At 33.3% G+C, this 117550-nt stretch overlaps 11 protein-coding genes, 1 long non-coding RNA gene and 1 pseudogene across 17 annotated transcripts; 5 read left to right on the top strand and 8 right to left on the bottom strand.

Moving 5' to 3' along the window:
* Positions 1-9200: 9200 nt before the first annotated feature.
* On the top strand, positions 9201-11242 carry LOC107633760 (uncharacterized). The gene is made up of 7 exons (XM_088507572.1): positions 9201-9435; positions 9560-9655; positions 9769-9918; positions 10053-10074; positions 10165-10263; positions 10799-10928; positions 11048-11242. Exons 1-7 carry the CDS (start codon positions 9201-9203, stop codon positions 11240-11242), a joined length of 927 nt encoding a protein of 308 aa, XP_088363698.1.
* A 93-nt stretch (positions 11243-11335) lies between these two features.
* LOC148572529 (uncharacterized) lies at positions 11336-12011 on the top strand. Its single transcript, XM_088508371.1, has 3 exons — positions 11336-11527; positions 11629-11730; positions 11856-12011. The coding sequence occupies exons 1-3, from the start codon at positions 11336-11338 to the stop codon at positions 12009-12011; spliced, it is 450 nt and encodes a 149-aa protein (XP_088364497.1).
* Positions 12012-19132: 7121 nt separating this feature from the next.
* LOC107631273 (uncharacterized protein At1g66480-like) lies at positions 19133-22724 on the top strand. 2 transcript variants are annotated; one of them, XR_015907568.1, is made up of 3 exons: positions 19233-19909; positions 19987-20076; positions 21373-21645. XR_015907568.1 is itself a non-coding variant. In XM_016334668.3 (2 exons), the coding sequence occupies exons 1-2, from the start codon at positions 19283-19285 to the stop codon at positions 21442-21444; spliced, it is 699 nt and encodes a 232-aa protein (XP_016190154.1). In that variant the 5' UTR covers positions 19133-19282; the 3' UTR covers positions 21445-22724. The 2 variants fall into 2 exon arrangements, 1 of the variants encoding a protein (XP_016190154.1); XM_016334668.3 differs by lacking the exon at positions 19987-20076 and having other exon boundaries at positions 19133-19909; positions 21373-22724.
* LOC107631271 (inositol 1,3,4-trisphosphate 5/6-kinase 4 pseudogene) lies at positions 21722-24189 on the bottom strand (annotated as a pseudogene). 2 transcript variants are annotated; one of them, XR_015907566.1, is made up of 2 exons: positions 23925-24189; positions 21722-23374 (listed from the first exon to the last, which is right to left on the bottom strand). The product of XR_015907566.1 is annotated as an inositol 1,3,4-trisphosphate 5/6-kinase 4 pseudogene, transcript variant X1 (transcript). The 2 variants fall into 2 exon arrangements; XR_015907567.1 differs by having other exon boundaries at positions 21811-23374; positions 23932-24189.
* A 1623-nt stretch (positions 24190-25812) lies between these two features.
* Positions 25813-27828, bottom strand: LOC107631270 (UDP-glucosyl transferase 73CC6). Its single transcript, XM_021119544.2, has one exon. The coding sequence runs from the start codon at positions 27620-27622 to the stop codon at positions 26102-26104; it is 1521 nt and encodes a 506-aa protein (XP_020975203.1). The 5' UTR covers positions 27623-27828; the 3' UTR covers positions 25813-26101.
* Positions 27829-33709: 5881 nt separating this feature from the next.
* Positions 33710-35501, top strand: LOC107631269 (UDP-glucosyl transferase 73CC6). Its single transcript, XM_016334663.3, has one exon. The coding sequence runs from the start codon at positions 33876-33878 to the stop codon at positions 35283-35285; it is 1410 nt and encodes a 469-aa protein (XP_016190149.1). The 5' UTR covers positions 33710-33875; the 3' UTR covers positions 35286-35501.
* A 9523-nt stretch (positions 35502-45024) lies between these two features.
* On the bottom strand, positions 45025-45918 carry LOC107633756 (uncharacterized). The gene has a single exon (XM_016337358.2). It carries the CDS (start codon positions 45916-45918, stop codon positions 45025-45027), a length of 894 nt encoding a protein of 297 aa, XP_016192844.2.
* Positions 45919-46986, bottom strand: LOC107633755 (uncharacterized). The gene is made up of 3 exons (XM_016337357.1): positions 46898-46986; positions 46316-46733; positions 45919-46251 (listed from the first exon to the last, which is right to left on the bottom strand). The coding sequence occupies exons 1-3, from the start codon at positions 46984-46986 to the stop codon at positions 45919-45921; spliced, it is 840 nt and encodes a 279-aa protein (XP_016192843.1).
* Positions 46987-50191: 3205 nt separating this feature from the next.
* On the top strand, positions 50192-52531 carry LOC148572530 (uncharacterized). The gene is made up of 2 exons (XR_015907561.1): positions 50192-50951; positions 52157-52531. It is a non-coding gene; the product is annotated as an uncharacterized LOC148572530 (long non-coding RNA).
* A 1788-nt stretch (positions 52532-54319) lies between these two features.
* On the bottom strand, positions 54320-68503 carry DEG7 (DegP protease 7). 2 transcript variants are annotated; one of them, XM_088508857.1, is made up of 25 exons: positions 67701-68394; positions 67528-67598; positions 66643-66777; positions 66016-66074; positions 65894-65930; positions 65287-65412; positions 65075-65164; positions 64468-64533; positions 64322-64378; positions 64170-64235; positions 63683-63790; positions 63036-63116; positions 62483-62532; positions 62191-62356; positions 60890-61384; positions 60029-60211; positions 59829-59934; positions 59132-59302; positions 58948-59027; positions 58145-58228; positions 56987-57214; positions 56539-56754; positions 56242-56399; positions 55495-55606; positions 54320-54973 (listed from the first exon to the last, which is right to left on the bottom strand). In XM_088508857.1, the coding sequence occupies exons 1-25, from the start codon at positions 68002-68004 to the stop codon at positions 54797-54799; spliced, it is 3426 nt and encodes a 1141-aa protein (XP_088364983.1). In that variant the 5' UTR covers positions 68005-68394; the 3' UTR covers positions 54320-54796. The 2 variants fall into 2 exon arrangements, with proteins under 2 accessions (XP_088364983.1, XP_088364984.1); XM_088508858.1 differs by lacking the exon at positions 58145-58228 and having other exon boundaries at positions 67701-68503.
* Positions 68504-69547: 1044 nt separating this feature from the next.
* On the bottom strand, positions 69548-73351 carry LOC107633753 (ARM repeat superfamily protein). The gene is made up of 2 exons (XM_088509828.1): positions 72734-73351; positions 69548-70687 (listed from the first exon to the last, which is right to left on the bottom strand). The coding sequence occupies exons 1-2, from the start codon at positions 73063-73065 to the stop codon at positions 69838-69840; spliced, it is 1182 nt and encodes a 393-aa protein (XP_088365954.1). The 5' UTR covers positions 73066-73351; the 3' UTR covers positions 69548-69837.
* Positions 73352-90259: 16908 nt separating this feature from the next.
* Positions 90260-91762, bottom strand: LOC107606765 (uncharacterized). The gene is made up of 3 exons (XM_088507991.1): positions 91576-91762; positions 90711-90986; positions 90260-90597 (listed from the first exon to the last, which is right to left on the bottom strand). Exons 1-3 carry the CDS (start codon positions 91760-91762, stop codon positions 90260-90262), a joined length of 801 nt encoding a protein of 266 aa, XP_088364117.1.
* A 22591-nt stretch (positions 91763-114353) lies between these two features.
* On the bottom strand, positions 114354-116199 carry LOC107634693 (putative transcription factor bHLH086). Of its 2 annotated transcripts, none has more exons than XM_016338120.3 (5): positions 115536-116199; positions 115303-115410; positions 115121-115186; positions 114968-115033; positions 114354-114871 (listed from the first exon to the last, which is right to left on the bottom strand). In XM_016338120.3, the coding sequence occupies exons 1-5, from the start codon at positions 116145-116147 to the stop codon at positions 114737-114739; spliced, it is 987 nt and encodes a 328-aa protein (XP_016193606.1). In that variant the 5' UTR covers positions 116148-116199; the 3' UTR covers positions 114354-114736. The 2 variants fall into 2 exon arrangements, with proteins under 2 accessions (XP_016193606.1, XP_088365715.1); XM_088509589.1 differs by having other exon boundaries at positions 114393-114871; positions 115303-115407; positions 115536-116187.
* Between the last annotated feature and the right edge of the window lie 1351 nt (positions 116200-117550).

Raw genomic sequence — 117550 nt, forward strand, 5'->3', positions numbered from 1 at the left:
CATTCTGGTCGGTGGAGATGTTGATTGGAGATTTGCAGTGAGAGAAATTGGCTTCGCAAGAGAGAAATTAGGTTTCCCGTTTTTACACAGAGCAGCAATTTTGGAACGGCAGTTTCTCATTCTTTCACCGTTGGATCGACGTGAAATTTGAACTGTAGATTCTTCACATCTTGTTCTTCATTCTGGACGGTGGAGATTTTAATTGGAGGTCTACAGAGGGAGAAATTGGCTTCGACAGCAGCTCTGTTTTTTGGGTATATTTCATCTTCTTGCTTTTCATTTGTGAGCTTTGGTGCTTTGATGTTTTGGCTGGTTATATGCACATTTTTGTGCTTTGTTTGAGACTCTCTTGTACCTCATTTGATTATAGTGGAGCTATTTCATTGGTCTGGACGACTCGTGGTTTTTACCTCTTACCTTGAGGGGGTTTTCCACGTTAAAATCTCGGTGTGTTCTTATTATTGCTTTACTTGCTATATTTGCTTGTTATAGTTGCTGCCATATTGTGTTGTGAGTGCTTCCATATTGTTTTTGTGTTGGACATTTGTGTCGTTTCCGCTGCTAGGCTCTTTCATACTGGTATCAGAGCTTGTTGGTATTTTTCTGGGCTTGTGAGTTTGTGAACAATGGAAGCTAATACTAATACTAGTAGGATGATCACTCTTAATGGTCCTAATTATGATTTGTGGAAGTCAAAAATGGAAGATTTGCTTTATGTCAAGAATTTTTATCAACCAGTTTTTGGTACAGAGAAGCCTAATGATAAATCTGATGATGATTGGACTTTGTTGCATAGACAAGTCTGTGGATATATTAGGCAGTGGGTTGACGATAATGTGTTGAACCATATTATTGGAGAGACACATGCTCGGACTCTTTGGATTAAGCTTGAACAGTTGTATGCTCGAAAAACTGGGAATAACAAGATGTTTTTGATTAAGCAGTTGTTGGCTTTGAAGTATACAGATGGGACATCAATGACAGATCACTTGAATAATTTCCAAGGAATTATGAATCAGTTATCTTCCATGGGTATCAAGTTTGATGAAGAGGTTCAAGGATTGTTACTTCTTGGCTCCTTACCAGACTCGTGGGAAATTCTCAGAATGTCATTGTCCAATTCTGCTCCTGATGGTGTAATCTCTATGGATCTTGCCAAGAGCAGTGTTTTGAATGAAGAGATGAGAAGAAAGTCACAAGGTACATCGACTACACATTCAGATGTTCTTGTTTCTGAGTCTAGGGGGAGAAGCAAAAGTCGAGGTCCTAAAGGTAGAGATCAAAGTAGAAGCAAGTCTCGAGGAAAGTATAAGAATATTGAGTGTCATCATTGTGGTCAAAAGGGACATGTGAAGAAATTTTGTTGGCAGCTAAAGAAGGAGAAAGCCAAGGCAAGTAAAGATAAGAGCACAAATAAAGATGATGGTAGCAAGGAAGACAAGGTTAATGTAACTCATGATGATTTTCTTGTTGTTGAAGAGTTTGAATCTGTTAACCTTGTTGATAATAGCACTAGTTGGGTGATTGATAGCGGTGCTTCTATTCATGTTACATCTAGGAGGGATTTGTTTACGTCCTATACTCCTGGTGATTTTGGTGATGTAAAAATGGCTCATCAAGGTGTTGCAAAATGTGTCGGTGTTGGACAGGTTTGCTTGGAAACCTCCAACGGTACCAAGTTGACTTTGAAGCGTGTGAAGCATGTTCCAGATATTCGGTTGAACTTACTTTCTGTTGGTAAGTTGTGTGATGAAGACTTGGATAGCTCATTCTCTCGTGATAGTTGGAAGCTCACCAAGGGTTCCATGGTTGTTGCTAGAGGTACTCGACACTCTACTCTTTATTTAACTCAAGCAAAGATTGTGAAAGATGTTGTTAATGCTGCTGAGTTTGTTGATGAAACTGATTTATGGCATAAGAGATTATGTCATATGAGTGAGAAGGGCATGAATATGTTATCCAAGAGGAATCTTTTATCTGGTTGTAAGGTTGCTTTGCAAAAGTGCAACCATTGCTTTGCTGGGAAACAGAACAGGGTTTCTTTCAAGAGCCACCCACCTTCAAGGAAGTCAGAGATACTTGACTTGGTGCATTCTGATGTATGTGGGCCGATGAAGACAAGAACACTTGGAGGGTCTATCTATTTTGTAACCTTTATTGATGATCATTCTAGGAAATTATGGGTTTACACTTTGAAGACCAAAGATCAAGTTTTGAATGTGTTCAAGCAATTTCAAGCTTCTGTTGAAAGAGAAACTGGGAAGAAGTTGAAATGCATTCGTACTGACAATGGTGGTGAGTACTCAGGTCCATTTGATGCTTATTGTAAAGAGCATGGTATAAGACATCAGAAGACTCCTCCGAAGACTCCTCAGTTGAATGGCTTGGCTGAAAGGATGAACAGAACATTGGTTGAAAGAGTTAGGTGCTTATTGTCACAGTCTGGATTGGCAAAATCCTTTTGGGGTGAAGCTTTGAGCACTGTTGTTCATGTCTTGAACCGAACACCATGTGTTCCCTTGCAATTTGAAGTGCCAGAGAAGGTATGGTCAGGTAAAGATGTTTTTTATGATCATTTAAGAGTCTTTGGATGTAAAGCTTTTGTTCATATTCCTAAAGATGAGAGATCTAAGCTTGATGTAAAGACTAGGCAATGTATTTTTATTGGCTATGGCATGGATGAGTTTGGTTACAGGTTTTATGATCCTGTTAACAAGAAGGTGATTCGGAGTAGAGATGTTGTCTTTGTTGAAGACCAAACATTGAAGGATGTTGATAATGCGGAAAAGCCAATGGTTCAGCCTAGTGATGATTTTTCTGACTTGGATATTACTCCCTCTATGCCTATGGTAGAAGATGGTAGAGTTGAAGCTCAAAATAATGAGCATGATACAAGTGCAGGTGAAGATGGAACAGTTGATCCAATACTTGATGAAGTTGGTGATGATGATCAAGATGAAGAACCAGCTTTAGAAATTCCTGCAAATGCACTTAGAAGGTCTACAAGAGAGAGAAAGCCTTCGTCAAGGTATTCTCCACATGAGTTTGTTTTGTTGACTGATGGGGGAGAACCTGAATGCTTTGGAGAGGCTGTTGAAGATGAAAGCAAAGCTCAATGGCTTGAAGCTATGCAAGAAGAAATGAAGTCCTTGCTTGAGAATGATACCTATGAGTTGGTGAAGCTATCGAAGGGTATGCGAGTTTTGAAGAACAAATGGGTATTCAGAATCAAGAATGAAGAACACAATTCTAAGCCTCGGTATAAGGCTAGATTGGTTGTTAGAGGCTTTAGCCAGAGAAAAGGTGTTGATTATGAGGAGATCTTTTCTCCTGTTGTGAGGATGTCATCCATTCGTGCTGTGCTTGGATTAGCAGCGTCTCTTGATTTGGAGATTGAGCAAATGGATGTGAAGACAGCTTTTCTTCATGGTGATTTAGACAAGGAGATCTACATGGAGCAACCGGAGGGCTTTGTTGTTAAAGGAAAGGAAGATTTTGTGTGCAAGCTTAAGAAGAGTCTTTATGGGTTGAAGCAAGCTCCAAGACAGTGGTACAAGAAGTTTGAATCTGTTATGGGGAAGCATGGTTACCGTAAGACAACTTCAGATCATTGTGTATTTGTGCAAAAATTTTCTGATGATGATTTTATCATTCTTTTGCTTTATGTGGATGATATTTTGATTGTGGGCAAGAATGCTTTGAGGATTAATGAGTTGAAGAAACAGTTGAGTAAGTTCTTTGCTATGAAGGACTTGGGTCCTGCCAAACAAATTTTGGGCATGACTATTACTCGTTATAGAGATTCCAAGAAGCTTTATTTGTCACAGGAGAAGTACATAAAGAAGGTGCTTCAAAGGTTTGGCATGAATGATGCCAAATGTGTTGCTAGTTCTTTTGCTCCTCATTTTAAGTTAAGTACCAAGCAGTGTCCAACCACTGATGAGGAGAAACAAGCAATGGATGAAATTCCTTATGCCTCAGCTGTTGGAAGCTTGATGTATGCTATGGTGTGTACTAGACCAGACATTGCTCATGCAGTTGGTACTGTGAGTCGTTTTCTCTCTAATCCAGGTAAAGAACATTGGAATGCTGTTAAATGGATTATGAGATATCTCAAAGGTACAACTAACTTGAGTTTGAGTTTTGGTGGTGAGAAACCTTTGCTAGTTGGCTTTACTGATGCAGACATGGCAGGAGATATTGATTCTCGAAAGTCTACTTCAGGTTATTTGGTCAAGTTTGCAGGGGGAGCTATTTCATGGCAGTCAAGGCTACAAAAGTGTGTTGCACTTTCTACCACAGAGGCAGAGTTTATTGCAGCAACTGAAGCATGTAAAGAGTTGTTGTGGATGAAGAAGTTTCTTGCAGCACTTGGTTTCAAGCAAGACCGTTATGTGTTGTTGTGTGATAGCCAAAGTGCTATTCATCTTGCCAAGAATTCTACTTTTCATCCAAGATCTAAACACATTGATGTTAGGTATCACTGGATACGGGATGTGTTAGATTCAAAGTTGTTGGAACTTGAGAAAGTTCACACTGATGACAATGGTGCTGATATGATGACAAAAGCATTGTCAAGAGAAAAGTTTGAAACATGTTGTTTGATCGCCGGAATGGCGAGAGCCTCCACCTAGTCGAGAAGGGGGAGATTTGTTGGGTTTTTCTCTCCTTTGTGAGGCCCAAGCCCAACATTTTGAGGGTGTCTCTTGCACCCATTGTGCCACAACCCTAGTTCAGATTTTTGGGGTCATTGAGAGTGAGTGAGAGTAGCCACCAAGTGAGAGAGAAGGGGAAAAACAAAATTCCCGTTTTTGCCCAAAGCAGTAAATTTCAAATATCAGTTTCTCAGTTGTTCACCGTTGGATCGGCTTGAAATTTAAACTGCATGTTCTTATCATCTTGTTCTTCATTCTGGTCGGTGGAGATGTTGATTGGAGATTTGCAGTGAGAGAAATTGGCTTCGCAAGAGAGAAATTAGGTTTCCCGTTTTTACACAGAGCAGCAATTTTGGAACGGCAGTTTCTCATTCTTTCACCGTTGGATCGACGTGAAATTTGAACTGTAGATTCTTCACATCTTGTTCTTCATTCTGGACGGTGGAGATTTTAATTGGAGGTCTACAGAGGGAGAAATTGGCTTCGACAGCAGCTCTGTTTTTTGGGTATATTTCATCTTCTTGCTTTTCATTTGTGAGCTTTGGTGCTTTGATGTTTTGGCTGGTTATATGCACATTTTTGTGCTTTGTTTGAGACTCTCTTGTACCTCATTTGATTATAGTGGAGCTATTTCATTGGTCTGGACGACTCGTGGTTTTTACCTCTTACCTTGAGGGGGTTTTCCACGTTAAAATCTCGGTGTGTTCTTATTATTGCTTTACTTGCTATATTTGCTTGTTATAGTTGCTGCCATATTGTGTTGTGAGTGCTTCCATATTGTTTTTGTGTTGGACATTTGTGTCGTTTCCGCTGCTAGGCTCTTTCAATCTGTTGGTATATAAAGGTGTTTAAAAGATCAATTGAGGATCCTTGCTGCATTATGATATGAGATTGCAGCACAGTTCTTCTAGACAAGGAAATGGGCTCAGAAAGTTTGCAACTTAAGTTAAATAATTTCTCTTTCTGTTTTTTTTTTTTTTTATAGAAATTATGTTTAATTTGTTCCTTTTGAGGTTTTAATTTGTTATTTGAGATAATGCATATTTTAATATACATATTTATTATTTCTAAAATGTAATTAGTCTGAGCAAAACATGAACCCAACTTACTTAATTAAGAGGCCTACTTAAAGTAAAAATATAATATGGGAGCTCACAAACTAGATACCTCATGTATCCATCCGAGGAACCATTTTTGGCAAACTAGACCCTTTTAAGTGTGGTTCAACTCTTTCGTACCTCTTTTTTTATTTTCCAATCATATCTTTTGAAGTCATTTTAATCATAGATAAAGCTGGTATGGAATTTTGCATCATATTTGCCCTTTTATATTTGAAATTGATTAGGTCAAGAATCTAATTTCCTTTAACTTATGCTAATCATATCCTAAGAAAAATATGACAACACAGTTAAAGAATGCACAAAAGCATTATATCTGAATCCAGTGTACATTAAAGCTTTAGTAAGAAGAGGAGAAGCTCATGAAAAGCTTGAACATTTTGAAGAAACCATTGCTGGTAAGTTCAGATCTTATATTAGGGGTTATTTTACTTTAAGCAGGACTTGAACTTTATTCTCTTTTGCACAGTAAGGGAGTAAGTGTAGTTCTCAAACTGGAAAGGTGCCACTGTTATGTGGTATTTGCCAACCTAAGAAAAGTCAGTATGAGTATCATTATGCATTCCTTATTTTTTGGATCTTAATGAAGAAGTACATGTTCTGCATACTGGTGCCATTCAGGTTTTTTTTTTTTCCTTTTCGCATCATTGAGTTCATTCATACCATAATTTTTTTACTACACTAATTTTAGTTATTTTTTCAAATATCAATTGACAGATATGAAAAAGATCTTAGAAATTGATCCTTCAAATGATCAATCTAGGAAAGCAATCAAACGAGTTGAGCCGCTTGCTGCAGAAAAGCGGGAAATGATGAAGAGATGATTATCAAGTTTCTGTTATAATCTTTATCTTGGATTTCAATTATAGTTGCTATTGTATTATGTACTTTGTGTAGAATAGTGCATGGGCATTATTTCCTTACATGACCTTGATCCTTCATGCATACATTTATAATTTGTCACCCAAATATGATGCTCTTTTCTTTATTTCTTCTTGCTGCTGCAAAATTACCATGAATGACGAAAAAACATCCTGTCTTGATTTCTGTATATTTATTGGCACATTTATCTAGCTTTTTCGTCCATCCGTAAGATTTATTTGCAATCTTGTGGTTGAAATTGGCTAAGTCTATATGTTTGTTTAGTCAGATGAAACCCTTTTTGAAATAAATTATTTTATCAAAGGAATTTATGGATACCTTATTGTGATATTTCTAAGCATGGGTTACCTAGGTGATAGAAAGATATACTATTATTTTATCAAAGGAATTTATTTGCAATTTCTTCCTTCATTCTTTCGAAATCACCAATTCCTTGGGATGGATGCTGTTGGTGTAAATTCTTCTTTTGTATGCCTTCTGAAACTCCTTCATTTCTTATCTTTGGTTTGCCTTAGTCACTAAACAAAAAGATGAAGAATATTTTGGAATTCAAAACTTAGTCCATGAAATTTCACTAAACAGTGAATTTCAATTTTGAATTAACAAAGGCTATAAGTTTACTTTAGTTGTTTCAATCTGAAATTTCTGGTATTATACTATCGGATAAATATTGAATTATTGAATGTTGTTTTGTTGTCGTTATTTTCCTAATAGTTTTTCATCTATTTACAATTCAATAATTGAAAATGCTATGTAAATTGAGCCGGTTCACATTATCTCCTTAAGTTTCTCTCATTTATGTGAGAAATATTTTATCCCACTTTATAGAGACGAATCTCAGGTTCTAGATTTGTTGAGTTGTATTTTGAAAAGTTGTTTAGAAGTTTTGTTACTATTCTTTGTTTTGTTCTCTGTCTTTTTTTCTATTTTTTATGTTTTTATTTGCTTTATTTTTTATTTTGGAGATACTCATCAAATTTTATTTTAGTTTCATTTGTGATATTAAATCACTTCTGGTATGTATTTTAGTTTCACTTTAATAAAAGACCAGAAATTTATTTTAGTTTCACAACCAAATTGAGTGTCAAATTCACATTTGTGCCTTTTTTTTTCTCGGTTGAAAGTCAAAATTACCTGGGCATTATTTATGTACAAGTGTACACCAATTGATTTTTATTGGTAAGCTATTTAAAATAATTTTTTTATTTTGTATCCCTTCATCTTGAATTATCAAGGATCTGTTTGCTAGGGAAAACGAGCTGCTTGATGAAGTTAATAGATATTTCTCTTTGCGTATGTTTACTTAAAATAGGTTTTTATTTTCTGTTTAGCTATCGAGCTTATGTTGATATTTTTTCTGAGAAGTTTGAGTCTTTGATTCTATTCTCTTATTTTTTTAAAAATAAAATTAGTAAAAAATATATTCTTATTTGTTACTCTCTTTTGTTTATACGTTCATTCATTGATTGTATATCTTTTTTTTCTTTTGAGAACAATTTTTGAACTTTATTGATGGCCACTTTATTTTTTGGTATTTCATTACATAGATAATTATCTTGTGTGTATCTTCATTAGGAATATGATATATTTTCCATTGAAAATATAATTATATAGGAAGCCTAATCAAATAATGATGTCTATATTAAAAGGTGTCCTCCTCTAAGTCTACCACTCCTAAATCTATGCATATATAGGTTTTCTTTTTATTTGTAGTTCTCGCTTTTCTGTAGGTGTTACCTCATGTTGTCTTTGTTATCTCTCTCTTCTCTCTCATCCTCTTCTCATCCCATCCTCTCTTCTCCTATTAACTTACAATTTATATAGAAGATAACTTAGGGTTAATATAACTTACCATTTATACACCTTATTTGTGTATCAATTGTTGTTAGCTTAGGTCCTATATATAGGATTATTTAGTGGGGCCCGCAAATATCTTTTGATTGATATCTAAGATCAATCAACATCAATATCTTTCAAATGTCTATTTTGCTTCTTTTTTTTCCTCCCAAAATAAGGGTTCTATGGATTTCAAAATTCAAATTACTCAATTGATTTGTGTTTATAAATAAAGGCAGAACCCATTGATCATGGCAGATTTTTCTCACATTCATATTGTTGTTGTATGTGTTTCTTAGTTGCTGTTTGATTGACTGAAATCTGTTTTCTCTTTCATCCCTTTAATTGCATTTCAATATGACAAATGTCATGGATATGGTTAATAAGATTAATCTTGAGAAGGAAGCATGGAACCTCAAAGTTAGGGTGATTAGGCTTTGGACTGTTCCTACTTTCACTGGTCAGCTTCTCCCAAATTCCATGGAGATGATTTTGGTTGATGAATCTGTGAGTTATAGTGGTCTAAATCTATTAAAATTTTATGGCTGTTTGTTTTTTGTATTTAGATGTGTTTCTCCTTGCCTTTTTTATATTGAGGTCTGAAATTTTGTTTCATTTAAATTTGTTTTTCTCTGTATTCGACTTATCATTTATCATAATTTATGTTGATTGGTAGGGGTGCAAGATACAAGCTACTGTTCAGAAGACTATGATTTACAGGTTCAAACAACTTCTCTCTGAGGGTCGAGTATATGTAATGAAGCTCTTCTCTGTTGTGCCAAACCAAGGATCTTATAGGGCCACTAGGCATCAGTTTAAGTTGATTTTCAAATTCAAGACCACTGTCAGGGATGCTATCTGCGATTTTATTCCAAAATCTGCTCTTACAATCTCTCCATTCACTGAACTTTTGGAAACCAAAGAGGATTCTGATTTCTTAGTTGGTATGTTGTGCTATTTGCTCGTACTTTTTTTGTCTGGAATGATTGCAGTCTTGTTTCTTTGTGATTTGTAGAATGTTGTTTTGTTGTCATTATTTTCTAATAGTTTTTTTAATATTTATTTCAGATGTTGTGGGTCTGTTGGTCTCTGTGTTGGAAGAGAAAGAATATGATAAAGATGGAAAGAAGATGAAGATGGCTGTGATGAAACTTGCTGAAAATGAGTTAGCGTTCTTTAATTTCTACCTCTTCCTCTTATTGGAATTCTTTTTTATTTTCGGTGTGTTTGTATAGTCAAATTTCTAATAGTGTAGGTAATTTTGTTGGTTGTTTTCAATCACAGGATTCGGTGTGTCTTATTTGGTGAATATGTTGATGAACTTAATCGATTTCTGTTTTCTAGGTATGCTGAACAGCCAGTTGTGGTTTTACAATTTGCCAAAGTTAAGGTTTTTAGAGGTTTGTATCATGTAAATTTCATTTCAGGTGTGTCAGTTATCCAAGTTCACTTGGTTTTACCACTATATTCCTGTAACCAATGTATCTATTTTTTTCAGGTAGAGTTGGACTTTAGAATGTTATGTTTACATCAAAACTTGGATTTAATCTTGACATCCCAGAGGTGGAAGCTTTTCGGAAAAGGTATATTTGTACATGTAGTTTCTGTTGTATTTTTTGTTGTTGTTGCTGTCATTGTTTACTTATTTAAGTTGGTGCTGTATTTGTTAACAGTTCTATTCCACATGGAGTTAGTGCATCCCAACCCATTGGCATTGTTGGATCTGGAAAAAATATTGGAATAGAAGAAGACTTTATGAAGCTCACACCTAGGTATACTGTGAAGTCGCTTGATGATAACAACCGGGTTGGAACCACTTTAATTTTTTTTATCATCTTTACTCTTGATAATTTGTGTTAAATTTTCTTTTTCTATTCGTTAGTAAATACTGCTTTGTTTTGGAACGATATTAATCCTTTTGTCCTCCTTTGTACTTGAAAATACTATGCTGTTAGTATTTATTTTAGTTTTTCAGTTTTAGTTTGTATTACAACTATCTTTGGTTATAATGTCTTAATATTTATAGACCTAGTCTTATATTTTTAGGCTGGAACTTTTGTTGTACTAACGAAGATAGCTGAAATAGTCGAGGATGGTCCTTGATGGTACTCTGCTTGTGTATGTGGCAGAAGTGTTCAAGCAGAATTTGGGATTTATTTTTGTCAATTTTGCAACATCCATGTTACAAATGTGACTCCTAGGTATAAATATTTTACAATGCTTCCTTTGTGCTTTGTTAAATAGTGAATTATTTCTACGTAGTTGTTAACTTTAGGCCAGTATTTATGTGCATCTTAAAAAATTCAGGTTTAGAGTGAATGTGTTGGTTGAGGATTCCAGTGGTGTTTCTATTTTTGTCCTCTTTGATCGCGAGACAGGTTACCTACTGAATAAGACTTGTGCCCAACTGTTTGAACAATATCTTAAGGATGTTGATGTAAGTCAATTGAATGCTATATTCTTTTTATGTGCTGAGTTTATTGTTAAAGAGTTTTCTTATCCTTCGGTTTCTACCGATTCATTTTTTCTGTTGTATCTGTTTTATATTGTTCGTAGGTTGTGTTTGGCACACAGTCTCCTCCTATATTCCAAGAAATTGTTGGAAAAACTATGCTGTTCAAGGTTCTTAGTAGGCCTATTGGGATGGAGAAATTCAAAGGGACCTATCCAGTGAAGCGTGTTTGTGATTATGCTGCAATAGTTGGAATGTTTGAGCTCTCTGGTTCAGATTTGAGTCTTGAAAAGGTATAAAACGAAATTCGCACCTATTGTTTCATTTTAATAAATTCTTTCTTAAATTTTTTATTTTTTGGTTGTTCCACCTTTATTCATGTCTTATATTAGATGTGCTATGTATTATCCAAGGTTGGGTTTGTACCAAAAGGAGATGGATCATTTAGGAAACCCTCTAAGGTTACCAAATCACCAAATTTGAGATTGACTCCTTCCAGCTGCTCTGAACTCTTTGCTGGTTCGCCTCAATGTACCCAACAGGAATCAAGTGTTGTTGACTTGGGAGCTGATGAAGATGCTAAGGTTCCATCCTTGTAGTTTCTTCTATTATTTTTTCTGTATTACTTTTCACCCTTTTTTGAGTTGTGTTTAAATTGAACCTAATATGTTGTGTCATTTAATAGTATCCTCTCCTCAAGAGAAAGTCTGCTGATGCTGTGGTGGATAAGTTAAATGAAGTGGATAGTTCTGAAAATTCATGTGATGAAGTTGATGAAAGTGAAGAAGTGAGTAGTGTTGCCAATTTTTTTTTTGACAAGGCGCTTAATTTTATGATCAAGTTCCTTTGACTGGAACTTATTATATCCCTCTAATTAGGTTTATATTTTCATGCAACTGTTTACACTAGGAGTATGTGGTTGGCCTTAATCGAGGCTCTCTTGATGTTGAGAAAGATGTGAAGCCTTCGTTGAAGAGGTTGAGAAGATCCTTGAGGCTACAATTTGATGAAGCTAATGAATCTCGTGGCTCGGGGAATAATGGCTACTCTGGACATGGGGTTAATTGAGGTGGCTACCCATAGCAGTTAACTAGAGCTACTGATTAGGACTAATCTAGGGCATTAGGTATTTTAGTTGTGTCCATGTAATAGCATTTGATGCATTGGATTGTAGTGGATGAGAATATGTGTATGTTTTCATGTTTTATATAAGTTGTTTGGATTGTTTTTTGGGCATCTTTCTTATGTAATAGATTAAGTGCTAGGATGTGGACACAGTATCTTTAGCCACTAGGCAAATTAGCTATTTAGTCCTTTATGTTTGTACTTATTTTTTTGAAATTCAATAAAATGCAGTAGCTCTTTAATGATGGAGTACACTGATTTCAAAGTGCTGTTTGTGGTGGTTACTGAAATTGATGAAGTTGGTTGTATTAGGAGAATTACTTGCATTTGAGATCTTAGGTCAATAAATTAGCGACTTGCGTATGTGTATGAAATTTTTTTTAAACTTGATATTATTTGTTTATCTTATAACTAATAACTAATATGAATTTTTTGTGTTATTATTATGTCTTACTGATAACATTTTTTATTTATTAGGAAACCAGATATTTCTTTTAGGTTCAAGTATGAAATTAAAGCAATTTTTACTCTTTCGATTACTGATGATTTTTTTCAATTTGGACTCTTATTTATTTCAATGTTAGAAGATTTAATTTTATGCATTTGAATAATAATATACTTTTGTTGTAATACGTGGAAAAACCTATAAAATCCTATACGGTTCAATTTTTTCCCTTCCTTAAATTTTAATGCGATGAAAGAATTTTTTTTATATACATAAATTATATCGGTTTTGGTTCTTATTTATGTTTATCTTCTTAATTGTATTGTTTATATTTTTAAGATGTATTTGTTGTTGCATAATTTATGAAGTTGAACAAGATACAATATTTTATGAGACAAGATTTCTATAGCCAATTCTAAGATGTGTTCATCAAAATTAATGTTTTAAAAAGTAACGATACTTATACAAATAATGAAGAGTTAAAAAAAAATATTTATGTATTGAATGATGATAGAATAAATAAATCTGTTACATTTAGTTAAGAATTGAATAAAAAAATACTTTTTATTAACATAAAAAGTGACAATCTAAAAACACTGAAAAAACAAATCCAAAAAAAAAATAGAAATTTTTAACCGTGCGTTACACAGATCTTCTGCTAGTATGACCAGCAAAGATGTGGGGGTGAGAAGAATTTAGTTACTTGTGGATAAGAAAGAAACGTTCTTCTAACCATTACTAGAAGTTGGATTTGGACAGCATTATTAAAGGAAGATCGTGTTGGAAGATATGTTACATAAATTGAATCTTATCGATGATCATATATTCATTGTTATTTCAATCCACCGAAAAAGTAATAGTGGCGGTCTCACTAATCTGAAGAAAAAATCAGCTCAATTACTCGCCAAGCTTATTCAAAGTACAAAACCAATTGCACCATCATTTTGAGATTTGACACCCATTTTTAATTGATAAAATTTGAAGAATTTTTTATAAGAGATTAAGAAGAGAAAGCATTACAAAAAAATTTAATTATCTTTTTTTAACATAAAAAAATATAAGTTAATAATAACAATGTTATTAATATTTACATCACTCATTTTATTAATTATTTTATAACATTAAATTCATTTAAATTTTTTAAAAATAAAAATAAAATATTTAAAATGTTACAAATTAATTTAAATATTAAAAATTAAAATAATATTTTTAGGTTGATATATAATAATAAAAATAAAAGTATATATATTAAGAGTAATGTTATATGTATATTAAAATTAGTTATTAAAGTCAGTTATCAGTATAAAATACATGTTGAAATATAAATACATATTAAAAATAAATTAAATTACACATATATTAATACACAAATATATTAATAACTAATTTTAGTGACTGATTTTGGTGTACCAATAACATTTTTGATATATTAATAATGCGGTCACTCGTGTTTGCTTTGTCACTAATATTGCTATGAATAGGTCAGAATCCACATTTGATGAATTTGTCATTCACTAATACACGTCGTTCTTGCTGATAGGTTGTGAAACTCTCCGGCAATATAACTTCAAAAATACTTTTATGGTTTCAATGAATTAGAACTGAAAGAGCAATAGGACTTGAAGTATGATCAGTTGTTTTAATTGGAAGTAAATTCATAAAGGTAAAATTTACTCAATTCTTTCTGAAATAAAAGATGAGTTATCTTTTATAATATATTTAATGATTACTGAATAAAATTGGTTAATTTATTATAATTAATTTTAATTTTTAATTTAATCTAAATTTGGATTACCTAATTAATTGATTATAATATAATTTTTTTGTAAATTTTAAAAATTATTAAACATCAAAATTTTCTAAAACTCTCTTTTAATAAATTAGAGAGAGAAGAGATTACATGTACATATATAATACCAGTAACGGATTCAAAAAATTTTAATAGTGGGGGCAAAATATATATAATGTGATAATTTTTATAATAAAAATATTATCTTTATATAAAAAATTAGCTATCAAATTATCTACTATAAATTTGTGTATAAATATATATATTATTTAACTTATTTTCAATGTATATTTTGTATTTCAAAATTTATTTTATACAAATAATTATTTTTTATGTATACGTAACATAATTGTTAGTATAATTATATTTTGTTATTATAAAATATGATTAGTCTTCAGAATATCTAATTACAAATTAAAAAACTAAAATAGTAATTTAAATAATAACATATAATTTAGAATTTTATTTTTTTATATTTCATATTTTAAAAAAATTGAATAATTTTTCATTGACATATATATATATATATATATATATATATATATATATATATTGTTAGACAATTATTTAAAAATATTTAAAACCCACATTTCATATAATTAGCTCTGATCTTAATGATATTCACAGTTGAAAAAGCTCATTCAATTAGTATAATCATTATGGAAAAAATTAAAACTAATTTCAAAAGAAAAAAATATTAATGGATAGATAATATTCTTTTAAGTCGATTTTTAAGAAAGAACACTAATCTCATTTAAATTTGATAATTTATCATTATAATGCACATCTAATATAAAATTTTTAAATTAACTATCAAATGTCAAAAATTGAATAAAAAAATATTATGAATCAAATTTAATAATTTAATGAGAGCAAAAAAATATTATTATTATGCCCTATTCAAAAATTTTTAAATTGTAGTGGGGTGTTTGGCCCACTACAATATAAGTAGATCTGTCCCTGTATAATACTATAGAAGAATAATCAAAGAAGTTAAAAAAAAAATGAAAAAGAGACTATGGTGATCAACTTTTTCTTTGTATATATGGTAGGTATTTGGTGAAGAAGTAAATCTCAGGAGTGATCGATAAATATAAACATATAAAATAGATAGTTAATAATATTCAACGATAAATTATATAGTACAAAGAGTGTAGTAATACTTTTTCTTGATCTTAAGATAGAATGATATAAACAGAATTTTTACGGACTTTCAACTTTAAAGAGGCACCAAAAATTTTATTTATTTATTTTATTTTTAAAATTTTTTTTATTGTGTAGTTAAAATTACAAAATATAATTTTTCTAATAATTTTTTATAAATTCCAAAATAAGTTATATCTTGGTTAATTAGCTAGTTAGATTATCATAATTTAAATTAAATTAAGAGTTAATATTAACTGTCAATCTACCATAAATCAAATCATTTTATTCAACAATTATTAGACATGTCATAAAGGGATAATTTATCCTTTATTTTACAGAAAATTGAATAAAATTTACCATAAATAAAATATGTATGTTTTGGTAGTGTGAAAATTCACTCCATTGAATTAAATGAAATTAGAATAGTTTGATCATTTAAAAAAATGTCTAGCAGGATCTTTGTACTTGCATGATAATCTTCACTTGGTAAGCATGAAGCAGAACAAGAAGAGATTGAAGACACATACCACATTCATCGCTAAATAAAGAGGTGAACGTTAAAGGAGTCTGAAATGTTAGGTTGAGGTTTGGTCCAGGCTATAAGACTCTATGCCACCCAAGTTTGATTATGGTGCATGTTTATGGTTGGTAATTTTAGTTGATTTGTTGAATTATGCCATCTTGTCAATGTCTCTCCTACTTTACATATATGATAATAAATTCACATGGAGACACACATTTAACACAACATTTTAATATTTTTCCTGGAGTTCATGCTTAATAAATGATTTTCAATAAAATTAGTGATACCCACTAATTTTACTTTTAAGTATATGTGTTTTTACCTTCAGCTTTCATACATTTTATTCTTCCCAGATCAGATTATTAACTAAACTTAGTAAAAGAATTTATCTAATATGTTATATGTATTCTAAAAGTATATGATAAGTTAATTATTAGTAAAAATTTTAAATATTTTTATTTAATAAATATAAAATAAATATATTGAAAACTTATATTTTTATATTTTTAATTAAAATTTTTTTAGTTTATAAACTTAACATGTGTCCAGATAGAACACATGTAGCACACATATTAGATAAATCCCTAAAAGGTAATCTTAATTATTGAAGTCATCCATCCAATATAATTATTTACTCCATCCGATAAATATATATATTTATGATAATATTAGAAAGACAAAAAGAAAATCTAAATTTTTATTATTTAATATTTATTAATTTTAGTAATAATCAATGAATATTAAATAAGACAAATTTTAAGTCACCAAAAAAAATAAGACAAATTTTAACTAATTTTTTTTAACTAGACATTTTCGATTATTTAAAACATGTTAGCCATTTTCTTTTTTGTTTCATATGGCTTATTCATTTGACGTAGTAACGATTAGTAGAAGACTAGATGTAACTACAGACATTTAAGTTGGTTTGGTGAGATTACCTCAGATACGTCCCTAGACTTTGAGGCCTTGATGAGAGGAATTCGTTATCAATGCAACTTTTTACTAATTATTAAGGTTCAAATAAAAGATCAAACTGCATTTTTTTTTGGTTTCCCACGGTATCCCCAACTTGACAGGACAAGGACTAATCCGTCACGGTACTGAGCTCCATTTAAGGGTTGGCCGCTGGCCAATGAGTTGCTGCATGCACAAGTATAAATTGCACTTTAATTTTGTCTAATTACACTACGGTTATTTCATCATACGTTCGTTGTTGAATTAGTTAGTTTATATGAATAGTTAATATGGTTAAAATTCATCTTTCCGAAACTTTATATATATATAATTTATTTCCGGTACGAAGTATAAATTGCACTAAGAGTGATAAAGGTTGCTTTTTAATTTTTTGGTCAACATATTCTCACAACCAACTGACCTAAGTACAAGTTGCTTGGCTTTTAATTAATGTGTACCGACAAAAATGATGAACTCCAAGCGAACAGAGAAAGAAATTTTTAGAAAATTGAATGCACAATAGAGAAACTCAGTTTGCAAAAGTCCATATTGGAGGATCCTCTATACCATTTAATGGTAAGCAACTCTCTCTGACAGTGACAATATTGTTGTTTATAAAGAATAAAGAAATGAAAAACTAAAAGAGAGTACAAAATGTTGTTAAGGCCCCTTCCATCCTAGCCCTGGCTGCTATCCATTTTAAGTGTTGCCTAACATGCATTATATGTAGTTTTTATACCTATAAAAAAACCTCTCTATATATTGCATAAATCAAAATTCAAACATTTAAACATACAATGCAAGATTTTTGGCTCTTTTGAAATAAAATATACTCTTTGGCTCATCATGTTCGGTTCAATTGTTGCATTATGGCTGGTATACAAAGCAAAAGGTTGAAAAGTTTTGGCTCTATTTTGACCCAAGTGTCTGTATTAGTTACATGTCTACAACACCAGAAAGTGGTTGGGACTGTAGATGAGTAGAAATAAGTTTTTGAGCGAAATTTCCATGCAATATGATAATCCAAATCCTGTGTTGCTTTAATAGTTATTCTAATTAGAAAAGTTATAATTCATGTATACTAATTTATCTAATACTAGACCAATTTAGTACTGTTATTTTATTATTGATTATTTAAACTAATCAATTTTGTTAACAAAATTTTAAGACTATTAATCTAAAATTTGTATAACAAATGCTTACCAACTAATCTTAAATACAATACCACAATCAAAATACCATGTGACAACTCTTACTAAATAGACAGGTAGAGTAGTAACAGAAATGGAATAGCAAAACATTTTAGCTAGTTATTTTTTGTAGAGATCTAGATAAACCAGATATGAAAAGAATACTATGGGAAGATTTTTTCTTTATTTCTCATTAGGAGGACAAGAGTTCAATTGAGTTTGGTATGGCTTGCCCCACAACCCATATTTAAACCTATTCAATTCTTGATCTTAACCCCACCAAACTTTGTCCCCATGTAAATCTTTTTGGTACCCTAAAATATATTGTCATCACATGATGATTGAGTGTGAGCTCATTTTTCATTATTTACAATTGTAATTAACATGCATTGCCTCAGGTCTTATATTATTTTATAATTATAGTTACAAATATAGAATATATATTTAAAAATAAATTAAATTATACATATATTTATATATAAATATAATATCTAATTTTAATTTGTAAATAATATTTTTAATTATTTTATTCTCTAATACATCAAATTTCTTTATTGCACCAGCGAGAGTAAGGTTCTAGAAAAGAATAAGAGATCGAGTACATATGTTACAATCCGAATTATTAACAAATAACTAAAATCACAAGTGCCTCTTGTGAAAATAATTAAATTAAAACACAATTTTTTCATAAATAAATTTAGTATTATAAATAAAAATACTAAAAAATTATAAGAATTTATTGATTTTAACTATAATTTTTAATTATGAATTAATTTTTTAATTTAGTAATTCGATAACGTATTTTAATTTATATTTAAAAATATTAATAATTAACTAATAACAAAAACGCAATAAATTTTAATGACCTGGTATTTCTCTACAGACAAAGTTAGTTCATTAATCATTATAGATAATTTTAGGTTAATAATTGCATTGAACGACGTAGCACCGAGTTTCATGAAAAATCCAAGGCTTCACACCACTATTTAATACTATACGTCTATGATGGGTACAATCATAATGAGCAAAATTCCACTAATTCACACCACATCTATAAATTGAAATCTGCTTTTTGTCAACCTCTTATTAATCCTATGTCCATGTTGGCAATATAAATACCCAGCACCACACTTTGTCTGTTAGAGAGAGAAAGAAAAAGAGGTAGCTATGGGAAACGCTATGGCGAGGAGTAAAAGAGCTAAGGTGATGAAGATAGACGGAGAGACCTTCAAGCTGAAGACACCGGCTGTAGCCAACGACGTCGTTAAGGACTATCCCGGTCACGTTCTACTTGATTCTGAGTCGGTGAAAAAGTTTGGGCTTCGGGCCAAGCCACTTGAGGCCCACTATGAGCTGAAGCCCAACAAAGTTTACTTCCTTGTTGAGTTACCCAAGCCTCAGCAACAAGCTGAGAAGAAGCCACCACTTCCTCGGAGGGCGCGATCCAGTGGCATCATACGTGGCATGAACGCTCAGGAGAGGCTCGATTTCTTGATGCTCTCTAAACGCTCCGTTTCGGACCTTGCACTCGTTAAGAATTCCCCTCCCGTTATTGGTGGGCCAGGCCCAAATAATGGTGGGCCCATGAGGGTCAAGATGAGGCTCCCTAGGGCCCAATTAGATATGTTGATGGAGGAGAGTGGCGACGGCGGCGAGGTGGCGGAGAAGATCATGAGCTTGTATATAGGGAACAATGCTGCTGCTGGCGGAGGAGGAGGAGAGGCGGCGGAGGCCGAGGGTGGGGTGGCTGGCGGCAATAGAGAGGTCAACTATCATCATCATAAGGCTCGAGGGGTATGTATTTCTTTAATTGTTACTAGCTATTTTGTTAATTATAATATTGTTGATTACTTTCTCGAATCTTTGAAAAGGTTGTTTGATTTTGGTGGACTTGGTGGGCTGTTATGCTTTTTAATAATGATTTTATTTACGCGATTGCTTGATACCGGGATGCAGCGTAGGTATGATCCTTTTCTTCATTTGGACTTTATAGTGTGTTTATACGTGTTATTCAAATGCTAAATTAATATAAATTCGTAACAACGTGGAATATGTCGGGTTGCAGATTAGTTATATTTGCGTTGCATGTGTATTATACTATTATTATACTTGTAGTCTGTAGACTTCCGTTGAGTTTGACCACCTAAAAATGGAAAAAAAAAAAAAAACATGTATAATAAAATAGTTAAGCCAACAATTTAATAATTGTTTTCATGTATCTCATTTAAGATTTGTATTTAATTCTCACATCTCGTCCAGCATCTCCTAAGAGTAATGCTTAACGTTCATACCATCACTATGTATCACGAACCATTTTAGATTTACTCATATAACGATAAAGATATGGGGTAGCAATCAGCCGTAGCTTGCTGATGTTAAGAATGTGGGAAAATTAATTATGTTCGTACTTCTTCACATGTTTGTTAAGTTTTGAAGGATTTATTCTGTCTTTACTTGTTTTGTCTTAAGCTAAAAGAGCAATACATGCATGATGTATCGCCGTTTTCTTAGGTCTGCTGATTCATTATTCATATATGGACCACAAAGGAAAATTAGAAGTGGAAGCCAAAAGTGAGAGCGTATGAAATTAACGTCGGTGCTTCTTTTTCACACTACTATGAGAAAAACATTTTTTTTTTGTCTGAATCGTCTATCAATTTTTTACAAATTGCAACTTGAGAATTTTATTTAATATTTTGAAACGGCTTCTTAAATTTCTTCGTTGCTAAAAATAAATTATTCAAAATATAATTTCGAAAAGGACATGTAACAATATATAAGCACTAAATTAAATATGATGCTTCAGTCGCATCTACTTTTCAATTGTATAAGCTTGAAAATTTTGTAGTCTTCACGTGAAGGTAAATAGTTCATGACAGTAACGTTTAGTAGTTTTATGAAGCATAGACTCTTCCTTTGACCTTTGAGCAAAGTTCCCTGCAAAGAAGGCATATAAACTATGATGGTTCCTCGATCGTTTACTATTTTGTGGTACTTATTCAAACGTAAAACCCGAGTTTACAAGTAAACAGAAGAGCAATCTACATTAACGTTAGTTTAGTTAGCCTAAGATATCATATCTATAGTTTCCTAGTGATTTGTTTCAAATTCCAAGTTAATTAGCTATTTTTTTTTTTAAAGAAAAGAGATCAACACAAAATGGTGGAGAATTAAAAAAAAGTTAATTAGCTAATATGAAAAATGAAATTTTCTTGGGATTATATTAATGTTCTTTATTGAATGGTATGAATTTTCAGAAACGAGTGAGTTTCAGACCAGTGGAACAAGGAGAAATTCGTGTGGAGGCAGCAGCCCCTCCTTCCTCATAGTCATTCATGTGGAAGCAATCCTAGCAAGATAGCCACAACCACAACCTTTTAACTCTCTTTTTGAAGCTAGTTAATTTTTGTAATATAATCTGTAGACTCTCGTAGTCTGGTATGTATATTGAAATAGACATAGACATGTCTATAAATTCATACATTTTTAGTGCTCAGATAAGATTAAGCAGATACAAATGTTATCTCAAATTATTTTTTCCCCCCTTAAGAAAATAGGTTCATATGTCACTGTGGACATAAAACTATAAAGATGAGACATTCAACAAGGAGCAATTGGTGTCTAGCATGACCACTCAAATCAATCAACTTTTGAAATGTGTAATAGCATCCATCACAATTCACAGACATGAAGTATTTCAAATGTCAAATGTGGAAGCCTGAGTATTCAACTTCAATTTTCTACTTGATATCAAGAGTTTGATAGGCACTGAATTCCTTGCCAAAGAATCACAAAATTGTAACATGGTTATTTAGACAACCTAAGGTCATACTTACCTCTAATGGATTCCCAGAAGGCAGGTATTGAGATTTCATCACCTACTTCCTTAAATGAAGGGAGATAATTAACATCCACAATTACATGATCTCGCGTACCTTCCTGAATTACAACATCAAAACCAAAGATGGTAAGCTGAAGCCTTCTTCTAAGCCAATTTGCAGCATCTGTAACCAGTTTAACATCGATAGACTCTCCGCTCGTTGCGCTGCAGTCACCACTGGCGGTGGGTAAAGATTTTAAGCTGTCAAACTCTAGAGGTTTGAGTTCATCGCCATTGGATGATTTCTTCAAAACATCAGCATTTGGTATAGAATTCTTGACAGCATGAAAAATTTTCTCACCCAAAACATAAAATTTATACAAAGTAGATGAATGATCCACATATTCCTGGATAACAGCTGGAAGAGGAACATCAACATTCTTAAAATCATCAACTCTGAAAACAATTGCCATCTTATGTGCATCACCAACACCACAAGCAATCTTAGGTTTCACTATACATGGAAGAGACAATCTAGCTTCAGTTAACCCAGTCTCAAAATTAAATTCTTCAAAATTATCTATCTTAAGAAAATGGCCCCCTCTAATCAAATGGCTTCCTTCCCTATTTAGTTCTTCTAAGCCAAGTAGAATTTGCTGTATTTCTAGTCTATCCAATAATGGATATATGTTCGTCAGTGGGTCAATCACACAAAGATCCTGATGAAGTTCCAAATATCTTTGCAGTTCTTGTATGTTTTCCGTGAAAGTAATTTTATTGTCTTCAACAGATAATATCTCATCTGTGGCTTTGTGGAGAACTATATCAATGTTCTTCAATTGAGTTGATAAAGGAAGCATGGGTGTGAGAGGCACAAACATCAACCCATTTTGAGTAGGACATAATGGAAATGCACCCCTGTTTGCAAAATCTACAACTCGAGAAGGCTTCATTATATACCCCACAGTTGCAGCATTAGTTCCAGTTGAACTTTTATTCAACTGGCACATAGTCAAGGGAAACTCTGCCAAATTTTGTATCCGAAGTGCATCTGTTGTGTAATACAAGCTTTCATCTCCATCGTTCAAAACAACAAGAAGCCATTTATAACTGCTTAATTTAGGTAAGACCTCCTTCTTGTTAGAAACTAGATAAACAATCCCGCCATCAGTATTAATGCTCCATGCAGGCATAATCTCATTCGTAGGATCATTTAAGATAAAACAATCAAAATTTTTCAAACTTGCATTACTTTGAAGAACACTCAGCTTGCCATCTGGAGAGTCCACGTCATACGAGATTCCTATATGAATTTTGGACCGGGAGAGTGTTTGGATTAGAGACTCGGCTCCCGGCCGTAGTATGAATCCATTTTTATCCTCACCACCTTCAGTTAAGAGTACCGATTCATCCAATATCACTCCTCTCACTACACCCATCTGATAGTGTGAGCAACAACACAAAAGAGATAAAATTATTACAAACTTTGCCAAGTAAAAAAATTAACAAGCATGACTTAGTAATGATCAAAATACACGTTATCAAAGTTTTTCCAATCAATCTATTATAAATTTTCAAAAAGAAAGAAATGAAAATGCACTAGATTTATCCGGCATATATTCTATATAGTACAAAAAAAAAAAATTCCCTGTTTACTATGACATGATTAATTGCATAGTCTCTTCCATTACCTATTTTATTTCATATATCATCAAGGTTGAGCAGATCTCTAGAGGGGAAAAAGGCATTTAATGAAATCGGTAGATTACAAGTTTAAAATTTTGGAAATAGACCTAAGTTGACATTGGGAATTTGTTTATTAATGAACATGGCACTGGGAGTGTGAATGCGAACCCAAGAAAAATAACCTCAAATAGAAACTTGTGGATGTAACATAGAATACAGAGAGAAATAGCAACGTGTAAAGTTAAAAAAACCAAACATGCATGCAAATTGGATGAAGAAATCATGGAAAGGGTGAAGAATTACCGAAGACCTGGTTCAGATTTGAATTTGTCTCTGCGATATGAGGGAGTTATGTGTCCTAATAGGTAGCTGGAATTGCGAGGGATGGGTTCTAACTTCTGAGTACGAAGCTGAAAATCACAATTTCAAAGCTTTACTAAGTAAGAGTTTGGAAGAAGAAGAAGAAGAAAAAGAAGGATCAAGTGCGGAAACGGCTGTTGATGCGACAGAACCGTTTTATTCGGATTGGATCGGGGTTGAACACCCCATGTAACTGCCTAATTGGTACGCAAAGCTTGCGGGCAGGGGATTATTTGATAGAGCTTGCGATTAGGGGATTCTTTTATCTTCTAGGGCCAAGGCCCACTAAGAAGGTCATTTAACAAAAAGAACAAAAAGATGTGTCTGGGCCTAGTCCCTGTACACTGTTTCTTACATCTCTTTTAGCTTCATATAAGAATATAAGATGTATCTGCTATGTTCCTGACCAAAAACAATAAAAAGATGTATCTGCTATGTTTAGTTACCATGATAGTAGATTAGGCGTAATTCAAGTGGTAAAACCATATGTTTTTTAATATATTCTACTCGGGTTCAAACTTTTGAATATCAATCTTTTAGTGTTATGTAGGTAAATATATAATGTGAGTGTGTTGTGGTGTTGTAATATCTAAAATTAGGGTTATCCAATCTGACAAAAAAATATCCATGACAAAATGAGTTCTAAATTTATGATCTTCCTCCATTGAGTTACATATATGAGTAAGTACATTCTTTGATGAAGCTGAGCTGAGTATATATTCCAATATTCCTTGTTCATGCAGTACATTTGTGTGCTCCTATAATAATGGTTTCGTTTTTCAGATCACAAACTCATCAACTGGAAGTGTGTGTTTAAACGAAGGTTTTTTAAATAAAAATAATTTTATAGAATTAATTTTGGGAAGAAATGAGTTTGTGTTAATATTTGTTGGTGACTTAAATAAGTTAAACAAAAAAAATAAGAAAAATAAAAAATGAGTTTGTGTTAATATCATTTATGTTTGGTAATTTTATACTAAAATTGATTTTAATAAAATAAATATTGTTTGAATAATATTAATTAAAATTACTCTTACATAAATAATTACTAAAAAAGACATAATATTAAATTATAATATTATTTTTAATTATATTTAATTTTTGAATTTTTTTAGTATATTTTTTTGAGAAAGTCTAGGGACCAGCACTTTTGTTAAAATTTGGCCAGCACTTAATCATCAAAGAAAAAATGATTAATCTTACACCATTAAATTTCATCTCACACCATTAAAAATATTGATAATGGCTAATTGATGGCTAAACATCACAAATTCTGCTGGCCCCTAGCACTCCTCTATTTTTTTAGTATATTTTTTATATAATATTTTTTTTTAATATTCTTTGTATTCTTTTTGAGTACGTTATAATTTTTTATTATTATTATTTATGATTTTTTTGTTTAATTTACTTTACTTAATAGAATTAATAAATTACATTATAAAAAGATAATAAATAAGAACCACAATTATAAAAATGTACCATGTGAAACCAAATAAAAATTAATAAAAAAGATAAAAAATAAATAATAAAAAAATCATATAAGGAGAAACAATAAAAATTTTATAAATAAAATAATGAAATATAAAAAAGATGGAATTGGTAGAAAAGAATTAAATATCAAAGTTAATAAGGCTGAGTAGTGAAAGCAAGACTAAAAAATTGTTTTTTGTAAGTAAGTTTAAGAACAAAATCTCATCTACTTTTAAAAAAAATATCCAAACAAAAAATTGAAACGTTCAAACATTTTGTACGTATTTTTCACCATTCAAACACCAAAAACAAATACTTAAACTTATACTAATTAACGAAAATTATTTTAGTTATTCTGAGATTGAAGAGTAAATACATGTTTTGCTGTGTTTTATTCACTGATTTTAAATAGTAATGGATCGGAATAAATAAATTAAAACAAAACCTAACATTTGTTCTTGGAGTAGACAAATTGACCCTCACGCAGAACAAAATTCTAAACATGCAAAACAGCTTCATAATTTATTAAGATTTTAGTACACATAGCATAATTAATGAAACTGCATGCATGGATAAAGCTGTGCTAGATGATCGATCATGCATGATCACAAACGGGGGCGCAAAATCATATAATCCGTAGCTTCATAAATCTAGGTGGCTGGACATGGCGGAGCAGCAAGCACCAGCTTCTGAAGCTGATCAATGAGCTCAGTCAAACTGTTGTAAGAGGACCCACCTTTCTCGACCGCATTCCAAGCCTTCTCCTTCATTTCTTTGGCCTTACTCTTTATCCTCTCCGCTTCATCTCCACCGTCCATCAACTTCTTCACCGCCTTTTCTATCCTCTCCGCACTCACCACCTTCGTCTTCGGCTCGAACGGCGACATGCTCCATTCCGCTGCACCAACCTCCACTCCAAAACCATGCACCTGAGTTATCAGCTTCTCGTTGTAGTATTGGTCTGCAAAAGCCGGCATCGTTATCATCGGAACCCCCGCACTGATAGCTTCCACCGTGGCGTTCCACCCACAGTGCGTCACAAACCCTCCAACAGCCGCATGATTCAAGATCAACGGCTGTGGTGCCCATCCTTTTAACAGCATCCCTCTATCCTCCTTCTTTATCCTCTCTTCAAAACCATGGGGCAACCACTTCTCATCACCTTCACCTTCATCATCATTGGTTTTCTTCCTATGCACCACCCACAGAAACTGGTGTCCAGAGCTCTCCAGACCCAAGGCTAATTCGTAAAGCTGCTGATCCGATAAAAGACACATACTCCCGAAGCAGATGTAAACGACAGAGCCGTTTTCCTTGGTAGAAAGCCACTTCAGGCACTCATGTTCTTCTTCACTAACGGAACTTGTATCCGTCTTTTGCACCATGAGAGAAGTAGGACCAATAGGCCATACTTTCCTTCCGGTGTGATTCTCGTAGTGCTCGGTGTACTCAGCATCGAGCTCTCTGAAGCTGTTGGCAATGACGCCGAGGCTGTCCTTCTCGGCCTCAACGAGTGGCTCCGTGACTCTAGCGAAGCCCGGCGATGGTTTTATCGGGATCGTTAGAGAGTGAGGTAACCCTGGGATTTCGTACGGACCTGAATTAGATTCGAATACTTCTGGGTGAGCCTTAATGGCTTCGATCATGCACACGTCGAAGATAGAGATAGGGTTAAAGACGACCCTCGGGAGGTTGAATTGTTTCGCGGAGGCTACACTCCAGGTGAACATGATGTCCGGGATGAACACATCCGGCGGGGATTCGGAGATGAAGGAGTCGACGGCAGGCTTGATGAGATGTGCCGCCATGTAGATCTTGCTGGCGGTGAGACTGTCTGAGACGGCGAAGAGATTCTCGATGCCAGCGGGGAGGCCGAGGCGATCTGACGGGAACTTGAAGATGTGGACGCGGATGTGGTGGCCGGCGGCGGTTTCTTCGTCGATGATCTTGTCCAAGAGTTGTGCGTTGGAAGGGGTAGTTAGGATGGTCACGTGCTGGCCACGTGATGCGACGAGGCGTGCAAGGTGCACGAGTGGGATAAGGTGTCCCTGCGCGAAGAAGGGCAGGAAGTAAATCTTCAGCGGCCTTGATGTTGGCATCCTTCGGTAAGCCTCGATCACAGGGTACACTTTAGCTTTGACACCTAAGTTATGTGTTGTGTTTCGTTCCATTTATAGTCATGTAGTTGACGAGATAGGATAATTAAATTTCCAACGAACGAAGCTTGCCCCGAGGCCACGAGGTGCTCGCATTTTATTTTTTTATATATTACTTTTAAAATATAACATAAGACATCATAGACTGCATGCATGGCTTCAATCCCTCGCATTTGGCGTGGCAGAGAATATTATATTCGAGATCCAATCATGGACTGACATAGCATGTTTTTCCGTCTTCAATTGAATTTTCTTTTATATATGTCTTCCTTTAACTTGCTTCAAATAATTGTACTTAGTGTTGTATTTCTTTTCTTTTAATTGTGGCTTTCTCCTATACTGCATGACTGCATCCATCAATGCATGATCTATATATTAGAAGTTTAGAACACTACATACACACACTAAGGACTATGCCTGGTGTGCAATTATATTATAAAAGTCCATCCAAATCACAATAGTTTTAACTATATTTAATTAAAAAAAAATTAATTGATATAATGTAAATAGTAATTATTTAACTAAAGTTGGATTAAAGTAAAAAGGGCTAAAAAATTTAGATATAAAAGTGAGATATGTGATATATCTTGATATTATAATTTTAGATATTTTTTAAAATTGTGGATGTATACAAATCGAATCCTCCAATTTGTGTTTAAAAAATTTTAAAAATTTGTTATTTTTAATTATTTTAAAAATTATCAATGTATAAGGTATAATAATGCATAAGATACAGAAGATAAAATTAATATTTAATTTATATATGTGTGTTTTATATATTATTATCAAATACATTATAAAATTCGTGTACCTTTATATTTATGTATCTTTGTGTATTTGTATATGTGTCTCAAGAATATTGACCAAACACCCGTATTGATCAGCTTCAGAAGCTGACGCTTTGAAGTGTTTTTTTGTCCACCCACTTCGGGAAGCCTACCACTTAGGTAGTGTTTGGTAGATAGATAGAGACGAAAAAATTGAGATTAAGAGACAGAAATTAAGAGATAGATATTGAAATAAATTTTAGTATTCTGTTTGGTGTAAAATAAGAGACAAAAATTGAAACAAGAATGAAATTCTAATTTAATTTGCACAAAAAACAAAATTGGAATTAATTAATTGAAATGAGGGTATTTTAGGTATAAAATGTTATTAAAGTTTCAGTATCCATCTCTAAAAATTTTAATCCCCTGTGTCTCTACTTTTTGGAGGTACTCAAATACTGAAATTTGAAATTTTAGAAATAGAGACAGAAATTTTAGTATCAGTCTCTCCGTCTCTGTCTTAGTACCTCAAAATAAACGCTACCTTATAGTACTAAAGTATTTGCAAGTGGGAGCCACATAGATAAAGACGTTTAAAACATTTTTTAAATATTTTTTAATAATTAAAATTTAACATATATAATCGATTAAACCGTATTATTTTTGTCAAAATTAGACCAGACAAATTAATTTGACCGCACAAATAGTGAATTAAATTTTGAACTTGTCTAAATTAATTATTATTTTTTATAGAAAATAACAACAATACTCATATTATAGAAAATGACTAAAATACTTCTATTTTATATATTAATTTTAAAAATTCTAATTAAATTGTAGTCTTTTTCTTCTCTGCTATCATAAGGTTAGGATTTCAAAATTAACACACACACATATATATATATTATGAGTATTTTAGTTATTTTTTATAATAGGAATATTATAGCTATTTTTTATATAAAAAAATATTAATTTAGACGGATTTAAAATTTAATTTATTGATTTTTCAGCAAAATTGATTTGTTCGGTCAAATTTGAATAAAAATAACACAATTTGATCGGTTATATGCGTTAAATTTTAATTATTAAAAAACGTATTTAAAAAAGTTGTTTTTGACATCTTTATTTGAATGACTCCTTTTGCAGGTACTACCTAACTTTAAATATTTTTTCTATCATAAAATATTAAAAAAATTAATTTTAAAAAATTATTTTTCAGAATTTATCTTTTTCTTTTTCTCATAAAGTTCGCTTAACAAATAGGCGAACTTTTGTAATGCATGCCAAGTGGGTAAGGATACTGCCGTGTATTCTGGTGGTCTAAAACAGAAGATACCCACCCACATAAATCTTTTTTCGAATATCTGAATTACAACGTGAATTTTTCTTTAAGGATTTGTGTTGAATTCTTTTATGTTAACTCGTATATTTGCTACATACATACTAGTAAAAAAAAATAGTGTAAATTTTTTTTCTGGGTTGAGAATGTAGAATAAGATGATAATGGAAGAGAAAATGCTGCATCAAATAACAATGAACAAGTAAGAGTCAATCTAGCTTTGAGAATTGATAAGTTGAGAGCTGAATTGTTGGTTTTTTCATGTTAGTTGTTATTTTAGTTGTGATGGTAAAAGTTTGACAATATTAAATGTAATTTGTTTATGGATGAATGAAAGTATTTGAGGATCATTTTCTGTTTTATTGATGTGTTCTGTATTGATAGATTATAAAACCTAAATACCAAACTGAATGAAAATCACAAATAAATTAACAATGGATTTGGATACTTTAAAGTTTGAATTTTACTTTAGAGAGTAAAGTGTGATCTTTTCTTCTTGAATAGTTTCTCTTTCATATTTATTATTGGTCCCACCTATGAAATCAATGGTGAGAGATCACACTTTACTCTCTAAAATGAAATTCAAACTTTAGAGGATCCAAATCCATTAACAATAACAGTTTCTAGTTTCTGATCATAATTATCAAAATGTCAATGCGACATATAAAAATAAACACCATAGAGAAGCTGCAAAAAAAAAATACAAAAAGATCTCAAAATTAAATTATCACTGTAAAGTATGGACTACCAAAAAAAAAAAACTATAAAGTTTGGTTGATGTGGTATTCATAATTCTAAATAAATAAAAAAAAGCCCCAATGCTCTAGCTAATTCCATATATGATCAAACATCATCAGCAAGTGCATCTAATATTAGGTGTTTTTTTTTTTTTTGGTGCTTTGAATCATAGAATTTGAACAAACTTCATAAAATTAGACAACTTAAAAACTATTATTGCACTTGCTCTTTATAGGAGATCAACATTGACGGACTCTGATAGAGGTAAGATCCTCTTTTTAGTTAGCAACTTTTGTGATATTATTATACTAGTAGTGCTGGTACCAATACGAAACTAGAGAACTTATTGTTAGTTTGGATTAGTATGACAAAGGAACTATGACAAAATAGTGGCAACAAATTAGATTTATTACTCGAACCTCATTTTGCGATCCACCACAGTTTGGTTAAGATAAGTTAATCCTTGCATCTTGGGGTACAACTATTGGTGTTGAAAAATTTTCTATGATAGTAACACCAACAAGAGAAAGATTTTGAATACCTGCAGCAGGAGGAGTCTAAACAACTTGTGGTGCATCAGTGGTAGTGTTGCCTTGTAGCACCTTTAGGTGCACTCCCACTAACAGTAGCAACTACATAAGCTCTCTTCTTTGGACTCCCTCTTAGTATGACCCTTATTCCATGTGAATGGTTTTAGGTGTCTCTTCAGACTAACACTTGAGTTAGCTTTTTTATTTCCAGCACTATCTTCATCAGAGCTATATCCAAGCTCCTCTCTAGAGTCAGTTACCGACACTCAACTACCTTGTCATACCTGAATTTTTTGTAATAATTTCTTGCGAAGAAAACATCATGTGTATATTCATCTAAATCTTCTAAGCAACTTCTATTATGAGGTGAATAAACTAATATTCTATTAGTATTCCTCTTAAATATTTCACCATGATAGAACATGATATCCATCAATTTTTTCATCAGAATGATAAACAAAAATAAACAATTTTAACTAATGAAGTTTCACACTATTAATAATAGAGTCAGCAGATCACAACACAACACAAATAAAAGTTGTTTGAAATAGCTATCATCATTGACATTGTCATTGAAGAAATACACTTCTCTCCTCTGTAAAAATAGAGCATACTAAAAATTCCCTATCCACACGAGACACAACAATCCTAGCTAATAATTTAGTTTAAAAAATGTTTCATCAACCTATACAAAATCCTAAAGTAACATTCATAATGACACATACCTTAACATGGTAAAAGATAGAAAAATATTAATTTTATCTACTGTACACCTGCCTCTATGTCAGGAGATTTTGCAAAGAAGCTTTGTTCTTTCTGTCAAGGATTTCGGTCGTTAATGATGAGTAGGATTCCAATAAACTCTAAATCGTTTCACCACAATAATCCTAACGAGCAATCGCGAACGGGATTTTGAGCACATAGTGTTTTACTTTTGAAAAAGATGAAGTGATTACTTTATTTTGGGGGTTTAACATTTTAACTCTCTTAAACTTAAAACAACGTCATTCTATTGAGAGTTTAGTACCAAAATCAACACGACAATATTTTATGTTATCCAACGTAGTAGTCATTTGCGAGGTTTACTATGTTACTGCCGGCAACAAGCAAATAGGCCGAAAATTAGACAAAAGACTAACTAAAGACATTTATTTTTTTTATTTTGGAGACATAAATAATATAATTAAAAAGTCAATGACAAAATTAGTAACATTTTGCAAATCTCAAATTATATTTTAGAGTTTAACTCCTTCAATATATTTAGATTCATAGTGATCTATTACAAACGGAATTAACTCTAATACTCATTCAAACTCTTCATGTTAATAATTTCAGAAGTCATCTTATTAAATGAAAAAATTTATAAAAGCTCTCAAGACCAAATAAATATTCTTGTTTTGTGTTATTTATTTTATGATTTTATATAATTGTTATTTTATTATTATTCTTCTCTTACCTTTCATATTAATGTGATAGACAATTAATAAATCAGAACAAATTAAAACCATACATTTGCTTTCTAGAATACTTAAGAATAACTCATCAAATAATCCATATTTTACCTTTATAATTTAGTTAAGATATGTTTTAAAAATACAATTACAATTATTAATTATTTTTTTATAAAAGATATGTAAAATTTAATTTTTAATATTTTTGTTATACATTTATATGTTAAAGTAAAAGATTTACAAAATTTTATTAATAATAATTCTAACATATATTTTAAGAGAGCACATAATAACTAAAGAGAAAGACTAGGGGACCAACACTTTTGTTGAAATTTGGCCAGCACTTAATCATCAAAAAAAAAATGATTAATCCTACACCATTAGATGTCATCTCACACCATTAAAAATATTGATGATGGCTAATTGATAGCTAAACATCACAAATTCTACTGCCCTAACACTCCTCATAACTAAATACTTGTTTTCTATTATTACTTCATTTTTTTTCCAAGAAAGTTTCTAAACGCTTTCGTTTTTCTTAGATTTGTTCTTTAATTCACGTGTTTAATGCAATATGCTACCTTATGTTTTAGCGACACATGCATTACTCCAATATTATTATTATTATGGGGAATGCTAGGGAGAGAATGACTTTATTGAACAACATGAACAACCACCAATAAAATAAAAACATACTACACCTCCAAATTAATCTTCTAAATTTTAATATTAAAATAACCATTCGTACACTAATAAAATAAACATCCGATATATTTATTATTTACATTATTTAATATTTTCATTATTTACCTATACTTTTCCATTTATTTAACTCCCTTGCGCAGTGAAGCCACTAATAATTAATAGTTTTACGTTGATTCCCAAATACCTAATCCCACTAATAATGATTAAAATATCAGTTTTTCTAAGAAATAATGACTTTTGTAAATAATATGAACAATAAATTTTATCATTAATTTAATAAAATAAAAAATACTATAATTTTAAATTATTTTTTAAATCTTAATATTAAGATAATTATTTGCACATTTAGTAAATTGAATATTCAATCATTATTAACTGTGCATGAATAAATTAAATCAAAAGAAATAATTATTCAATTAAAAATAATCAATATAATCATCGCAGATCTATTAAATTAAACATTTAATATATCTATTGTTCACATTATTTAATATTCTCATCATATACCTATACTTTTTCTTAAAATATAAATCGAGATCTTATCAGAGATTATTAAGACATTAATAGTTGTTGCATCGCAACAAAAATGGCAATGTGTATTGCAACATTAATTAATATTACACATGGTAGAATCACCTTATATTTGATCTTTTTATAAATGATGATAGTAGCAATTAGCAAAGCATCATATTACACAAACTTGAATTAGAGAAGAAAGCAAAGGGAAAAATCAATCCAATGAAGATATACATCCTTCCCTTTCTGGCACCAGGTCATCAAATCCCCATCGTTCACGTGGCACAACTCCTTGTCTCACGTGGCCATCACGTGACCATCCTCACCACCCCTTCCAACACCCACCTCTTGGCGGAGGCGGACAACGTCAACATCCACACCCTCCCCTTCCCATCCGACCAAGTAGGCCTCCCTGTCGGCGTCGAAAACATCTCAGCCGCCACCGATAGCACCACGGCCGGCAAGATCTACACGGCGGCGCACCTCATCGGGCCGCAAGTGGAGTCCTTCATGCAGCAATCGCCACCGGACGTATTCATCCCAGACACGACGTACACGTGGAGCAGAGCCGTGGCCAACCGCCTCGGTATCCCCAGGCTGATCTTCAGCCCTCACCTCATCTTCTTCGTTGCTATAATGGAAGCCATTAGATCGCACCCCGAAATCCTCGTTGATTCCGATGACACTGCTCCTTACACCATCCCTGGCCTCCCTCAACCCATCACCCTCTCCGTGAAGCCTTCACCAAGCCACCGCCAACTGATGGAGTCCATGGTTGACGCCGAAAGGGACAGCCTCGGAGTGATCGTGCTGAGCTTCAAGGAGCTCGACGGCGATTACGCCCAATACTACGAGAAAATCACTGGTGGGAAAGTGTGGCATCTTGGCCCCACTTTCCTCATGGTGCAGAAAACATTACCACTTCAGCAGCCAAGTAGCGACGCTGGTGAAGGTGAAAACGAGTGCTTGAGATGGCTTTCTTCCAAGAAGGAGGGTTCCGTGGTTTACGCTTGCTTTGGCAGCTTGATTCGTCTCGCGGACAAGCAGCTTTTCCAGATAGCGGCGGGCCTTGAGGCTTCGGGGCATCAGTTTGTTTGGGTGGTGCGTAGGAACAAGAGCAACAAAGACAAGTGGTTACCGGATGGGTTTGAAGAGAGGATGAAGAAGGAGGAGAGAGGATTGCTCATAACAGGGTGGGCGCCGCAGCCGTTGATCTTGAAGCATGCTGCTATCGGATGCTTTTTGACGCACAGCGGGTCCAGCTCTGTGATAGAAGCGGCGAGTGCGGGGGTGGTGACCGTAACGATGCCGGGATGTGGGGACCACTTCTTCAACGAGAAACTGATGACTGAGGTGCATGGGTTCGGGGTGGAGGTGGGTGGAGCTGAGTGGAGCTTATCGCCGTTCCATGAGAAGAAGAGAGTGGTGAGTGCAGAGATGATAGAGAAGGCGGTGAGGAAGGTGATGGACGGTGGAGAAGAGGCGGAGAGGATGAAGAAGAAGGCAAAGGAGATGCAAGAGAAGGCTTGCAGAGCGGTTGAAGAAGGTGGGTCCTCTCAGCAGAGTCTCTCGGAAATGATTCACCAACTCGAGCGGGTGGTGGTCTCCACTTCTGCTACAACCACCTTTTAGACTTCAATATTTCTTTTCCTTCTTTTTTAAGTTAGAAATAAAATTTAAATCTAAAAATTTTAAGTGAGGATGAAAAAAATTATGTTATTTAAATTATAATTTGTTGTTTTTGGTAGAATTTTTTTTTTCTGTCAATTGAATAAGTATTGAACTGAAGTATTGAACTGTGTTTGATTTTGTATTATTTTTAAATATTAATTAACTGTTTTACTAAAATTATTGCTTTCTAATATTTAAAAAAATAAATTTGTTTTTGGTTCTTATGGTTATATTCTCTTTTTAGACCCACCTTTAAACTTTTCAGATCAGCAATAAAGTAACTTTGGGCGGTGATATTTGAGTGAAATTCTCAAATCTGAGATATGTGATTGGTGTGTAATTTCACTAATTTGTGATTTCGGCGGAATTATATGTAATATCCAATTCGGTTATTGTTAATTCAAAAGTTAACATACTCCTTAAAAAAAATAAGACAGACCTTGTTATTTTGAATTAATGCAACTCTTTCGTTAAAAAATCTGAGTTAACAAATAAAAATTAATCAGCGGTTTTATTTGTAATATATAGAATTGATCAATTTATTTTTTTGAAAGAAAAAGTCTCGACATCAATATTTTTATTAAAATTTAACCAATATTCAATTAAAAATACATGAAGAATACATGAATTAATTAATTAATAACTATAAATTATAAAATTTATTAGTCCTAACACTTCACTGCTCTTTTCAAAAAGGGTCGCACTAGTGTACAGATCAAAATGCGTACAGATATACAGATTTTTGTCTTACATATTTCACGTATTGACACGTGTTGGTCCCACGCTGCAGTGTGCAATTGGCTCAGCGGAGGTCCCAGGAGCTCACGGGAGGTGCGAACGAGCCGGCTTGGTAGGGTCAAGTTGAACGGTGTTCTGAAGCCTACGCGTTCGGTTGGTTGGAGGCTGTTGTCATGGACCTTGTTTGGGCCGAAAAAAAATAAGGCCGGTCCCAATGAGTTGGTTCTTCATTTCGAAAGTGTGCTAACAGGGAAGGAAATCCCTAGGTTAAGTGCGGAGGATCGCCGTCGTTGGTGATGTTCCTGCTGCTGCTGGCGGTGGCGCTCGAGATAAGGCTGGGTTCGAAGTCGTAGGAGGCGGTGTAAGTGCTGGCCGAGTGCACCAAGCCCGAGTTTGGCGTTGGAGTTGTGTAGTTGGTGAGCACCGATTAATCAGCTGGTAAGTAAGGAGCATCATTGCCCCTTTCCTCATTCATCCTCCGAAGATGTCATTTGATAATGCGCACATGTGTAAGAATATGTGGAACATAAATGATGTATTGATCTTTGTTCTTTGGTTGCATATGTGTGAAAATATAGTGGATAAGATAAGTAATATGTTGATGCTGGGGTGATTGAATGTTGAATCCAATTGTAAGATTAAAAAAAAAAATGTTCGAGCAGGGAAAGAAATAAAGGAACAAGTACTGCAATTATGAGATAAACATGTATAGAGAGTTAAGTTTGGTTTTATGCCTGATGAATCTTGCTTATGAAATTGATTTTTTCTTATATATTATCATATATTTTTTTATGATTCGAGAGAGACAACAAAAATATTCATAAATTGAAACTGAAATTATCTATATATACAAATGTATATAGCAGAACTAATAATGAATATGAATCAGAATTTATTTAAAAATATAATGTTTTTAAGCTAATTTCAACCATCAGTACTCAATTTCTTTACAAATAACTTATTTTTATTAACTTAGAAACCGATAGCTGTACAAGAGTGGAAAATTTTTTAATTACAATATAATTAATGCTGCATAAGTTAGACGCAGATTTCTAACATTTTGCTATTCAAAATATAAATTAGATTTTCCACTCTCATAAGCTCTTACAAGAGAGACGAGTTCATGCTGGTTTTACGTTCTCCAAATTGTAAAGGGAATAAACAATAACATTATGGTAACAAAAAAAACCAAAAAAACATAGTTATAGACTTCTAGCAAATTACTCTTCAAAAATAAAGAAATTAAGAATATTCAACGTCTTTTTTAAATACTTATCGAAAATAATATCTTTGCAAAATAACCAGTAATCATAGAAAAGGAGATTTGGATCCTCTAAAGTTTGAATTTCACTTTAGAGAGTAAAGTGTGATCTTCTACTCTTGAATAGTTTCTCTTTCATATTTATTATTGATCCCACCTATGAAATCAATGGTGAGAGATCACACTTTACTCTCTAAAATGAAATTCAAACTTTAGAGGATCCAAATCCTAGAAAAGAGACTTTTGTCAGGATAGTAAAGAAAACAGTTCTAACTAATTATCTCTAAGACCATCTCCAGTGGTGAACACATCCCGATTCCTATTTATGGCCCACCTGTCATAAAAAGTAACTCCATATCACTTTTGCCTCATAATCAGTAAATAGGAATTTAAAGCATCTTTCTTTTCTCCAATAGGAAGAATTAACTTTAGTCCCTATTGTGGTCCCACTTAATTAATTAATTAAAAATTTTAAAATTAATATAATTATTTTTTAATAATATTATTTAAATTTATAAATTTAAAAATAATTCACTATTAAAAGATATTAATTATTAAAAAAATTCATATATAACAATAAATACACAATATATAATTCGGGATTAAACTAATTTGTAAAATTATTTAATAAAGAAATAAATAATTAATATAAATTATTAATTAAATAAAAATTTAATTATTTAATTTAATTAATTATTATAATTATTAATAAATTAATTATGATTTAATTATTTAAATTATTAATTAAATAAATATTTAATTATTTAATCTAATTAATTATTATAATTATTAATACATTAATTATTTATTTAATTATTATTTAATTTATTAATATAAATTATTAATTAAATAAAGATATAATTATTTAATATAATTATTTAATTAATTAAAATTTTATATAATTATTTATTTTTATAATAACTTGCCAAGTGGCAAGTTATTATTGGTGAAGATGAGTCCCTATTCAGAGGGACTCTTCCTTCTCAAAAGGTGTGCGGGAACTCATTCCTTCATCTCTCCAACGGTAAATTTTTGTGTTTGTCAGAAATAGGGTCTCAACTTGTTGCCCATTGGAGTTGCTCTAAAGATGAAAATAGTACTAAAGCAATAATTACATATAAATTACAAAGGTCAGTTTCGTGCTGTTTTCTGGTATTCATCTCAAAATTTTCTCAAAATAATTTTTTACGTTGTACATCCATAAACGTTTTCGTTAGAAAGTATAATGACCAGCGAATCATGTTGTCACGTGTCAACATTTTACTTCTGCGCCAAACACATGCCACCCATAGTCAGCGTAACTGATGTCACTTGAAAACTTTCCTGCTCCGCTATCCGTTTTCTTTGGTTCGTAGTCCATAACGCAGCAACCGAACCGATCGACATCCCTTCCTTTAACCTTACAGGCCGATCTAGCTGTCTTATGGTCCAACCCAAAAAAAAATGACCGGTTTACACCCCTATAGCTAACATCCTTCTTCTTCAGTGAGCAAACCTCAGATCCAGTTATAGTAAGCGATAAACCCCAAATTCATTAACCTTGAAGTTTTCTCCCAAACAGTTTGGTTGAACCGTTCTCTGCCAATTCTAGGAAGTTTTCGCATGCTTCGACCGAATTTGACCGGTTCTAACCGACTTTGACCGGAACCGTTCCTTTGGCTGTTCCAAGATTGCACCAGACCAGCTACAAATCCGGTCCACCAGTTATTTTGATCGAACAACCCGCTCCAGACCGATACTTACAACTATGCCGATTCATTTAACCTTTCTTCTCTTCCACCAAACACCACCTCATCTCTTTTCTCCCGGCACTCGTACTCTTTCGACACATCATCCAACAACGAAGACAGAAGGATCGAAGGTCAGAGCACATCAAAATCTATTTTTCCTCTTCTCTACTACACCGAGGATCGAAGAAGAAATCTACCAAGCCTCAGGCAGAAATCAAGCAATGAGGGAGAAATCGTAGTCAAATCCAGACAGTGGCAGACCCACGGGCCAAATCCAATCTTCCGGCCAAACCACGACTCTATGTGCTAGATTTCAACAAACATGAAAACAAAAAGGATGAGAACATATGCCTAACATGCATGCAATAGATTCGGATCTCTCACGCTCCTCACTGACGAAGCCGCTGCATCACTGGTGCAGGACAACAAGGCAGTATGGGCTTTGAACTAACTTTAACCTTGGAGGCTCCACTTTTTCATAATAACGGTGAACGGCCAACGGTTCAATGCAACAGAGTAACAACAGCACACAGGATTCACATCTCATCGCTGGCTCAGTTGTTCCAGTTCTCTTACTTGAAGGTTCTCATTTATTATTTCTTTTTCTCATTCTGCTCTGACTAACTCTCATCGAAATCGTTCGAAGGAGGTGACCTCACTCGGGAACTGCCAATGAAGGGGAAAGGACAGCGACTTACACTTGGAGAAAATGTTGTAAGATGTTGGTAATTTTCCTTATACATCTCTCTGTTTCGTTTCATCATCTTATGGAGATTCCCTTGCAAGTTTGGTTAGCACTTGCCTGATGAAAGCTACGATGAGTCCTGCTCAAACTCGAATTTGGTCAAAGTATGGATTAGTCCCAGATGTGATTCGGTAGATCCTATTCAAAACATTGGTGTATGTAACTCGGCGAAAAAGTTAGTCAAATTTGATCAGCATTGTGACAGAGACTAGATATACGTCACATTGCAATTAGACCCTAAACCAACATACATCTACGTGATACTTATACTGTTCTATTCCCTTTCTGTTTCTGTTGCTCAGAAGACAAAAATAAAGTCTCGCTAAACCCAACACGAGACAACATTAACAACAATCTCCTAACTTCCTTTGAATAGGGAACAAGTTGGATTAAGAAGAAAGGGATGCTACCTGCTTACATATAGCCGCCTCTTCTCTTAAGCATTGACAGCCATCAAAGTTTAATTTTAATACACTGATTCACTCAAACATTCTGTAGAGTAGTTAAATTGTATTCTTCCATTTACATGACTATTCATACTATTAACAGCAAATATAACTACGTCTTCTTACATGTCGTTACACACTTAAATGCACATGAAATACTACTACTCGTAGAATACTTTTATATTCTCCTAGGACTAAATAAAAGGTTATTTCACTATTGTTAATATTAAATTTGAATTCATAATTGCTGACAAAAACTTTAACCTTCAGTAATAATTTAGTATTCTTTATATTAATGCTAAACGGAATATGTTACTGCCTTAGGAATAAACTAAAACCCATATCAATTTTTAAAATTTCAATCTTCGAATATTGTTTTCTTATTTTGAAAAATAATTTACAACGTGTTGTCAAAATTTTAAAAGGTAAAATTTAATATTTTCATGGCCGACCCTTTTGAAATATGTTTCATGTGGGATTTTCATATTGCCTCTTTTCTGTATTCATTTTTTGACTAATCCTTTTTTAATTTTATTTAAATTTTATACAAGACAAAAAAAGATTTTTACAATCACAACTTCTACATGCTGGTTCATCTTTATTTTTTCCTACTTCACTACACTAGCTTTGCATGCATATCGTTTTTGGCAGCCTCAAATTTTCCTTGCAAGAGAACTTCTTTTCCCGGTTTGAGTAACCTTCCAACTATAAAACTCCCTAAACTCATTAAAGGCCCATTACCCACACACCCTGGTCCACACTCCTCTCTCCAAAACATATTTAGGCCCAACATCTTTAGTTGCCGTTACGGGGTCCACCTCCGAAGCACATTCGGGGCTTCGCTCACTCCGCCTGTCTGGTGCGGCTCCACACCATCCAGCCTCAACAAAGAGGCTGACACCAATGTCCAGCTGCTCCCCATCAAAGGTCATCATGCCACTTGTCAGCACAACCTACTCCAAAAGGGAATCTGTATGCACTAATATTTGTATGCTATAATTGCCCTTTCAAAAAATACATGAAGAATGCCTATTATTGAAAATGACGTCACAAAAAAGTACTGCACGAAGACATTTTTGCCTTTTTGGGACAGTGTACGAGAAGAAAATAGAATAAGATGGTGACGGTAATGAGATTTGGTAGTACAATGGAAGGGGAAGTATAGTTGGTAGGGGAAGAGGTGGGCTAGTTTAATGTGTTTGTTTTTCAATTTTTTTATTAAATAAAACAAAAATTTAAAATATAAAGAAATATGAGCTAATTTACTATTTATTTTTTTTGTATCTTTTTATTAAAAAAAAAAACAGATTATTTATTTTTTAACTTTTTATTCAAATAAAATACATATATATATCTTATTATAAAAAAAAAATAAAAAATATAACAACAAAAAATCCACAGTAACCGTCATTTTTGATGTGTTAAATAGACTGGCTTGTTATTATGCCACCCTTAACGATAATGGTAGTGATCTAATCCTTTTCGTATATAGTTATTCTATAAATTAGAAATAAAATTGCTAATAAATTGATTTTATTAGTATTGAAAATTTTTTTAAGGAAAGAGTCACTTTGTTTTAAAATAACAATGTTAAAATCTATGTTGTTTTTGCTTTAAGAAAATAAAATAAAGAGCCACTTGTATCTTTAGTGTAAACACAAAAACATTAGGGCAGATGACCTCAATAAACCCAATGAATTTTAATATGTCCTGAATGTCCTAAATTAAAAAATACAACGTTAAAATTCCAAACTATATTTCTATATAAATCGAATTGAGTAGTGAAATACTTAGTAAATCGAATCAAATTAATTCGAATTAATTGAAATAGGAAATTGAACAAAAATCAAAACTAGTTAATTCGAATTACGTGAATGATAAAGAAATGAATAAATCGAATTTCATGCCCAACGTAAATCGAAACCATTTAATTCGATTTGATGGTTTTGTAAATCAAATTTACTTGTTTCGATTTACATGCATTTGTCGTCAAATGTAATTCGAATATAATTGATTCGATTTCCTTGGATCTTTGCTATATAAACAAATCGAAATCAGTTGATTCGAACTAGAAATCTCATACCCCACCCCCAACTCCACCACCCAGATCCGAAATTCTCTGAAAGCAACCCGGGAACAACCGAATCTGCATGCTGGAGGACGATCCGAATCGTCTGTATCGACTAGATGGAGTCGCGTATATTGGTGGTGCCGTCCACCTTGAGGTTAGTGATTTTAAATATTTATTTTTTTTAAATAAATTAGTAGTTAGTTAGAACTGTTGGTGTGGAATTTTTAAAATAAATCCAAAAACAGATATTTGAATTTAGTTCATGTCAGACTTAGTGAGTCATTAGGAATAGAACAGGGTTAGCCGTAGAGTCATGAACAGGGTTAAGTACAGGTTTTTATGTGTGTTAATAAAAAGAACATGTTTTTATCTCATATTTTTTTGTTAAAACGAAGAATTGGATCGTGAGTAGTGTAGAGGTTAGCATTTTTATCTTTAAAAGATTGGTAGGGATTTAGTGTAAAAATGTTTGCAAAGTGATGGCATGCAATGTCTGTGGTAACTAGAAATTTTGATGCATTGAGCGGTTTTTTTGTGACGAATGTGATAAGTCATCTTGTATTCTTATGCAGTCCAATCGATGCATCAGCAGCATGACACAGCAGCACGGGATGATGTTGGATGATAGGATCATTCCTTACTTGCAGATAGCTGGTCTTTACCATCTTGCAAGATTGAACGAGAGCTGGTTTCAGTTGGACGAGCCATTGGTCAGCACCTTCGTAGAGCGATGGCGCCCCGAGACGCATACATTCCACATGTCATTTGGGGAGTGCACGATAACCCTACAGGATGTAGCGTACCACCTTGGTCTCCTGATCGACGGTCAGTATATTAGCGGATGCCTGATAGACTTTCCATGATATATCGAGGGTGGCTGACCACCATGGGTTTGGTTTGAGGAGTTTCTTGGGGTATTGCCTCCTGCAAACTGCATCGACAAGTTCATAGTGAAGTGCACATGGTTTGAGGAGACGTTTAGTGAGCTTCCACAAGGGGCAAATGAGGAGACGATTAGGAGGTATGCCCGTGCGTACATGATGATGCTTCTATCGACGCAGCTGTTTGGAAACAAGTCAGGTACCCACCTCCATATCCGATGGCTGCCGTACGTCGCCAAGTTGGAGGACATGGGTCAATATAGTTGGGGTTCTACTGCGTTGTCATGGCTATACAGGTGCATGTGCCGTGTGGCAAACAGAAATGTCGTCAAGTTGGCTGGTCCACTGCAGCTGCTCCAGTCATGGATCTTTTGAAGGTTCCCTGGATTCCAGCCGGACGGATTTGATGTATTTCATTGGCCGTTGGCGTCGAGGTAGTCTCCATTTACTTATGTGAAGTATTTTCCATTTTTAAGCATTTAAAATTATTGTTAAGTAAATGTTTTGGTTATCAGATGGGGAGGTTATCAGCCGAGCTTGAGTGACAAGGGGCCTCGTGTCGCGAATTGGAGATTGAGGATTGATTTGCTCCAGCCAGGGGATGTGAGTATTTCCATGTTCATGTTTCCTTTGCATCTTTATTAGTTTATGTTGACTAACAATATGAACTTCTATGCGCAGTTTCTGTGGATGCCGTATAGCTTGGCGGAGGTTGTGCAGGTGGTACACCCCGAGATATTGGTGCCACGCCATATGACTATGTGGAGGGCTGCGACAACATTGATCTATTTCGCTGTCATTGAGTGGTATCCGGTAGATCGAGTGCTTCCTCAGTTTGGTGGGGTTCAGGGTCGGCCACGTGCTGCCCTGAACATAGATTTTCTTATGTCAAAGGATAGGAGGGGCTGAGATCGTTGGTTTCTGTTGACACTACAGAGTTGGCACATTTATTGGGCCAACAGGGCGCAGCATGTGCTACAGTTTGACATCGTTCCTGATCCAAGACCTTCTCATGAGTACCTTGATTGGTGGTATCAGCACGGCAGGAGGTTTTTATCACCTGAGCTCATCCTAGGTGACCCTAGGGCAGCTGCGATATCAGCTTAGGCGATTGAGCGAGGCCCCGGACGAGTCCCGGACATGGACCAGCTGCCTGATGTTCCGGACAACCATAGGATTGTTAGGAGGCAGCGTATTGGGACATGATCTAGCCAGCATGAGTGGGTTTGACTGGAGGAGGCCATTGATGTGATGGAGGGGAGGGGACGTGGCAGGCGAGGTGGGAGGGGTCGTGGCTTGCGTGGAGTTAGAGGTCGTGGACGAGGCCGTGCCCGATGTGGCAGTGGAGGAGGGGATGATGATGGCGGTGGAGGGGACGAGTGTCTAGGGGGAGGTGGTGACGGGGATGACGGGGGACCCAATGATGGTCAGGGCTATGGAGGTGGGGTTGGGGGTGCAGGGGGCTCAGGTGGTCATAGAGGTGGAGGTGACGGTAGGACCATCATATGGCGGCCAGAATTCCTCCGGAATCGGAGGAATGAATCCCATCCGATAAACATCGTACACGGAGCTAAGACAATACACCTCGTGCACATAGGCGGACCACGTCAGGCGTGCATATGCACAGCATGCCAACGCATGCCGGCATGGATAATGAAGTGCTTGGAAATAGCCACAATCACATGTCTGGTCCGTGAGGGATACTCTGTATGAGCCAAGTGAAAAGCTTCCTGTCGGAGTGGTCTCAGCAACCGTAAACTCTGAGTTGTCCCTGTCGTACAAAGTCACGGTGAAGCACCTTAAGGCCTTCAGGTTGGCCTCGATCGCCTTAAGCAGATGCTGACTGAACTGCTGCCCAGTACCTAACTGTGCCTCGGCCTCTTTTCCCTTTCGAACGAACAACTCGGCCAACCTCCCATGTGGCTTTCACCAATGCACACATCGGAAGGTTCCTAACACCCTTTAGGATCGATTTCACACACTCAGATATATTTGTAGTCATGTGCCCAAATCTGCGGCCTTCATCCCAATGCTGAGTCCAATGTGCATACTCAATTCGATTAGCCCAGTCGCGCATCGCAGGATCAAACATTCGAAGGATGTCAAACCAGTATTGAAACTCGACCTCCTTCTTTGCATATGCAGCATTCACTAATAGCCTCCTTGCATCCTTCCCCTTGAAAGTCAGGGCAAAATTAGCCGCCACATGACGGATGCAGAACGCCCTATATGCAGTAGGCGGAAGCCATCCCCCATCAGGAGCCTCCAACACAGCCTTTATCCCGTTGTGCCTATCTGATATGACAAGTATCCCCGGTTGAGGCGTCACATGAGTCCGAAGGTGAGATAGAAAGAATGACCACGACTCTGTATTTTCACCTTCCACAAGTGCAAAAGCAATAGGGATGATGTTGGAGTTGCCATCTTCTGCAATCGCGATAAGCAGTGTACCATCGTATTTGCCGTACAGGTGGGTACCGTCCACATTGACCAACGGCTTGCAATGTTGAAATTCCTCAACACAGTGTGGGAATGTCCAAAATAAGCGATGGAAATAAGCTGTAGAGTCATCCAATTGCCTACCAACTAGAGCAGGACTCGTCTTTAACACAACTACACTACCTGGTATAATGATCTGCAAGCCTAAAGCCCATCGTGGAAACTCATTATACGAATCTTCCCAGTCTCCGTAAATTTGGGACACGACATTCTGTTTGGCCATTCAAATCCTCCTGTACGTCAGTCTGAATCCGAAGTGTGCTTCCATGGCATTCTGCAGTACCTTAATCGACGTGGCAGCATCAGCTCTGATCAGGGGCATAATGAAGGCCGATATGACATGATAATCAAGCTTTCCGTGGTCACTAGAGATCGATGTGGCTAGACAAGTATGAGGACCATTGTACCGTTTTACCTTCCAAATTCCTTTGCGCTGGCGGAGACTGGCCCGGATTAGCCATACGCACCCGTTCCCGAACTCCTTGCACTTGCCATAGTACTTGCGGTGATCCGACTCTAATGCCTTGTACTCAACCCCGCGGCGAATGCTATAGGTCTTCACGCTAGCACGACTTCCTCTTTATCCTGAAACTGCTGACCGACCTGAAATTCAGCTATACCTCCTGCATTTTGTGTGTCCCTTGCCCCAAAGCCAACAGGTACAGAGGGATCCTCCTGAGGAGCCATGGCATCCAAGTACAGAGCAGAGAAGTGGGGAGGGGGTACTGATTAGTACCGGAACTAGATGCTCTCCCACCCACAGGTAGAGTCGTCCGTGGTGTCTCCTCCTCGCTATCATCAGCAATCGTTGCGGGCTCCACATCATCATCATCATCATCATCCTGCAATGCATCCTCAACCCCATCGGGTGCTCCAACCACTCCGAATACCGGAACACACGGAGGAGAACTGGGAGCCGCGAAATCACCGTCTCCCAACGGTCCAGCCTCACCAACTAATGCATCACAACTGCGATTCAGATTGACGGCAAAGGATGGTGAAGCCACTAAATCTGGCTCGGTGCAATCACCGGCACTGCTGACGAGGATCCAACAGGCAATGCACTAGAGCTGGCTAGATGTCCTGTGGAGTGCAGATTCTTGTTCGAACCTCCAGAACTAGATGCCACATCCACAAGCTTCGCCAACAACTCCGGAGTCCTCACCTAAGGAAACTGACGGCGACAATGAAACAGCACCTACATATCTTCGTCATTGCTGATAACGAATGAATCATACTTTACATCATCGCGTAACACGGAAATCGGAATTTTATAGAACAACTTCTCCATCCGTTTCACGCCATGCATTCCTAGTCTCTAGAGTATAGTATTCTTAAACTCAGCGAAACTGGTCGAAAGTTTGAGAAAAACACTCAGCGGGTTATTGTCGGTGAACTTAATTCTTGATTGCGTTTTCTTCTTAATGGATCCTTTATAGTGCACAGGAGCTACAAAACTCTCATCACTAGTCATTGGGAATCTCACTCTTTTACAAAATTTCATGTACGAGTTCGTTTTTATACACCTCATTCCATTGTAAATCGAAGCATTTAACTTCGATTCACTCTAACGTTGGTGCATGTGTAGATTCGATTTAAGTTCATCTTTAAATTGATCCTACTTAATTCGATTTAGTAGGAGAACTTCAAATCGAATTGATTTGATTCGATTTTAGTTGAACTTCGTTTTTTACCTAATTCGAATCCATTAGATTCGATTTACCACTCGTTTCACTAAATCGAATTCAATCAATTCGATTTATATATAAATGTGGCTTAGGACTTTAACATTGCATTTTTTTAATTTGGTACATTCAGCACATATTAAAATCCATTGAATTTAATCAAGTCATTTGCCCAAAAAAATTAGGACCAAAGTTTGAGAAACGTAACCATTATACAAAACCGGATGTAGTGGGCATGGATTTTATTCGGCAAAGATTGCTACGAATACGAGAACTCATTCTTGAATAGAGAGGCAAGTGTTCGCGTTAGAATTATTTTGATAATTGTATTTTAAGCTTGAAGTTCTGTCTCTTCGGTATATAGAAGAATAATAGTCAATCGGTTCTTTGAAGTTTGAATTTGCTCAGAATAAATATATCTGGAGACTTTTTCACCATGGAGAGGTCAAACATATCAGTTGACAAGACTTGCACCATGATGAACAATAAAACGACATGGAGAAGTTTCGTTTGATTAAATTGAAATCACTGAGGCAGATGATAAAGATAGCATGTTATACGGACAGAATTAATCACAGGATTTTAATAAGAGTCTATTTACTTCTTGAATTAAGGTAGTAGAATTGGTATATGATAGAAATTACATGTCTATAATCATTAGTTTTTTATTTATTGCTTTAAATTTTGGCTTCCTGTAGCCGTTAATTTTCTCTCTCTTTTATTTCTCAATAATCATCCTTGCAATTTAGCATTTTTGCTGCAACACAGAATCAATATTTTTTAATCATTATAGTCTATAAAATTGTATATAGAAAAAGACTGAGATGGTAAGATAGAAATTAAACTAAGAAACAGAATTTGAATTAAAATCTATATTATATTTAGTGTAAAATATATTGAACTGGCCGATGAGTTATAATTTAAATGACATAGTTTTCCCGTACTTTTTTAAGAAGTCGCGGGTTCGAGTCTCACTATTTTTGATAAAAAAAATATATTAAATTGAATTATGTCTTAATATCATATTTAATTTAAAATAAATATAAAGATTGAAGGATAAATTTAAAATTTAAAATGTTAAATAAAAAATATTTATACAAAAATATTATAAAAATTTTAATTTTTATTTTTAAAAATTTCAACTTTTGTATATCTATTTTTAGAAATATTAAAAAAGCTAAAATTTTTGTATTTCTTTAACTAAAATTAAGGTTCAAACATCTAATTATCAAACACAATACTCAATCTTAGTCCCAAAAAACAAATGTTGCCCAAGTGAGAATGGACTCCACTTCCCAACTTTTTGTCCTCTTTTCTCAACCACAGTGTTCCATAATCACTCAGATACACTTATATTCACAAATAAACCAATTGAAGCCATTGCGTGCCAGCCAAACAACCAAATGTATGTGAGAGCAATAATAAATTCGTGCAACAAAAAGCATGGAGCATCTGGTACCTTCATATCTTTATTATCTATAAGAACAGAATAAGTTCTCCAAGTTCAAAAGTGTGTAGAAATCCAAACAAAAAATTTTAGGAAAAAAAAAGAGAATGGAAAGAGGAAAAGGAAGATTTATAACTAGAAATTAGTTACATATTTTGTTATATAAAATTATAACCTCTTAAGTCTTAACCATTATTGCACCCTTAATTTAATTGTTATATATAAGTAATTTATGATAAATCTCATCATGTAAATGAAAGTGTGTCTGGTTGACATGCAACTACAAGTAAAAAGTTGGCCAAGAATAATCAAGGGGTTAAAAAGGTATGGCTGATCGGTCCAGTTTAAAAAGATTGGAAGTGCACTTTTTATATCCTATTCCTGGTATTTGATTCCTTTCTTAATGTGTTATACCAAAACATGCAAACAGGTCAAAATATTTTTTGTTCAAAAAATTACAAGTCAAAATCGACATGTTTAGCTAATATAAAAAGGACGAAAATTTTATTTGTTGAAGATCAAAGAATTTTGCTAACTAATATTGTTGGAAAATAAGATTTTAAAATGATATTTTAACTACTTTATATAGATATAAATAAAATTTGTGCATAAACATCATACTCTTGATATATAAAATCTTATAGTTGCACCATTTCTTTCTATGAGTTAAGATTGAAACACAAACATAGAATATAAAAAGTCTATCTCAAGAAAAAGGTACCATAAGATACTTGTACCACAAGTGCAACCTATATTTTAAATAAATAAGAAAATATTCCAATAATTGGTCACTTATAAGGTTGAGGAGAAGAGAGGATTGGTGTAAGTTTGGCACTTTATGGAAAGTAAAGGAAGCAGTTCCTGATCTATTATCTATATATTGAGATATGAGAACTTAATTTCATATCTTGTGCTCTCTTTACAATGGAACTTAGAATAAAGTAACTAACAATTATATATATGATCTGGACATGCATGAAGTTTAGATTAAATTTGAAACTAACAAGTAAACTAAATTGGTAGCCTAAATAACATTATTTTGCTTTCCCAGCCACACCATAACCTAAATTTAGTTTTCTCTTTTCTTTTCAGGCCGGTTCAAAAATGATTAATTATGTATGTTTATTGACCATACAGGCATACACCTTATGCAACAGCAAAATAATGGATGCCTGAAAAGACAAATATTCTTATGCCCGATCAAAGTGTGTAGGGAATAAATAAAGGACCCAATATATTGCTATACTTTCTAGTCTAGTAATAATGGGAGCATAATTTATAACATGAAATTAACCAGAGAGAGATCATAAACACAAGGTCCCCTACATTACCACATTCATAACAAACACATGCAACTCACTATCAAACACAATAATAAGAATTGGACTAGGTAAACCGAGTTTCCCTTCTCTCTTACCATGCAAAAAAAACAAAAATAACCAAATTACGTAATAATGCTAGATGGATCATAATAATGTTTCATGACTATTAGAAGCACCTACATTCTTCTAAACATAAAACATTCATACTCATATTTTATACCTAACCTACCTTTGGGCTTTGGCTCAAAAGAAGCAAAACTTTCAGGTCCCTAAAACTCAGAGAATGGCTTCTTCTTCTTCAGCACATATCACAATAGTGCTTATTATCTTTCTTTTGTGCATTCCATCATTTTCGTTATCTCTTGTTCATGAAATCACTTATTCTAACAAGTTAGACCAACCAGCATCAATGGTTGCTCTGCCACCAGACACCGCTCAAATCAAGTGTGGATCATGTCCTTGTGGGGACACATGTGATCAGCAACTTTCTCCGCCGCCGCCGCCTCCTCCACTTCCACAACCTTGTCCTCCTCCGCCTTCACCGCCATCACCACCACCACCACCTCCTCCTAAGTCTCCATCCTGCCCACAAAACTGCAACCCTTCGTCACCGCCGCCGCCAAGGTTCATATATGTGCCTGTGCCAGGGCAGGTAAACCAGCCAAAACCAACAACATGGATATACTATTACTCTGGTACTGGGAACAGAGGAGTGGGGTGGTTGGTTTTGGTAGGTTTGGGAGCATTATCATTAACAACTGTGTTTGGTTGACATCATGATTCATGAAGCTATGCCTAAAATGTTAGATTCTCTTCCTTGTTCATGTTCAAATTCTTTTTTTGGTGGTTCTTTATTACTTCAATTGATATGTTGTATTTTGAATTATTCATGCAATTTGGGGTTTCTTGATATAAACTTAACAAGAGATCAGAATTTCCTGATGTAGAACAATTCAATTCTGACCGGGTTACTACTTTGCTTTAATATGTTCTTGTTGGGGTTTTATTTATTATTTTTAAGTAATCCTACGGAGTTTTTTTTTTTTGTCAATATTAATTAATTTTTTTTAAAATTATTTTTTTATCTTAAATTTTAGATTTTAAATTCTAAATTTTTAATTCTAAATTTTTAGAAAATAAAATTATCAACCATATATATCCTTTCTCATTATTTTTTCCCTTCCATTAGTAAAGTTGGTTTTTATTATGAAATTTTTTGTTTCAAACTTTTTCTGAAAAAGATATGCAGTAATTCTCAAATTTTAAGATATTTCGTTTTTCTTTGGAGAAAAGAGAATTGTAAAAATAATGCGAACTGTTGATAAAATAACATTTCTAGAACAAATATTTATACGCAAATAAAATTTACATATTTGATAATGGACATTCATGATAGTAGAACAAATCATGGCTTGTTTGGGAAAAAGTAAATAAATAAATAAATAAATAAAAGAAAGACATGCTTATCCAAAAAAGAATAAAATCCCATGATGAATTTTCATAAGAAATTAAAAAAACAAATAAGAAAAACCTAGCTTGAAATATCGAAGCCTTTCTATATAGCACACACTACTGTGTCAAATCTAGACATATATTAATTGATGAATATGAGAATTGTCGCAACTCACCATTTTTTATATTGATATTAGGTTTACAATGTTATTTTTTTTAGATTGTGAGTGGTCAGAAATTAGAATATTAATCTAAAATGTAGAACAGTTTAATTTAGAGTGTAGAAATCAGACTCTAAATCCAAAAATCAAACGTTGAATACAAAGATCAGATTTTTCAATTTCTAAAATCGTACCATTCAATTTCTGTTTTAAAAAAATTTTAAAAAAATTGAAGTATAAAAATCTGACCTCCAATTTTGATTTCTTTCACTTTTCTAAAAAACACCAAAAAATATAATATTAAAATATATTATTGGTCTCACTTCCATAAATAAAAAAAAAAAAAAAAATTAGCCGCAACTAACAAGCAATGCTGTTATCGCCATGTAAGCAGGGCACTGATGACACCAACACCTCTTTATGGTGTTGTGACTTGTGACTATCTTCATTATTCCACCACAGATTAACATTACCATGGCGCACCAACGCCAAGTGCGAAGAACTTTGCACCTCCACTAATCCTATTCTTCCATATCCTTTATGGTACTTCAGGTTCTCTTCTCTTTTTTCATTTTCTGCTGCTTCATCTTCTGCTGCTGCTCAAGGATCCATCATCATGTTGCCATGCATAACTTTTCCTTTCTTGTTTAATCTTTTGAAGGAAAAATTATACTCTCACGTTAATTGTCGGTGGTTCTTTAATTATTGAGAATCACGATGTTATATTTCGATTTTGCGACCATGTATTTAAGTCACTAAATTTCGTTCCTGGCCGTTTTTTACTTTTTTTTTTTCTTTTTTAACTAAATTTATGGAGTTAAACCCTACTTTTATCCTTGGCTAGTTACATTAATTTAGTCCATAACTTTTCAATTGCTACAATTTAATTTTTAGATTTAAAAAAGTATACCAATATAATCTTTAGTATATTTTCTGTCACCTGAGCTCAACGTGTTAGTGATAGTGATGCGCCTCAAGCTTTGTCACGCCAGATATATTAAAATGATGTCGTTTTGACACTAAATAATACATTAAATAATGTCGTTTGAAGGTTATGACAAAAAAACTTAGTTATTACAAGATTGTTTCAATCCTCAAATAATATCATTTAATGCCTTCTTTAGTACAATATCGTTTTAATATATCCAATGTAATAAGACTTAAGCCACATTACTAATGACGTTAAACTCAAAATACACAAAAAAAACTATATTAGTGTATTTTTTTAAATCTGAAAGACAATTATAACAATCACAAAATTAAAAATTAAATCAGTATAACTCACTAATATTAAGAATTAAAGTGAGACTTAACTCCGAATTTACGACTAAATTGAGCTGGACACATTAGTTGTGAAAGAGAATACATACAAATTGACAGGATTCATTCTCATTGGAAAAATATAAACTTACATAAATTAAAAAAAGAAAAAAAAAACTATTTTTGATACACATACATTGTCACTCGGATATTTTAGGCCGTTTAAAGAATCACTCCGATAATAGTTATACTTGTACATTAACTTTTGTTAGTATGATAATACGTGATTGGATTTATGTCCGTGAAATTTATAATTGAACTCATACTCTATCGGTGTAAGAGCATTAAATCAGGTGCTATCTGTCAATACACCACCAGATTATATGTTAGTCACGCATAAAAATAAATAAAAAATATTTTAAATTCTAAAAAGACATGATAAAAATGTTGGTTTTTCAAAACTCAAAAACTTGACAAAAAGAACTAAAAAAGGCTCTAAACGAAGTAGTCAGAGAAATCTAAGCATAAATAAATTTAATGTATGTATGACATATGTCGGACACAATAAGATCCTTTAATTTATGTAATTAATCCCACCTACAAGATAAAGGTTTTATTTAAATTTCTTTTCCTTTTTCAAAAGTTTTGGAGATTGTATCAACAATCAATTATTAGTCATTGCCCCCTAATCTTTTTCCTATTAATAAAAGGAGAGATTTTCTTTTCTTGTCCCATTCTACAACTAGATGCTTAGCGAAAACCAATATAATATATAACCATGTTAGGTGTATATTAAAATCAACTAACAAAATAAAATATACATTAGAATACAAAATACATATTAAAAATAAATTAAATTAAACATATATTTATACATAAATACATAATAACTAATTTTAGTATACAAATAACATTTTGTGTAATATAATGAGTTTATATGCTATATCTACTCAAAAGAAAAAAAGAAAAGAGGAGAGCGGAAAAATGCTATTTTGTGCCTAAAGAGTTTGCTCCACTTTGGATTCAAAGAAGTTTTTGTTCATCAATAACATTCATTCAGGTTGATTTTGGGTTTGGACGAGAACAGAAATACTTGGCATTCCCATTGTCTTATTTACTAATACAAGTCCCCAAACGTTGAATAAATGGCAAACTACAAGTAAAAGAGACGCTGCAAGGCTTGGTTGAGTGGCATATATTGCCTTGATTATAGAAACCATGTGGAGAAAAAGGGGTGTGTGTGTGTGTTAGGGTGTAACTTATTCCCCAAAAAAACCGTAAAGAAGGCCAAAAAGCGGGAAAAATGACAATCGTCTTCAAAAATTACATTACTACTACCGAATTTTTCCATCACATTTACATTGAAAGAGCAAGTGAGGATGCTAAAGGCATCATAGTTTGATAAGATATACAAAAGCCAAGGGAAACCACACAGAAGCTTTCTGGTTTCAATAACCTAAAAAAATGATAAGTATATATTTATTTTTAATTTACCTTTTATTACCCAACGTTTCCAGCATATATAGTATGATTAAGCGACGGGTTCAATGATGCAGTACATGATCCAAAAATAACATTGCCAGCATGGATTGAATACTATATAACTCACCAATCAAGGCGATGCAGTAGACATCTCCAGGCAGAGCATCAAATCTGCAACACCACAACAATGTTGAGTCGCATGTCTGAAAACCTCACAGATGCCTTCCACAAGATTTCAGGTGCTCTCAGCTGCTGGTTCTATAGGGTTTTGTTTGCCAATAATATACTCTGCTTATACAGTACTGCATTTCAACGATTTGATTATATTGCGACACCAAATTGCAGTGTCTGGATCAAATCTCAATTCCCACGTAGGCCAATAATGCAGATCTTGCTTCAATGTTAGGACCCGTGGCTTTCCATTTAGGTGAATTGTCCTCACACGTACAAACTCCCCATGCTCTAGTTCCTGTAAAATCAAGAAAAGATTAGAAGGCGTACATAATTCCAGAAAATACCCAAAAAGTAGAGTCGTAACTTGTAGGTATTAATACGCATCAAAACCACAATGCCTTGCAATGAATAGTAGAATCAAATTGTGAAATCTAACAATATTCTTCCTAAAATACGCAATTTCCTTGTCGTCAGAAAGAGTCAACAGAGATTTATAGGCCGACACCCAGAGTCCCAACAAAATCATCAGAGGTTTTAATAAATTCCATAGATGTTATATGTTAAAAAGTAATCACACTATTGTTTAAGATAACACAGACTAAATCAGGTGGGTAGGTAGAGTCCCTCAAGTAACATAAGACACGATCACACAAATTGCACAATAGCTGGAGATGCATCAATACATGACATGCCTTCTTAATGCACTAAGATTCACTAAGGACACCATATCATGACGAAAATATATGCTCTAACGAGGAAGAAGGCAATATAAGTGAGTGTGAATCGTTAAATTAATCGTGCATGGTACTTTCCTACCTTTGTCACATCAACAAAAGCATCTAAATTTGGAGTTGGCTTCCCATTGATTTCAACTATCCACTGTAGAGCATATAGACCATATCTATGTACAGGGCTGCCATGACACCACCTGTGAGAAACAAATTACGTAAACAGTAACCAACCAAAAGTGTGCATGTAAGAGAAGCTGCAGGTGTATAGTATGTAAATACAAAACTATTTACTAGTTTACAATTTAGTATATAATTTTAACAAAGATTTATCTACATAAGAATATTGATATAAAGTTAAAAAAACATTCAGTAAGAAAACAAAAAAGGATAACAATGTTTTATTTTTTACTATCATGTTTTCAAATTAAAAAAACACTGTCTAGATTCCAGATTAATACACTGATATTAACAAGATATGATCAGAGTGATCCAATCATGAAGCAAGTGCACATTTAACAAAGTCAGTCTTTCAGACTTGAATCCGGTCCCAACATAACAATCTTTGCAATGGTTCTAAGATGTACCAAGAGCTAGATGCATAAATTCTGTAACCATGCAGATTAGGAAAACTTCTGTGTGGAAGTTGACTGAGAATGTTGGATAAATATATTTTTTAAAATTATTATCCATTCAGACCTTACATTAATTAGTCCAGTGCATGGCTGAAGCCACGATAAAGCCGTTTGCAAAATTACTTTCAATATAAACATCCTACCTTGACTTTACCATTTTGCAGAATTAAGAATAGCACAAGAATGAGTCAAAATTATACCTTGCCACATATACACCATGGCCTTCTTCAGGAAGAAATCCAAGAGCTCGTACTGCGGGGTGTGGATCTTGAACAATGCAGCCACACCAGTTAATTGCATGTGTTGTGCCATTTCCATCCCTAACATCTGTTCCCACCTGAAGCTCGACCTCTTGTCCCTGAACAACAATGATATCAATCATTAAGATCTGCTCCATGGGAGCTTACTCAAGAAGGGAAAGGATAGGAAAAAGTTCATTCAGCAGGCAAAAAGAAATAATCTAACTTCAATCACCAAGGGTAAATACTCTCACAGACCTGCCGGAAAATAGTTATGTGAAGCTTCCCATCATTGGCATTAGATTTGTCTAAAGCTTGGCAAGCATTTTCAATGTCACGGAAGCATGTCACTGGTTCTTTGTTAATAGCCAACACCATGTCTCCTTGTTCTAAAAGATTCTCAGCCTTAGATCCAGCCAAGCAACCTTTAACACGCAGAACCTGTCGTCTTACTGGGTCTTTCTTAACAAGTGCCTACAATACCAAATGATAACAATGGAAATAACTCATATAATTCTTTCCAGCCAAATTTAATCAGTAAACCAATTAATGCTACCAAACAAAGTTTCTAGCATTGCCAATATCTTTCCCAGATATATCTTCACAAATAATGCCAGAATTTTGCATTCTTTGAATTTCATAGCAAAAAATATTCTTAATATCATAGAAAGAAGGACACCCTAAAGTATATGAGAAAGATCTATACCTGAATCCAGTCATCACTCAATCCAAAACTCCGAGCCTTAGAAAGCAATGTGGGATAAAGTTCAACCTCTAAAATTCTCACAAGGGGCATAGGCCGTTTGACACCATTTATTAGAAGAGGTGGCCCATTTGCACCGGATACAATCTTTTCAAGAACTTGACTTATCGCATAAATTGGAAGGCCCCTCACAAATTGATGATCCTCTGATGTACTGCAACCAAATTTCAGCTGGTACAGGGGATTCAGCATCAGCATCAATAAATACAAGTTATGTAACAATTTACAAATATATATATATATATTCTTTTGGTAAAAAAAGTCAGGATGGATCATATAAGCACCCCCCTTTCTTTTTTCAACAAAAGTTTAAAAAAAAAAGAAAAAAAGATATAGACAGTAACTATTCAAAAGTAATTCCTTAGGCCCTCCAATCTACAGCTACTCAGTCCCCCAAAGGAAACTTAATCATGTATACAGAAAAGGTTAAAACAGTATTGATTATTGAACCAAGACAAATACTGCCAAAAGGAATAATATATTAATTAGTATCACACTTAAGTTTTTTTACTCCTCTCAATCTTCAATTGTACCTAACTTGTATATAAATATTTTAGTCATCCCATTTATCATATTCGTTACTTGCAACGCCTGACTGCCAACAATTTATAATTAAATAATTTCCAACTGTCTCCATTTTGCTACTCTGTCTTTGCCTTTTAACCAAACAAGCCTGTCTTGGAAACAACTAAAAAAGTTTTACATACTGAACTTTCTAAAACTTAGACTTAAGAAATTACTTTCTTTTAAGAAATGTTATATTGTTTGACTTAAAGTTCTTTGATTCACCTTTAAAAGAGCCATACTACTTCAATCAGTCAGAGGGCTTCCTCGGTCAGAGGACTTTCTAAAAAAATTAATAAAACTTAGCCATACTACTTCCTCAGGCAGAGGACTTTATTTTATTAATTTATTTTTTCTAATTTTCTAAAACTTAGACTTAAGACATTACTTTCTTTTAAAAAAATGTTATGTTGTTTGACTTAAAATTCTTTGATTCACCTTTAAAAGAGCCATACTACTTCAATCAGTCAGAGGACTTCCTCAGTTGATATTAAAATTTTAAATGAAAAATGCGACAGACTTCAAGGACCAACCCACCATCAGGTAGCCTCTTGAAGTTTGAGTAAAATTTGTCATCTCTCGTCTCTTTCCAGTTTTCGTCTTTCTGCTCTTTCCCTTCTTCTACGAGGACACAACTGTTTGAAGTTAGGTTTTACTAACTTAAACAAATGGAAAGAGCAAAATCTACCATAGAATATGTACACTATTTTAAGTATCTCGTGTGAGAATTTTTATTCATTATGATAATATGTATTGATAAAGTCTAATACTTTTTCCTCCCACTTCCAATTAGAAATTAGTCCATTGTTCTCCAGTAATACCTATGCAACAACACTATTGTAAATTCTTGCTAAGGCTATTGCAAAGCTTGAATTTGAAATAGAGCAACTCCCCTCCCCTCCCTTAGATTCCCGTCCACAGAGAGAGGGAGAGAGAGAGAGTTTTAAACAACAAAAAACAAAGAAAAAGAAAAAAGCAATTGATGTTAGGTTCAATTGTGCACCAAGGAGAAGACTAAGGAGAAGTTATTAAATTTTCTAACACTCCCTCGCATAAACCGATAAAGGAAAGCTTTGATTGGGCACAATGCACACACCCAGCAAAGTCTAGTTCAGAAACCAATTTAATAACTAATGAATGAATAGGAGCATAAAAAGTTGAATTCTTGGCTGCCTCACCATAAAAGCAGTGATGTTATCCCTAATGAACAAAACAATTTAGAGAAGGCTAAAGAATTACGTTTGTTGATGTATTTAAGAATTTGTTGTCGTCAATTTACTATAATAACACTTTTTATCATCCGGATTCAACCCTGCAAGCAAAGAATAAGTGGTAGAAACCTGAGTAGAGAAGCTTCCCCATATAGCTTGGACCCTTCCTTGTTCATCTGTTAGCACACCTGAGAATGTACTACCAAAATCTGTATTTTTAGACAGGGTCAGACATTAGTCTGCATGAGTAACTAGCTGGTTAAAAATAAATAAATAAAAGGAGGAAGAAAAAAAATAACATATTTAAACTTACCAGTATCGAGCTCAATTACTTCCATATTAGTTGCTCTGTAACGTGGGGAATCAGCAGATCCTATATTTAGTGCAGCACAAGGATTGGTGACAACAGATTTCCTAGAGGTTGCTTGAAGGCTTCTACTCAACCCAACTAGGTAAACAGAATCTCCTCGACGTAATGCTGGCTCTGAGCAAGGAAATGTAATAAATAAGTCTTTCATAAATTTGGATGAACGATTGCATGTGCAATTAAAACATCTGCCTTCGCACATCATCAAGATCTAAAATTTAGATTTTTTCCAAACAGGTTCATTTTACCTTTAAAATATTCCCTCATCCCTTACCAGGGATATCATTTCATATACCAAAGCTTTTAAATTCCGTGTAAAGTAGTAAATCTATCAAACATTGACTAGAAGTATTAAGTCCACGAAAGTTAATCATCTCCACACTTGTCACTTACCCATCCTCACTAGGAAGAGGAGTAATTCCCTGACAGGAAGGGGACTCAAGATCTTACACTTTGCAGTATTATGAAAACATAATTTTCTCCCAAAATTTCTTTTTACCTTTCAGTCCCAAGGTGGAGCTTGTCCAAAGCATGGAAAAATAGTATCTATGGCAAGAGAAAAATCTTCTTTATCCTTAAATCTAGATATGGCAAAGTCACATCAAAATGATACAAATAAAGCAATTTTCACAACCAAACTGACCTGGAAGTAACTCTGCTGCATGAACGACTGAAGCACCAACAGGTCCCAAAGCAGAGGGGTCATATGATATGAGAGCATAATTGTGAACAGGATGGAGAAATACCACCTGAAATTAGAACGAAGCAGGAACGTGATAAAGAAATACCGCCTTATTGTTTATTCGCTTAGTTACAGAACTAAAGTTCTTAGAAAGCTGTTACCTCTCCTGGAATTTCAACTGGGAAAGCAGCAAATGATAGCATCACATCAGAGGCAGAAATTGCAACTGTATTCTTATCAACTGCAACAAGTCCCATATCTTTAGTGTGATATATTATGACACCAGTTCCAAAGAAATGCTGTGAATGAACACCATCAAGCATGCAAGATGGAGGAACATGGACCTGCATGTACAACAGGATTTTGATATAACAATAACAATAATTGGGGAAAACTGGAACGATAGGAAACCACTGATTTTTTACTTGAAGATGCTAAGAAAAATGATTGGTAGTCATAGAACAGACTATCTAATCCCGATTTTTTACTTGGAAGATGCTTAGAAAAATGAACTTGGATACTCAAATATGAAAGTCATGAGGAAATGAAGAGAAATTTAAACGGAAAAAAGTTGAAAATTGAAAAAATAAAAATCAAGGGAAGCCATAAGCCATATTGCTGCGTTTGGCTTCAACCAGAGCAAAGCACCAAATCGCAATTCGCACACATATCACAGCTAAGACAATTAGACAGACAAGAAGCAAATGAACTTAAGCTTACCACAACTAGAAACACAACACAGGCAACATTTCCAGACATCATATGGAATTCCCAGGCTGAGGCATCCATCACAAGTTACAAGGTCAAAGGTAATATTTAGTTAAGGGATTTGAACACAGAAACATCAAGGAAATCATCTAACACCCGCAGAGGGAAAAAATGTAAATCATATGGTACCTTATGGTGAGGATATAATGAAACTCAAGGAAGAGATGCACCATATCTGATCACTTACGTATGGTGCATGTCCATGCTTTTAAGAGAACATTAATTTAATTGTAATTAAATATTCAAAATAATACCTCAAACATCACAAGAGTAGGCTCAATGACACGCTCAGCAACTGATGCATTTGCTGCTGCAGCAGTTACACCCTGATAATCCATTAAAACATCATCCTGCATAGCATTTGGTTTTCCGACCTTTGTTTCACCAGTTTCATTTAAGGAAACATCAGCAACACTTCCATCAGCAGGTAAATCTTCCTCCATTTTTCGTTTCTTCACTCCAGCATCAGATGCATTGTGGTGAGATACATATGCAGAAGGATCTTCATAATTGGTTTCCATGCTAGTGACACCATCAGCCAACCCATGATTGTTATCTTCATGCACATGTTCCCCACTTAGTGAAACTGGATGGTTGGCGATATTTCCAACATTTTTAAAACCAGATGATAGAAAACAGGAGTCAGGCTGAAAAGCTGGCCTTGGAATCCAGAGGCCTGTACTGTCATCCCGAGTGTATATCTGGGGAGGGGCATACCACTCATGGCGGTCAACTGTCACCAATACAGACTGCATGTTTACAAAGCAAAATCAGCAATGACCAATTGGTTATATCTTGGAGACGTTGTGTAATTAGGTATCAAAGCAATATAGAAATTTACACAATATATATTATATACACCACAGCTTTAATCATGAAAATATTATTGTGTCAGGAGGTCTCAATCTGCTTCTAGAATCAACATTAAATTTTTAATTTCAGTTATTAACAGGAACAACAGATAAAAACACACCAAATCTTTACATGAATCCAATCTTTAGATAAAAAAACACCAAATCTTCATCTGATTTCTAAGTTAGTTATTTGCATTTGTGCTAAAAAAGATCAAGTTGCCATCTGTTTTTTAAAATATCTAATTCATACAAAATTATAGACTTCACTAATTTGATAATATCTGATCATTGATAGTCAAATCCTTAAACAACACACAAGCATTATTTGACAGTGTGGTCAAGTATTTTCCCTAATCCCTATTAACCATGGATCTTAACAGTCATACTCATCATTCAGCATTTGTGAACTCTAGTGACACATAATCTGTAAAACTAAGGAGCATATTCTAAAAATTTACATTAACCACATGTATAAAAAGCTACCGCTATATTAACACACATACTAACAAAATCATGTTTCCTTAAAATACCACACTATCATACACATTTCATTGATTATGGGTCGTGTTTAATTGATGAAAAACTAACAGTATTTAGGTCTAAAAAGGTAAAGCACTTCCCTACAGAAGTCACAACAGACGTGTATCTAAAAATATACAAATTTTCCATAGTTCATATCTTTGATTAACAGTAACCATTACCTTCCTTCGGTGACGATCCATGTAGCTTATGTACTCCAATGGAACTCGAGCACCCCTAGATAGATTAGAGAGAACTGATATCAATTCCTCCACACAAGATATCTCTTCCCCAGCAAATTTCTTAATTATTGCATGGCGAGGAACTCCTGCCCTAAAGAGTATATATCTGCAAAAAGGAAGAATTAGTGATGAAAGTGCATAGAATCTTACACCAGGTCAATAGATACTCTCCAATTATACTTTGGTAACAAAAGCCTATTAGTGTAACCAACTTTTATTTAGATATACATACCCGGGCTCTGTCACATAGACAAGACCACAGTGAAAACGGAAGTTCCTAGCCTGCATTAACAAAGATGACAAAAAAAAAAAAAAAAAAACTATACTGAGACAGATAGCTTAAAATTAAAAAAGTAATACAGGAAACCTTGGGAAAGGTTTAGAGACATAATGGAATTTCAGAAAAGGGATTGAATCTCAGGTGTTGCATATCATCATATCAAGATATTCCTGCTGCTCTAACCACATTAAGAAACTTATATATTATATAACCAGCAAGATCTGGAAAACTGACAATTTATAGGAAATAGTAATGTAACAGAAGATAGGCATACAGATAGAGAGAAGAGACAGACAAACAGAATGAATCAAAAAGCTACATTTTCTATAATTTCTTAAGTATCACAAACAAGGTAAGCATTCAAGATCGATTTCTTCATTAAATCTAATTGGCCACCTCCTTCAGCCTCTCAACAGCAAGCAATTCAAAGTCAAACATCTCTGCTTCAGAGAAGGCAAAATAAAATATAAAAGTTAAAAGACAGTCCGAGTAGAGTCTAACTAACCTGCTGATAAGAAAGAGGATGTATCACTGCCCCACTAACTTCTAAGAAATAATCAGGAGTAATAGCGTGTAAATCTTGCACCTGAGATGAACATTAAAAGAGGGAAGAGAGGAGGGGGGGGGGGGGGGATTAGCACACAAGTAAGCAGTAAGTTGATTTTAACCAATTGAAGCTGTCAGCTAAATCACAGGCCAGGTTCAAAGTAGCAACAAAGAACCCTAATATTCGCATCAATTTCATTTTACAAGTAATACTGTAATACTTCACAGGTGGCAAAATGCGAGATGCTGGATTCAGTTGGTCATTCCGAGTTCATTCCAAAAAGAGAGAAAAGAAAAGAAAAAAGAGTGACTGGTAATCAGATCACATGTAAATATCATGTTATGTAAGTCCTTCCATTACTTTCAGAACTAAAACAGTATTAGTTTAGTGGTACTAGTAAACCGTAGGACATACAAATTACAAATTTATGATGCTTTATAATTATTATTTATGTTTTCTATGTTCCAGTGTCTTGAACCTCTCTCATCAGAGAGAAGAGGTTGCAGTTTGATCACCACCGTACTGATATTCCTTATTCCCATATAATAAATAAGCACTTGAGTATGCTAATATCATTCATAATCCAAGGGGAAAAAAGTTCTCACCAACAGAGATAATATCTTTGATGTGCCACCCCTTTCAATTTGTAATTCAATATTCTTGTTTACATTGTCATCAAGTACAGTCTCCAGTTTCAGAAACTGAGTAATGACCTGCAACAAAATTGCAGAGTCGTCAAGCTCTAGCAAACTGATTAGAAAACTGGATCCTGATCTTTCACAAGTTATACAAGACCAGAGAAGTCCCTGTTTATGCAGCCTTCAAGCATAAGAAAGTAATTCTTGAAACCAATGATCACTAAAAAAACACAAAACAAAACTCCCAAGATAAAGTTGACCAAGTTATCAAATACCAGGAAGGCATTATTTAGAAATCCATGTCTCAAGAATATCTTCTTTCCTCCCCCCCCCCCCCCTCCCCCCAAAAAAAAAAACAAAAAAAAGAAATGAAAAAAAAAAGAGAAAAGGTTAATAAAACAGAGAACCAAAGAATGACAGGTAGAAGCAAAATCGTGTATCATGGCAAACTTACTTCCCCATTGACACGAACAAGCACATCGCCTGGTTCCAAATGTTTATAAGCTGGACCGCCTGGCACCTAAACAAGCCGAGGATTAAGCCCAAAGAATTTGAAATGGATTTCACTCCATAAAAGATTGAAATTCTGAGTAACAATATGCTTACCGCAGAGTCCACAACTAGCATTCCAGTTTCACTAGATGGAGAAGAATGACGTACCATCTACATTATTCATAAACAGGGTAACAATTCAAGGCATATTTAAATGAAACTGCTTCCAAGTAAAGATAGCTTAATATAGATCAAGCAACCTGCTCTGTCTCGCTTTTTAGACCAAGCCTGCGAGTCTCATCAAAACCTTTATGCAGAAAGGTTGCCTGTATCATATTTTACACAAGTTAGAAATAAAAAGGAGATTGCACCATTCCAAAGGACACACCAATTTGAGAAACAAGAGGAAAAATTTTTAAATTATTTCTCCGAATCTTAAAAGAGAAAAATAAGAGCAAACAAGCAGTCAAGCAAACAGAAGACAAAGCAAATTAAAATATGTCAAAAAAACATGACGAGTGAGAAACTGTACAGTTATATTCATCTGTAATGAGCAGCATATAAAATATACAATGAAAAGAATGATGTGACATTGCTAAATTATAATGGATAAAGTGTCTACAATCATCTCACGCTCCTAAATGTAAAAGATTTGATGAGCAGACAAGCTGATTCAAAAGTCAGGGAACGAAACTTGTAAATAACATTGGTATTACTAAATAATACAGAAATATGCATACATCAGTATTTCCATGCTTATAGAGAAAGGGATTTAGATATATAGCCATGTCCATAATAAGTAAAAATTGTGAAGGTCTCAACTAAATTCTGTTATCATAAGGTTAAAAAGTGATACAAATGACAAACCTGAAGTGTACCACGAGGTATAGAAACTGCCTTCCATTTATCAACATATGTTTCACTGCCCTTTTGAATAAATCTCAATGCCCTCACTACCTGAAAAGTATATCATTGTGTTTAGTTGCTCACCAATAGCACAGTCACACTTCTCCCAGTTTACTACAAGAAGCATTAGACAAGTTCAGCATATATATATATATATATATATATAAACTCACTCGTTCTAGAGGTAAAAAGAATGCTGATGCACTTGATGACTTGCTCCCAGCATTCAAGGCCACTGCCCTCCCTTGCCAATCTATAACTGGGGAACCGCTTGATCCTCCTTTGGTCCCAGAGGCTGCCTGAAATGCAAAATAATTAGTAATTTGGTTGCAATAAGCCAATGAACAATTGCTACAGACTATTAAGTACCAAGGGTTTGACCATGAACAGTACTTGTAAAAGACTTCTCTGAAGGACTTAAAAACCAAGTATAAAAAAGATCACTCAATCAGTGAATTAAGGTGTCAAATGGAGGTCCATCAGCTCAGAATGGGTCTCATGCTCAGAAGCAAATTCTCTTTGCCTAAAATTTATAGCAATCAAGCTCCCTCTAATCTCTAATTCTACCTTACATCCAAGTTTTAAATAAATATAAACAACTAATGAATCCTTTTATGATATTGGAAAAACTATAAAGACATTGAAACAGTCCAAAGACAACCCAGCAAAGAAATTAAAGGAAGGTAAATTTGAAAGAAAACTAATAACTTGACCAAACTCATAATTTGAAATTTTGAAGAAAATGTGCAAATCAGCTCATAAACAGTCATTCTCACTTACTTGCATGTAGAAGGTATTGAAGTCATTGTACCCATCCCTGCATCAAATAATATTTTTAACTACCTATTCATGAAAGAAGAAATACAAAGATATATATATATAACCAGATATTTAAAATATACTTCTTATAGTGAGGAGCATCCCTGTCCAACCGAGCAAGAGTACCAGCCAAAATGGAAACCTGAAAGTAAAATTCAAAATAAAATAATAATTCAGAATTTACGTTAGGAAACCGGCCGCGGGGAGGGAATAACCAAGAAAGCATTGGAATAGAAGTCATGGTCCTCTACATAAACAAAAAGCTAGTGACAGTTATGATGAGGAAAGAATATCAGTTGAATGTCAATGTCAAACCCAAAAAAATGCTTATAAATCAATCGATTTAGGAAACCATAGAAAAGAAAATTTATAGAAGACAACAAATGAAGGAACTATGAAGCCAGATGTAAAATTGATTGTGATATGAAACCAATAAAAAAAAGTATTGCTCAGCATAAGGCTGCTATGTGACCAAGAGGGTGAGCCTTGTGTAAAATTGCTCCCAGAGTCCCAGATGCCCTAGAAGTCGCCAGTTCAAATCCAGCTTGCAAGGCTAAGGCTGCGTATGTCTATTCTTCCTAGACACCACCATGTGGAAGCCTTACAGACTGGGGTGTTCTTTTTATTTCACATCCTAAATTACAGCATCATTCTATTTTCCTAAATAGTGCTCTATTGAGTTGGTCATAACGCAAATATTGAGGTAATACCTTCTCACCACTGTCATTGCCAACAACTCTGATTTCTAGTCCAACACATGCAGCCTCAGGTGCAAGAGGTATTTCATCATAATTCAGAAATTGTATAGCACCAGGATCATAACGAAAGAACCCAAAATCATGGACCTGCAAAAGTGTATGTATATAGTAGGTTGTATCAAGAGGCACAGAGAAATAAGAACCCAAAATCAGGGAAAGAGAAGAGTTAAGCAATGATAAACCAATCAAATAAATGAAAATAAATTAAATAACAAGTATCTGTGAACAACATACTTAGTTATTATAGTATTTAAACATATGTAAGAAGTCCTGTGCAAGAAGGTTAAAGACATGAATCTTATTTCTTAGCACAAAAGATCTTAAGCTCTTGGAAAGAAATAAGAAAAATGTAACGACAAAACACAACAAAATAGGAATACTAAAGGTGGTTGAGATTATGCATAAAACAATCATCATTTGTACAACAATGTTATACTGATCTTCAATCTGACCATAGGTAATAACCATAGTACCACACAAACAATCTTTTATTATAACTGCTTGTTTCTTAAAAGAAACAGTATGAATAACAATTATTTGCCATGTTTCACATGTCAGTACCAGTTATCACAAAATTTTCCTGCATCCCTCCCAAGTCATGCGAGCATTTGTGCAAATTCAACTAGGTAATTACGGGAAGCAGAATACATTGCAGAAATGACCATTACCCCAATCAACAACGAAAAAGGGATTCTCCTGAGTTACCACCATTACCAATTAACTATGGCAGCACAATGAACTGTCCAAGTCGAAGCTCCGAAATCATCAATTTAACGACAGAAACAAAACCACCAAAAAAAGGAGGGGGAGAGGGAGGACAAAAAAAGGTTCACTCACTGGATCTCTGTATATTGGATGCACTGGAACTTCTTCGCGGTTCAAAAACATGGCCTCTGCAACTACAGGACCTAGACATAACAAATAAAAGAATGTATATGACGAAGATATTAACACCAAATAGGTAGCGAAAAATAGAAGAAACTCCGATCATTGATCGTATAGTGTGGTACCGGGCTTGACAACGTGGCGATTGGTGAGGATGATGCCGCGGCGCTTGTCGACGATGAAGCCGGTGGCGTAGCTGGCACCGGCAGACTCAGTGTCGAACGAGCGGCATGCGGTTGTGCGGAGGACGACGACAGCGGGGACGACCTTGCTGAGTGCTCTCCGCCAATCCTCAGCGGTAGCGACGTTCTCCTGCAACGGGGGCGGATCGATCTCCATGCAGAGCTCATCGGCCTTGACGGCGGCGCCACCAGCAGCATCGGAGTCCAATTCATCGGATCCCAACCTCTCGTCGACTTGATCTCCCATTCTCGTGCTAGCTAGGGTTCAGGAGTGAATGAAGGAAGCTTAAAAGCTTTTGAGAGTGGTAACAAACCAGTGAGTTCACGCCAACGAGTCGAGTGAGTTAGTGAGTGAGTGAGTGAGGTAACAGCTACGCCTGCCAGACAGAGTACAGACTACAGACACAGCTTCAACAGCGAGTTTGGGTTTCAACTTTCAACTCGCTGCCGTGTAATTGTGTAAACGTGACTCACTGACTCACCAACCAGGCCCCTCTTTTTTCCGAACTCCAATTGCAGCTGCTATCATCACACTATTATTGTAGTTCCAATAATCAATAATCAAATCAAATAATGAATCAGTCGTCCTCTCAGAAATTTTCTTTATTGTTTCATTATTTCGCTCATGTTGTTAAGTACTTTCCTTTGCACTACTCACTATTTTCCTTTTTTTTGACAGCGGACACCGCAGCTCAATTTTTATTATTTGTCACTTGGGAAATGTTAAGTTGTTACTTGTTACACACATGGAAAAAAAAAATTTAGAAGTTAGAAGTTTAGAACACACAATTTTATATTCACATAAAATATAGAAAACTTAACTACTTTTTGGTGATTTTTTTTTTTTTTACAAAACTTAACTACTGGATTAGTATGAATTTTACTATGTCACGGTATGCTTTTTTATTTTGTTTATTTGAAATTAATTTTAGCATATTTTAGAATTTTCTCTAATAAATACCCTAGAAAATAGAAATATTTATTAAAATATAAAAGTAAAATTTCTTTATAAAAGATTAATAATTTTTTAATATTTATTTTTTGTATTCCTAACATGTCTTCAAATCTAAAATAATGTTAAATAATTGTTTGTTTACATACTTTTATTTTTCTATACAACTCAAACTTAATGACATTGTACAAATTGATATTATCCTCGTGATATATTAAAGGAAAAATATAGGAAGTCAATGAAATATTTGTACAATGAGATGAGTGATTTTATGATATGGAATGTTTATTATCCTTAGTACCCGAATAATTATTCTAAATATTATTAATCAATTGTACACATTGTACAAATATTCTATTGGCTCCCTAACAGAACTATATATTAAAATTCAATTCATTATATTCTATTTATTTATTGTTTATTAAAATTCTGACTCTATTTTTCTGTTGTATGTGCATAACAAATTTTGTGTATGACGTCAAAGACAAAAGGAAGTAGTCAAATTAAAATGGGAAATCCAAACTATACGCCGGCTCAGCTTCACGTTATGCGAAGTTGCACAAGTTTTTTATTCTTCATTTTCATTTCTAACAAATTTTTCTATTGAAAAAAAAAAAAAAAACATCAAACTTGCAATCCAATGACTCATGGTTTGTTGATACTTATAAGTTGTTGAAAATAAGAACCTTATATAAAGTCTTTTTAAAAAATCACTTAGAAATTCAAGCCTCCCTTGTTGACCATGCAGTCTACTACCATAAGTTTACTCTTTTTTAGTTTTTTTCTCTTTCTCTTTTGGGTTTTCAATAAGCTCCTCTTTTTTAAGCCCGCCAGGAACGAAACAAAGAAGTAACTATTATAATCCATGGCAGACATGGAAACAAAGAAAGGGATAATTAGCCTTTTTAGCACTACCACTACTAGTGTATCATTTTTATACACAAAGTTTCTTTACAAACCAACTACAAAATCATGCTCCTTATCCTCTCACAACTTTGGTTTATTGACAGTCACCAGTCACAAGATACCTACACAAATGGCCTGGACTGGCATACTTCACTTTCAAGTATTATTATCATTTTTCCCCCTCTATGGAAACTTGATCTCGAGTGGAAAGAAAAAGAGAAACTATGATTTTGAAGGAACTTCTGAAGCAATAGGAAGATCACTTGTGGGTGTGCATACAAGAGCCCTTTGCTGTAAATGCCTTAAACTCTGTTCCATGCTAACTTGCACCATCTCAGCCAGCATCTTCTTTGCTTTACCAGATTGATCATCCCCATCAATCTGTGAAATGATGTTGCACACTATGTTCTCAAGAGTGTCTGGCTGAATTTCAGATCTCGGGTAAGGAGACTCTCTTAGCAGCTGCAAAAGGGTGCGTGCCTTCGGCTGAGACTTTGGTGTCCCCTGAACAGTTAGCTCCAGAAGTCCCGGGATCACGCCTTCTCTAAGGATTGGTTCCCTGTATTTACACCTGTCGCTTTCGCACATTGTCAATAGCGCTCCAACGGCGTGCTCCCTGCTCTGGAGTGTCCCGCTCTCAAGAACCTCCACAACTGCCAGCACGCCGCCTTCTTCCAATGTCAGGGCGATTCTTCCCTCGTCGTACTCCATCAAGGATTCTATCAAGGAACAGCATTTTTCAGCTGTTTTTGATGATTTCTTGCAGGTTTTGAGAATGTTGACTATGAAAGGGATTGGATTTGTTTGGAGGATGATGCTGAGGTTATTGGGGTACGTTGATAAGTTAGAGAGAGCCATAACTGCATCAGCTTTGGCTTGTGGGGTTCCATCTCTCAGGATGTCCACGAGAAGAGGAATGGCTCCGCTAGCGCTGATGATCGGTTTGTTTGTTGAAGAGGCAGAGAGTGTGAGCAAAGATGCAGTTGCAGACTCCTGCAGATTTAGATCTTCTGACTTGAGGAAACTGATTATGGGTTCTAATGCACCAGCCTCCACAATATTGATTTTGTTCCTGCAAGATAACAAGTAAAGAGTCAAGCAATGAATATCAGTAAATTATTATGACTGCAGGTATTCAAATTTAATCTGAAAGTAACATCTCATACAATGGCAACGTACAAATTAAAAAAATAAAGGTAACAAGATACATAAACAGAGAGTCCACATGCATAAACAGAGAAGTTATAATATTTAATGTATGTTTACTGTAACTTCATTTAGACATAAAGCAACATTAAATGTACCTAAACAAAATTTCCTGGTCTCTTTTAATAATTGGAGTTCGGTTTAGGGTCAATGGCTTTCTTTTAATCATAAAGGTTGAAGGTACCCCAGTTAGGCCTCATGTGCAAGAAGCCAAGAAACTAGAAAGAAAATGGTCATGAATTAAATCAGGAGCCAAAACAAGAAATTTTAGGCGGTGCATTTAGTTTAATTTCCATAGGTTTTAAACAGGGTCAAAAGAAATTTGGAATGAAAACCACTTCATACTAACTTTGGTATAAGGAAAACGAAAATACATGAAGGTTGAAGAAATCCGACCCATAAATTTTTTAGCCACACTTGTAGCAATGAAAGTGATTTTCCACCCCCTAATAGAGAAAATCAAAACCTTCCAGAACACTCAATATTTTCTCTCCCCTCATATCATATATTCTTCTGTTTTTTTACAACCCCAATTTCCACCTACTCAAGCAAGCATATCATTAATGAGAAGAGCAGGAAAAAAGCCAAGCAGTGGTTGAACTTGAACCGCGTGCAATGCAGAGATTCGAACCATCTCCAGAAAGATTAGACATACAAGAGTTAAATAATAAAGATTTTATAGCTAAAGTGGTTTCCTTTTAATTCATTTAGTGCTATTTTCTATGTTTCACAAACATGACATTAGTAAAGACTCACGGGATTGTATATATTAACTAGCGGTGCATTGGTTAGGTATTTTGGAACGGAATGGAAAGTACCAGTACCTAAAGCAAAATAAAGGAAATGAACTATTCCATTTGCTAGAAGGTGAAAACTAACCCGAAAAAAGATTGCTTCAAGAAGAAGACATCTGCCAAAAAAGAAATGAAAAGAAGCTAAAGGGAAAAAGGAAAATGCACCATGTGAGCCAAAGAAAAACCACTTAACTATCTTCCAATCGGATAAGCCTAATTGGAGTAATATATAAAGCATCCAATTCTTTCTTGTGGTATTGGTACGTAGGCATTCAAGCCATCAGTTGATAAAGCAACTTGTATCAAGACACTAGTACTCATCACAAGGGGAAATTATTTTTTATATATTCAGCAAATTCCTATTTTTTTTACTATTTCATGTCTCTAATTTTAATTTTTCCCATATATTCTCAACAAATATGACCATCTTGCATTCTAAGCCATGAAGAGCTGTTCTAACTTCTAACAAATATCTTATCGGATTCTGAATAACAAGATGATCCAGCCGTCCCTAGAGAATAAAAAATACAAATAATAAAGATCACCAAATACTTATATTTTCAGAGCATCCAATCAGATGAAAATAAAATATATGGGAGTATGGGACCAAAAAAACTGAGGGACCGCCGAATAAAAATCAGAATCTTGCGGTACTACACCAAATATACTAACATCCTGAAAACCCAAATTGCCATTATTTTATTTCTCAATTTTCAATAATATATAGGAATCCCCAACTTGATGACTTTCAAGGCATCATCATCGCACAGGTTCTCTGTTCTCATGAAAAGATCGCACGAATTCCTAAGCAATCGAACGCCAAAAAGCAGAGAAAGCGCATCAAGCATCAAACCACAACACCAATAAAATCACAACGATAATAGCAAATTAACCACCTAACTCCCCCCAAAAAAAATAAAATTAAATAAAAATTAAAAATAATCCACTCATGAAGTCATTCAATAATTAATTAATCACACCGCGAAAGAAACATTTCTTTTGTCCTCTTGAATTTCATATTTCCTTTTTTGCTGAGGAAAAAAAAGGAGGGGGTGAAAAATATCTGTACGTGAAAACAGTAATTTTTTTTGGGACTGGAAGTGAAGTTAGGTACGTACTTTTCATCCTTGACGGCGAGGTTGAGCAAGGCGAAGAGAGCGGGTTCGCGTGACTCGGGCGAGTCGACTCGGAGCATGGAAACGAGCGGACCGACAGCTTCGGAGAGCTGTCGGCGGCAGCGGGGGGAGGTCTTGGTGAGCCTCCGGATGTCGCGGGCTGCCTGGACCTGGAGTTCAGGGTCGCCGGAGTAGAGGAGCTGGAGGGCTCGGCGGACTGCGAGGGGCGTGCGGGGCTCGTCGGCGTCGAAGATGCCGTCGGCGCTCTGGCCCTCTGAGGAGGATGAATAGGAAGGCGAGGAAGGGAAAGAAGAAGGAGAATGAGGACTCTCCATGGATGAATAGAGAGAGAGAGAGAGAGAGAGAGAGAGAGAGAGAAAGAAAAATCTGGGTGTGTATGTGAGGGTGTGAGATTTATTTAAGAGGTTGAGAAAAAGAATAGGAGAGAGAGAGAGAGAAAGAGTAATTAAAGGTGAGGTGGAGGTTATGGGTGAGGCGTTAAGCAACAGTTATGAAACAACAGTTATAGACACAGAGATGGTGATGGAGAGAGAGAAAGAGGTGGTATTGTTTGTTGGCTACATGCTTGGGCCTTGTGAGAATGGGAGGTAGTAGTAGTTCGGTAAAACTTTTCTTAGATCATGCTTTAATATCTTTTACCCCATTTTATTTATTTATTTATTTCTTCATTATTAAATTGTGAAAAATGTTTTAATACTAATAAAATTTATTATTTTTAACTAATATTTTAATTATTAATTCAGTTTTTTTATTTAATAATTAAATAATAAATTTTAATAATCCTATAGTATTTTTCTTAAATTATTATTACTACTGCTACTTTGTTTGTTTTTCTGGATGTGTGATTTGAGTTGGTCTCCTTTCAGTCAACACTCAAGAGTAAGTTCATTCTTTGAATTTTAATGCTATCAAACCTAAATCAATCAATCTTTAAAGACTACCTACTTATTTATTTTGATTTTATTATTTGACCAATACTTTGTAATTATTTAAAGAAAGGTTTAGCTAATTTTTATTTTAAATACATATTTTAAGATTATTACTTAAAAAGTTTGTATAGAAAAAATACAAAGTTTAAATCTTTAATATATATTTTTAGGGTATAAGTTAATTTTAAAACTTAATATATATTTTTAGGATATAAGTTAATTAAATTTTTATAGAATTTAGTTATGTTGTATTTTTAAAATATTGTTTCATAATACAACAACAACAACAACAAAGCCTTGTACCACTAGGTGGGGTCAGCTACATGAATCAAACGTCGTCATTGAACTCTATCATGTATCATGTCTAAAGAGAAATCGTTTACATGTAGATCTCGCTTGACCACCTCATGGATGATCTTCTAAAGTCTTCTTCTACCTTACACCCCTTGTCCATCTTCCATCTCATCCACCCTCCTGATCGAGTGTTTTGTCGGTCTTCTTCTCACATGTCCAAACCACTTGAGACGCGATTCTAACATCTTTTCCACAATGGGTGCTACTCCAACTCTTTCCCTTATATCTTCATTTCTTATTTTATCCAATCGCGTATGACCACTCATCCATCTCAACATCTTCATCTCTGTCACACTCAACTTATGTTCGTGCTCTCCTTTGGCCACCCACACTTCGTACCATAAAGCATTACCGGTTTTATAGCAGTGCGATAGAATTTACCTTTAAATTTTAAAGGCATTTTTTTGTCGCATATAAAACCAGATGCACTTCGCCATTTTGACCAACCTGCTTAGATCCTATGATTTACATCATGTTCAATCTCTCCATTATCCTATATGATGCACCTAAGATACTTAAAATTTTTTAACTTTTCGTAAGATGTTTTCTCCAATCTTCACCTCTATATTAGGGTTTTCCCTTCTCAAACCGAACTTACATTCCATATATTCCGTCTTACTACGGCTTATGCGCAGACCATACACTTCTAAGGCTTCTCTTCATAAGTCCAACTTCTTATTTAAGTCTTCCATGGACTCTCCCATAAGGACGATATCATCGACAAAAAGCATGTATCATGGCACATGCTCTTGAATGTGTTCTGTGAGTTCTTCCAAGACTAATGTGAAAAGATATGGAGTTAAGGATGATCCCTGGTGTAATCCTATACCAATAAAAAATTTCTCTGTCACACCACCTTGAGTCTTCACACTAGTTGTGGCCCCATCATATATATGTCTTTAATTGCATGAATATATGCGATCCTTACTCTCCTCTTTTCTAAAACCTTCTATAAGACCTCCCTTGACACCCTATCGTACGCTTTTTCCAAATCAATAAACCAAGGTTCTGAAAACCAATTCGAACCGGTCAAACCGTGAGCCGAGGGGAAAAACGGTTCGGACAATAGGCAAAATCGCATATTTTAAAAACCGTGATCAAACCGGCAAACCGGTCGGTTGAACCGAACCGTGACCCGACCGTTTTTGGAGAACACAACTAAACGTTGCCGTTTTTCACTGATTCACTCACTAAACCAGCAATCCCTAATCTAATCTTACTCCATCGCGTAACTAATCGATCTCCATTCTCCTCTCCGTCTCTTACACACACTCAGTCCAGGGAGGAGGGCTGCCTCTCAAGTCTCAATCTCATCGAGCTCACCTCCGTTCAGCCACCGCCTCGTGCTTGCTCACTTCCCCTCCATCGCGCAGCAGCCATCGCAACCTTCGAAGCCACCGTCTGCTCCACTAGTCTTGCATGCTCTGTTTCCCGCAGTGCTCTCGTTGTCTCTGTCTCCCTTGGTCACTCGGTGTCTCTGGCTCTGTCTCTCGGTGCCTTTGTCCCCCTCCGAACCACTGGCTATTGCATGTTCTGTAGGTAATTTTTTTAATTAACTATGAATTTATGATTGAACTCTAATATAGTGAAGTTCTGTGAACTCTAAATTTATGATTGGCTGATATAGTGAAGCTATGTGAATTCTGATTCAAGTAATTCAACTGTGAACTGAAATGGTGATATAGTGATATAGTTTTTTTGTGAACTGTGAAGTATGAACTGATATAGTGGTATAGTAATCGAATAAATGATTGAATATTATTTTTGTTATTTTGATTTTTAGTTTTAATTGATGTTATTAACTTGGTAATTTGATAAATTATTGTTTTAGTGTTGTTCTTGACCTTTTGATTATTATATTGTGTTTTGCTATTGTTGATTTAATAAATTGTTCATTGAGTGGAAGATGAAAACCTGCCATGATAAACCTACTCTTGCCATGTTAAACCTGTCATGTTAAACCTACTCAATTTATTTCATTCTTGGCATTCATAACAAGGCTTTTCATTCATTGCAAGAGTGGTGGTACATCTTGATGAAACTATAATGATGTAAGCATGGATAAATCACAAGCTTGATATCTAACATACTTTATTCCACAAACAGAAAATTCACATGATAGAAAAAAAAAAGAAGAAAGAAAACGCATGCAACTTTGCATGGCCTCTGATCTCCTCTGGTTGTTCTGTTAGGCATATCACAAACAAGTCTCGCAAGCCACAAGGGTTTAGATAAGTGTGGGATTAATGTAGCAAAACGGTAGCAAGTTATGGCGAATTTTGATGATTGATGATAAACTTGGATGTTAGCATTTTATGTTTGGTTGGTTATTTTTGTTATTTGATTTTTGAGTTTGTATTTGAATGAGATTATAACATTCTGGTTTATGTAGTATTTTTAATTTGGATGATATTTTAAAATTTATATTAGACTATAATTATGTTTTAGTGTGTTTATTTATATTATATTATTATTTTATTATAAAACAATTTTTTCGGTTCAACCACGATCAAACCGGTTAAATCTATGAACTAATGAACCAATAGTTAGAATGGTTCAATAACCAGTTCGATTTTCATAACCTTGCAATAAACACCATATCGTTTAATAATATAATAATAAAAAGTTAAAATTTAATAAATATTTTAAAATAAATTTTAATAAATTATTTTTATAGTGTTTTTAAAATCTCTTCTTAAGACATAATATTAACAATATCTTTATTTAAATTATTAAACCTTACATTTTTTGGAATGCAGATACATCATACATTTTGACCGTTACTATTTTAGTATATTATCTTAAATTTGAATATTATATGGATGAAAAAATTGGATTACTAATTCAGTTTAAAAAAATTAAATAAGTTTCAACATAACTGATAAACCAGAAATTTTAAATACTGACAAATCAAATAAATTTATAGAGAAATACTATAGGTTATCAAAATTTATTGTCTTTTGTTATTATTTAGTCATTAACTTAATTCTTTTAATTTAATTTTTTTAGTCTAATAATACAATAACAGATTTTATTCCATATTTTAGACATTAATAATTAATTAATAATTAAAAATAATAAATTATGATAATTTTCTAACATTTCTCATTTATATATATACTGAAAAAATTGTATTAAAAAAATATTAAATTTATTCTCAAATATATTTAAATTATTACAGGATATTCTCATAAGTATATCACGCTTATACAACTTAGTTATACAAATTAAATTTTTTTTTTAACAAAGATAAGAGATTCGAACCCGCAACCTCTTAATTGAGTTTGGGGAGACTATGACATTTAAGTTATAACTTATTGGCTAATTATACAAATTAATTAATCTAATATAATAGTCTATTTGTATAGAAATTTTATATTCTATACCAATGTCGCAAAACTATTTAAATACAATTTCTAGAATTTCTTTTTTATATCTATCTATCTATCTATCTATCTATCTATCTATCTATCTATCTATCTATCTATCTATCTAAAATTGAGTTTTCCACTAACTAATAGAAATGAGGTGTCGATTCCTCATGAAACTATTTTTCCGCCAAAATGGATGCTTTATTTTCTCTTCTAAATTTATTTTATAAAAATATCTTTATTATAATTATACTATAATTAGTATTTAAGTAATAATGCATAATTATACTAATTTAGTAAAATATCTTTATTATAGTTATATAAAATCAATATTTAATATATTATTAAACTATTTATCAATTATCAATCGAAAATATTTTTAATAATAATAATAATAATAATAATAATAATAATAATAATAATAATAATAATAATAATATGATAATTATATGATAATAACATCGATTATTAATAACCAATTTATATTTTTCTAAATAAATTTATTTTAAAAAAACATCTTTATTATAATTATATTACAATATTACAATTAATATTTAATGAATAATGAATAATGCATAATTATACTAATTTAAGAAAATATTTTTATTATCTATCTATTCTATATATTCTATCTATTCTATTATATAAAAATTAGATTTTTGTACTTAATAATAGAAATGATGTGGCATGATCTTGAGGTGTTTCCTAATTTATTTCATTTAATTCGTTAAAGTAAATCAATTATAATTAATTAATTATATCAATTAATTAATTTGATTAGACATTCAAATATCATCATTTATTATAATTTATATGAATTAATTAATTATAATTAATTATATCAATTAATTAATTTTGTTATTTATGTTAATTATTTGATCTGATTGGAATAAATATCAAATTATTTAATAAATAATAAATATGATAATAAAATATATGACTTAATTTAATTAGTTTATTTTTCTTAATACTATCTATTTATACAAGATCAAATATTTTTTACTCATTCGCTCTCTTTTCTTTCTCTCTCTCTTCCCCCTCCCTCCCTCTCTCCCTCCTTCTCTCTCGTGTTTAGGGTACAATTTTTGTAATTTATTTTTTTTGTTTTTTATCTTTATTTATACATTTCATTTTTTTTATATTTTTTAAAATTTTTGTTTATTTTAATTGCTTATTATTAGACATATACTTTTTTTCTTTTAGCTTCTGATTAACAAAAAAAATGTGTCATATTTATGTTGTTTTTAAATAATCTTACTATAATTTTGTTTTATAATATTCTATTTTATCATATGTACTTCAATTCACATATATATATATATATATATATATTGACTTTTTTTTATTCACAATTAATATATACATTGTTCGTTTATGTGGTTTATATATTAATGTTATTATTGATTTTTTTTATTATTTTTTTGTGTCTCTTTGTTGCTCTTTATTTTAGTTATATTAATTGATTTTTTTGTATTGATACTCTTTTTATTTGAAATATCGTGACAATTTAGAGTGTATGTTATGACCCATGTGATATTCGTTAATTTGGTGTATCTTTTTAGATGGTTTATGTTATAATGTGTTTAAAGAGTTGACTTAAAATTATAATATGATATCTAAAGAAAAAAATTATCAGAAGGTAGAACAAAAAAGAAGAAGAAGAAAATGATGACAATGATAAAGATGAAGATGAGAAGGAATTTTGAGTTATACATAATTTATCATAGAATAGCACTAAAATTTTTTAATTATATGACACAAAAAATTCTCAATCTTAACACTGAAATTTCTTAATCATGACACGAGTTTTTCTTGTTAAGATAATAAAAACAAAAATCATGAGAATGTAGAAGAAGAAGAAAAAGAAGGAAAAGACAATGACGATGATGACTATGATGATGATGATGAAGAGTAAGACGAGGAGTTTTAAGTTATGTAAAAATTATCAAAAAAATAGTTAGCATTGAAATTTCTTAATCATAACATAAAAATTTTTTAACCGTGTCATTTGATGTACTTTTTTTATCATTGAACTAGTTGGGTAGTCTTGAATTCATATATAAGATGTTTAGTTATTTCTGTGTTATTTATAATAAATTAATGTATTTTTTGCTCTAAAATACATTTAAATGTATTTTGTTGGTTAAGTGAGTTAAGATTTTGAACTTATAATTCTTTAAATATTTCTTTGTGTCATTTATAAAAAATTTCTATGGCATTTCTAATTAGATGATGTTTTTGTTATTACCTAATTGATTGTTGTGTGGTATCAAATTTAAGAAGAAGAGAAAAAGGAGTTTTTAGTTATGTGAAATTTATCAGAAAATTACACCAAAATTTTTTAATCGTAACGCAAGAATTTTTTATTTTTGATATCGAAATTTCTTAAATATGACAAAAAAATTAATCGGGTGATATTTAACTAAAAAATAGAAAAAAGAAGATGTGATAACGGGATGATAATAATAAAGGAGGAAGAAGAAAAAAAAAAAGAAAAAGAAGAAGAGGATAATTAAAGAGAAAGATGAAGAAAAAAAAAAGAGAAAAAAAAAACAAAAAAAAAGTAGAAGAAAAAAATACTGAAATAATAATAAATATATAAGTAATTAAGTAAAAAGAATAACTGTACCGTAAATAATGTATAAATATAAAACTCGGTTGTAACAATTTAGTTAAACTTGGTTATATATTTTATTTGGTCACAAAACGTTTTCAAAAAAATTATCAAACAAAAGTATAATAGTTTTGAGATATAATTAATAAATAAACAATTAATCAATATGTGATTGTATTTTTCGTTCTTATTTATGATTTATTTTATTGTTTCTTTTTAACTAAAATTGATTTTATTAGATTAAGGTATTATTTTTTATTTGATATCATATATAATTAATATTATATTATATATAATTTAGTTAAATTTCAATTAAAATTATTACGTTTCTAAATTTTTAAATCAATAATTTATAGTTTTGTCCACTTTCATATCTGATGCACTCTATATATAATATATATTTTATAAAAATTTAGTATATAGTAAAAGAAGTGAGAATCAATCTACAATCTTTTTTATGTACTAACTTGTAATAAGTGAACAATTATTAAACTAATTAATTAATTTAATAATTTAAAATATTTGTATATTTATAATAATATGTATGTTTGTAATTTTAAGTTGGATTTTTTAAAGATTTTATTATTTTTAATTTTAAATTAATTTAGTTTTTTATTTTTTATTTTATTAATATATATAAAACATGAAATGATTGAATTTTATATTTATTTTTAAAAAAATTAATATTTCTGCAGATATAATAAAATAGAATAGAGTTTATAACTTTAAAATGCAAATAAAATTAAAATAAAAAAATTCTCAATCTATAAATACAATAAAATAAAATTTTAATAAAATTTTCAATTTGAATTAGAGTAGAATACAAATTCTATCTTATCTTACTCTATCCATGGTTAGGCTATGTCTTTTCTGGTCTCTACTGGTCTTTGGTCTTATTAATTATTATCTTTTTCTTTTCTTAAAAAAATTGAGAGATTTCATATTTGCAAAATTGCCAGTACACACCATCCACGTGTTTTAAATTACAGGGGTATACGGGCGTATTTTATGGTGGTGTGGGGGCAATCAAGGATATATAGGAGTATTATTTTTCATTTTCATAATATATATATATGCAACAAAATTGACGTGGAATATTTGTTTCCTTGACATATTTGGTATGTCTATGGTATCATGACTCATGACTAGTAAGCTTGTTGAAGTAACTAATTATTGGTCTACTTGACATAAAAAAAAAACCAAATCCTTATTAAAATCTTTCTGAGTTTATATACTAATATATTAATAGATATATTAGTATTTATTAATTTATATTTTAAGTATTAAATATATATTTATATAATAATAAAAATTAAATTAATTAAAAAGATAAATATTTGATATTTTAATTAAGACTTTTTTTTTAAGACACCAAAAAAAAATTAAGACTTTTTTTCAAGTATTTTATAAATGATAAAAGATAAACTATTTTTTTTTTAAAAAAGTTATATATATCAAATTAAACACATTTTCTTTATATTATAGTTTATGTAATTTATTTTGGATTTAGTTAATATATATCTTAATAATATATTATAAAATTATTATTAGTAGAAAATTTTAAATTTTTATTTTAATAAATAAAAATATATTAAAATTTAAATTTTTTATATTTTTAATAAAAAAATTAATTTATGATTGTAATATGTGATCTAGTACCTAAATTAATTAGACCCTTCTATTTGAAGTGCAAGGGTATTTTTCAAGTAAAAAATAGTTTTAGAGTATTTTTAATGGAATATTTTTGAAGTATTACTTTTGATATTTTTAAGAAGTGAATTAATTTAAAATTAAAATCTGTATTTGAGTTGATTTACGAAATGAAATCGATACCATTTTAAAAATATTGTATCATATGCCGCTCGTATAATTATGTTGATGAAATAATTAAGAATAATATAAAATTTTAATTGAACTAATATTAAGCATTAGATGATCAAATTTTATTTTTAGTTTTAAATTACTACTTATAATATATAATTTTACAAATATTTTTATAAAAACTAAAATAAAATAAAATTAAAATTAATATTAAATATGCTCTTAGTATTATTAAAGCACCAATAAATCCAATAAAAAAAGCACCAATAAATCACGACTTTGTGGTGAATATAGATGTTATGAAAGTCCATACATAATAAATAAATGACGACTTTTTGAATGATTAGACCCTAAATTACCTAACACTTCAAGAATTTTTATTAAGATAACGAGATGCTCTCCTGGTATGAACTGATTACATATAAGTGCTAATTATTGCTCCTCTTTAGTTACAAACGTTACAATTACTAAAATACTAATAGCCAATATTTTTTACGGAAAAGCTCTGTATGCTTTACAAGTTCATTAAACAATAAAATCAAAATATGCGCTGCTTCAGATACGTTGATTACACGCGCTATATAACATCGCGCGTATATCTAACTACCAGATTTAAAATATTTCTTTCCCTTTTCGTTTTCGTTATTTTGAGATTTCGTTGTTCTTCTTCTCGCGCGTCTTCCCTCCTTCTTCTCCATCGTTCTTTTCCTCTCCTTTTCTCACTAGCATCTTCTTCGTTTAGGTTACCTTTTTCTCTCTCTGCAACTCGAGCTTCGTTTTCTATTTTTGATTTGTTGTTTTCTGAAATCAAAGTTTGATCTCGTTTTGAAGATAATGGATCATTCAACCTCAGATTGTCAGCTGAATGCAGGCGAAGTGGATTATGAGTCAGAATCTAACGAAGTCCCTGAGGTTTGATTTACATAGGATTAGTATGAATTTTCTTTCAGTAATTTGTATAGCATTGTGTAGTTGAAAAATTGCTGAACATTGACTGTGAAAGTAACACGTTTACCTGAATTTGTCGATTCAATGTATTAGTTGTGATTAATTACCTGGAATTTGTAGCAGACGCTCGGGTGTAGATCAATTCTTGTTTGGGTGTATTTTAGCTAGAAGTGTGGGTGTATCTACACTTTACTGGTTTTTTGTTATTTTAATTGACTTGTTGTTGTTCAGGTGTATTATATCAGACATGATTAGGTGTGTTTTTAGTTTTTGAGATGGTGTATATCTGCAGGCTGTGTATTTACAGTTTATGGCTTTAAAAGTCATTCTGTAGTTGAGTTGTTGCGGTTCGGGTGTATCGTATTAGACATGATTGGGTGTATTTGAATCATATCTATGGGTGTATTCACAGTTCTGACACGGTGTATTTTGCAGCCTCTCTCAGTTGTTGATGACGAGCTTGTTCCAAAGGTTGGAATGACCTTTACTTGAAGATGCTGGAAAATTTTACAGAAACTACGCCAAGACTGCAGGTTTCTCTACAAGAGTTCGGTGCACAAATAGGAAGGGAAACGAGATTAAGAACCAACTGATTACATGTAGCAGAGAGGAAAAATGGAAATCTAAAATATCTCCGACTGAGAAGACCAATCCGACAGCCGGTCTAAACTGTCCTGCAAGAATTTATATACACACATTGAAGGATGTCGGTTCTTGGATCATTTCAAAGGTTGTGCTGGATCATTCACACCCCTGCTGTCCAAGCAAAGCAGAGATGCTCAAATAGTACAGGGAACTAAGCATGTCCATTCGTCGTACGATAGAGAATAACGAGGAGGCTGGTATCAAACCTAGCAAAACCTACCAATCATTTGTTGCGGCTGCCGGGGGTCACCGCGAGCTAAATTTTATCGAAAAGGACGTGAGGAATTACATTACCAGGGAAGTGCGGAATGTTTCCGAACAAGAATATGCAAAGGAATTTGGGAAATATTTGTTAAGAATGAAAGAGAAGAATCCGAATTTCTTTTTTGAGCTCCAACTCGAAGAGGATCAATCGATTAAGCTGGCTTTTTGGGCCGATGCAAGAAGCAGAGCCGCCTTTGAGTATTTCGGAGACGTCATTTCATTCGACACCACCTACAACACAAACAGGTAACAAACTGCCTCTGTTTATGATGCTAAATTAATTTATTTTTACGAATCCGCATCAGAGGTGTATATTGGCTGTTTCATTGGGTGTATGCGAAGCATTTGTTAAGGTGTAACTAATGATTTTGCATTCTGGACCATGGTAATTTGTTTCAGGTATAATTTGGTCTGTGGTTCTTTTGTCGGGGTGAATCACCACGGTCAATCAACACTTCTCGGATGCTCTTTGATGAAGAATGAAGAAATTGAATCATTCAAATGGTTATTTCAAAGCTGGCTTCGTTGCATGGGAGGAAACGCTCCGAAAGGGTTTCTCACCGATCAGTGCGCATCCATGAAAAGGGCTTTAGAGGCCTGTATGCCAACAACAGTTCACCGCTGGTGTATTTGGCACATCATGAAGAAGATTCCAAGCAAATTAAACGGGTACAAGGGACATGCCGATATCGAACAAGAAATGAGCCAAGTTGTTTGGAACTCTCAAAGCAAAGACTCATTCGATAGGAATTGGAAGGATTTTCTGCTGAATTTTGGTCTTGCGGACAACAAGTGGCTTTCAGGTAATGTCTTTTTAAAATCTGCAGCAGAGGTGTAAATTGCATGTTTTCTCGGGTGTATTTATAGACTGTGTTTGGGTGTATTATGCAGATCTGTACGAAGACCGTCACATATGTGTTCCTATCTATCTGGATCACCACTTCTGGGCAGGGATGAGAAGCACACAAAGGAGCGAGAGCATGCATTCATTTTTTAACAAGTATATCACCCGGAACAGCTCGCTTATTCAGTTTGTCAAACAATACGATAATTGCCTCGGAAGCAGGGAGCAAGCAGAGAGAGAATCAGATGCTGCAGATTTTCATACGCTCATACCGTGTGCAACCAAATCCTGCATTGAAGCTTAGTTTCAAGATGCGTACACTCACGCAAAGTTTAGGGAAGTCCAAGCGCAATTCAGAGGAAAGGCGAATTGCATCACCAGATTAAAGAATTCTGCTCTAGGCTATTCAGTATACGACGTCGGAGAACAAGTTTTCAGCTCAATATTCAACAAGTTCGTGGTTACTTACGACTCAGTCGCAGCCGAGGTAAAATGCCAATGCTTATTATTCGAGTCGAGAGGGATACTGTGCCGTCACGCACTAAGCGTGTTAAGCTTCGAACAAGTAAGCCAAGTGTCACCTAGATATATACTGGAACGATGGAGCAAGAAGGTAAAGAGGCGACACACACACATCAAGAGCAGCCATGACGAGCCACTGATGGAGCCAAGAAGCAAGAGGTTCGACCAATTGGTTTTTCGTTCGCAAAATATTTGCGAATTTGCATCCGAATCGGAGGAGCTGACTGTAATTCTGCACCGTGCGTACGATAACATCATGGCTGAGGTGGAATCTTTAAAAGCCAAAAGGAAGGGGACATCTTCTTTATCCCACGAAGACGCCAACTTGGAATCCGTTAACGAGCTTCAAAGCCCGCCAAGGATTCGAACAAGAGGACGTCCAAAAAACAGGCTAGGTTCAAAGCTGGAGAAACAGATCGCAAATGCCACAAAGAAGAAGAAGACAAAAGTTTTAAGCGAGGTAAAAGTACTGTTCTTTAAATTTGTGGCGATTGAGTTTATTTTTCTCGTTAATAGTTTAGGTAATGTGTGTGTGTTATATTTCAGATAAACCTTTTTGATGCTGCATCAGTGGCGCATTCAAATTGCAGCCAATATCAAGGACACGTTATGAGTTATCAGTTCAGGGTACCAGCAGCAGGGGATAACTCGTTGGGTGTATAGTTTTATAGAATATGGGTGTAAAAGCACTGTTATTTTGGGTATATTTTTGTTAATTCACAATTTACATATAGACACATATATAGATACATATAGAACAAAAGCTGTAAAAATTCTCAGGTTATGGGTTTATATTTGATTTGATGTTTTTCTTCATATTTTAGTACATGTAATTCATACATTTTGAATACAGCACAGACAGTTTGGGTGTATATTTTATGCAATCTTGGGTGTATTATTAGACTTGCGTTGGGTGTAACAGTTTATAATTTGCGTTTATATATGCCTTGATTTTTCCTTCATATTTTACCACCTGTAATACAACTTTTGAATACATCACAGACAGTTTACCAGCACAGATAGTTTAACTATGGGGAAAAATATACATGGAATAGAAGTTGTTGATAAATGGCAAATATTTACATTATTTGTTCAATTTACAAACTACCAAGCAGTTGGATTACCCAGTTTCTATATCAGCAGAATTAATCTGACAAAACGGACTTAATAATACAGAGGATGGCTTCGACAGCCTTATAGCACTACTCTCTCTAATTGCCCGATCTCTCTGTGTATTCATCTCACTGAATAGTATCCAGGAAGCGTACTCCACTCTGTAGTGGTCCACCTCCTCCTACAATTAAAAAGTATATTCTGTTTAAACAGCAATATTAATTCAGTAAAGTAATACAGAGTTATATGGTTCTAAAGACAGTTACCTGTGGCCAATTATCCCATTGATACTTCCCCTTTTTGATGTTTTCCGGCTCAATTAACTCCATCCACTTCATAACGTACACAGCGCAGTCATAGCTGAAAACGAAGAAAATAAATTACAAATCTCATTTACAAAAGTTTAATGTTCAGAGTCACAAATTTATACCTTGTTTTTTGGCCTGATATTTTAACATATGGTGATTTAATTTCCTTCTCCCTCTCCCCTTTCTGCAGAGGTTCCCCGCCGGCATATGTTATCAATCTTGAAAATACGTATCCCTTAAATACGAAAACAAATCAGTAATACACCCGAATGAATGGATAAGATACACCCAACTGAATGGACAATATACACCCATCAGAACTAAAGAAATAGACCTATCTATTAAAATAAAGAAGACAGAGGCAACTTACAGTGAATTTATTAATGGCCTTTCTCTCATCGGTGGGAGCTTTTTTGTGTAGCGGGTCAAGTATTTGACATTTCCGCTTTCTTGTATTTATCAGCCATAACCACCAATGCCCCGAGTAGCAGACAGGGGCAAAAATCTGAAGGATTGCCACACGTGAACAGTGTGTTATTTTATTTTGCAAATAAGTAAATAAGCGTACTAACAAATTTAGCAAACGAAAACTTACATATGGGTGCGAAGTCAATTTTTTTCTATCTATGAAGGGAATGAAACTCGGGTAGGCTTCCACCCTGAATTCCTTTTTCGTTTTCGGTGATACGAATTCCCCGTTTGGGTGATCCGAAAGTGCCATGTACTGCAAGAATTGCGAATCAAGAAATGAAATACTAAACTTACACCCAATGGAACGTAAAAAATACACCCAAATCAATACAGAAAATACACCCAAAGTTCGGAGAAGTAACACTTACCACAATATCGGGGGGGGAGACAGTATATTTGTTCTTTAAACCTCTTTTCATTTTTGTTGTTGAGGATGAGGCAGATGGCAGATACAATCTAGAAATATATGCCAAAATCAATTTTACATTAATAAGCATTGTAATTGACTTTGGTGTAAAAAGATTAATGTTATTCTAATATTACCTGAGATTCTATATCACTTTTTGCCTGTAGGGAGGCAAGGTGCATTCTCATCAAAATGTATTCTCCTTGGCCAATCAGAGTGCACATTTCCTCATACTCGTTAGTATTGCCATCTGCATTTTCCTTCAGTCTCGTCCCCCAGATGTAGCACTTTTGTTTCATATCATCTGGAATTTGATTCATTCCCCCAGGAGTTTCAAACTTTGCAGAACTTTCTCCCCCAGTCTCCCTCTGAATTTGTGGACTTGTGTTTTTTCCCTTCGCCGCGCTGCTTGCTATTCTTTGGACCAAACTGTCCAATTGTTCTATCAAATTCGCAGCTTCTGGAGATTTTTCCCTTTCTGTCTCCTGCGTTGACGCCCCCTCCTGGCTTCAATCAGTCAATCCAAGGCTGAATGATGGCACCCCTGGATCTGTTTTAGAAACATAGGATGCTGTCCGTGCCATCATCAACAGGGCAGCAGCGTCTTCTGCGTCTGGATGACTGCGTCATCATGTATAAGAATAAGAATAAGAATAAGAATATACGGATGATAAGCAAAGATTGATTTTAGTCTGATGAACTTACATTTTAGTTGGAGCTGGGGGAACCGTGGGTGTGGTCTCTTGAAGTTGTTTGGGGGTTTCAGGAGTGCTGCACAGTTACAAAAAATTAATCACGGCATAAAAGAAACTAATCACATCAATATACACCCAAACTGTTAGCTAATATACACCCAAACTCTAAACAAATATACACTCAATACTATTTCTTACGTTTCTGTAGTCCCTTCAATCTGTAGCATAGGGGTTGGTTCAAAATCTGTCTCAGTGGTTGTTTGGGATGCCGGCACAAAAACCTGAATCGGGACTCTAAACAAGAAGAAAAATGAAAGGTTAACAACGCCTTTGAAAATAATAAGGTTATAAGGTTGAAATATTATTGGAAAACTCACACTGCAAGCGCTTCCGACGGTGTCTGTTCCCTCACAACCATCATATTCGAATCAGACGGACTCAACCTAGAATACACCCAAAGAAATTCAAGAAATACACCCGAACAATTCAAAAAGAAGTCAGGCTTTGTTTTTTTGAGAACTTACATACTTGCAGTTTTTGCTTTTTTTTCCTGCCTTTTTTTTCTTGAATAAAATAATAAAGGGCTTTTTTTCTAAAAAAAATATATACAGAATTAGAAGTAGAAGGGTAATAGAAGAACAAAAGTAACGGTTATTTGAAAGAGAAATTACATGCTCTGTGACGGCTGGTTTACACTACTCTGTTATGTGTGTCCTTGAGAGGAAGGACCATCACTTCCCAAGTTCACAGCCGGTATTCTAAAACAGATTTCATGTTATTCAGACAAAATAAGATACAGGTATAAAATACACCCAAATGAATGCACAAGATACAACCAACCGAATGGACAATATACACCCAACACAACAAACTTAATATTCCAACTTATTAAACAACATACACCCAACTTGATCCACACAATACACCCAAATGGTTCCACAAGATACACCTAAATCATGATAACAAGATTTTATTAAATAATAAAGCTTCTTACGTTTCAGACGACACATAGCGACCTTCTGTCGATCGCAGGTCAGGTTGATTCTCCCTGCGAAACAAGAAACAATTATTAGCATACAAAACACAACAAAATATGAAATAGACAGCCCAGCAAGACATACCCATCTGCAGCAGATTTATCAACGTTTTGCCCTAGCCATTCATCCAGTTCGTCACTTGATATTTCATATGTCTCACTACATTCATAAAAGAAGATGTTAACAAAAATAATTACGATGATAGACGGTAATATAGCTTACGAGGTACTGTACCCGTCAAAGTATTGGTCTTCTTTAGGAGGTGAATCCTCCACGACAACTTTTTTCTTTTTTGGTTGTGTTTTGGGTGGAAAAAAAAGAGTACCAATTAGAAATAAAAAGTTAATTTTATCACAATATTATGCAAAGAAGTGCTTACTTTTTTGGTGTTGTTTTTGTTTTTTTCTTTTTCTTCTCCTTCTCTGCAGGTGATGATTCTTCGCTCCTATAAGTTAATAATAGACACTTCAGTTAATACACGAAATCTTTATAATGAAGCCAAAAGAAAGGAGTAATAATTTCAAGACATTACTCATCACTTGTTTCAGATTCTGATTCTGAATCAGAATCTGACTCCTCTTGCCTCTGCTTTCTTTTTCTGGAGTCCATTCTGAAAGGCAAACAATGATTATTTAGAACATACTAAAAATACACCCAATGTGATCAACAAAATACACCCAACTCGAAAAAGAAATTACACCCAAGTATGGTACTTACTTTTTCCCCTTTTTGATAGGGTGTTTTCTTGCTGAATCTTCTGAGTCTTGTTGAGTCTCATACTCAGAGGTAGAAGTGTCACTGTCAGTAGCTGTTTCTGTCTCCGAAGACGATGTTGGACTCGCCTTCCTTTTTTTTGTTTTTTTTATTTCTTGTTTTTTTTTCTTTTTTTCTTTTTTTTTTTCATTTTTTCTCTTGGTCTTGTCTCCGCCATCTTCACAATCCCCTGAAACATGAGATATTTTAGCTAGCAGCATTCAGGTAAATAAAATACAAGCAACATATTATGTTTACTTACCAAAATTTTTTCTCTTTCTGCAGTCATTCTTTCCACCAACTGCTCCTTAGTCCAGTTGGCAATCCAAGGCTTTGGTGGTCTTTCAGCCCTCTTCTTGCCTTTGTTTTCAGAAAGATAAAAGTATATTATCATCAGGGCAAAGAGGCAGCCATCAATTGCCTTCTTCTTCTTCTCCTGGTAGTCTGTGATGCCCTTGATAATGAAGGTCAAAACATGCCCCCCAGTTTCTCTCCGATATGCCGTCCATCTTAAAAATTGGGGCCAGGTGCACGGGCGATATTTTGTTTATCGTCGTTGGCAAAAGGAACGCCATCTGTATGTAGAGGATGAATATCCTCTTAAACATCAGGTGTTCCTCTTTGCTGCCAACGCCTATTTCCATCATTTCATCGGTAAGACTTTTGAGGGTCTTACCCTGGAATCTTCTATAAATTATTTTGTCATCATCAGAAAGTTGCTTATACTCAACTTTCTCAGGAAACAGATTTCCTACAAAAAAGAAAACAACAAAGTATCAAAATCGGTTCAAAAACACCCAAGCATCAACCTTAAATACACCCAAGCATGAACTTAATATACACCTATAATTTTGAGCTAGTTACCTGTTGCATTGATGCCAAGCGCATCACCTATTGTCTTTGGTGTTATTTGGAAAGAACCATATACTGTCTTCAGTCTGTTCTCCCCAAGTTTGAAGTTGTTTGCCAGTTCCCTTAAGAGTTGGTGATCCACCCTTAGAGGTGGGACGTGCATCAACCCACCAAATCCGAGATCCCTGACAATTGCCTTCTTCTCCTCAGTCATGTTTCTGAACTTATCACTCAGGAGATGTGTGGCACACTTAAGGTCCTTTGTTTGGTTTCTTGCTGCCATTTTGTCTGAAACGAAAAATACACCCAAAGACATCAGTAATATACACCCATATATATGAGTCAGATACACCCATTAATAACAGTAAGATACACCCATAGATATGAGTCAGATACACTCATTGATAACAGTGAGATATACCCATAGATATGATTTAGATAAATCCATATATATCAGTCAGGTATCACTCAAACATGCTTCAATATCAAATTAATTGAGATATCAGTAAGATACACGCATATATGAGTTAGATACACCCATTGATAACAGTAAGATACACCCATATGTAAGAATCAGATACACCCATTGATAATAGTGAGATAGATATTATTCAGATACATTCATATATATCAGTCAGATATCAGTCAAACATGCTTCAATATCAAGCCACATTATAAGTTCAAGCAGTATACACCCCCCAATCTACGAAATAAACCCCCAAAAATCAACAACAGTAGCAGGAGAACTTAGAACAAGAACGTAGAACGACGTAGAACTTAGAACAGTGTAACAAAGAAGCAAGAATAATAGCCCAGTAAACCCTAGAAGAACGACGTAGAAGAAAAGTAGAATATACAGTAATCTTAATGAACTTACGTTGAGTGTTGTTGCTTTGTTTTCTCTTCAGATTCTTCACGGAGAGTTTGATGTTGTTTTGATGGAGGTTTCGAACAACGATTTGTATATTTTGAACTTTGATTTTTGCTCGAAAATGGGAGTGTTTCCTTGTTTTCGAAGCGTTTTGAAAAATGGAAGAAGTGGAGGAAGTGGAAGAGTCTGCCATACGTAACCGTTTGTATTGAGCGCGTGATTTTGACGCGCTATGTTATGCTTCTTTATGCGCGTGTCTTCAATTTGGGCTGGGCCAACTTAGATGCTTATAAACTTGTATGTGTAGCAGGCCCGTATTTTTTATTAATCAGACATTATTGTTCTTACAATTAAACTAATCATCATGAGGGAATATTGAGAAATGAGTATAGAACAATCCAAACAGAAGGTTGAAATTACCATAAAACTTTTTTTCTTTTTCAAGAGAAAATATACCGAACGCCATTCCTAGTATACTTCCCTTTTATCTATAATGAAAATCAATATGTAATAAAATTAGGATTTAGTTGATATAGATCTTTTTATAAAATTATTAATTAAAAAATTATTATAAAAAATATTTAAATTTTAATTTTTAATATAATTATTATTGTACATCTACTAAAATAAAATATTAAAATAATAATAATAATAATAATAATAATAATAATAATAATAATAATAATAATAATTTATGTTCTTTGAACATTAGTTAAATTTATAAATTTATATAAAAATAAATAGAAATAAATTTATGATTACCAAATGTAATTTTAAATTTCGAAGCCATTATTAGCGTCGTGAAATAGAAGGTTATAATGCTGATAAATTTAACTATAAAATAATTAAAACTAATCTGTAATCATAGAAGATGAGATTTTATAAATAAAATTATCTAAATCCTAAAAACATATCAAAAATTTTTAAACACAATAAGGCCAGTTTGGCTAAACTTTTTAAATAAGTTCTTTTGAAAAAAGAGCTTAAAATATAAAGACTTTTATTAATATTAACTTTTAAATAAGTTATTTTGAGTTTGGAAAGTTATTATGAAAGTCATTATTTTAAAGTTATGCATTAAATAAGAGTGATAAAATAGCTTTTGAAAATAGGAGAAATCATATTTTTTAACTTCTTCAAAAGCTCTTAAATAACTTTTTGAAAAGTTAAAGATTTATCTAAAAAATTATACCAAACACATTAATGTAACTTTCTATAAGTCAAAAATTAAAAAAAAATAACTTTTTGATGTTTCCAAACGGGTCCTAAATCCTTTTCTCTTTCTACAATCGTCGTTGCCTACCGTACCTCCTCTGAAAAGCCTCTAAACTCCGCTACAATTGTTCGAACTTCAACAACAGCTGCAGCAGCAGCAACAACAATCACTACTTATTGTGTCTTTCACTAAGTCGTCGAGTCACAACTTGTTAAATACACTAGCGGTGTAGCGTTATTTCCTCACTTCCACCGCCGCTAACAAGATGAAGTAGGCATTAGCAGAGACAGATCCACGTATAGGAGACCGGGGCAAGTGCCTCCATTAGTATAATTAATTACTTGCCCCATTATTAAAATTGTTTTAAATTTATTTTTATTTTGAATTTTAAAATGTAATTTCTATAAGTAAGTTTTAGTGACTTATTTGTTTAATTATTTAGTTTTAATAAAAAAATACAATGATCAATTTTTTTTGCGTCTTAAAAAAATACAATAATTTTATTATTCTACTTATTTATTTTTTTTAAATGAACTTTTTTAATTAAAAAAAATAAAAAAAGATAGAAGTTGAATATACTATTTTTAAATTTAAATGAGATACAAAAGATTTAATATTATAAAAAATTACTATTATTATGTAAAGAAAGTAAATATTTTTAATATTGTACTAAAAAAATAAATTCAATATACTATTGTTGATTTTATACAAATATTATTAAAATTATTATTTAATATTTTCATAATGTAAATAATAAAAAAAATAATTATAATTTTTTTTATTAAATTAGATTAATTACTATATTTTGATATATCAAATTACATGTTTTAGATTAATGTATACAATTATATTAAGTTATGTATTTGTGTGCATGCATATATGAGTATATGTGTAAAATTTTTGTCTTCATTAATTAAAATTTTTGGATACGTCACTACTGGACAATAAACTTGAAATTGTCAAATTTGAAGTTCAGAAAGTCTTATCTCTGATCCGGGTTCAAGTTCGCATTCAGGATCGAGGCAAAGGAAGTTAAGCCAAAGAGATCGTTAACGGTTGGGGAGCTTATGAGGACCCATATGAGGGTTTGGAAGCCATGAATTCCGGCGAGGCATGCGTCGCTTGGGATCTGTACTGTCCAAGTTGTTTGATTTGTGGCTTTTATTTTTTTATGATTTTTACGTGTGCTCGTCTTCTTCTTGAATGAATGCGTGTTTGTTGCAATGTAAGATGATGAATAATGGAATTTGATTCGGCTATTGAAGCTATTTTTTACTTAATTTTTGTTTATTTATTGGTTTGTTGTTTAAATTTAAGTAATTGATCTATGTATTTATTTGTTTTGTTATTGTATAAGAATGCTGATGATGAATTTGAAATTGATGGGACTCTGAAATTTCTAAAATAATTTAATTATTTTTGATAGATTTTAGGATTTAAGTAATTTTGTTTATAAAATTCTATCTTTTATAGTTATAAATTAATTTTAATTCTTTTATAATTAGATTTATTAGCGTCATCATTTTTTACGGCTAGTTCTGGTCTCTTATTCCGTGAGAAAACTATATTCTTCATTAGTTGTTGCAAACGTTAATCCTTTCTATGCAGACACGCAGATCTTAATAGTAGCTCCCAATATATACTCAATCTTTTGGATATTCAATTGGGCATGCGCCAAAACGAAGACCTAGATATCAACAATTTTAAGGGCAACCACACCTTCAAAAGAAATAACACTACAGCCCGGAGCATTGTTTATTTTTTTGGGACAACCAAAGTTAACATTTTTTTATTTCAATTCTATAATAACGGGCGACCAACTAAAGCATTTAAGTATATGGGATTACAAAAAAATAATGATCTACCTAGCAAAGTCTAGAAAAATTATCATGGCATGCAAGACCAAACTAATTATGGCTGCTTCTGTATTCAGTTATCAATTAAACTTTTTTCAAGTTTATAATTTGTTTACTTTTTTAATTAAATAGAGAGAAAACAAAAGGGTAGGTTTAATTTGGGTAATTAATTATTAAATTTTCTTTCTCCAAATTGAAACACACACAACCCGTTTAACGCGTGTCTATATGCACTACTGATATTGTTCCACGATGATAACACCACTGCCACCTAATCAGAATATACATAATTTTAAATTTTTTTTAAGCATACATCAGTGTTTTAATAAATTTTAATTATTGATCTTAATTGTATATATTTTTTACAATTAAAATCAACGATTAAAAATTACTAAAATATCAATATATCGATACACTTAAAAATTTTTCTATAAATATCCTCTCCACAAACCTCAACCTTTCTAAAGTTTTACGTTTTGGTTACTAATTCTTTTTTGCATGCGTACGAGCTCATATCTAATAAATAATTGGAAAAAAAAAAAGCATGGATGAATCAAATTTAATATTGATATCTACGTAGCTTTTGTTGTACAATGTCCATGTGTATTACCAATATCATCACCTAAATAAAATGTTAAATGTGCTTAAAGATACGGAAAAGCAAGAGCTGTGGTTGAAGAAAATTGTATAGTGAAAACTGTCTGTTTGTTGGCACATTACTATGCACTTTTGCCAGCTACATGACATGTGAGTGAATCCTTTGAATGGAAGTTTTCTATTCATAAAAGCAAATACTACCATTATTACATTATAATATTAAGAATAAAATTCCACCTCAATTCTTAACTATTTTGCTAACTCTCGTCTCGTCGATTGAAAAATAATATTACGATTCCTAATAATAATATTTTACTCTTTTCGTTAATATTTTTGTCCAAAATTAATAAATTTTACCTACGTGTTACGTTAGTTTATGAAGAATCGCAATATTATTTTTCAATCGATCAACAGTAGAATAGAAATTAGCGAAATAATTAGAAATTGGGAATGAAGTTTTACTCTAATATTAATTAATAATTATACTAGATTATATACTAAAATCAATTATTAAAATTAATCATTATTATAAAATATGTATTAAAATATAAAATACATATTAAAAATAAATTAAATTATACATATATTTATATAAAAGTATATGGTAGTTAATTTTAATATATAAATAATATTTTTTTATTAATTAATTAATTAACTAATCTATGGCGTTGGCATTCATTATACGAATTAAAGGTTATTAAAAGTAGAAAAAAATCGCATAATTACATAAACTCGTGGATAAGTTATTTCCTTAGCTTCAGTTTCAAGAGATTTTTTCACAATATTCATCTTTTCCTGCTTTATACTATTTTCCTTTTAACTAATAACTAGTTACTAGTGTAAGCTAGCTCCCTCGTGTTATGTCTTTTAAAGCTTCTAATGGGGGGTTTGATCGTCGGTGCATTCTTCTTTTTTTGTTCTCTGACATTTTTAACATGTAGTTTACTCACATAGCAATCGCCATCTCATTAGATTGAGATTATGGAAAATTATAATTTAAGTAATAGAAACTAATTTAATTTATATAAGTACAGTATGAAAAATAGTAAAAGGACTAAACATTTTTGTCAAATAATATTGGATAAAATAAATTAATTTGAATTCATTTTTGTATTAGAATTATCATAAAATAATTATGAGATAAATAAGTTGTCAAATCGAATAAAAATATAAAAAACTAGAAGACTTTATATATTGTAAGTCGTTAAAATATTTGAGAATTTATAATTTATATTATGTTTTTTATAAAACTCTAAAAAATCCAATAATGTTATAAATTACTTAAAACATGCTAGAAATATTTAGAATATAAAATTAAATATAAGTTATAAAATGACTATATGCTAAAAGTAATAAACAATAGTGACTTGAACTTTCTATAAATTTTAACAAAAATATGGATATTAAACTTATATTTGATATTAGAGCTGGTTAATATAGTGGCTGGTGTTTGAGAGTTTGTGAGGTATGAGAGAGTTCTCATATAGTTGTTTATTCATAGAGTCAGTATAACAAACACTTTCAATGGGGTGCGGTCTGGTTCTAAATTAGATGAAAAACTCGATTATAATTATTAGAAGACCTTGATGTCTAACCATTTGAAAGCTCATAACCTATGAAATTTCATTGAACCAGGTTTGTAAGAAGGAGCTGATGTTGTCCAACAAAGGAGAGATCAATTGGCGCTATCTCAAATTCATAAAGGTGTAGATTATACGGTGTTTGGCAAAATAGCAAATGCAAAAAATACAAAAGAAGCATGGAACATGTTGAAGCTGTCGTACAAAGGCGTAGATAAATCTCAAAAAGCAAAGCTACAATCTTTACAAAGAGAATACGAAAGGTACGAGATGTCTAGTTCAAAAACTGTTAAGCAATATTTTATTTGTGTTACAAATTTTGTCAATGAGATGAGAGTCTATGGAGAAGCTATGTCCAATAGTAAAGTCGCGGAGCAAATTCTTTGTACCATGTCGATGAAGTATGACCAAGTGGTGATTAAAACACTAGAATCCGATGATATAGATACCATAACGATAACAGAGTTGTAAGGAACCTAGGAAAGCCACATCAGTAGAATATTGGAGAAGTCAGAAAAATCAATCGAAGAAGTATTGAAAAGTTGGGTGAATTTAAACAATGTTACAGAATCAAGGCATACACAAGAAGGACGAGGTCGTGATTTCAACTTTTAAAGTAGAGGTAGAGAAAATTTCAGAGGTAGAGGTCGTGGCAATTACCACTAAGAAAGTTATAATAATTTTACATAGTCTAATCAAGGAAGATGTGGTAAAAATTTCAGACCTATCAACCAAAAAAGAGGTCGAGGCAATTTTTATTGTTAGAAATAATAGACTAAACTGGAGAAATGATTTGTGTATAATTGAGTGTGTTCAAGTTGTCTGAAATGATACAATATAAAGGTATTTATAGGTATTAAGAGAATCGTAATAATAAAGACGTAAAATTCTATAATAAATATTTAGATATACTAAATAATTCTAATGAATGCTAATTAATTCTAATATATTCTGACATCCCTCTCAAACTCAAGTGACAACTTGAGTTTGAAACTTATTTAAAATAATGAAATAAAAAAAATGCATAAATAATTGATAGAACGGGTGCAGATGAAACTGCCAAAAGGAAGCACAGACGAAATTGTTGGAAGGAAGCGCAGATGGAACTGCTGTTGTCTAAAGAAAGCACAGACGGAACTGCCGCTATCTGAAAGAAGCACAGACGAAACTGTCGCTGTCTGAAGGAAGCAAAACTGTCGAAAGGAAGCGCAGACAGAACTGCCGCTGTCTGAAGAAAGTGCAAACAGAACTGCCACGAAGAAACGCAGACGGAACTGCCGAAAGAGAGCGCAACTATATGATTTCTCCATGAGAATAGGTAAGCAGCGGATGACAATGGTATTTGATCATTCGACTCAGAAAGACACAAGACGGAGAGAATATGCTAGTTGGTAAGGTGAAAAAGCATAAAAAAGAGACAAAAGACAAGAAAAATGGAATAGAGGGAAAATGTAAAAAATACGGTGATTTCACAAAAAAAAAAAACGTATCCTCATCAAGGAGGATACCATAACTCTGATACCATGTTAGAAACAAAAAACTAAACTGGAGAAAAGATTTGTGTATTATTGAGTGTGTTCAAGTTGTCTGGAATGATACAATATAAAAGGGTATTTATAGGTACTAAGAAAATCATAATAATAAAGACGTAATATTCTATAATAAATATTTAGATATACTAAATAATTCTAATGAATGCTAATTGATTCTAATATATTCTGACGTTTATCCAAAACAAACCAAGTTTAACTGGTTTCATTATGGAAAATATAGAAACAAAGCAGCAGATATGAAGTTTTTTGAGAAGAAGATAAAGTTTATAGATTGAAGAAAGTTTTGTACGAGTTAAAACATATACCAAGAGCATGGTACAAAAAATTGATTCTTAAAATTGAAGATAATTCCAGAATTCAGGGAGGTTATGATAAAATACTTTGAAACGACGGATATGGACTTGATGTCTTATTTTTTCGGCATTAAAGTCATTCAGAAAGATGATAGAATTTTTATTTCTCAAAAGAAATATGCAAATGATATTTTAAAGAAATTTCACATGGAATATTTAAAACTAATTTCTACTCCAATCGAAGAGAAGTTAAAGTTGTTGAGAGAAGATAAAGGAAGATCAATAAATCTCGCATATTACAAACGTTTGATTAGAAGTATGAGGTTCTTAACCGCAACTACACCAGATATTATGTTTGGAATTAGTTTGCTTAGCTGATTTATGGAGGAGCCTTATACTAACCATTTGCAAGCTGTAAAACATATTTTTTGATATATCAAAGGTACTTTAAATGATATTATTTATTATGAAAATACTAATAAAGTGAATCTTGTCAGTTACACTGACATTGATTGGGTTGGAGGTATTGAAACAAGAAAAAGTACTTTAGGATTTACATTTCATCTTAGTTCTGGTGCAATTTTATGGTCATAAGAAAAATAACTAGTAGTTGCTCTCTCTATAGCAAAAGCGGAATATATAGCAGCAACAAGTTGTGCAACACAAACAGTGTGGTTAAGAAGAATTTTTGAGAAATTGAACGAAAAACAAAGTACTCCAACAATGATATTTTGTGATAACAAGTTAGCTACTGCACTTTGCGAAAATCCAGTATTCCATGATAAATCAAAGCATATTGATATACGATTTCACAAATTAGAGAATTGGTGAATGAAAAAGAAGTTGTGATAGAATTCTATCCAACTGAAGAACAAGTCACAGATATATTTATAAAGCCATTGAAAACCGAGTTATTTTACAAGTTAAAGAAGATATTTGGAATGATAAATTTTACAAACTTAATTTAATGGAGATAATGTTAGTTAAAATAAATCAACTTGTATTCACCTATATATTAAAATCATCATGAATGATCATGAGATAAGTTAGTTGTCAAATTAGATAAAAGTACAACAAATTAAAAGACTCCACATATTGTCAAGTTGTCAGAAGATTTAAGAAATTTTTTTTTTTGGAACAAAGAAAGCTCAACACATTGGGGTAGAGCAGTAAAAAAAATAAACAAAATAGAAACAAATAAAACATAAATGGATGAACCCCGGTCATCTCCGGCAGAGCCATCAACAACCAAAAGGATCAATACCATACCACTCCTTGTAGCTCAAAAACGTCCTTTGTTGTACGTCCTCAACATCTGCTTCCCTATTGTTGAAGATTCTGTCATTTCTCTCCATCCAGATATTCCAGATCACCGCAAAGAAACCAATCAACAACAGCCTCTTCTCTTTCTTTCTGGTATGCATGCCAGTCCAACTCTCAAACAGTCCTTGCATGGTCCCTGGGACCACCCACGGTTTATCTAAGCACCGGAGCCAGGCACACCAAACCTGCCACGTAAACTCACATAAAAGAAACAAATGGTGCACATATTCTGTTTCCTTCTTACACAGGGCACAAAAACTGTCATTCTGATGAATCACGCCTAGTCTACTCAACCTTTCTTTAGTATTTACCCTGCCAATCAAGACAAACCAGCCAAAAAGCTTAATTCTCGGAGGTACCAACCCTCCTCAAATTGATCTAGTGAAACTGTAGCTCGTAATCTCTTCCGAGAGAGTCTCCGATTGCAACACCTGCAGGAAAGAGTTAGTAGAAAAAATACATTTATCATCAAATTTCCACACAATATTATCCTCTCTGCCAGTGGATAGTTTCACTGGCCTTAACCTCTCATGGAGTTGATAAACTAATTCCAACTCCCATTGGAACAACTCTCTCCTCCAATGGAAATTCCAAATCCACTCTATCCCATCCCAAAACCTACAATCCCTTATCACTGATCCTTATTGGTTTGAAATAGAGAAGAGCCTTGGAAGAATGGCTTTCAGAGGACCACCTTGCACCCAATTATCTACCTAAAACCGCGTCCGTCTTCCATTCCCTACCTCCATCGCCAGGCCACTAATAAGTTTTTCTTTCACCTGTTGTTCTGCTATATTCAACTGACAGATGTCTTTCCATGGGCCCCGTTACCGGCAGAGTCTGACTAGAAAGCATAACATTAGGAGCCAGATTATTACATGAACACACAATCCTCTTCCACAGCGGGCACTCCTCCTTTGAGAAACGCCACCACCACTTGAACAATAGCGTTGTGTTCCTCATTACTGCATCGCGGACCCCCAACCCTCCAGCCTTTTTTGGAGCCTGGACCACTTCCCATTTTACCAGGGGCATACCACAGTTACCATCCTCCTTGCACCATAGAAAACTCCTCTGAAGTGCAATCAGCTTGTTGGCAACCACCTTCGGCATCTTATACAGGCTAAGGTAATAAATCGGTAAGCTGTTCAAGATTGATTTAATGAGAACTAGCTTACCTGATTTGTTTAAGACCTTTGCCTTCCACAAGCTGAGCTTCTCTTCTACATTGTCTATGATCGGCTTCCAAGTCTTTACCAGCCGAGGATTCGCTCCTAGAGAAATACCGAGGTATCTAATAGGAAGCGCCGCTTGTTTACACCCCAGAAGACCACACACATGCTCCACCCACTCCTGCTCACAATTGACTGGGATCAAATTCGACTTTTCAAAATTGATGCTCAGTCCAGACATCAACTCAAAGCAGCGCAGCAACCTCTTGTAGTTCGCAATTGTTTATGTCTCCGGAGGGCAAAACAAGATAGTATCATCTGCAAACTGGAGATGAGACAATTCAATATGATCTCTCCCGACCAGCAATGGAGCAATGCTCCCATTCCTTACAGCCTCCCCCAACATTCGATGCAACACATCAACCACAAGCACAAACAGCAGAGGAGATAGTGGATCCCCTTGCCTTAATCCCCTCTCCATTTTAAACGCCTTGGACGATGAGCCATTCACCAAGACAGACATAGAGGCCGTACTGACACACTCTTTCACCTAATTCCTCCACTTTTGACCGAAACCAATCTTCTGAAGCACAATATCCACAAATCTCCATCTAACTCTATCATAGGCTTTCTGAAAGTCTAGCTTTATGATTGCCGCCTTCTTTCTCCTCGACTTGAGCCAGTGAACTGTCTCACAACTAATAAGGTCGCCGTCATGTATCTTCCTATCCTTAACAAAAGCACTTTGAGACTCTCCTACCAGCTCCGGCATTACTGTTCTCATTCTCCGCACTAGGACCTTGGAGATTACCTTATACACACATCCCACCATACTAATCGGTCGAAAATCCTTGATCTCTTTGGCACCCACAAACTTCGGAGCTAGCGTCACCCAGGTGACATTTGCATCTTTTGGTAGCTTAGCACTTTGGAAGAACTCCATCACTGCTGCAGTGAACTCCTGAACAATATCCTCCCAGCATCGTTTGATGAAATTCAGATTGTACCCATCACTGCTCGGGGCTTTAGAGGATTCGCAGTCCCAAACTGCCTCCCTAATTTCCTCCACAGACGGTATCACCTCCAAAGCAACAGCCTCTGCTCCATCAATCTATCTTACCAAACCATCCTGAAATCCAATCCTCGGAACAACTTCCTGCCGATATAGGTCCTTATAAAAACTTCTAATTGCAACCTTTATTCTTGTCTGATTCCGCACTAACCGGCCATGGATCATCAGAGCATCAATCCTGTTATTCCGTCTTCTGGCCGAGGAAATATTATGGAAGTATCTAGTATTTTTATCCATGTACTTAGCATGCTGAGACCTTGACATCTGCTTCCAGTGTAACTCCTTTCTAACATACCACTTCTGGCAATAACTCACCAACGCCTTCCTTCTAGCTTCTGTCATACCATCATAGATACCTTCGCTAACCATAGTATCCAATTTCTTAATCTCATCCTCAAGCATCTTCAATCTCTTATCCATATCCCCGAAATTGTTCTTGTGCCATAGTCGTAGCGGACCCGTCAAAGCCTTCAACTTACTAGTGAATTGTGCGTCCCCCAAATTTCTTCATTCATTTTTAACCATGCTCAGGAAACCCTCATGTGTAAACCAAGAATCTAGACTTCTAAAAGGTCGGGGGCCATTCCCAGCCCTCTTATCCTCCACAATCAACGGACAGTGGTCTGACAACCCTTTAGGCCCACCTTTTAGTCGAACATCAGGAAATTCCTCAACCCACTCTATATTCACCAAGACCCGATCAATCTGGCTGCACAATTGAACCCTGAACCACGTGAACTTCCTATCATTCAGAGGCAAGTCCATCAACTGCATATCCTGTACCCAAATTCTAAACTCTTCTGCTGACACCGGTAAACTACTAGTTCCTTTACGCTCGTCAATATGAAGGATCTCATTGAAGTCCCCAAAGAAGCAAAAAGGCACCTGACACAGACCCGCAGTATAACTCAACTCCTCCCAGATAGCCCGCTTCTCCTCTCTCTCATACGCCCCATACACCAAACAAAAAGCACAATTAAAATTATTTTTCGTCATCACTCCTTCAACGCACAACCATCTCTCCCCTTTATAACAGTTGTTTGCTTTAAACACCTCCTTATCCCAAATTAGCAACAAACCCCCCGAGGCCCTTGCCGACTCCACATACTCCCATCCCACAGAACTATAACCCCAGATTCTTGCAACATCAAATTTAGTAAAAACCTGCCTCTTAGTTTCAATCAAACCTAGCATGTTGAGCTTATAACATTTCTTCAAGAATTTTAACATACTCAATTTGCCATCCCCCCTCAACCCCCGAATATTCCAACAACTGAAAATCATTTAACAACATTCTTACTCATCTTATTGAGACTCTTCGGCCGACTTCTTCTTGCCTTTTCTTTTTGTTTTGCCATCTTTCTCTTCGCCGCTACTTCTTCATTCTGCTCTTTCAAGATTGCCATAATATCCACTTCTTCATCATATAAAACAGCACTCGACTTTACTGCCAACGCCCATGTTTTCTCATTCTCTTTCCTCTGATCTTGCACCGAACTTCTGCCCTCACCTGTCCCCTGCCTGGTCGCTGCTCCTGCCTGGTACTCCTCGGTTGCCACCACGATTGTCTCCCCACTCGCCATATCCTACCCGCATGTGTTCCGTGCAACCGACCTCGTTGGTGTCAAAGCCTCATATTCCTGAACTGGGTTCGCAGGACGATTGCAAGAAGAGAGATTGTCCTCTCCTCCCTCAACCGGTTCCACCAGCTCCCCTACCCTCTCCACTCGCCGCGACGCCTTTTGGCCTCCTTCACGGGTCTCGCCACTCCCTGGGTTGCAGCGCCCTGCGTCGGCCATGGATTTTCTCCCATCCGCCATCCATTGACCCAGTTCGAGCACCTCCTCCCACTCCGCGGCAACAGCGTCCAGACTGCGCGTTCCTGGGCATGCTTTCCTAGCTTGCAGACATGGCCCCTGAGCCTGCAGCGAGCCCTTCTCAGCATTCTGGCTGACCCGTGCCACTACAGCTCGACCCGGCTCTACCGCCCTCTCAGCCAACCTTTCTCCTTTGGATACTCCCTCAGTCCCCAGGCCCAGCAACATATCTTTATTAGCCCAATTATCATCCACCCAAATCCCCTTTTGTTTCAGCCCTCCTACTTGCATTTTGGTACTTGGGCCACTTACTACCAAGCCCAAACCACCCCCATCAGCCTTATGTCCCTTATTTTGGTCCTCATATGAGCATCCCAGTCCCTTAACCTCCCCTACCCTAGCAGCCCCATGCAGGACGTTAATTTCCTGTGTAACCATTCTCTCTGAACCCTCCTCCCCATTCAATTCATATCCCCCAAAATCCTCCTTCCCATTACACCCAGAGTAACTATCCGAATCAATTACCATAACTGCTTTATTCAAATTATGATATTTGAAATTTAAATCATTCAAAAGCACGTCATCAATGACCCTTATACCCTCCTCACCGCCGATCAGCTTATCATTGAAAATTTGCAGGTCTGCCACCGGATCCCACGACACCACCTCAGTCGTGTGTCTATTACCGCCAGCAGCTGAGTTTCTGATCACAGGCCCCCCAACTTGGTCCCGACTCATACTTTCTATACCATATTTCTCATAACCCACTTCTTTAACATAAACATCAAAACCTCTATCACCGATTGAGATATGGATCCAATCTCGGATGACGTTAAAAATGCTTGTGTCAATTTGAATCCGTCCAGCTCTAAAGGATGATCCTGCTCCTTTACCTATATCACAACTAACCACATCACCCCATATGCCACCCATGATTGTAAATGTTTTTGATGACCATACATGTAAAGGCACCCCATAGCATTCTAACCAAACTCTTCTGGTCTCACATCGTTTCGACTCCTCCCAACGCCAAACTTTATGAACAAATTGTAATAGTCTATCCAACTTGAAAGTGAACGCCTCGTCCGCGTGCTTCACCGACTCAAACGTGATGAAAACCTTACATGCACCGAGCTCTCTTACCTCCACAACATGAGGCACATTTTTGCAAATTGTTCTTCTCAACGATTGAAGGTCAAAAGGTTTCAATGTGCTTCCTACTAAACTCCGCACTAACCATTCCATATTCTCTGTCGCTACCGGCAGTTCAACCCTCTTCAACTGCTCATTCGCATATTGGTCAGTGATTTGCTTACCATCCTTCTTCACCTCATCATGTTGTGCCACAGTCACTTCCCTTCCACTACCACATTCCGTATGCTCCTCCGCATGCTGACGTCTTCGCTCCACCTGCACCCGCTGTTCCCTCCCCTTCTATTGCCTTCGAAACCTAGCTTTACCTACAGAAACGATCTTCCCTCGTAGACTCATACTATTTATCTCCGTAATGGCTTTCAGCGCGCCGCCTTTCGTAGTGTACCGTACAAAAGCAAATAGATAAACCGCCCCTAGTTTGCGTTTACGGGCCAGATAAATGTCGTTAATTCATCCCATTCAACAGAACAAATGATACAACTCCTTTCTTGAAATATCTTCTTGTAAATTATCCACAAACACGGAGAAAGATTCATCCTCTAGACGATGGTATTCTTCTCGATTCCAAACCCTAAGATCCTTTGTGCGTGATTGGAAGCCCCGAAACCCACCCCTCCCCGTGTTTCCCCTCTCTCATTCTCTCTCCCTCTCATGTGGCTCAAAAATAAATAAGTAACTTAGAAAAATTAACTCATGATCAATTATCATAATAATCAAGATTTAAGAATTTATAATTCATGTGATGTTTTTAACAAAATTTTAGAAGATTTAAAAATGTTACAAATTGCTTACAACATATTAGAAGTGTTTAGAATGTAAAATTAAATATGAATTGTAAAGTTTGATTATATGCTAAAAGTAGTCAATAATAATGACTTAAACTTTCTACCACTTAAAAAAAATATATAAGTATTAATCTTATAAATAATATAATTATTCCGATGTTGATAACATTATGGAACATATAGTTCATCGAAGATGCGGTTTGTTTTTTAAATTATTTTATAGAGTATATAATTAGAGTGAAAAAGTGACTTCTTAAAAATTTGGTTAGAGTTAGAAACTCTTCAATAAATATAATAATCAAAATCAAACTGAGAATAAGTAGAAATTATACTTATAAAAGACAATTTTTAGTGAATATGTAAAAGGTATATATGAATTCTAAAAGTACTTTAATATAAAATGATAACATTACCATGATAGAAATATAAAATATGATTTAGTTTATAAAAGTTTATAAACTTATCTTTAGAGTGATAAAATATATTTTATACAAACATTCGTTAATTATAAATTAAAAATAAATAATAACTAAGACCAAATTATAACTTATGGTGAGTTATTAAATCGATTTATAATTCTTATGGGATATGGAACCAATAATAATAATTCTTATTTTTCTTAGCAATATAGCAAACTTTTTTTTTTTAAACAGAACTTGTACATTGGATATTTGGATTTCATATCTTGTCTCTGTGATTGCTTGACATCGATCACTGAAGAATTTTGGCTTATGTATTTTTTCAATTTTGTCTCAGTGATACGTGGCATCATGTTAATGGAAGGGAGAATTCTATGTTTGTTGGACGGCCAGCTCTGATGCAAATTAACGATTGGAAAGAAGACACGTAATGTTGGGCCTCCAACAAAGTGTGTTATTACATCACCAAGTTACAAATCTCGTGTGGCTTCATTTTGTCTCTTGACCCTTCAAATTTGGGCCTCATGGCTCCAAATAATCCATTTGACTTACGTAATTCAATATATTTATTCTGCACTAAAATTATTTTTTTTTTCTTTATACTTTTAATCATCCATATAATTTTTTGTATGTAGTTTAAATATTTAAAAGAAATTATTTCTAAATCCCTATTGTAAATATAAATATTTAAAAAAGTATTTAGTTTCAAATTTCAGTCCTTTAAAAATGATGATAAATTGATTTCATCTTCATGATGTGGCATGCTCTGTTTCGTCCATCCATTTTTTTAATTGAAAATTTCGGAAAAATGTGTTAAGATAGAAAAGATAGATATAAGATACAAATGAAAAGTTGAAAACAAAGAATTGATGAAGCCTATAAGTAAATTTAACTTAAATAAAACTAGAATAAGTATAGCAAATAAAATTTTAATCAGTCAATATTTTATTATAATTTTTTTTTAAAATTTTAAAATTTATGATTTAAAATTTAAGACGGAGAGTTTAGATTTTAAAATTTAGGATTTAAAATAAAAAAAATAATTTCAAAAATATAATTAATATTAATTAAAAAATTAACTCCCTAATGAAACTCATAAAAGTATAAAACTAATAAGACCTATTTATTGTGATGCAGTTGAATATTGGTCAGAACTGAGGATAACAAAGCAACTTCCCCCAACCCCCACCAAAATTATCCATTAAATTGTTTCGTAGAAATGTGGCCAGTCATATTTAACAGGGGGTATTGTGGACCCCTAATGATGCGACCAAATTAAAACGGGCCAACTGCTCTGAACTTAAACCCACAATTATGTTAGCGGATTCATCTCTAAGCCACATGAGTCAATTCTACATACACTGTTTGTGCAAGCGTGCGTGCATGATATAGTTACGTATGTGCATCGTATATATATGTACCTCTCAAATATGCACCAAATTGACATCTCGTAATAATTTCATATATCAATTGACATCTCATGGTCCATGATTTCATGGGGCCAAAGCAGACATTCAAAGCTATTGGGTGTTTGTGCTTTTTATTTGCATATATACATAGAATTCCATATATCTGCATAAGAGAGTAGTGTTTGCTTTGTCACATTCATTCATTCATTCACATAAATGATGATGCTACTTTAAATTAGCTTTTCAAAAGTAAAAATAATTTCAGATAAAAACATATATACTCTCTTATATAAATTTTATTTTGTCCAAACTGAAAATTTAAAAATTGGATCAACCATAATAATAAGTACTATTGTTTTCATGAAATAAAAGAGCAACACATCATCATCAGTGCATATAGCGTGTGATCCAAAAATATGTTGCCAAGAATGAAGTGATGTTCTCCACTCACTCACGAGCTCTAATTAAGTGGTCAAGTCTTTTCTGATTGTAAAAGAACTTTACACAGCACCATTATTGTCGATAATAAAAAGTGAGTTGCATCAGCTCATTAATTCATTCCTAATATAAGTTTCATCTTTTCTATGGTAAAACCCACAATGATTAATTCCTCAATATCTTTGAAAAGCTTTTCACCATATCTTGTGGCCTCTATAATGAGCACTAAGGCTGAGGATTTTTTTGACCTCATATGTATGGCTATGATTTAACGAATATATGAGCTAAGCTAGAAGCAAGTTTTTGAAGCTTATTATATCACATATCACTTTGTATGCTGCTTTATAATAATTAATTATAGAATATAGATATGTTTGATGAAAGTTTTGAAACCTAGCTATTCTTTTTTTTTTTTTTTCTCTCAATTATTTTGTTTGTTAAGAGTGATTTCTATATAAGATTAAAAAAATATGTGAAAAAAGATATTAAAAAATAACATATTACACTTGATAAAATAATTAAAAAAATATATTCTCCTAAGATAATAATCACATGCAACAAAACAAACAAACAAGAGTCATAAAACTTGACAATTAATTGTATATTTTAAATTAAATTTACTAAATTGAAGTGAACTATTTATGTATTTTTCATTATTTTGTGTAATTTAACTTATTTAAGAAAGAATTTAATTTTTATTGTGTATGTACTATCATCAAATATGATATCTTTATTACTTTTTGTCATTTTTCAGATGATTGTTTTGCAGCTTATAACAGATCACGTACGTGGGCAGGGTAGCCATCATACACATATATGATAAAAAATACAAGGCCAAATTTGTATAATCATCAATCTCATCAATGATTAGAGAGAAAACATATCGCCATAATACCAAAAAATTAAATGAGATAACACAGCCACACGCACGTGGCTCTTCTTTCTCACAATTGCTTCATCTTCTGCCATACTTCAATCCTAGTCACCACCGGCCAAGTCTAACTAAATGAGATGTCACATGAATATCAATTTTAAATTATTCGTATATACTTCACTATATTCATGAATCATAACAATGACCAATTTGGTCTATATACACAAGGAAACTTAATACCAGATATTGATTAATGAATAGACAATACAATATATATTAAGGAAAAAACTAATTCAAACTTGTTTTATTTAATATTTATTAATTTTAGTAATAATTAATAAATATTAAAAAAATAATTTTAATTATTTTTTATTATTAAATATTTTCGTATAAATTATATATCACCACAAAAAATAAGTCTATGTATTTGGTAATATTTGTATTTTCCACTCGACTTATGTCATTCTAAATAAAGGAAATTATTATATAGTACAAGTTTACGATAATGATTAGATAACAAATATATTAACTTGGAAAACTATATTTTTCAACGGCCATAATACACATACATGAGATTGTGAGAACTGGATCGATCATCAAATTAGTCAAATAACTGGTTTAATAATTCAATAATTTAATCAAAATTAAATCGTGATTGAACCGATTTAATTAAATATAGAATAAAATTATAAAAAATTTAATATATAATTTAAAAAATTTAAATTTAATAATTTTCAAACTAAAAAAATTTAAAATTTAATAATTTTATAAAATAAATTATTTATAATTTATTATTAAAAAAAATCATAAACAACTTCAAATATCAAAATTTATAACTAAAAAAAATCAAAACTAAAAAACGATACTTTGTGTTATCTTTCTTTGTGTCAATCATGTGCGGTTACTGTGTTATATGATTAACTAGAAGTTGTTTTCTTGACTTGAATTCTAACCAGTTTATGCTGTATATATATATATATCCCCATTTGTTAACTAAACTTTGAAAAGATATTTGTTTAGTTCATTATTCAAGAAACAAACTCAATTATTATTATTATATGAACGGTTTAGGTGTTATTTGGTGATTAGATTATTATCAGCATATATATTACGATTTGATACCAAGATACGAAACTAGAAAAGGAAGGAAAACGACAGCTTCGACTGGATAATTGTACGGGTCGGGTGTCTTCATTCTAATGTGCAAAATAAAAATTATTTTCAATCTATATAATTTTAGTTTGAAGGGGGATTAACGTGGATATTTTAGTTTCCACTTATAGAATATTTAGACTTTATAGTTCAATAATTGAAGCACTGGGTCAATAAACTATAGAGACAATATCTAGTTAAGGAAAGTACAGTACAGGGGCTACACTCACCATGATTTAATAAACAAACTACTTATTATTAAGAGAAAAACTCAAAACAGATAATTATCTTGAAAGACAATGAAATTTTTTACAATAAAAATTTTAATTCGACTCGACAATTACTTTAAAAAAATAACGAAGTCTTTATGGCAAAAAAAAAAGTCAATATTTTTTTAGTACAGGGACTAATCAGTCCCAAAAATAAAAGATTAGAAACTGAATTGAGTATTTTTTTTAGGACCTCGTCCTTTCAAAGTAATTGTCAGAAATCGAGAGTGATATTTACTCTATTATTAATATGCATTAGTTTATATATGCAACTGTTTGGAGACACTTCATATTCTCATAATTTTTCAATCAAAAATATTATTTATATATTAAAATTAGTTATTAATATGTTTATATATAAATATATATAATTTAATTTATTTTTAATATATATTATATATTATTTTAATGACTAATTTTAATATATACATAATATATTATTTTTTAATATATGCTTTATATAACAAAGTCTTGCATGGACTTATTCCGCGCAAGCATGTTCATGCTAAGTAATAAGAATAGAAAATGTGAAGCATATATATATTGACACGACACGTGCCCTTTCATACGTAATTAACAGGCTAAACTAGCTAGGTTAGATGGTCAAAGCAAAATTATTACATAATAATAAAAAGAAAACTCTCCTTTTAAAATCTTATTTGGATTTAATTTGTTGGATCAATTGGCTTTGTAAAAGACTCTAGTTATACTCTAGCCCATCATTGCTTAAATGATTATACAAATGAAATAATTTAGTTATTTAGATAAAAATGTAAAAACTAAATCTATATTATTATAGTTGGTCAAAATTAAATCCATACCAAACTTTTTTGTAATAAATTAATAAATTTAAAATTGGATATAATCAATATAATCAAATATTTTTTTATAAATTAAATAATATAATATATATTGTGATAAATACTTACTTGTAATTATTTTTATGTAAAATTTATAATTAAAAATTATTAGATAATTTAATTAAATTTATTAAATCATCTAATAATTTTTAGATAACTGTATACGAGTTTTTAACTTTTGTTTGTTAATAAAGAATTGAGGAAGTATAGGGAGTCAATGAAGTATTTGTACAATATGTACAATGAGGGTTTAAGGATATTTAATTCAGTAGGATATCAGATATTTATTATCCTTGATACTTAGATGGTTATTCTGAATAATATGGGTATATTGTGTTTGAAAAATTAATAATATTTTATTCTAAATGTTCATTTTTTAACTCATATTAAACTAAATAAATAATTTATTATACACATTATACAAATATTCTATTCACTCCATAGTCTAGCGGGATTCTAAAGAATTTATTGGGAATGTATAATGAGCGGTTTGTGTGGGATTGGGCATGTGAGTAGCCCTACCCATCATGTGATGAAGTGTGAACCATATTAACCGCTACACGTGCTAATTAATTGTCTCCGCTCATAATTTCCTAAAATAGAATGAGAAATAATGGTTAACAAATAATGAGAGATCTTAAATTGTATAACGATTCCCCTTGATGATTCCATTGTGACAAAGTAGAGAAGAAGACAACAGCTGTACGGAGCATCTCATCATATATACTACTATGTGCAATGCATGCATGCTCATCATCAATTTAGAATACTTCTACGTGCATTGTTTTGAACACAAAACAAATATATGTGGAAACACATTCACATGCATATGTCACTGGAAATTAAAGTGCATGCAATATATCTGACCCCAATTTGACATCACAGTGTAGGGAACCAATTTCCTTTATGTCAATAATTTGTCAATATTTTATTAATATTTTTTTTTTATTTTTTAGACTAAAATGATAAATAAATTTTTCTGCGAATTTACATTTTAGACAGATTAGTTTTAAAAAAAAAAATACCAATAAAATCTTTTAAAATAATAAACTTGAACAAATTAGCTTAAATGAAGACCTTTTATCCTAATTACAAGGACTAATTTAGAAGTAAAGTGTCCACATTTGTGATCCTAAAAAACTTTATTAATATTTTTTTTTTATGAATTAATCTATATGAAGTATAAACTCAGAAGTTTATTTGTCTGTTTACTCGTTTCTTTATTTTACAATAACAATATAATCCAAATCACATATATTTAATTTCTTTCTCCATTATTTATTTGTTGGCTATACTGTGACATGAAAAAAGTTGGTTACTAATAATTTTAAAAAATTATCAAATTAAACATGTAACTAGCTAGAAGATAAGGTGCTGTTGTCTCAAAGTATTGAACATGATCTTGATTTTTGTTTATTAAATCTCGAGCTGATGATGATCTTCCATATCGGCAACAAAACTTTCCTTTGATTTCCAAGTTTTAACATATCCAGAATTTGAATTCAAAATGTTTTGTTAAATTAGCACAGCCTCCATGCTAGAGCGTGAGACAAGAATTAGGGTTGCTGTTATATATGCTTTAATTTTTACCAAAACCTGGTAATTAACGATATCAAAACTTGAATGTTATTTCTGAGGCATGATATATGATATTGAATTATAGACTTAGGGTCCATATATATTGATCCTTTCTCTACAATTATCATATCCTAATAAGGTATGAACTATGAATAGTAGTAGTTCTAGAACACAAAATGTTCCCTCCTTTTAGCTCTAATGTTTGTTTAGCTTTCAAATGGTTCTAACCTCTAATGTAAACTCAAATATATTTGGTTAATAAAAATGAACTATGAATTAAACTAAAGTCCGATCCACGATGATTGTGTATTGTACGTTGTACTAGTCTAGCAAGACAGACATAACGCACAATTGTTCTCCTTTTTTATATGAAAGTACCAATAAAGTAAACTTTTCATGTATTAATTAATTTATCTAAGCATAACTCGTTATTGATTAGTATAACAAATAATATTTGTTATTGCAACTACGTTTTTTTTAGTTATATATATATTAATTCTATCTGTCATTTTTACTTTAATTGAAAGCCAAATGCAAATAGCGTTATTTTATTATTCTCTAACGTGATAAAATAGTGTCAGCTTATTATTCAATTTATTGAATTACTGTTGAAAATTGATTAAGAGACCAATATACTTAATTTCAAAGACAAAAAAATACAACTAAAACTTCAAAGACAAAATTAATGTCTTACACAAATTTAAGGGATCACTATGAAATTTAGTCCAAAAAACACCCTACTACCATTGCTACTACATTTTGTAACAGCTCATGCAGATATGGTCAACTGAGAGAAAAGTCAAAGAACAGTGTACGATTTTATATCTTTCACTTTCATTAATAATTGCCAGCAATACCAAGCAGGATTATTATTTTGACATTTGAGACAAAATGCATATAATATATTATTAAATAATGCTACACATCCAAACATTTTTGTTAATCAAGTTTAATTAAATTGGTCTAACATCAACCAAAATTAATTATAGATAGCATTATTTTAAATTTTACAAAAATATTTGATAACTAAAGAAAATTAGTAAAAAACAGTCATAATTTGTCTTATTTAACATTTATTAATTATTGCGTCAATTAATAAATACTAAATAAAGCAAATTTTAATTGTTTTTTTGTCTTCCTAATATTACCGAAGTTTTATTATTTAACTTGATTGAATTTAATTTATAAAAAATTTAGATGTGTAATATTACTTTGTATTATTATACATCTTGATGTCTTTTTTTCCATTTAATTTTGTGATAATTATAACATTTACAACATAATAAAAGGTAATTTAATTTATATATATATATATAACGGAAAATGGAGAAGGTAGGAATACTTATTTACTTTAGATCTAATAATATCAGAACATACTTTCATCATTCATCACCGCTAATTAATTAATAGAGATAATTATAAAAGTACAAGGTTGTCATACAGATAATATATGATGTTGGGCATGTTAAGTTATTAGCAGCCCCATGCCAGTAGCATACACTGCTTAAAAAAAAGCGCAATAAATATAATGTTCAACTTGGAAGCTAATTAAATATTAAAGATTGATTTATAAGTTAATTAACATATTCTTAATGGTCACGATGATGCATTCTGAATTTCTAAAATGCCCTTCAGAACGACCAACTCTCATCAGAGCAAGGCTTCTCTTGCTCTTCTGCTAAAGTTGTTCTTCAATTATTTAATTATGACACTATAGTATTCATAGAATATCCATGATGATCATCATCATCATCTACTTTGAGGTTGCTGAACTTGTTCCTCTGATCTTTGGGATGAAAGAATGGCATCAATGGCTTCTTTTACTTGAGAGATATCAGGAGCTTTTCCACCTTGAACAGGCCAAAATTCATCAGCTGCCAACACCTTCACCATCAACAATAATAAAATAACAGAAAATTAAACATGTCAGTTCCTATATAGCACTTAAGAATTCATGTATTAAGAAACTATAAGTCTCACCTTCACTTGAAGCTGAAGAAACTTCACATAGCTAATTGCTTTCTCCAGCATTGTAACCAAATCAACCTGAAAAATTCACTTCTAGAGTTAGAATAATGAATAATATGTAAAGTTACTGCTAAATAAGAAGAAGAAGAAGAAGAAAATCCCTACTTTGGAGCCATTGGGAACTAGTTCTTGTAGTATCTTGAGCCGCTCACTTATCCTCTCTCTTCTATTCTGTGAGACAAACATTCTAATAATCAACATTGAATCTCATCATATTTTAATCTTTGCTTAATTTGCAATCAAAATTGTATCTAACTAAAATAAATTGACTTAAGATTGAAGCAAACCTTAGCAGCAACACTTTGAGGATCCTTGGATGCTCCTGACTTGTTGGATTTTGGCATTTTACTCTCATCTGTGCATTGCTTCTTGGCAGCTTTCATTTTCTCAGCCTGCTGCAAATTAAACACAAAAACTGACCTCAATCTCCATTCAAATTTCACAAAGTTACTGTAAGAACTAGTTCTGAAAATGAAAACAGAAACTAACTAAGAGGCCTTAAAAAAGCAACAATTAATACCATTGAAATGCGCTTTTTGGATATTGGTTCTTGAGCTGCAGGGTCCTGGATGCTATGAGCAGGTATAGTTTGTTGAGAGTAGAGCCAACCATATGATGAACTCTCACCATGTAATTGCTTCTCTTTTGCACTGTTGACTATGGTGCTGTAGCTACTACTAGAAGACTGGAAGCAACTTGAATCCTGCACCGGTCGCAGCTCTGAAGTGCTTCTTGGACTAATCTGACTCCATTGATGATGCAGATTGTTGTCCCAAACATTAGTGTCATCTTTCATGTAGCTGTTGCCAGGGACCATTCTGTTCTGCTCAAAGTTAAGCAAAGATTCACTAACTACTTGTGTTAAAGTGTTGTAGCAACTACCTTTGAAATCAATCAGAGATTGTTGTTCCTCCTCAAGTTGATAGTTTGTGGCCTTATAAGCATAGGCATTGGCACATAGAGGAGGAGAATGGGTTATAGCTGAATCATTGCTGAACCCATTGGTGCTTTGTGAGCCATCTTCCTCTTCTAGCACTGATTTGTGGTACTCATTATTTTCATTGAAAACACAACTTTGAACCTTGCTTCCCATGCTTGAATCATGAAGAATTTGGTCTTTGGCCAGTGCCATTAGAGAGTCTAAGGATAACAAATTGCAAAAGCAACTAAGGCTGTTTTAGTAATGAGGGTGACAAGAAGAAAGGGAAGGCCTATTTGTAATGCCAAATATTCAAACCCACCTTTCTAATAATTACTTACTTATTTTGCATGAAAAGTTTGTCAAGGGCATACATCCACAAATTTTACCAAACTTTACAGTTGACTTTTATGTGATTTTAAAGTCATAGGTTTAAGTAGTGAAATTAGTTATTAATATAATATAAATTTTTAACGACCTAAGAAAAAATAAAATTTAATTGAGGCCCTCAATTCCTTGGTGTTAGTTTAATCCATGTTTGTATTGGGATTGTTAGCTGGCAGTAGTTAATGCATTGCAAGTAGAAAATAGATTAAAAAAATGCATGGAAAATAATCAGCATAAGGATCGCCGGATCCTATGCATAACCCACACGTCTCTATGTGATGATGAAGCTGGAGAGCTACTTCATGTAGCTTCTTCTATGCTTCCTTTCACTCAGCTTCTATCATATTTTATTGCTCTTTCTTGAAAAGGCTAACAAGTAACAACATTGATTATCATGACGGTTTTATGTTACTTTCTGAATTCTATTGTATGTGTTGTACAATTAATTAGATAGTATATAAAGTGAGTCAAATATAAATTAGTTTTAAATATTAAATCATGAATATAAATTTATTTTGAACTAAGATAGAAAGAGGAGAAAATTGAAGTTCTTAGTAAAAAAATAAAATTAAAACTCTCTATATTTATTTATATTTCAAACAAATATAAGTGAAATTCGTAAACATTTAACAGCTTCAAACAAAAATCTCTTTCAAGATATGTTAGATTCAGTGGACAAAATTCTGAAAATACGATTCCTAAACACAATTTACTCACAGAATGATAGCTATTAGCTAATATCTTAATACGCGTCACACAGATTCTAATTTATAAAAATTCAGCGACCCCATGTACAGGGTAAAGAGTTTTGAGGAGGCAAAACACCAAAAATTAACATAGAGAACTCAGCATATATTCATAGCGTGTTTAGATTTTGTTACCATCCTTCGGGAGTCGACTTTACATGAAGTTGTTTTTAGATAGATGACACGTATTACCATTTAATTTTAAAAAATCGGTTTATTTTATACAAATAGTTTAATTAAAAAACCAATTGATGTAACTATAATATTAAATTTTTTACCGTATTTTATTTTAAAAACAAATGGACTAATTTAAATTAAGAAATTGTAGTTAACTGTTTATTATATAATGTTTTTAACTGAAATTATAATTAAAAATTATTAAAAAAATAAAATTATCTAGTATATTAGACTAGCTCAATGTTAATCAAATTTTTTATTTTTATTATAAAATATAAAAAAAATTAATTTTAAAAAAAATCATGT

The sequence above is a fragment of the Arachis ipaensis genome, chromosome B3 (genome assembly GCF_059453495.1).
Source record: "Arachis ipaensis isolate K30076 ecotype BB chromosome B3, ASM5945349v1, whole genome shotgun sequence".
NCBI classification, from domain to species: domain Eukaryota; kingdom Viridiplantae; phylum Streptophyta; class Magnoliopsida; order Fabales; family Fabaceae; genus Arachis; species Arachis ipaensis.

Coding starts and splice junctions, on each gene's coding strand:
- LOC107633755 (XM_016337357.1), bottom strand. CDS start 46,986: ATGGAGAAGTTGTTCTATAAAATTCCGATTTCCGTGTTACGCGATGAT. Junction 46,734..46,897: donor ATCAGCAATGACGAAGATAT/GTAGGTGCTGTT, acceptor GATCCTCGTCAG/CAGTGCCGGTGATTGCACCG. Junction 46,252..46,315: donor GGACACACAAAATGCAGGAG/GTATAGCTGAAT, acceptor GCTAGCGTGAAG/ACCTATAGCATTCGCCGCGG.
- LOC107631273 (XM_016334668.3), top strand. CDS start 19,283: ATGGGAAACGCTATGGCGAGGAGTAAAAGAGCTAAGGTGATGAAGATA. Junction 19,910..21,372: donor ATCATCATAAGGCTCGAGGG/GTATGTATTTCT, acceptor ATGAATTTTCAG/AAACGAGTGAGTTTCAGACC.
- LOC148572529 (XM_088508371.1), top strand. CDS start 11,336: ATGTGCTATGTATTATCCAAGGTTGGGTTTGTACCAAAAGGAGATGGA. Junction 11,528..11,628: donor GAGCTGATGAAGATGCTAAG/GTTCCATCCTTG, acceptor GTCATTTAATAG/TATCCTCTCCTCAAGAGAAA. Junction 11,731..11,855: donor AAGTTGATGAAAGTGAAGAA/GTGAGTAGTGTT, acceptor TTACACTAGGAG/TATGTGGTTGGCCTTAATCG.
- LOC107633756 (XM_016337358.2), bottom strand. CDS start 45,918: ATGGCCAAACAGAATGTCGTGTCCCAAATTTACGGAGACTGGGAAGAT.
- LOC107634693 (XM_016338120.3), bottom strand. CDS start 116,147: ATGGCACTGGCCAAAGACCAAATTCTTCATGATTCAAGCATGGGAAGC. Junction 115,411..115,535: donor CCAAAAAGCGCATTTCAATG/GTATTAATTGTT, acceptor TTTAATTTGCAG/CAGGCTGAGAAAATGAAAGC. Junction 115,187..115,302: donor CTCAAAGTGTTGCTGCTAAG/GTTTGCTTCAAT, acceptor TTTGTCTCACAG/AATAGAAGAGAGAGGATAAG.
- LOC107631270 (XM_021119544.2), bottom strand. CDS start 27,622: ATGGAACGAAACACAACACATAACTTAGGTGTCAAAGCTAAAGTGTAC.
- LOC107606765 (XM_088507991.1), bottom strand. CDS start 91,762: ATGGCAGACTCTTCCACTTCCTCCACTTCTTCCATTTTTCAAAACGCT. Junction 90,987..91,575: donor ACAAAGCAACAACACTCAAC/GTAAGTTCATTA, acceptor TTTTCGTTTCAG/ACAAAATGGCAGCAAGAAAC. Junction 90,598..90,710: donor GCTTGGCATCAATGCAACAG/GTAACTAGCTCA, acceptor TCTTTTTTGTAG/GAAATCTGTTTCCTGAGAAA.
- LOC107633753 (XM_088509828.1), bottom strand. CDS start 73,065: ATGGAGAGTCCTCATTCTCCTTCTTCTTTCCCTTCCTCGCCTTCCTAT. Junction 70,688..72,733: donor CTCGCCGTCAAGGATGAAAA/GTACGTACCTAA, acceptor GTTATCTTGCAG/GAACAAAATCAATATTGTGG.
- LOC107633760 (XM_088507572.1), top strand. CDS start 9,201: ATGATTTACAGGTTCAAACAACTTCTCTCTGAGGGTCGAGTATATGTA. Junction 9,656..9,768: donor GATGAAACTTGCTGAAAATG/AGTTAGCGTTCT, acceptor TGGTTGTTTTCA/ATCACAGGATTCGGTGTGTC. Junction 9,919..10,052: donor TCATGTAAATTTCATTTCAG/GTGTGTCAGTTA, acceptor TTGACATCCCAG/AGGTGGAAGCTTTTCGGAAA.
- DEG7 (XM_088508857.1), bottom strand. CDS start 68,004: ATGGGAGATCAAGTCGACGAGAGGTTGGGATCCGATGAATTGGACTCC. Junction 65,413..65,893: donor TCAATACCTTCTACATGCAA/GTAAGTGAGAAT, acceptor TTTGCATTTCAG/GCAGCCTCTGGGACCAAAGG. Junction 60,212..60,889: donor CTACTCTTGTGATGTTTGAG/GTATTATTTTGA, acceptor TTGTACATGCAG/GTCCATGTTCCTCCATCTTG.
- LOC107631269 (XM_016334663.3), top strand. CDS start 33,876: ATGAAGATATACATCCTTCCCTTTCTGGCACCAGGTCATCAAATCCCC.